Source organism: Eptesicus fuscus, chromosome 11, assembly GCF_027574615.1.
Source record: "Eptesicus fuscus isolate TK198812 chromosome 11, DD_ASM_mEF_20220401, whole genome shotgun sequence".
Taxonomy (NCBI): domain Eukaryota; kingdom Metazoa; phylum Chordata; class Mammalia; order Chiroptera; family Vespertilionidae; genus Eptesicus; species Eptesicus fuscus.
This window is the reverse complement of record NC_072483.1, coordinates 18,071,332-18,215,510: the sequence shown is the minus strand read 5'-3', so window position 1 is coordinate 18,215,510 and position 144,179 is coordinate 18,071,332. Positions and strand designations below refer to the sequence as shown.

Sequence of the window (144,179 nt, the reverse complement as noted above, 5' to 3'; positions counted from 1 at the left end):
AGAAGAGCACAGGACTAGAGTTATAAATTAGGGAATTACCAGTCTATTCATGTCATGTAAACCATCTTGAGTGGTTTCATCCATGGACCTAGATGAAACCATCTTGAGTGAGGTTAATGCAGTGGAAGAGGTCCAAGGGCTAAGTCCAAGGCCTACCACTATTTAGAGTTCAGAGGATCCAACAAACGTGACTGAATGGAGAGGGAGAAGGTTCAGAGAGTGGCCCCAATGCTTAAGTGAATAAAGTGTTTCCAAAAAGAGGGAGTAATCAATTGTGCTAACATCAAACCGAGAGTTGATCATTAGATTTAGCAGCATAGAGCTCATTGGTGACCTTGAAGAGAGCTGTTTTAGTAGGTGGCAGGTAAAGTTTGGTTTAAATGGGTTCAAGACAGGGAATAGGAGAAAAGAAAATGGAGTCAAAGATAAAATAGAAATCTTTTGAATATTTTGCTATAATAAAAAGCAGAAAACTGAGGAGGGGACATGGGGCCAAGGAAGGTTTCGTTTTATTTTGATTTGTAGGCTAATGGGAATGATTCATAGAGAAGGGGGAGGAGGGGCTAAGAATGTGAGAAAGAGAAAGAAGCCAATCATGCAGGAGAGAAGAGTTGGCCTTAGATAAGAGCACAGCCAGTTCATTCTGGGTTACAAGATGGATACAGATAGACACGAATGAGTAGTTAAGGTGGTGGAGGCTGTTGAAGTTCTCTTTCAAATGCTTCCATTTTGTTAATTAGAAATAAAAGTCAAGGATGCTTTAAGAGAGAGAAAATAAAAAATGGGCATCTAAGAAAACAAAGAGTCAAGTTAACCAGAAACAAGTCATCACTAAGTGTCCCTGTGAGGTTTGTGGTCACACTGACCAGTGAACTTTCACTGACAATACACCTTTCTGGTCTGACCAATCCTACCTAATGAAAGAGTAATATGCAAATTAACCATCACTCTGCTACATGCACAAGCCACACCCACCAGCCAATCAGAGCGAGTATGCAAATAAACCCAACCAAGATGGCTACAGCCACAGAGAGCAGGAGGGAGGCTTGGGTTTCCCTGGTAACAAAGGAAACCAAGCTTTCCACCTGCCCTTGCAGGCCTAAGCCTCCACTCAAGGCTACAAAGTTTCAATTATAGAAGATATACACAAACCCCAACAGAAACGGCTGCCGGCCATGGAGCCAGCAGGAGGCTTGGCTCCACTCCAGGCTACAAAGTTTCAATTGTAGAAGGTAAATAAATTCCAGATACCAGGGCCTCCACTTGGGTTGCCAGGGGGTGTGGCTGGCCTGCAAACCACCACAGGCCCCTTGCTTAGGCTGCCCCATGCCCCAAAGGAACCCCCACCCTGATCCGGGATACCCTTCAGGGCAAACCAGCTGGCCCCCACCCATGCACCAGGCCTCTATCCTATCTAATAAAAGAGTAATATGCAGATTGACCATCACTCCAACACACAATATGGATGCCCCCATGTGGTCAAAGATCCTGCCCCCATGTGGACATAAGATGGCCACCACAAGATGGCCAGCAGGGGAGGGCAGTTGGGAGGCACCAGGCCTGCAAGGGAGGGCAGTTGGAGGCGATCAAGCCTGCAGGGAAGGGCAGTTAAGGGTGACCAGGCCAGCAGAGGAGGGAAGTTGGGGGCAAACAGGCTGGCAGGGGAGCAGTTAGACATCAATCGGGCTGGCAGGGGAGTGATTAGGGGGTGATCAGGCTGGCAGGCAGAAGCGATTTAGGGGAAAGCAGGAAGGCAGGCAGGCGAGCAGTTGGGAGCCAGCAGTCCTGGATTGTGAGAGGGATGTCCGACTGCCCGTTTAGGCCCTATCCCAGTGGGATCAAGCCTAAACGGGCAGTCGGACATCCCTTGAGGGGTTCCAGATTGGAGAGGGTGTAGGCTGGGCTGAGGGACACCCCCCCACACACCCCCATGCACGAATTTCATGCACGGGGCCTCAAGTCCTCATATAAGAATACTCTCTGTTTGCTCTGTGTCATAAGGCGCTATGTCCCATTTACAGTATGCCCTGACACTTGGGAAACACTCATCACTCTTGGCATTTGTTTGTTTGTTTGTTAAACCTCACCCAAGGATATTTTTCCCATTGATTGAGAGAGAGAGAGAGAGAGAGAGAGAGAGAGAGAGAGAGAGAGACATCGATGAGAGAAAGACACATAAATTGGTTGCCTCCCACACATCACCAACTGGGGCCAGGGATCGAACCTGCAACCCTTCGGTGTATGGGCCAATACTCTATCCACTGAGACACACTGGCTAGGGCATCTCTTGGCACATTGAGTGACCATTTTCCCACCACCTTTGGAAAGAATGCCTTTCAGATGCTGCTGGGAAGACTGTCTTCCTGAAGACAATAGAGCCTTCTCAATTCTTCCTATTTCTCTCCTTCAAACTCTTATCTGGGAGACAGGGATTAATGCTGTAACTCTGCTTTCACTCCCCTAGGTATTGTGTCATGTGCTTCAGGAATATAAAGACTAATAGGGATCCTGCCTGCACTCCAAGGATAGATAATCTGGTTGGGGAGCAGTGATTTGAACACAAGTACCTGTGGATAATCGCTAAGTCCACTTGACCATGAGCACTTTCAGGGCTGGAGCTGCAGATAACTAGAATATGGGTACGTGATTCAGATAGGTTGTTAGAGAGGATCAGGAATGTAAAAGATCAAGAAAGGCTTGAACACATCAGGGGAAGCAGTCTACTGGGGCAATAGGACTTAAGCACAGTCATTAAGCATGCAAATCATCTTGTGGGCTTTCCAGTGTGTGCACTGGAATACGTTAATGAGCTCAATTTCCCTCAGTACTGAAGCTCTGCTCTATGCCTTTGAACTGACACACCCTGTCAAAATATGTGGAAGTTGAGTATCCTGAGCCCAGACCTCCCATGGAGAATCTAAAGGGAAGAAAGAAAGAAGTACTCACATGTTGGCTGCCACCACCTAACTCCCTTGCAGCCAGCTGGATGTAGGAGACTTTGCCAGTAATTCTCAGCTCATTTTCTTTTCAAGATGTCTTTATCATGGATGTCTGAACTAGTTTGCCTATATTTGGGGGTAGGGAGACATCAATGGAGAGATACAGTCCTACCTTCCCTGAATGGCCTCCTTCCAGTTCCTGAGATTCTGGGATGTGTACATTATCTCTATTCTCGATAGCTACGGTTGCAGCAGCAATTAGTTTATTTTGGCTATTTAAATTAATAAGCTGGAAGGGTGCAGCTTGTCTCAGAGCCATCATGTGGCTGAGTGACAGATCTATGCCTTGGCCAGATGCTGAGGTGCCATGGGAAACACCATGTATTCTTGCTGACCTCTGATGGAAAGACAAGTGCCACAAACCACTTGATTGTTAGGTTGTACTGGTCATTCACTAAACCTTCCCATGCTTCACAGTGATAAGAAACTGACCTAACAACGGTCATTCCAAAGATCCTAAACAAGGCTAGTTCACTTTGTAACTTCAAAGAGATAGCAGAACCAGCACTATGGCAAGCAATAAAATATTGGTGCAGAGTACCCTGGAGTAAGCATTAGAGATTACTGTAATATGTTCAGGGATATCATAGGGAATAAAATGATTACCTAAGAAAAGAAGATACATGTGAATAAAATTGATGTATTTTGGGCTTAAAAGACAAACTGTAAGAATATCTCAAATCAGCAACCTCAAAGAGCAACAGAAAAGACAAAAATAAATTTAGGTTAAACAAATTTATACTATAGAGGGAATTATTTCCTGACTAATATCCAAAGTTGATTGTCCTTTGTCATGAGTAGACAAATAACCACCCCACCCCACCTTTGCCCAGCATCATGCTTTCTAACCGGTATTCTCAGGCTGATATCTATTGATGGCTAGAGCTGCTACACGTGTTTAGTAAAGAACAAGAACGAATTTTGCTTTTGGCAACCCAGGGAGAGACTTTCTCACTAGACAAGCCTGTGCCAGGATGGGAGGAAGAGGGGTATTTTTTTAGACAAGGAGACACCTGTTCTGGTTTAGAGGAAGATAGACACCACTAGCCTTAAAGCTCAGGGCTTGGTCAGGAATGAAATAGCTTGCTTAGGCAGGTCTGGGAGGCAGAAATGGGAGCAGGTGGGGAGTCTTTGGATGAGCTATAGGGGCTTAATCACAAGGAACAACAACAGCCTGTAATTATTGGAATCGAGAGTCTAGGTCAGTGGTCGGCAAATTCATTAGTCAACAGAGCGGCAAACCGCGGCTCACAAGCCGCAGTTTGCCGACCACTGAGCTAGGCGTTAGGTCGGTGGGAGCTCTGCAGAAGGCTCTGCTGGTCTCGTAGCAGAACAAGAACAGGACTGAATGGAGAAAATCATTTCTGAGCTAGAGGCAGAGCTAAGTTCTCCAGAGTTTTTGCCATTCATACACTCACTTGGCAACTCAGTTCTCTGCTGTTATTTAACATTCTTTATAGTCACTATCTCCCCAACTAGATGATCATATTCTTGAGGGAAAGTTTCTATGTTAAGCCTTTAATAGGTTTATGAGATAAGTACTATTGGTTGGCTCTATTTTGCATAGAAGGAAACTGAGGCAGAGAGAGATGAGTAAGCAACGTATCCAGGATGACACAGGGAGTGGCTCCTTACATTTGTATTAAATAAAAGAGTGAATCAATGAAGAACAATGTGCACATTTTCAAAAATACCCTTTTCTACTTCCTCAAGCAAGTTTAAGGTGCCATTTGGAATTCATAATTAAAGTTTTGGAAGAAAACTATTTGAAGGGAACAACTCAAAGTGAGTGCATTGAGATAGCAAAAACAGTCAAAAGGTAATCTTTAATCAGTTCATTTGACTGTAAAATGCAAAACAGTGAAGCCTGTTATCGGAGGCAAGAGATAAAAGACAACTCAAAGTCAAAGATAACAGATTTCAGCAGTCACGATTTCTCTCTGGAAATCACAGCTGTTTTTTGTATATGCCAACCAACTGGAACTCATCAAATGACTTATTGAAAGCCCACAAGGTCCTGGCAGGGTATACAGGAACCTGAGAAGACATGGCTGTCTCTTTCAGGGCCTTACGTTTAAAAAAGAATTTGCCATGAGAATTTGAAAGAAAACTGATCTGATGTGGGTGAAAGGACAAGCTTCAGAGCATATTTTCCACCAGGGAGCACAGCCCCTGGCCACTCTATACAATAAGGAGGAAACAAGGAATTCAAAAAGTGTATATGCACTGAAAGACTACTATTTTGTAAATATTTATAAGTAAGGGTGCATCAGTGTTGACAATGGTCATTCAGTCAATCAACAAGCATTTGGGAAGACCTACTATGTGCTGGGCTCAATGCTAGTTACAGGTTTGTCAGCATAGAGAGCTGTCCCTAGAGTCTGTGCAACTTAAGGAAACTCTTTCCTCTACAGAAACCAACAAGCTAGAGTTGCATGTTGACTCAAGTCAGCATCAGCTAGAGAGCCAGATGGTCTAAAAAGTCATCTGATCACCGCTGATCTAATCAACAAGTTGCCTCCTTGCTTTTCCTTCTGGCCACCCAAAGCAACAGAGGTAGTACTGGAGCTGACTGCCAAGTTGACATTTTTCTCATCTCCCCAACTCGACTGTTTTGCTTCCTCCACAACATTTCTACCCACTGCTGTCCCTAGTGTAGACACTTATACTGATCAAGGCTGCCCTTGAAGTTTCATTTTTACTAGGTTTCATATATCTGCTGCGTCACTGGGGAGTGGGTGCAAACATCTTACCCTCAGAATGAGGCCCCGCAAGTAGTTGCTACGAAATGGGCTGGCTGAGATGAAACTGGTCAGGCTGAAATGGAAATCCCCAAAGAGAAAAGTGCAAAACACTCTACTGTTTCTGGTAGGAATGGAAAGATCTGTGGAACCAAAGTGGGAGTGGGGCGTGGACATAATGCAAAATCGGTTATATGACAAGAGAAAATGAGCTGGGGGCTATGGCTTTCTAGATGAAAATCTTCAAGCATGCAGAATAGTAGAGAAAGTAACCTAATAATATTCAGACTAAACAAATGTTAACATTATGCCTTTTTGCTTCAACTTGTTTGTCTTAGGAATAAGATTTTACAGATCTAATCGAAGCCCCCTTTTGATCTAATTTTCTCCCCACCCCATGTGCAGATAATTTTCTCAAAAAGAATGAGAGCTGCCCTAGCCGTGTTGCTCAGTGGTTAGAGTGTTGGCCCTTGCACCGAAGAGTTGTAGGTTCAATTCCTGTTCAAGGGCACGTACTTGGTCCCACTCAGGGCAGTGCAGGAGGCAATCAATAGATGTTTCTATCTCCTACTTCCTCCCTTCCACTCTCTCTAAAAATCAATGGGAAAAAATATCCTTGGGTGAGGAATAAAACAAAGAATGACAGCTACTGAGTCATTATATTGGGATTATTTTCTATAGTCTTTCATTTGTTTTTGCTTCATATTAAACATAATAAAGTTTTTTTAACTCCCAGTCTATTAAATATGTGTGTAAAATAAAGCAAACTAGACCTGGTTCATGTGACATTTCTTAGAGATCACTCATTTTACAGCCTAAAAGAAATGGAAACTTAGCATGCCTTCTAAATATCCCCCATTAGGCCCTGAAGAGAGTCTTTCCCTCTGGGCCCCTTTCTGAAATTCACCTCTTTCAACATACATTTTTCACATGCAGCCTGTATAGCTAGATAGCACCTCCTCTTACGATCTCTGTGTATGTAATATAAACCAACAGGGATTGGTCTCAGCACTTATATCAACTCATTTAATCTTCACAACAACCCATTGAGGTAGAAAAAGTGATTATCCCCATTTTACTGATGAGAAAACTCATCTACAAAATGTACCAGCCTTTGTGTACTTCTGTGAAGGACTAGTCTGGCTGTCAGAAGCTCTTGTGGGCAGAGTAAACTGTGGCCCTTATCCAGTTTTATGTTGTTGCACTGTGTAATTACTGGGTCTACAACAGCCTAAAGCGTCAATCCATCTATTCATTGTGCCAGTGCCTAGTCATATTGCTACTCCCTTGACTTTCTTCAATACAGAGTTTTCATTTCTTCATAGAGAACGCACTAGAAGATGAATGTCTCATTGGACCCAGAGGGCCCATTTTGCACACAGGAATATGTTAGCCATCCCTCTTCTTGAGCACAAGGAAGGACTGGGACTCCAGGGAGGGTAAGTCAGAGACACTCAGCACAGTAGGGGGAGAGTGCCACAAACAGATGCAGAGGGAGTGGGAAAGAGGGAGCCCCTTCAGCCCCAGTGCCGCTCTGCCCTCTTCCTTTCATTCCACCTTCTGACCATCTTTCCTATCCCTCCTGGCCTGGCCAGACTGTAATCATTACTCAAGACCCAGCTTAATCCTGGCTGGGCTCCTATGCAGTGCTCCTGGCCCACTGCACCCACAGTGGATCCTCACCATACTGACCCTTAATGTTGTAAAATTGGTTCCTGTTCTATCTTGTGTAATTGTTTTCTCTCTCTCTCTCTCTCTCTCTCTCTCTCTCTCTCTTATCTCTGATAAGGGTTTACTCTCCAACATTTACAGGGAACTCATACAACTTAACAAAAGGAAGATAAACAATCCAATCAAAAAATGAGCAAAAGACCTAAAGAGACACTTGTCGAAATAGGACATACAGAAGGCTGAGAGACATATGAAAACATGCTCAAAGTCATTAATCATCTGAGAGATGCAAATCAAAACAACGAGATACCATCTCACACCTGTCAGAATGGCTCTCATCAACAAATTGACAAACAACAAGTGCTGGCGAGGATGCGGAGAAAAAGGAACCCTCCTGCACTGCTGGTGGGAATGCAGACTGGTGCAGCCACTGTGGAGAACAGTATGGAATTTTCTCAAAAAATTAAAAATGGAACTTCCATTTTACCCAGTAATCCCACTTATAGGAATATATCCCAAGAAAACAGAAACACCAATCAGAAAAAAATATACAATATGCAATCTTATGTTCATAGCAGCACAATTTACAATAGCTAAGATTTGGAAACAGCCTAAGTGCCCATCAGCAGATGAGTGGATTGGAAAACTGTGGTACATCTACACAATGGAATACTACGTTGCTGTAAAAAAGAAGGAATGCTTACCATTTGCAACAGCATGGATGGACCTGGAGAGCATTATGCTAAGCAAAATAAGCCAGTCAGAGAAAGATAAATATCACATGATCTCACTCATTTGTGGAATATAATGACCTGATAAACAAAAATAGAACCAGAGACATAGAAGCCTCGAACAGACTGTCCAACCTATGAGGGAAGGCAAGGGATGAGGGGGTAACAGATCAACCAAAGGACGTATAACTAATGGACACAGACAGTAGGGGGGTGAGGGCATGTGCTGAGAGATGGGGGCGGCTGGGGAGATGTCAATAGGGAGAAAAGGAGACTTGTAATACTTTAAACAAAAAAGAATTTAAATTAAAAGAAATTTTCATAATTTAAAAAATAAAGAAAAAGCAATTACTGAAAATATTTTTGAAGTTTTGATTCAGAGTTTTAAAAGAAATTGTTTTAGGAAAAAATAAAAAACAGCCTTAGCCTTCTTCAGAAGACTCAAAAAAGTCATGGCATGTTAGTGCTGTAAGCAATCATCCTAAAGATCATTTTAGGACAGTGGCCATGGATTAGGAACTCTGGCCCAGAGAGGTGATTAAAGTAGCTCAAGATCAGTCCTCCATGTCCTCTCCCATCACTAGTCACCTGTCTGGACCAGAGTGCTTCCATTTGCACTCAATTCACAAGCTACTATATTTCTTCTCTGACTGCAAATGCAGATAAATGTGAGAACTGATATACGTGTGCCCAAAGGGAGAGAAGGTATACCTCTGTGTGTATGTAAGATTAGTAAGAAAAACATAAAAGGGCAATATGGTTGAGAAATGTTCTTTTACCATAATTTTATTTTATCAGTGACTTTAACTATTTCATCCATTTTTTAAAATAATTTCTAAAAACTATCTAGTTCAAAACACAATTTTGTTGAGTCCTAAAGGGCTTTGACTACCCCAACATCAAACTCACCAGAAGGCACACACTGAGTGCTCACATCAGGTGGGTTACAGAAAGAACCCCTGGAGCAGACTTGTATTAGTCAACCTGATATATATGGTTATAATGTATGTCTATGGAAAGCCCCATTAATCACAGCGACTCAAATAGAACAAAACCCTCACAGATGCCTGGGTGCAAATTCTATTCTCACGCAGACCTCCACGGTCCCTCTTCATGCTACGAGCACCCCGCCTCCCAGTGGAAACTAGCCAGTACCCCGTGTGGACAGCTCAGAAATGACTTTGAACAGGTGCTTCCGCAGTCTCTTTTCAATTCCATTTTCTTGGACGTTGTAAAGGGCTGTCAGATACCAGGATTAGAGACACAACACAAATACAAATCAAACATGTCCCCTATTGCCCTGATGTGACTTTCCTCAGTAGGTATGGAAGCCACCCATGTAAAAAGAATTTGGGCAGGGAGATTGTTATGGATAAGTTCTTTCATAGGATGGAGAGGGTGACTCTAAAATTCCTGTTAAATTTCTGCCCATGGAGCATCTTTGGTCTTCTGGAAACAGGGGAGAAAAGTGGAGATCACCCCTCCAAGGCACCCCAGATTCCTCATATCTTTTCCTCATGATTATTTCCTAAGTACAAATGCAGATTGTTTTTGAAATCTTAATTCCCTAATTTTTGTCTCCTACTAAATAACTTTATTATTTCAGTGCTCATTAGCACCTCTACTAGAGAACACAGAAAAGGAAATGAAACTCACCTATAATTAGACAATACTGAGAAAGCATTTGTTTGATCAATACTGGAGGAGGAAGAACCATAAAACAAAGTGACTTTAGACATCATGACTTATAGTGATTAAGATGCCTTAAGATGTGACTGGGGCTGGAGACAAAACGTGACTTTGCTTAAGAGCGAAATTTGACTTTAACAACTAAAGACATGTGATTACTTCATATCATAGTAAGCCCACGGGTAAGCAGTTCCAAAGTTGGCGTATGGCCCAGCGGGGTGACCAAGGACGCAAGCTTTTCCTGTCTCCAGGCCCCACCATCCAAGAGTGTTGGCTTTTCATCGTCATGCTTTTTCACACGCGGAGGCAAGCTGGTCCTCCCAATTCCAGGCATCTCTTCCCTTCCTACTGCTTTCGAGACAGGAAGCAGAAGGCAGGGAACAGACTTGCTTCCCAGGACTTCACACCTTATCTAGGAAGATAGCCCTTCCCTGAAAGCCTCCAGCAGGCTGCTCCTTAGGCCACAGCAGCCAGGCCTAGCGGCAAGGGGGGCTGAGCAAAGGCGTATTTCATTTTCCAGTTTCTATTCGATAATGAGAAGGAGGCAGGGAAGGAGGGGGTTGTAATGACTACAGGGTTAGCCAGTCAAAAGTATCTGGCACAGGTGAAAACTGTCTTATTTGTCAAATAAGAAAATTGAGGCCAAGAGAATTTAAGTTACATTTACTATGTGTTGGGCACCCAGTGTATGTTGAACCTACAAGCTAGTTGGTGACAAAATGAAAGCCAAGAGCTGGGTCAGCCTGACCGTTGTATGAGATCACAACACAGTCTGTTTAGTATCAGAAGAGAGGAGGGTGCATAGTGAGGAGAAAAACAAACAAGTTTTCTGCATTCAATGAAATTATAGAAAAAAAAAAGGGGGGGTGTTATTTGGTTCTTGAAAACAGGCACAAACACCTTTCTAGTACATACTGAAAGGAGTTCAAGTAGAATTAGGTAGTTAGGGTGAGGGTGGAATAAGGAGGAATCCTGGAGCTAGCTGAAACAAACAAAGAATATGTTTTGCAGGAAACAGGATGTTTTGTTTTGTTTGCTTTTTTTTTTTTTTGGAAGTGAAAGAGAGCAATGTTGCAAAAAGACCAGGAACCAATCAGAGAGCAGCACGGATAGACAAAGCGCAGGCCTTTAGCAGATGTAAGGGGAAGAGCAGAACGTTTCGGGGCAACCATTTGAGTCTCCCTCCTGATCTGGGAGCTGTGTTTGTTTGCAATAAACTCTTGCCTTGTTTGAATGCCTCTGGTCCGCAGCTTCATTCTTTGATTCCATGAGACAAGACCCTGGGAAGAATTCCTGCTCGCCAGTTCCGGTAACAATACTAGCATTGGTAAAAAGATGCATGGGGGGGCGGGGGGAGTTTGAAACTACTGGCTACTAGTAATATGTTGGGAATATATGATCCCTGCATAGTAAAAACCATTGTCAACCCTGAGACACTCTTCATATTTGGGGAAATTAGATATAAATTTCTTCTATATCAAGTACCTACAAAGAATGGAGACTCTACCATCCAAATTTTTTATTTAAAAAATGAAAATATAAAAACACTAATGTTTTGGAAACTTTTTCTTGTCCCTTATTTCATGAATGAAGAAGCTGAAGCTAAATAAGTTTCAATGACTTATGTTAAGTCTCAAGGAGACTCAGTGACACAGTGCAGATCAGTGATCAATGACCTTTTTATATGATCTCAGGCAGTAGAGCTTTAGCCACACATTTAAGTAGAGGATATACTTTGTTTTTCCGAAGCATGTCAGCTCGGTCTGATATCCCAGACAACTCAAGCAAAGGCAGGGCCATTGTTAACCTGAATCACCTTTTAATTCATCCCAAAGTCTAGAAAGCTGTAACTATGGTCTTATTCACTACGGTCCTACAAATAACTTTACATGGAAATTTCTAATGACAACCGTAAGTTGTTTCGTTTGTAGCTTACATATGGAAATAAGAGTTTCAAAATTATACTCTGGTATGAATCGTAACAACCCCAAATTATCAACACAAGCTTTGTCCTAAGTAAATGGTTACAATACACCTATGCACTGAGGGCATTGACACAGGTCCCGTGGGCTATGGGTGTCCTTAGCTACTCCAAGGAAAGAGCGGGGATGGTGTCAAGAATCTGGGAGCTGAAGAGAAGCAAGTCCAGGCTAGACCAGACTTGGTCTTGCAGGAGCAAATGGGTCTCTACCTCTTCTCAGACCCCAGGCAGTTCCCAAGATATTTTGTGTGACTAGAAGCAACTGTAGTAGTAAAGATATTGAGGGATGACCTTCTACTCTGTGGAAAGTTTGCTCCCACCTTGAGCAGCACTTGGAGGGAAGAGGGATTTCACTCTCTTCACCCTGTTCCTTAGCTAAGACGTTGTGCTCAGTCCTTTGGAGAAAGACAGAGATCTCTTTGTTATAGGCAGGGGAAGTCCACATTAGCTTTAGTGCGGAGGCTCAGTTTTGCTAACTATGTTACTGTATAATTCTGTGAATATGAAGAAGCCCCGAAAAAATATGAATTTGTAGCCATGTTGTTGCCCTATTGTATACACATGGTTTTTGTTCCCTAATTCATTTGTTCTGGAGAGATATTGAATACTGGAGTCAGAAGGGACTCTAGAGATGGTCTGCTCAGACTTCATACTTTGACAGAACAGAAAAGACACCCTAAGAAAGCAGCCAAGCCAGAGCTCCTAACTCCCAGCCTACCTTTTTTGTTATATAAGAAATGAAGTGCTGCCTTCTCTTCTGTGGCTCCATTCTGGATCACCCATCATGGGAGACATGGCCGCTCCTGAAATCCAGAATGTATCTTATGTGAAGAAGCTGTTTTATAAATAGCAATTGTTTAAGGTGAAATCATACAATACTTAGGTACATTGTGGTATCTTGTGGGCTTACTAGAGAACCTAGTTATTACTTAGAATTTCTATGAAAAAAAAATGTATTTAGGGTTCCAAATAACCAACTTGCACATGCAGTTTTGGAATAAATAGCCTAAAACTAGAAGCCCTGTAGTATAGTTCCTGGAAATTCTTGTGTTGTCTCCAGACCCCATGACATGAGAGCGCAGCAGATGTTGGTAGGGAGTTCCCCAGGCACTTCCTCAGGCTCTTGCCTACCTATGCTCGTCCAGAATGGCTGCACCTGCAGCAGCTGAGACAAGTCCTTCCTGAGGATGCATGTGCGGCACGTCTCCATGCCCATCGCGGAGACTCTCCTGAGGTAGACGCTGCTGGTGTGGGGGACATGGAGGTGCACCAGGTCCCCTGTCAGGGAGGGACTCGAGGCCCAGCTCCTTTAGGGCCAGCCTTGGCTAGAGAGACACTCTGCCCAAGGTTGTGCCTTCCTGGCATAGTCTGCACCTAGTGACTGAGCTAATATGTCTAGGATCAAGCAGCAGTTCTATTGGGCCTGCATTGCAGTTGAACATCTTCTTTTGCCCAATTCTGCTACCTCCCTCTTCCTTTGACAGGTGTTTGTTTTATAAAAGACTAGTTTTTGATGTACAGAAAATTTGAGAAAATAGTACAGAAATTTCTCATATATCCAAACCCAGTTTTCCCTATTACTAACATCTTACATTAGTGACATATACTTTTTACAATCAAGGAATCAATACTGATATGCTACTATTAACTAAAGTCTGTAGTTTATTTAAATTTCCTTCATTTTTACCCAATATCCAGTTTCTGTTCCAGGATCACATCCAGAATACCACATTATATATAGACTAGGGTTCCCGTTGCAGGAAAAATCCTGCAATAGGATTTCCTGCTGCACTCTACCCTGCCTCCGTTCCTCCCTTGTCGCTGCCAGCCCGCCTGCTTTTCCCTTCACCCCCGGCCCCGCCTCCGCTCCTCCCTTGTTGCCCGCCCCGCCTTCTCTGCCAGCCCGCCTGCTTTTCCCTTCACCCCCGGCCCTGACTTCGCTCCTCCCTTCTCCTCCCCCCGGCTTGCTTGCTTCTTCGAAGCTTACTCCCTTCTGCAGCTCTTGGCTTCTTTCGACGCTGTCTTGATATGCAAATTAGCCGCCATCTGTGTTGGGGTAATTTGCATACTCGTCCTGATTGGTTGTTGGGCGTGGCTTGGTTGGTGGGCATGGCTTAGGTGTAGCAAAGGTGCGGTCAATTTGCATATTTGTCTATTATTAGATTAGGTGTTATATCTCTTTAGGCTTTCCTCCTTTCACCATTTTTAATCCTAGTAAATAGCTTACCCAAAATTCTATTTTATAATCAGCTTCCAAAGAAACTAATCTATGATAATTGTTTCCCTACCTAACAGCCAGTCTCCCTTCTTGCTAACAGCATCCCAATTTCTTATGGGCAGCAACGAGCCCAGCCTCAGGACATGAATCCCAATGGATCTAATCCAATAGGGGAATCCCAATCTAGTTTACTTGTGACTGACCGAGGCATGTGCCCTAGTCTTAATCAACAGAACACAAGGAGACACCTGCCAGGGGCTTTCTGGAAAGATTTTCCTCCCTATAAAAAAAAATTATCAGGGGGGTTCAAGGAGAAAGGTTTTTTCACCCACTTCTCTCCCCATCTGCTGAAGGCACTGACCTGTGATGCCTAAAACTGCAGGACCTCAGCAACAAGGCGATGAGGCACTGCAGAGGACAAAGGCTCCTGGGTGTTCTACAGAACCAGAACCAGCCCTGGACCTGGGATTCTTGTCACATAAATAATAAACGTCCTTAGGTTTAAGACACTGGCAGTTGAGTTCTCTGTTCCTGGCAGCTGAAAGCATTTCTAACATACACTCCCTCAGCCTGGGACAAGAAAGGGGTTTCTATGAGGATTAATATGGCTAACAGGGAGGTAGAGTCTTATAAAACTTTAATAGCAAGCCCAGGCCGCCCAAAGCCTGAATTGACCAGTAGTTCTAAATTAAGGCAGAAGTTCTCACCTGTAATTTTAGAGTCTGCTGTCCAGTGCTTGACTCTTTTTAAATTATATATATATATTTTATTGGTATCAGAGAGAAGGAGAGAGGGAAAGAGAGATAGAAACATCAGCGATGAGAGAGAATCATTGATCGGCTGCCTCTTGCACGGTCCACCCTGGGGATTGAGCCCACAACCCAGGCATGTGTTCTGACCAGGAATTGAACTGCAACTTCTGGTTCATAGGTTGACATTCAACCATTGAGCCACACCAGCCGGGCCAGTACTTGACTCTTCATGTCTTTTCTCTGCCTCATATCTTGTGCTTCCTCACAAATACAGTTTACTTAAGGCATCTTGTCTTTCTTAATTTAACCTGTTGCACTCGGATGTCAAGTGTGACTTGACACGGTTAGCATCAGTAGCAGCTCGTATGTCAAATTGTATTGAATGTATCAATAATTTGAAATATAAAAAAATCCAAATAAATAAGTTTGTATGAAAAAAAACTCCAGTTTTTTATTCTACTGCCGCGCTTTGTAAAATCTGGGGTATTTAAAAAATTAAATCCCGAGTAGAATAAAGGAATCGAGAAAAAAGCAAGCGAGTGCAAAGGGTTAATGATCTTGTAGCTTCAGCTTCCACTAGAAATTCTCAATATACCTCTGTTGAAATCCTTCAGGGAGAGACTATAATTGACTCAGCACATCTTTTTCTGCCAGGCCATACCACAGGTCACTGGCTGGACTACAGATTGTTTTTCGGCACAATTATCCTGTCTTGGTTCAATCAACTATGTTTGAAGGAAAAGATCACATGGTCTAAAACTGAGCCATACAGAGCTGCCTCTTCAACAAGATTGTGCAAAGGTTGGGCAGGCACAGTGACACATAGGGTCCAGCACAACAGCAGGTGGGAGCAGAAGGGTACAGGTGTCCATACACTACATGCTTATCTCTCATCTCTGTCCTGCCCCCACCAAATCAGTCTGGTTCTAAGACTTTTTGTCTGTTTGTTATTACTGGATACATATCTGTCTCGTGCAAATAAAATACAAGTTGTCTCCAAATAAACTGGAGAGACAGAGAGACAAAGAAAAAAAGAGAAGAACTAGAAAAACAGATAGAGAAAGAACAAGAGAAGGTAGTAAGGAAGGGGGACTGAGAGAAAGAGAGAGAGAGAGAGAGAGAAGAGAGAGAGAGAGAGAGAGAGAGAGAGAGAGAATTGTTTTTGACAGGCACAGACAGGTGTTGATGACCAAGACTTGGCACATTAGCAAGCGAGCAAAACAGAAAGCAAAGCCATGGAGGAGTGAGGTCCAAGTCAGCTCCCAACTCAGCCCAGAACCAATAGGAAACAGAGATGGTTTCATGGAAGAAGGAGGTTTTAATGGGTGATACAAGCTATACTAAGCCAACAGGCTCCTGCGGTTCAATTCTGCCCCATGGAAAGCATTCCATGGCCTCAGCCACACCGTGATCACACCATTCTTCCCACAGAAGTGCCATCTCCTTCCCCTGAGATCAGCAGGATGACACCCTTCCACTGCACATTTCATCAGACAGGCCAAAATAAATTCCATTCCCAAGGGCAAAAGTACCCAACTTACCCCTGGGAAGAAGACAAGTAAAGGGAAAACTCAGTCCAACGTATCTGAAAGCACAGAGTAAAACTATGAAAGTGGGATTTTACTCCATGACTACCGGAGGTTTCTTGCAAGCATTTGCTGAGCAGAAACCTTGGCTTTCATTCCTCTTTTGATTTTTAAAGCTGGTTTTTGAGCACTACTCAGTAGGTAGTTGGCCTTTTTGATGTTTGGCACTGGCATAAAAAGGATAAGTCATTTAATTTTCTGCAAAGGCGACGAAGCCTGTTTTGTATGTAAAGAGGCAAGCCGCCCGGGCATGTGTGACCGTGAACAAGTGAAAGCTTCTTCTTTGCAGGTTCAGAATTAACATGTCTACTGGATTCCAAGGATTGTTCCCCAGACCCTGAAATGTGGAAACCAAGTGCAGCAACTTGAAGTGCAGGGTTAAAGCAATTTTCGGAAAATTAAGAGGAACTGAAGGACAGCTGGTGATGGTAAAGCAATTTCTTATCTTCAATTATCCAGGTTGGCTGTCTTCTTACCAAATAGAATACTGGCAATCCAAAGGAAAATCCAAAAGGAACTTAAGCTGGCTATGTCCACAGAGCAAGACAAATTATGCAGATAAGTTAGAACACAGGCTAGTGGGAAAGGTTCGTGTGGCCTGAATGGTCCAGATCAGTCACTTGTATGGAATCAAGTTGATGTGTTGTGATAGAAGTTTAGAATCTGTGTATAAACAAGGCCTGAAGGGATGAGAACAACACTCAACAGATTATTGAATGTCTACATGAGCTGGGCTGTGTGCTAAGTGCCAAGAATACAGAAATGGAAAAGACAAACATTACCAAGACTATTCCACCTATTTTTATCAAATAAATCTCAAACGGGTCAACTGGATATAAATTTAATTAGATGTCCAGAGAGTCTATGAGTTTGGAGGATAAGTAAGCCCTTTGAGCTTCATAAACTTTGCAAAGCCTCCAGCCTACCTGAATCCAATCCAATCACCTTAATATGAAACTGAAGGCCTTCTACAATTGACCTCAGTTCTTTCTATTCTTATCCTTTACCAAACCACTCCAGCCCCACATTGTACATTTTAGGGTCAACTCAACTGTTTTCAAATGTACTGTAACCCTGTGGTTTTAGTCAAGCTTTTCCCTCAGCCTGGAATATCCTTCCCCCTACATTCTCCATATCCCCCCTTCTCCCTGCCATCAATCCTTCTGCCCTACCATCAGACTGTGGAATCCAACCTTTTAAAGCTTAATTAAGTGCTAAAGCCTCCATGAAGACTCCATGAAGAACATCACCGGCTCCTCTTTGTCACAATCGTCATGCCTTCTTTAGGGGTCTATTACATGTCGTGTGTGCCTCTGTTTGGTGGGCACGGTTTACACCTGGCATTATAGTCATAAGCATAGCCGCACCACCTACTAGATTTGTTTTTCTGAAGGAGTCATGGTCTTATTCATTTCCATAGTCCTGCTAGATTTACACAGAGCAGGTACTCAACACATGTTTATTAATGTATTGAACTGAGTTGAAGAAGGACAAACAAGCCTTGGCCAGATGGCTCAGTTGGTTGGAGTGTCGTCCCATACACCAAAAGATTGTGGGTTTGATTCCAGGTCAGGGCACACACCTAGGTTGCAGGTTTGATCCCTGGTTGGGGCGTGGCAACCTATCCATGCTTTTCTCTCTCTCATCAGTGTTTCTCTCTCTCATGAGTGTTTCTCTCTCTCTCTCTCTCTCTCTCTCTCTCTCTCTCTCTCTCTCTCTCTTTCTCTCTCTCTCTCTCTCTCTCTCTCTCTCTCTCTCTCTCTCTCTCTCTCTTCCTCTCTCAAAATCAATAAACAGGTAAGGATAAAAAAATTTTTTAAAGAACAAACAAGATGCAGGAATATACTCTCCTTAAATAAGCATAGCCAGTAAGTGATGTACAGGTAGATGGTGAAAATTCATTTATGTCCTTTTTTAGTGTCTTTCACTGTTTTCTATACCAGCATGTTGCTTTTCCCATGGGTTTCCCCTCCAGACTTCTGTATTTCTTGATATTTCTCATTTTTATAAAAATATATTTTATTTTATTTTTTTTACAGAGAGGAAGGGAGAGGGAGAGATAGTTAGAAACATCAATGAGAGAGAAACATCGATCAGCTGCTTCCTGCACACCCCCTACTGGGGATGTGCCCGCAACCAAGGTACATGCCCTTGACCGGAATCGAACCCGGGACCTCTCAGTCCACAGGCCGACGCTCTATCCACTGAGCCAAACCGGTTAGGCCAATATTTCTCATTTTTATAACTAATTTTTTTCTGAACCACTCTTCCTTTGTGTCTCTATCTGTACCAGAAAGTCGGTCACTGCAGGAAAGCGTGGATCAGTATACACTGATACAACTTCCTTATCATCGGAACACTCCCCTGCCCGGACACATCAAGGAAATAGATATTTTGAAGAAACGTTCACAGCACCATCAATGGAAGGTTTCTTTATTCCAGAGCACGTGGGTCAGCTACAGGAGAAGTGTGTGGACAGACAAACCTGAGAAAAGGAGCTTCCCATTTGCAACTAAAACTAACTCTTCCAGAGAGCGAGAGAGGAAAGCAAGGACTGGGGAGAGGATTGCTTTTTGTCAAGAAGTACAAAATTTCAGAATAGAAGGAAGAACAGGGAAAAGGTGGCCCTTGCATGAATCAAGTTACTTCTGGCTTCATGGACTTTAAAGGTTTCAAGGAATAGGATGATCAACATTATCAATGATAGCTCAGAGACAGTTATTCGATCAACTGTTCAATAAATATTTGTTGAGTGTCTACCACGTGGCAGGACTCTTCATAGGACTGAGCAGGGCAGACATGGTCTCTGCCCTCAAAAAGCTTTCAATCTAGTGAGTGGAGGCCATATCTTAAATAAACAACTGCACAATTAATTGTGGCAAGTGTTACTATGGAAAAGTGTATGGTGCTATGAGAATGTATAATTGGGTGTGTAATCTAGGCTGAGTGTAGAGGAGTCCGCTCTGTGGAAATGAATTTTAATGGCCCAGAAAGACAAGTGGATGTTTGCCATGTTAAGAAGGGAAGAGAATTCATTTCAAGCAGGGAGAAGGTGAATGTGGAGGCAATCAGGCCTGGAAGTCAAAATAGAAAGGTAGACCTGGGGGACAAGAAAAATGGAGTGTGGGTTTATATATAGGTGGGACCCACCCCTAACTGCCTGCACTAGCCAGGCCTCCTACAATGTGTTCTTAAAGCACCTGTCTCTGTCCTCCAGAGTTTATAATTGGGTGTGTGCACGAGAAAGAGAGATTAAAATCAGTCTCCATGACCAAACTGTAAGATCCATGAGGGTGAGAATCATTTTGTGTTTTATTCACTGTTGTAAGCCCAGAGCCTACCACAGAGCCTAGAATATCATATACACTCAATAAATATTCGTGGAATGAATGAATGACCAAGTGAATAAATGATTGATCTAGGAGTAAGAACACCTCAAGGTGTTGTGTTCCAATTCTGGTTCCAGCATTAACTCTCTACTGAAATAGGATATCCATTTAACCTCTTTGGGACCCACATTTCTCCATGATTGAAATTAATATGTTGAATGAGATTCTCTCTAAACTCTTTTCCAATTCAAAATTCAAATGTGTCCCATTCTCACAGGTGTTTTTTTGTTGTTGTTTGTTGTTTCTTTTCTTATTTTCATCTTTTCCACTGAACAGTGTATGTTTTTCCCACTGCTTATTAGTGCCTTCTCACAGGCAAAGTCAGGTACTGCCGTATAAAGTTAGAATTTTAAGTTCATCAAACCCTGCTCAGGGGAAGCATATCCTGAAGAGCTGGCCTTTCCTCCATCCAAAATGGTGTGCATTATCAAAAGACTAACATCAAAGCTGATTGCTTTACCAGGAGGTTCCCAGCCAAGCAGCCTTTTGATTTGCTTTTACTACTTACCCACTAAGATAAAGCTAGTTAAAAAACAAAATTCAAAAGCTCTTTTCATTTATATTTTTGGCTTGTCCAGTAAAGCAGATTATCTAAAGCTAATTAATCATCAGAGGGGAACAATTGCTCCTTCTACACCCTGCACTGAAACACACACACACACACACACACACACACACACACACACACACACACGATGAAGTTCTAGCAAAGTACATTTAAATAGATGAAAAATTATTTGGATTAACATGATTCTACTTCAGGGGTTTGTTAACATGTGGTCTTTAAAATGCTTGTTTAAAAAAAATGAATTTGTATACGATGACATTTATTTATTTTTGTATCTGAAAATATCCCAATTAATAACCTAAAGTATTCCTAGTGACAAGAGTTTCTTTTTTACTCTACTGATTATAACAGAAGGAGAAAATAAGTGCCTAGTTGTACTAATCTAGGTCATAATAATAATATAAAAATGTAGATTTACAATATTTTAAATACCCGATCAACTCTATTATTCTTTGGGTATATAAAGTTTCTGTAGGCAGGTAACAACATTATTTTTTAAATTGACTTGGAGTCCTCTGAAACATTGCTTCTATTTCTCTAAGTGTTTCCACCGAAGAAACCCAAGGCATAAATCTACTATAGTTTGTGCAAAGACATTTAACACAATAACTATGTATCTGAAGGGAATAGCCATATTCAGGAAAGTCTGTCAGGAAAACAGAGGGGGACGTATCAGATCTGAGTTTCAAGCCTGCCTCTTAATTATTCTGCCTCAAACACTTATTTCTTATGCAAGGAAAGCCCATCTTCCCCAACTCAGATGGTCATGTTATGAATGCAGAAAATAATGGCTACTCTGGCTATTTGCAAAGACTGAAGATAAGCACTGGGTGCATATTCCAATAATATAAAATACTGTGGAGTAGAGAGTGCTTGGGTGGGACTTTTAGCAATTTTGTGAGAAGTGGTAATGAGCCAAAAAGGATGATGTCTTAGCAAAAAAAAAAAAAGTGGTATCCACCCTAGTAGAATTTATCTGTTTAATCCACAGGCAGATTCATGAAAGCTTGAGCAATTTTCTTCTTGCCAAGAAAAGCTGCTTTGCTGTCTAATTGTTTTCTTGGTGGAAATTACTTTCATTTTGTTATCAAGTACTTTATATACATCGATATTTCATTCATTACCTATTTCTCTTTTAAATCTTTATTACAGATATCTTTTCTAAAGTTTTATTCAGCTAAAATTTTACATACCATGCCATTTATCCATTTAAAGTATACAATTTAATAGCTTTTAGCATATTCAATAATGCATCAATCACCACAATCAATTTTAGAATACAAATATTATCTCCAAAAGAATCCCCCCATCCCTTAGCCAAAACCCCACAATCTTCCTATCCCCTTAAGCTCTAGGCAACCACCAGTCTACTTTCTGTCTCTATAGATTTCCCTAGCCCTAGCTAGTTTGCTCAGTGGGTAGAGTGTTGGCCTACAGACTGAAGGGTCCCAGGTTCCATTCCCATCAAGGGCACATGCCTGGGTTTCGGGCTCGATGCCCAGTAGGGTGCATGCAGGAGGCAGCCAATCAATGGTTCTCTCTCATCATTGATGTTTTTCTCTCTATCTATCTTCATCCCTTCCTCTCTGAAATCAATTTTTTTAAAAGCATATTTAAAAAAAAAGATGTGCCTATTTTGGACAGCTCATATAAATGAAATCATACAATCTGTGGACTTTTGTAACTGGCTTCTCACTTAGTATATTGTTTTAAAGGATCATCCACATTACAGCAGGTATCAGTACTTAGTTTTTTTCTATTGAAGAATAATATTCCATTGTATGAATATACCACATTTTATTTCTCCACAAATCAGTTGACGGACATTTTAGTTGTTTTCACTTTGGGGATATTATGAATATTGCTGCTATGAACTTTTGTATACAGTTTTTGTGAGGATATGTGTTTCATTTCTCTTGGATCTGTCTATAGCTAGGAGTGGAATTACTAGATCATACGGCAACTCTATGTTTAACCACTTGAGAAACTGCCAGGCTGTTTACCAAAGCAGCTGCACCATTTTATATTCCCAGCAGAAGTGTATGAGGATTCCCATTTCTCTACATTCTTGTCAATACTTATTATCTGCCTTTTCTATTACAGCCATTCTAGTGGATATGAAGCAGTATTTCATGGTGGTTTTTATTTTTTAATTTCTTTATTGATTAAGGTGTCACATATTTGTCCTCATCCCCCCATTCCCATCCCACACCCCTCCCCACGGATGCCCCAACCCCCTGTTGAACTTAACCGTTGGATAGGCTCATATGCATGCACACAAGTCCTTTGGTTGATCTCTCCCCCCTCCTCCCAACCTCCCCTATTCTCCCTCTGAGGCCCGATAGTCCGATCGATGCCTCCTTGTTTCTGGTTCTGTTCTTGTTCCTCAGTCTATGTTGTTCATCATTTCCCCTAGATGAGCGAGATCATATGTCACTAGATATATACTTATAAGAACTGAATGTGAGACGAGCAATAATAGTTATGCTGACAGGCAAATGAATCAGTCTATAGTGAGTTTCTTTCTGGACCAACAGTTCTTTTGAGACCCAATTTCAATGTCCACCAGTTCCTTATGTGTACATGTCAGCACTGACCCCTCTGCTCTGGATGGTGGACAAATGGTGATAACGGAGGTCCGACTCCCTCTGGTTTGGTCTCGGCCGGACCCAGGGGCACGGCTTCACCCGGACTAAGGGGCACGTGGCCTCACCCAGACCCAAGGGGCGCGTGGCCTCACCCGGGCCCAGGACCCAGCCTCACCCGGATGGATCCAGGGGCACACGGCCTCACCCGGACCCAGGATCCGGCTTCACCCATACCCAGGGGCGCAAGGCCTCACCCGGACCCAGGGGCACATGGCCTCACCCGGGCCCAGGGACCCAGCCTCATCTGGGTCCAGTGGCGCGTGGTCTCACCCGGATCATGGTGGTTTTTATTTGCATTTCCCTAATGACTAATTATGTTGGACATCTTTTCATGTGCTTATTGGCCATTTGTATATCTTCTTTGGATAAATATCTATTCAGATTCTTTGCCCATTTTTAAATTGGGTTATTTGTCTTTTTATTACTGAACTAGAGGCCCAGTGCATGAATTTGTGCGTGGGTGGGGTCCGGTTGGCCTGCCCGGATCAGGGCCAATCGGGCTGGGCTGGCCTGGGGGGAGGGCAAGGGTGGTTGGCAGGTGTAGGGGGGCCCATCAGGGGAGGGGCCGGCCGGGGGGAGGGGCCGGCCGGGGGAGGGGCTGCAGGCAGTTGGCTGGCCGGCCCCACCCCCTGATCGAACTCTCAGTCGAACTCCCAGTTGAGGGGACAATTTGCATATTAGCCTTTTATTATATAGGATTATAAAGTTTTTATTAGAGAGAGAGAAACTTCGATGTGTAAAAATATAAACTAACAATTTAATAAATATATCTCAATCACCTACTATGTGTAATTTAGGGCAGTGCCATGTGTGCAGAAGCAAGAAAAGATGCATCAAAAAGCTTATAATTACTAAGGGGGCGGGTAGTGAGACAAATCCACTAGTAGTGGAAAATTACTAGTATATCAGGTTAGAAAATCTGAAAGGGCTTCATGGAAAAGTTGGTGTTTGCAATGGGTCTTTTAAAGCGGGGAGAATTTTGAAAGAGATATCATCAGAGAGAGCATGAGAGGGGCACAGTGGCACTGATGTTCCAGGCATGACAGGAGAACAGCAAGTAGTTGTTTGGCTAGGGAATGGAATGAGTGAACCACCAGGCGATGAGACTGAGAGAGGTTAGATGGAAACATGTTTTTGAAGCTTAAATACCAGGTTGAGGGGTCTGTGTTCAAATCCCTAAATCAGTGGTTCTCAACTGGGAGAAATTTGGGCCCCAGGGGATATTTGGCAATGTCTGGATACATTTTTTAATTTTCACAACTACTAGTAGTGGCACTATTATTAGTGGATAGAGGCCAGGGGTGATAGTAAACATCTTCCAATGCCCTCCACACCCCTACAGCAAAGAATTGCTGGCCCCAAATGTCAGTGGTGCTGAGATGAACCCAATAATTAACCCAAGTTACCACTTTGAGAGAGTTTTCATGATGCAGCCTATAAAGAATGACTCTAGACAGTGACTCTCCCACCACCCATGAGTTGAGGAGATGGGGCTGAAACTCTAGAGAGATCAAAATAGCTATACATCATAATGCAGAATACAGAAGATGAGAGAACTGCAGAGAAAGAGAACTCGGGAGATGTGCAGAGGGTCCCCCCTGAGACCTCAGTTAAGTATTGATAAGCACATACTTGTGAGGAAACTACTCAAGCCAGGCCATGGGGAGGGGGAAGGGCCCTCTAAAAGGATTAGAGGGAACAATGACTGGTGTTCATATAGGGTACAAAACAGTGCTTATTACCATCAGCCAGGATGGAAAACCTCATGATTCATACTATTCCCACCCAACGAGGTAATATTTACAATGTCTGGCAGCCAGTCAAAAATTACTACACAGCCAGGCTGATGTGGCTCAGTGGTTGAGTGTTGACCTGTGAACCAGGAGGTCACTGGTTTGATTCCTGGTCAGGGCACATGCCCAGGTTGCAGGCTTGATCCCCAGTGGAGGGCTTGCTGGAGGCAGCCAATCAGTGAATCTCTCTCATCATTGATGTTTCTATCACTCCCTCTCCCTTGCTCTCTGAAATCAATAAAAACATTTTTTAAATTACTACATAAAGTATGAAGCAGGAAAATACAACTCAGTATAAGAAGAGAAAATATTAATTGAAATACAGATGTTAGAATTAGCAGACAGTGATATTCAAACAAATATTATAACTGTATTCCATATTGCTAAAAGTTAAGTAGGGTCATGGAAGATATAAATAAAACTTCTAGAGATGAAAACTACAATGTTTGAAATAAAAATGTTTGAAATGAAAAATATATTGGATGGGATTAACAGCTGAAGAGACATGGCAGAAGAAAACATTGGTCAACTTGAAGACATAGTCATAGAAACTAAAACCAAAATGAAATGCAGAGAGAAAAGGAATTTTAAAGGTGTGTGTGTGTGGGGGGGGTGGGCCGGGGGGGGCGGGGAGGGAAAGAACCAGTAAGCTGTGAGGAAACTTCAAGGGTTTAATATACATGTTACTGGAGTCCCTGAAATGGTTTAGAGGAATACAAAAATATATATATCTGAAGAACTTACAAACTGTTTCCAAATTTGATGAAAAACTACAAAACCACAAATCCAAGACTCTCAACAAGCCTCAAGCACAAGAAACAAAGAAAACTGTAGTAAGACACATGGTTACCAAAATGCTCAAAACGAATGATAAAGAAACAAGTCATTTTTTAAAATCAGGGAAAAAAGACATTATATATGAAGAACAAAAATAAGATTATTCATTAGAAAAAAAAGCAAGTGATAAAACAGTGGAGCAACATCTTTAACTAAAAGAAAAAACTGTAAACATCAAATTCTATATGCAGGGAAAATATATTTCAAAACAAGGCAAAATAACTTTTTTTCAAACATAAAAATAAATGAAAGAATTCATTACCAACAACCCATGAAGTTGTGCTGTGTTATTTGAGAGTGGGCTTAGATTTATTTTAAATATATATTGCAAACTATAGGGCAACCACTAAAAATATTCTTTAAAGAAGTATAATTTATATGTTTAGAGAGGAAAGGAAATGGAATCATATTAAGTGCTCAATTAAAACTAGAGAAGGCAGAAAATAGAAAAAAATGAGGTAGAAAAAGATATATACCATGATAATGCTAATGCTAATCAAGAGAAAGTTGGAGTAAGTACATTAATTTCAGACAAAGTAGAGTTCAAAACAGGAAAAATTTTCAGAAATAAAGAAGGGCATGGGCCCTAGCCAGTTTGGCTCAGTGGATAGAGCGTTGGCCTGTGGACCAAAGGGTCCCAGGTTCAATTTCAGTCAAGGGCACGTACCTTGGTTGCAGGCTCCTCCCCGGCCTAGGCCCTGGTCGGGACTCTGAAGGAGGCAACCAATCAATGTATTTCTCTCACAATGTTTCTTTCTGTCTTTCCCTCTCTCCTCCATTCTCCCTAAAAATAAATGGAAAATATCCTCAGGTGAGGATTAGCAGAAAAAAAAAGAGGGCATGGCTTAAGGATAAAGTGGTAAATTCTCCAAGAAAATAAAACAAACCTTAACACACATACACCTAATAATTGAGCATTATAATACATGAAGCAAAAATTGATAGAACTTCAAGAAAAAATAGACAAATATTACAGTTGGACACTTCAATACCCATCTTTCAGTAATTGATAGATCAAGCAGGCAGAACATCAAGAATATAGTTGCACTAAACAGTACCATCCATCACTGTATCTAATTAACATTGATTGAATATTTCATTCAACAATAATAAACACATATTCTTCTCATGTTCACATGGAATATTCACCAAGATAGACCATATTCTGGGCCACAAAACACACCTAAGCAAATTTAAAGGAATAGAAATCACGTAAAGTATGTTCTCAGGCCACAAAATAATTAAACTAGGTATCAATAACAGAAAGATAGCTGGAAAATCATAAGATATTTGATCATTAAGCAAGACACTTAACTGTGGTGGTTGTTACATGGGTGTACACAAATATTGAAATTTATCAAATTGTATACTTAAATATGTGCAGTTTATTATATGTCAATTATGCTTCAAGATAGCTGTTTTTTAAAATGTATATAATGAAAGATTCAGGAAAAATTACATTCTTATAAGTATTTCTTTTACCTGAACCAGATTAAAGCTTTTTCCTATATAAGTATCTTTCACTGATTAATTCAGTTGGCTATCAGAGACCACTGAAATTCTAAAAGCATGAGTAATAAACTAACTGCAAGCACCTCATCTCATTTTGTTTGGTTCCATAAATTGTTCTTTCAGTGTCTACATACTTGGTTATGAAGGTAGCAAGGTGAGAGTATGTGGAGAGAAGAAAGCCTCAAAATAAATAATGGTGGGTCAGAAACATTATCTTCTTATACAAAAGACAGCACACTATATTTCTGCAAGAAGATATCCTATATCTACATTTTTACGGAGCAGCTCCTAAAGACAGAAATCACATTTGCTCATGAGCGCTTCATAGAGCATCTGAGGTGTCAGCATACTATTTGAGGAAAACAAGGATGTTCCAACAAATCTTGATTTTGCTCTAAAAAACCTATTTTGCAGCTGCTTAAACAAGTGTGGCCTTCTAGGGCTCTAAAAAAGAAAAGCAAATGGGCAGATACTGCCCATTCCCTTAGACACTACCTGAATATCATGAGGTTCACTTGCTGTAACTCTGTTTTAGACTCTGGGCACATGGACCTTTGTTTATTTTTGTGGCAGACTTTAGTATCTTTGCAGGCTTTCCCTGGAGATGTGCTGATGACCTCTTTAGCTATGGGATCCTCAAGCAAAGGGCAGTGTATCCAGCATTTAACTTGCCTGTCACCTCGAGATATCATTAACTTAACCATATTTAAGCCTATTCTAATCCACTGAGAAGGAAGATTAATATATTTTATAAATACTTAGTAAGTTAGGTAAAGATATTAAACTATGCCTCTATAAGTTTCTATTTTTACAGATAACTTGAATAGCTTTTCTCCAATAAGCCAGCTTCTTCCTTTCTTTCTTCCATGAGTTGTCTTTTCTTCCTTCGCACCATTGAAATGTGTCCTTTGAGAGGGACAATAGAACATGGTAGACTCTGTCTAGGACAGTAAATGCTCTTCACTCAATGTGAATTTAACATGTTGTCAGGCCCTAGCCAGTTTGGCTCAGTGGATAGAGCATTGGCCTGTGGACTGAAGTGTCCCAGGTTCAATTCCGGTCAAAGGCACATGCCCGGGTTGTGGGCTCGATCCCTAGTAGGGGTCATGCAGGAGGCAGCAGATCAATGATTCTCTCTCATCATTGATGTTTCTCTCTCTTCCTCTCTGAAATAAAATATATATATTTTTTAAAAAAAAAACAAACATGTTATCAGAACCTTTCATATGGATCTTAGTAGAGTATACTCAGCATTGCTATTTTTTATTTTCTATGTATGGATCCTTTTCCCCAACAAAATGTAAGCTAACTAAAGAGACAGACTGTACCTGCTTCTTTGAGTCTTGATATTGAACACATCTAACTCTTAATATTGTTCATTTTTTAAAACCTTTGGAGGCTAAATATAAAAAGGGTAGTAGAATTGGAGCACTATATCAGCTTAAATCAAAATGTGTGGAGCACTACCCTTGATGCCTGTGCTAGACCTGTAGGAAATACAAAAATACATGGCAAGTTGTCACAGAAGTCCAATGAAATGAGGTTGAAGAGGCCTCCTGTGCAACACTGAGGAGTTTGGACTGGATAGGACACCATCAAAGGGCTTTAAGCAGGAGGAGGACACGGTGAAAGACCGTTCCTTGAAAGACTGGCCTGATGGAATTACATGGGATGTAATTTTTACTAGAGGCAAAAAGACTAAGTGGAGTAGTTACGTGAAATTGCTCTGCTGTGGGATTAAGACAGAAAGGAGTGGGAGCAGTTCAGGGAGAAAGGAAAACGATAATGGCCGAAGGGTTAATAATGGAACCGCAACATGGACTAGGTAAGTCCCAAGTATTTTAACAAATTATATATATATATATATATATATATATATATATATATATATATATATATATATATATATTCCTTCTTCCAAAATAGAATTTCTGGGAGTTCACAAAATTTCATACTAGATAACATAAATTTAAAATAAGTTGGTAATGAAATTGGAACAAAAGAATAAATTGGCTAGAAAATAAGATAAAGCCAAGAGTAAGGTTGTTATACAAAATGCATGCTGTGAGGAAAAAGCAACCTACTACATGAATCATTGTGCAACTAAGTTTAAAAAAGCAAACTAATTTCTTGGGATAAGCCCAATAGTATTTTTTTTAATTTAAATTCTTTATTGTTTAAAGTAATACATGAGTCTCCTTTTTCCCCCATTGACCTCTCCCCGGCCACTCCCACCTTCCAGCATATGCCCTCACCACCCTACTGTCTGTGTCCATTGGTTATGCTCATATGCATGCATACACATCCTTTGGTTGATCCCTGCCTTCCCTCATAGGTTGGACAGTCTGTTCAAGGCTTCTATGTCTCTGGTTCTATTTTTGTTCATCAGTTTATGTTGTTCATTATATTCCACAAATGAGTGAGATCATGTGATATTTATCTTTCTCTGACTGGCTTATTTTGCTTAGAATAATGTTCTCCAGGTCCATCCATGCTGTTACAAATAGTAAGAATTCCTTCTTTTTACCGCAGTGTAGTATTCCATTGTGTAGATGTACCACAGTTTTTTAATCCATTCATCTGCTGATGGGCACTTAGGCTGTTTCCAAATCTTAGCTATTGTAAATTGTGCTGCTATGAACATAGGGGTGCATATATCCTTTCTGATTGGTGTTTCTGTTTTCTTGGGATATATTCCTAGAAGTGGGATTATTGGGTCAAATGAAAGTTCCATTTTTAATTTTTTTTAGAAAACTCCATAATGTTTTCCACAGTGGCTGCACCAGTCTGCATTCCCACCAGCAGTGCAAGAGAGTTCCTTTTTCTCTGCATCCTTGCCAGCACTTGTTGTTTGTTGATTTATTGAGGATAGCTGTGTTCATTTACTCATACCTTTACAATACAAGGCTGCTCTTGTATAGATATGACCTTCTTAAATCATATTTAAGCAAATTAAAAACTTTTATCAGAAATCTATATGAATACATCCCAAGCATCATTTAATCTAAAAAAGCAAGTCAATTGAATGCATAATGAACTCTTTCATTTGTTTCTATTTGATCCACCGGAGATGCTTAAATGAATTCATAATATACGCACATCTTACTAGGAATATCCTAAACCAAAAGCTAAGAATGACTTGCTCCTTTCTTTGCTAAAGAAGCTATAGAAGTGAAAATACTGCCTTTATGTATATTTAAGCAATCAAAATATCTTCATGGGATGAAAAAAAAATTACTGGATTTTTGTGGTTGAATAGCTTGAAACAGCTAGGAAGCTGAATCCATTATCCTTCTAATAATAAAGCCTTTAAAACATACAAAAATATATATTAATTGCTGAACATTTTGAAAACACAGATACGCACAAATAAAAAAAAAATTAACAAATCACCTGTAACCCTATCACCTATGAATAAGCACTTGGAATATATCCTTCTAGGTTTGACTTAAGAAGTCTTTAGTTTATCAATTATTTATGTGAAATCTTTGTATTTACAAGCCCTGAGGGTGGGCCCTTGTCATTCAGCTTTAGACATAGTGGTAGAATCTTACAAAAGAAAATAATGTGGAACTGGCGGTCTTTTCAGAGTAAGTTTATTATGCATCTTTTTAAAAATGTTTTTATTGATTTTCGAGAGAGAGGAAACAAGAGAGAAACATTGATGAGAGAGAAACATCAATCAGCCGGCCCCCACTAGCAACCTGGGCATGTGCCCGACCAGGAATCGAACCGATGACCTCTCAGTGCATGGGACGACATTCAACCAACTAAGCCACACCAGCCAGGGCTATACATCTTTCTTAATGCAGCTATTAAAATGGGGGAGGAACACTACTAACGAAAGGGAACTTTATCACCAGGACAAGATATGCTTTTATTGCCTTAATAACCAAATTACTCTGCGATATTACTTTTATTCTAGAATTTTATATGCTTAATAAGAAGTGCCAAGATGCGTCGTGCTCGGCATTTCACACTCATTTATTGCAATACCTCAGAGCATTATAAAGTGTTCAATTGAAATGCCATTTCCCAGCTAAGTTACAGCTCTGCAAAGGGTTAGGGAAACTCAAACCCTCATTTTTGTCCTAGAGATTTTGAAGTTTAATGTTATTATGACTATCTCACATACCAAGGTAAACCCAATAGTGTTAAGTTACACCCATGAGAATAGTGAAACTACAATCACCAACTTACAACTGACTTAAAACCAAAAATCCTCACAGACTTAAACTGCTGCTTTAAGGAAACATAACTAATGTCAGTACTGGGAAGATGAAAGCAACTGGATCCCTGCATATTAATGTCAATATGTCAATGCATGTCCGATTATGATGACAACAAGAAAATGGAAAAAGGTCGGGATATCTAAGCGTGGCATTAAAGTCTAGACCAAATTAAATTTGATCAAAGACCAAAGATATTGTAACTACCAATCTTAACTGCATTCAGTTAAGCTTACAGTTGAACCCATAATTTATTTCCGGAATCTCCAAGACATCCTGGCTAGTCCTCTGGAATTTTCTACCTAACAGTTCAGGGATTGAGATAGTTTAAGGTTCTAAGCCTATAATAGCACATGTAGATAATTACATGCTGTGGGATGTAATACGATTCCCCGATCCTTTGATAACACTGGGACCTGTTGAATGAGAGCCTGAGTGAAAGCAGTAATTCAAAATTTCCTTCCTTTGTGACTTTTTGGTCTAAATCTCGCCATTACTTTTTCATTGTTTGAACCTTATTGTATAAAAAGGCAGGGCGATCCTGATAAGAGCAAAGGAAAAGCTTAGCAAAGTTTGGAGAAGGCTGCATGGATTTCCTCCAGAATCAGCACAGGGACCCGCCCAAGGGCCTGGAACCATGGGAATTTCCTACTGAAGGATGTACCAGTCTATAGCTTCATTTTCACCGTAAGATTAATGGGACCTGACTCTGGGTAAAATCCAATACCACAAGTTGGAAGTGCAGGTGAGTTTCCCTTTTTTGTGGATGCCAGTATATGGTTAAGGAGACCCACAGACTACAGGAAGGGAGAAAAAATGTTTCTCCTGCAACTCCTATGAACTGTGAAGAATTGCAATTATATGCTTGAGGATAACAGCAGCACCAAGCCTCAGAAGGAAAAATACTAAAGCTACTTCTGAAAACCCATGAATGCCACATATTATGCTCACAGATATCCTATCCAAAAGGATTTGCTTCTTTCAATTGCCCTGCAACTCGCAGCTGTGACTGTCACATTCTTGAGGGGAAGCTGTGCTCTATGTCCACTTGAGCTGGATCTGCCCATGAAAGCTGCCAACCACAACTATGCAGCCACTGGAACATCCTGCCCTCCCCTCACTCCCGTGAACACTGTGGATACTGCTTGACTTATTACAGTGATAAGCGATTGTACCAGAGCAGTGCTTCTCAACAGGGGCCGATTTTATCTACCAGGGCACATCTGGCAATGTCTCAAAACATTTTTGATGATCACAACTGGGGCGGGGGTGGCAGTGTGTGTTGCTACTGGCATCAGGTGGGTAGAGGCCAGAGATGCTGCTAAACATCCTATCTTAATACAATAAGGTCCAAACAATAAAAAGTAATGATGAGACTTACACCAAAAAATCACAAAGGAAGGCACAGAACAGCCCTTGCACAGAAAAGAATTATCTTGCCCAAGTTGTGCCTCGGCTAAAATACTCTAAACTATTTTTTTTTTTCATAACTGCTCTGTGGAAGTAGGTAGGATAGGACTGTGTTTATTTGCTCCCTTTTCTCTACCCCTCAAAACTTTCCTCTCTACCTTTGTGTAACTGCTTTCACCTAAGTCTATGGCTTCTTGCTGAAAGACACCCAGGGTCACTTTTAGCACAAAACAAATGTTTCTCCCTTCCAGGAGCCAAATGGTCAGTGCTAACTTTTCAAGTGTCCTCAACTGCTTTGATGAATTGATATTCTTCTCTAGCGGGTGAAGAAAAACAACACAGATAATGGTCTCTGCAGCTGTTAGGAGGTTTGTAGTGTGTGTGTGTGTGTGTGTGTGTGTGTGTGTGTGTAGATTAGCTCCCTGGCTACATTAATTCTTGCACTTGACCAAGCAAAATGCCCCATTCCTAAAATAGGGTAGTCAAAGAAACCAGATCAACCTGGAAGGAAACATGAAACCGTGGGAAACAAGATAAGCCCGAGTATTCAATCACCTCATTTTCAGAAGAATCAACATCTTACAATGCCAAGGCCACTTGCTAAAGTCCAGAAAAAGAAACATTGGAAGACAGAAATAGTGACGAAGGTGCAGTGACAGGCCAAGCTAGAAATTAAGGTTGGAAGTCCTGGGAAGAAGATACTTTTTTCCCATAACTACCTCATGACGATTCCCCCACAAACAGAGGCACTGCCTGCCTTCCTAAAAGCCCCAAAGGATAACTCATGCTCTCCTTTTGTTACACATCACAGAGCTCACAGCCCTATTCTAATGGAAAGGAAGATACCTCTAAATCCAGGAATGTTTGAGTCTGGAAGCAGAGAGGCCCAAACGACCTGATAAGCCCTTATCTGCTATCACCCTTTGACATAGAACATATTTTCATTCTGTGTGCCTGTGTTACAGAGAATATAATGTGAAGGAAAAGGCCAAATCTTTACCAAAAGCCAATACTTTTTTGTGGGGAATGGACCTGAATTTATAATTAAGCAGAATGCTATAAAAAAATGATTCCCTTGCTAGAAATTGGTTTTCCACAATCTCTCTCTCTCTCTCTCTCTCTCTCTCTCTATATATATATATATATATATATATATATATATATATATATATATACTTTCAGGCATTAGACGGTGGGTCCACCATTAGACATTTATTCCTCCTTGCCACTTACACTCCAGCTGCATACGGAAGTGTGGTTTTTCACACTTCAGGATTCTGCTTCCTGCTCCCATTCCCTTTAGCACACTATTCCTCATCCTCACTCCCACTCTTGTTTTCCCTTTCTTAAGATTTAGGCTCAGGTGTCATTTTTAGGGAACTTCCCTTTTAACCCTACCCTCATCCCTTTTCTGCGCTTCTATAATAACCAATTATATCACCATCATTATACTTAAAACATTTTCACATCTAGTCACATTTCCAGTGGATCTCAAATGCTTAGTGAGCATAATATTCACTTGAGGACTTTGCTAAAAATACTCTTGCCTTATACAAAGATTTTGAGTTACATAATGTGGGGTAGACCCAGGAGATTGCATTTGTCAATAAAACCTTCCTAATGATCCTGATGCTGCTTTCCACCAACAACACCGAAGAACTTGGCCTTGTCTGCACCCCGAGCCCCTTGACACTGAAGGCTAGAAGCCGTCTTTACTTATCTTCATATCCCCAGCCCCAATCCAGGACCAATTCGTGGCACAGGGCAAGCCCATGTTCGAAAAAAAGTTGTTGAATAAATGCATCCTGAAACGTCTCTGGTTGAAAATATAAATGCCAAATAAAGTCTTAACATGGAGTAGTTGAGAGGGTGAGGCCAGGAAAAAAAATTAGAAAATAGGTTGATGGAAAATCCCTGGGGTCCAACCTTCAGTTGCTTCACATCTTGCTAAGAAACACTACTGCAAGTCTCTTCACTTTCAGCATCAGTTCCCATTACTGAGCTTCTCTCTGCCCATCATGCCTGGTATTATGCCAATCAGCTACCTGCAGACTTTTTTTTTTCCTGTAGTCTTTTATATCACCTTTATACTGCATCCCACACCCTTCTAGTATGGCGGTCAGGAAGAAGGTGTGCTTTATGTTAAAGGCCCTCCTGTGCTGTGTGATCATCCATTCTTAATCAGCAGTGTTCAGCCTGAGACAGAATGTGTTAGAGCTCAATTTGAAGGAAGGCCAGGAGAGAGTCTTGTAATATCGTGCCGCCCCACGCTTAGACAAATACAGAGAATAATCTGTTCATACAACCAGTAAAACCAGGAAAGGAATACAGATCCTGGTTTGTAAAGCAAAGTCTTATGTGTGCTCTATTTGGTGCAGAGGTTAGCCAGATTAGGAAAGAAAAAGGGAGTGTGTGCACATATGTGAGTATGCGGTTAAAACTGAGCTGGCCAAGAATTTTCTAGTTTTCTAATAGTGCAAAATGGGTTTGATTCTTTGTCCTTGTGTCTCCCATCCTGGCTCAGTGGGAGCTGAAAATATTCTTCGCCCAACCCTCAGGGTCAAAGAGTTCTGGGTTATTGGAATGCTATTTTGTTTTCAGGCTGTTTGATGTTAGTGGCTTGATTACCAATATAGTGGTATAGCAAAGAGTTTCATTTTGGGAGGCCTTAGTACCATATGTCAGTAAATACTAAGAAAAACATTACTTTATGTCACACACATACACACACAACTCGGAAGTACCCCTCTCCTCACAACAAATCCCTTTCCAAACATTTCATCTTAAAAGCTTCCTATTTAAATATTTTAAATGAATTTTTATTGTGGAATAATCTTAGGTTTACAGAAAAGTTGCAAAGAAAGTAAGAGAGGGCTTGTATACCCGTCAGCAATTTCTCATTATGTAACTGGTCCACTTGCCTGCACCAGGGGATGACAAACCTCAGCAGCTTGCAGGCCAAATCTGGCCTGCCGCCTGTTTTAGTAGGACCTGCCAGCAAAGAAGGGTTTTTATATTATTAAATGGTTGAAAAAGTCAAAAGAAGAATAATATTCCATGACACAGGAAAAGTGTATGAAATTCCAAATTCAGCTTTCATAAATAAAGTTTTATTGGAACACAGCCATGCCCATTCCTTTACATATTATGTTGACCTTTACACTTATAGTGGCAGAGCTGAGTGGTTTTAACAATAGACTCTAGAGCCACATCCCCCTAGATGTGGCTCTATGTAAAGACCTGTCTTTACTTTCTGGTCTTTTACAGAAAAAGTGTGCAGACTCCTGGTCTAAACTAAGAGGTAAACATTGTTGCATCACTATTAACTGAACTACACACTTAATAACACCGGTTTTTCCATGAATGGTTCACCATGCAATCCAGGATACCACACTGCCTTCAGCAAACACGTCTGTACATCCGCCTCTGTTTACTCACCAGGTGCACGGTCCTACTTTGGAAAATATTCCTGCCTAACAAATGAATTTCAGCTGGCCACTTGAACCGGGTTTGTTTTTGCTGTTTGTTTGGGGTTGTTTACACTTTTTACACAATAGCCAGACAATTTCATTCAACATCTGGGCTTGGAACGCTGCGAACTTGAAGATGGAGGAAGAGCTATATTTGTTCAAGTAGTCCCATGTTGGGCCAGACAGAGCACCAAATCAGGCTCTTCAGAAAAAGGGCTGCTTCCCAAAGCCCTCCCGCGGTCGGTGGCCCCCGGTCCCGGGCAGCCCCTGCCCCAGCTCCCTGTCCTTTGTCTCCTCCTTCCCCAGCCTGGCCTGTGAACAGCGCGGCTCCCCCTTTCACCGGCTGCCGCGCCTTTCACAGGGCTCCGCAGGCCCAGGCGGGCGGCGTCCGGTTGCCGGGCAACGGCCTGCAAAGCAGCACACGCTGCCGCCAGGGCCGAGACACATCCGCACCAGCCCGTCTGCGCCGCGAGCCTGTGGCCTGGTTTCTCCCCCTCCATTGTTGCAGCTAACACAAAAGGCTACAACTCCAGTGTGGCCGTGGGGCCTGCATTGAATTACGCGCCAGGCCATTCTTTGGGCCAGAGCCTTTGTGGGTTGGGATGCGTTCCTCTCCGGAGCCAGAACTCCGGGCCTGTCACACGCAAAGCTGAAGCGCTTCTCAAGCGGGCGAGTCTCCCTCCCTCCCTGCACGGTATCCACCCACCTACCGCCTTTGTAGCTCTCAGCTGGCGGCCAGGCCCTCGTTTGCCTTTTGGCTGCTATGAGATCACTCCAGATGCGGTCTTGGACATTCCGCCCCACTCGCTTCCTTTTCTCTCAAGTTAAGCGTCGCACATAAAATCCCAGGCCTATTTGGTCATCTTTACTTATCTCATTCTCAACCATTCCCAGCTCCCCCACCCCTCTCTCTCAAGTGTCTAAGGCTGCTGTTGCCATGGAACTCAAAACAATTCAGGAGATGAAGGGAGCTTTTCTATGGTGTCTGCTCAAGTCCCAAACTTCAGAGGCTGAAGTCAGCGCAGAGTCCTAGGGATTTCTCAGCGCTCCCTATCTTCCAGTCGGAGGGTGAGTTAATTCACCACCCTCTCAGTGCCCTCACCCAGTGTTCTACACCGTGTTCGGATCCGGGGAAATTCAGTGGTGAACTGGGAAGAGAAATTTTAAACCACGCTTAGGAGCAATTGCAAATAAAAGCAGGAAGTGATCTCCCTCCAAAGGAAAAACATCCCAAGATATGGGTCTATTTTTCTTCAACAGTGTAAGTAACCTCAACAAAGAGCGTTACATCAGCATTTAATACCAATTCTTACCCGCTGAGCGAGATGTGCATGAAGCTAACACTACACTACCTTTTTTTTTTTTTTTTTTTTTAACTATCATCAATGTGCAATGCCTGCTGTTCAGCTAAGGTTCCCAAGTGTAGGCTTCACACACATCGCCAACCGTGGGCAGGGGTGAAGGCGCAGGCACGTGTGGAAATCCAGGTGTACCAGGTGCAGCCTTCTGCCATCTCTTTGTGCTTCATTATTCCGGCTCCCTCCCCCATAACATTGTTAAAACCCAGGCAAAATGAAATAAATAGGTAGGCCATGAGAGGAGTTCAAACTATACTGTTATAACTTATTTTTTAATACAGAACTCATATTATGTGGGTGGAAGGAAATGATAAAAAAAAAAAAAAAAGCCTGTATGCCTTGAATCTATTTTAATGCCTTTTTCTGAAGAGCCTGATTTGGTACCCTATCTGGCCCAACATGGACAAATATAGCTTTCTTCATCTTCAAGTTCGCAGCGTTCCAAGCCCAGATGTTGAATTAAATTGATGTCAAACTCCAGTTATCATAAATCAATAAAATATTTGTCAACTTATGTGGCACAAGCAGATACCCTAGCAATGAGCATGAACCTTGCTTGTAGCCTAAATGAGTGTGAACCAGCCGAACACTACTGCTGACGCCCACTAAGATCACAGCTCCATGCCAGGCAATTGAGTGGGGGACAAGGAAAGTTCCAAAAGGTATAACATTGTCTTTCCCCAAGGTATTACTTAGTTTTAAAAAATGAAACTGTCCTAGCTGGTTTGGCTCAGTGGATAGAGCATCAGCCTGTCGACCAAAGGGTCCCAGGTTCAATTCTGATCAGGGGCACATGCCTGGGTTGCAGCTCAATCCCTAGTAGGGGGCGTGCAAGAGGCAGCCAATCAATTGTTTTCTCTCATCATTGATGTTTTGATCTCTCTCTCCCTCTCTCTGAAATCAATAAAAATATTAATAAATAAAAAATGAAACTAGCATACATGAAATAATACCAAGTGACAAAGGTGATAAAATTAACCATTCATAGCTGGAAACTTTTCTCAGTAATAATAGCTAAACTTTCACAATAACCCTAGGAAATTATTGGTACTATTTTTGTCCCTATTTTACATATATGGAAACTTAAAAAATAATTTGGGACTTCTTCCTCTAGCTCAGAGGCCCAGTGCACGAAATTCGTGCATGGCGGGGGGGGGGGGGGGGGGGGGGGATGTGTCCCTCAGCCCAGCCTGCACCCTCTCCAATCTGGGACCCCTTGATCGAAGGATGTCTGACTGCCAGTTTAGACCCGATCCCAGTAGGATCGGGTCTAAACTGGCAGTCAGACATCCCTCTCACAATCCAGGACTGCTGGCTCCCAAATGCTCGCCTGCCTGCCTTCCTGATTGCCCCTAACCACTTCTGCCTGCCAGCCTGATCACCCCCTAACCACTCCCCTGCCAGCCTGATTGCCCCTAACTGCCCTCCCCTGCAGGCCTGGTCCCCCCCAACTGCCCTTCCCTACCGGCCCGGTCACCCCCAACTTCCCTCCTCTGCCGGCCTGGTCACCCCTAACTGCCCTCCCCTGCTGGCCATCTTGTGTCCACATGGGGGCAGCCATCTTTGACCACATAGGGGCAGCCATCTTGTGTGTTGGAGTGACAGTCAATTTGCATATCACTCTTTTATTAGATAGGATATATACATACATACTAGAGGCCTGATGCATGAAAATTCATGCAAAAGTAGGCCTTCCTTCTCCCGGCTGCCGGCACTGGCTTCCCTCCAGCACCCAGGACCCAGGCTTCCCTCCTCTGGCCACCGGCAGGCACTCAGGACCCAGGCTGGCTTCCCTCTGGCCCTGGCTTGGTCAGGAAGGACATCTGGAATGATGTCCAAAAGATGTCCAGTCTAATTAGCATATTACCCTTTTATTATTATAGATGACAGAAAAAGAAGGGGGAGGTGCTTATTAATTGCCTGCGGTATTTCAGGTATGGTTCCAGGAAAGATAAGTCATATATTCAGATGACCACACTTTTGAAACCTGGATTTAGTGAATATGTGCAGGCAAATAGAAAGGAGAGAATGCTATAATGAAGAGCACTGAGAAGTTTGAAGACTCTTAGAGATTATAGGAAGGAAACTAGGGTGATGGTAGTAAACTCACTTCAGTTATCTAGCAAATACGGGATAAGGCTGTCGGGGGCGTGGGGAGTCTCTGGAAGGAGGGGCCCCACGCCTCAACCACAGACCAGAGGTGACAGTTGTGTAACAGGGCCTTCAACAAGCAGATGAAGAAAGGAAAGAAGTGATGTAAGAGGCACTTAGGAAAGAGTCTTAGCCACTGATTTACTTGGGGAAATAAGATGAAGTGAAAAGGAGTAAAAAGTGATAGGGTTTTTTAATTTGCAGAAGTTTATTATAATAAATACCTCCCAAAGGGGCTCCCAGAGTTAGCTTGGCAACCTTAAGTGCCTAACTCACCCACGGTAGGTTACTGACAACAAATCTGAACCAATAGATAAATATGAAATTATTTCACATTATGTAAAGCAGTGCTAGGCATATAGTAGAAGCTAATTGAATACGTATTGATTGACTGACTGCTTCAATAAATTGAAGAACCAAGATATGGGCAAATCCTTTTCTTCAAATCAGTGTGATTTAGAGTTTCTGCCCTTGTGACTGTCTGAAGGCGCTCAAGGCAAGAAGGTGCAATGGCAAGGACCAGGAGACCTGGGCCCCGCCTCTAGCTTGCATGTCACACCTTAAAAAGGTCATTTCATCCCTCTGGACTTAGTGTCCTTGCCCGTTAAATGCTGAGATTGGGCTAAGTAATCTAAAATATAAAAATCCAAATTTTAATACTCTGGTTTCTCTTCAGATCGCATAAATCTTTCACCTTTTACTAAAGATTTCCGTGGAGAGGAACAATTCTGAGAAAGAAAGAAAAAATCCCAATTTTACAAATGTATATCCACCCAAAGCATTTGAAGAAAAATAAGTGAAGCAGTTTGTTTGCACTGAGCAGAGCTTAGCCATTGTCTCCAAAGGTAATAGAAATGCATCTCACATTTCACAGTAAAGGAGACGCTGATGGTTTATCTCCGCTTTCCCGCTAAGAATCCTGGCAGTTTTCCCTAGTGTGGAGGGACCTTCCCATCATTTTGATTCCCATGATTTCACACTCATGGGAATTTCCTCAGACGAGCAGTTTCTTTGGCAACTTCATGCTCACAGCCATCTTAGCATCAATAGGAGTGACGTCGACCTATCAGTAGGGGAACAGGCCCCTTCTGGGCAGTGGGGAAAGGAGCTGCCTCCTTTTATCACCAAAAATAAATACAGAAGACACAACAGATTTTATTACACTTGTCACATATGGTGGCGTAGGTTGAAGATGAAACTAAAATCTCCTCCATAAAATAAACGGCTTTGTGTGTGTTTCAAAGGCATTTTATGCTGCATAACATGAAATTAGCTGCAGCTCTAGCCCTTTGAGCTTTGCATGTATTATATGTGGATATATTTTCTAAAACAAAATTAGATTGAATTCTTTCTTATACTTACCCTCCCAGGAAAATATAACACTATTTTTTTAAAAGCTAAAAGGAAACATTGTTTGGGGAGAGCTTGCCTATAAACAATGAAGAACTGAAATAGTAAATAGTCCCAGGAAGTTGTGCTGGTGGTCAAGCTCACTGTGCTTTGCTTAGTAGACTTGGCTTCGATTCCCTCCCATTTAGTCCCATGCTCTTCACAGTGGAGTCCAAGGATCAGCAGCAACAGGATCACCTGGGTGTTTGGTAGAAATGAAGATCTCAAGCCCCCGCCCAGACCTACTGCACCAAAATCTGCATTTTAACAGGAACCCAGGTGCTTTTTACACACGTTACCAATGGAAAAGCACCCTTCAGTGGAGATTAAATTTTAAAGTATTTTACTGCTCTAGCTGGTTTGGCTCAGTGGATAGAGCGTCGGCCTGCGGGACTGAGGGGTCCTGGGTTCGATTCCGGTCAAGGGCACATGACCAGGTTGCAGGCTTGATCCCCAGTGGGGGGGGGGGGGGCATGCAGACGGCAGCCGATCGGTGATTCTCTTGATTCTCTCTCATCATTGATGTTTCTCTCTCTCCCTCTCCCTTCCTCTCTGAAATCAATAAAAAAATATATTTTTGTTTTTGAAAAATATTTTACTGCTCTAGCTGGTTTGGCTCAGTGAGTAGAACATCAGCCTGAGGACTGAAGGGTCCCAGGTTCGATTCCGGTCACAGGCACATGCCCAGGTTGCAGGCTCGGTCCCCAGTAGGGAGCATGCAGGAAGCAGCCAATCAATGATCTCTCTCATCATTGATGTTTCTATCTCTCTCTCTCTCCCTTCCTCTCTGAAATCAATAAAAAAATATATTTTTAAAAAAGTGTTTTACTTACTGCAAAATGACAGTTTTATGAGAAAATAAAGTTGCAGAAATTATTGGCTACCTCTGTCAAAAATGGGACTACATCCTCCCTAGTGACAGAGAATAATAAAATACAGCATGCTATCATTAGTTTAAGAAAATGCTAGCAGAGACCTACTATCAGTGAAGTTTTCATTCGGGGTGATTTGTGGGCTCCTCTACCTTCTCTTGACACAGCCTTCCTGTGACCAAACACACACTTTTGGAAGATGGCTGAGGTTAAGGGTGCAATCTGGCCACAGAAAGGAGAAAAGTTCACTGACCCTTGCTGGCCTGTGACCTTGACCTCATTCGCTAACCAAATGAGCTAATCAGCCATGGACATCAGAGAGCATTATGTGCTGATTAAACCAAAGCATAAGAAGAACCAGCAAAAGATCAGCTATACAGATGTTTCTACCTTGATCACCCATGTTTATTAACATAGTATGAGAAGCACATATACAAATTCTCTTTTATCTTTTATTATCTTTGCCCCCTTGTACTGCAGATCAGGGACTTGAAGACAGAAGATTCTCTTTCGTAGCACTCTAGTCTTTCCCTCCAAAGCAATTAAAACTTTAAGTTTATTTTCGTGTTTATTCTTTTATAATAATTTCCACTACTAAAATCTCCAAGGGCAGAGATCTTCTCCCTCTGGTTCATCCAACACTTAGCAAGATCCCAAGACACACTTGTAGCAAATGTGGATCATATTTCTAAAACCAAACCTACCCAAACTACCTGGTAACATTCAATAAACAGTGAATATTCTATTATGCTAGAGAATGGAGATGGAATTTGCCCTGCCTTTTAGAATCTTATATTTTAGTAAAAAAGAGATTTATAATAACATTAATAGCTGACATTGTAGTCAGTGTTCCAAGCATGTGACACTGTTAACTTACTGATTCCAGCTTATACTAGAAGGTAGATATTATGATTATCTCCATTCCCCAGGTGTAGAAACTGAGGCTCAGAGAGGTTAAGTAACTTGCCCAAGGCCACCCATTTAGTACAGGGTGGACCAGTATGTGACCAGAAGCCATAATCTTCATAAGGCACTGCCTGCCCTCTAATAAGCCATGAGAAATTATCAGAGAGGGAGGCACAGGATCTAAGGAAGCAGATGGAGGATAACTAGTTCCAAGCTCCAGTTGTGCTCTTTAGACAAATAATTGAAAGCAAACCCTTGCGGTGAAGAATTCCCTGGCGAGGTCCCTGTGCGATGCGGCCTGCAGCCCAGGGCTCCCTGGGGTTGGAGTCGGGCTGGCGTCAGGCTCACCTTTCCTCAGCTTGCTCGTTTTAGCCTTGGTAGCGGCAGCGCTCCCAGTCCATTCAAAATACATTGAACCTACCGAGAGCTTGGTGCAGGAACCAAGCAGTGGCTTCGACAGTTGAATGGATTCGGAGGAAGTTTGAACAGGATACCAATGACATTCAGATTCAGAATGTAGGACACAACAGGATAATCACTTACCTAGACACAATGCATATGACTGTTTTCCTCCTGGCCCACCCCCGACCTGTACTCTCCCTTCCTCCCCCTCTGGGGAAGGACTTCTCTTTGGTCTTCACATACATTAGGGTCTTTCAAGTGGAATCACTTCCTTTAATTCCCGATAGGCTCTGAGTGTGACCTCAGGTTCCGCTTCATGGGTTTCTGGCTGAGATACCGTCAGAACTCACATTTCCCTTCCAGGGCTCCACAGATTACTCTGCCGTGCAGAATTACTAAAAATACCACTCTCAGTTCCTCGAAGTAGGGTAACAGAATTTGGGGCTTAGGGGAAATTATATGTTCTGGCGCAATTTTTAAATAACTGAAGTAGACCAGTTAAGTTCCAAAAGGGAATATGTTATTAATTCAAGTCTCCTCTGAGGCAAGCTATCTATAGTTAGTTGCATGGTCACAGAATCAATAAAACAGGGACTTTTTCTAATGGGTGAGTCAAAAGAAGTAAAATAAAGTAAACCTGCTTCTCCATTAAAATTTACTTGGTATAGTCTGGACACTTTGCCTCTTTCTACCATCTGCTTCCCTTTTCAGATAACTGGACCTCACAGTATGTTTTCTTCAGTTTCTCTTTTCTTATTTCTTTTACACTTAGACAGTACCTCAGTGTTTTATTATTATTTTTTTAAATCTCTTCTCATAGTGATTCCACTTATTCTTTGGGGTTTGGTTGTATTCCCTCTCCCCTCTTTTTTATTGGGCCCCTCCCAAATTCTTTTCTTTCTCAGCTTCTCCCCATTTGCATGCTTTCCCCACCACCACGAATTATCTTGTTTCTTTTTTTAAAAATTGAATTTATTGGGATAACATTGGTTAATAAAACCATACAACTCTATGACATCATCTGCACACTACATCATGCACTCACCACCCAAAGTCAAGGCTCTTTCTGCCCTCTTCCATCTCCCCACCCCTTCCCTCTGGCAGTCACCATATTGTTGTCTGTATTTGTTTGTGTGCGTGTGTTTTTCTTTGCTTAATCCCACCACCTTTTTCACCCAGTCCCCCAACCCCCTCCCCTCTGACAGCTGTCAGTCTGCTTTATGTATCTATGAGTCTGTTTCTATTTTGTTTGTTAATTTTGTTGTTCATTAGATTCCACATGTAAGTGAAATTATATAGTATTTTAGTCTTTCCATAACTGGCTTATTGCATGTGGCTTAATACACTCTAGGTCCACCCACGCTGTCTCAAAAGGTAAGATTTCCTTTTTCTAAGGTCAAGTAGTATTCCACTGTGTAAATGTACCATAGCTTTTTTACCCACTCATCTACTGGCCTTCACACTGGCCATCAGTCCCATTTGATATGGCTAGGAATTGAATGGCTATATTTTGAAAACAACTTGTGATTATGGAGATTTGTTAATACTGAGCTTAATAAATGTACCATAGCTTTTTTATCCACTCATCTACTGATGGGTGGATAAAAAAACTATGGTACATTTACACAGTGGAATACTACTTGTTCCAAATCTTGGCTATTATAAACAGTGCTGCAATGAACATAGAGGTGCATATGTTATTCCAAATTAGTGTTTCAGGTTTCTTCATATATATTCCCAGAAGTGAAATCGCTGGGTCATAATTTTTAATTTTTTGAGGAAACTGCATACTGTTTCCCACCATGGCTGCACCAGTCCGCATTCCTACCAACTGCATGAGGGTTCCCTTTTCTCCACATCCTCACCAGCACTAGTTATGTATTGATTTATTGATCATAGCCATTCTGACAGGTGTGAGGTGATATCTCATTGTGTTTTTAATTTGTATTTTTCTGATGATTAGTGACATTAAGCATCATTTCATATGTCTATTGGCCATCTGTCTGTCCTCTTTGGAAAAGTGTCTATTCAGGTCCTTTGCCCATTTTTTAATTTTTTTATTTAGAAGGGAGGGAAGTTGGGGTGTGGAGAGAGAGAGAGAGAGAGACCTTGACTGGTTGTCTTCCACACTCGGCCTGACCAGGGCTGGAGATCAAACCTGCAACCCATGTACATGCCCTTGACCGGGAATCGAACTCACAACCTTCTGGCACGTGGGCCAGCACTCTAAGCTCTGATTGTTTGTTTCCTTGGTGTTGAGTTACCTTGTTTCTCTCCCTCTTACATGCTTGGGTGGTACAAAATCAATAGGACAAGGTGATAATATTTTTCTATGTGCCATTACATCTATCTATATTATGTTATCACAGAACTTGGTCATTCCTTGGCAAACACAACCAATGGCTTGCAGCTCAGTATTCACAATCTCCATAATCACAAGTTGTTTTCAAAATATAGCCATTCAATTTCTAGCCATATCAAATGGGACTGATGGCCAGTGTGAAGGCCAGGCAGTGGTGAGCATACTCTCCTTACTGGCCAGTACCCTTCCCTGCAGTGGCCTGGATGAAGGGGGCAAAGTAAGTCAGGACATGCTGAGTGGGAGTGTGTGGGGGCCAAGGTAGTAACTGTTCTTATTAGAAACCGTTCTGTTTCTCTCGTTTACACTGCATGGCCTGTCGTCAGAACCTGGCGGCTTTAAACTTGACATAAGCAACTAACCACTTATCTGTGACTTTCCAGCCATCTCTGTTTTCTGTGTACCTGAAATATTTTTCTCTTCCTTATTTCAGACAAGCATTACTTTCAGGGTGTCACTGCCTAAGGCACAAAAATGGAAACTCAATGAAATGTTTCAATTTTTGTGCCTTACAGTGTTTCATGATTAACCTTATGCAGCACGGCATGATTCAAATACTTTTCATACTTGGGTAACATCTTCCTAAATTTAACCTTTTTAACTAATACTTGCTAATAAGAATAATCCTAAGCTCCCTGAAGTTTTCATTACCTTCCTAACCAACGGTGTTGTCACTATGGTTTAACTCTACAGCTTACAGAAGGCATAAGTAAGACTATCCACCAATTTTACTTTCATTGTGTAACACATTTCATTTACATCCAAAGAAAGTATGGATGAAATACATATAGTTGAGTGATTAGATGGAGTGGTGAGGCATTGACTAACGAATCAAGTGTTCTGCGAATAGCATTTCTAAATCTATCACGTTATTAATATAAAATGCAATTGATAATTACCCATGTGTGCTTTAACAATAGAAATCGGGTTTCTTGCATACGTCTTCTGCACAGTCACTGTTCAAAACAAGGTCTCTTTCAACAAAATGCCCACATCCGATGAGTGATGTTGAAATGCTAAGTGATTTGTAATTTGTAATAATAACTTTCACTTTGTTAATCCTTTTCTGCCCTTTAGCATCTTTCAAAGCTTTAATGACCCATATAATTAAATTATAACTCAGAATGAGAACTTTCTAGGACTATAATACTAGAAATATAGATTTTGTTTAAAATTAAAGTAATATAATTTAAAGACATGATTGAAATGGGGGGAGCCTGGGCCTGATACAAGAAGTGCTTCTGATAGAAAGGAAAGAGTTGAAGCTATGAGGGAGGACAAAGAACCATACCCCACAGGCCAAAGTCAAGATTAATTCACTTGCTAACTAAGACAGATGAGAATCGTTGCGCAGAGCCCTCCGAGATGAGGACCATGCATCAAGCCCTGATGCCTATGGATCTCAAATGCCACAAATGGCCACTGGAAACTCATTAATTCCCTTTCGAAGGGGGCAGTCTTAATGAGCAGGGAGCAGGGCTCATGCAATCACATAGTCCAGACACTGGGGACCTGCTGTCCAAAGAGTAAATAGTGTTGGATTCCTGCTACGAACTACAAGGGAAAAGAAAAAAAAAATAGCACCGGGTTTCATCGTAAACGTGTTGCTATTTTGTCATCTGGAAAGGAATCACAGGACACTGCACGGCTGACACCGTTGGATCAGGTCCCGCTGTCCTCTGAGAAAGGGAGTGTCTGAAAAGCGGGCAGTTTTCAATCTGGATCCACTGCTTTCATCTTTCAGAAAAGGTGAATGTATGAAGTGACTACAAGCATGTGTGCATGTACATGCTACATGTATTGTAAGGACTCGCATTGCTAGACAAGCAAATTAGCCATGCTGCTCCAGGTGGGCAGAAGACAAAGGGAAGAGCTCATCCTCTCCCGCCGCCCCCACCCCTACCCCCACCTCCACCCCTCCCACAGACAGGGGGCCTGTCTCCGGCCATCATAGTGCAGGAGGCACTTCAGAGGATGATCGGCCTGGTCAGGTCCACTCTAGCATAACATGTCAGCTGAGTGCATCTGCTAGAATCGCTAGACTGATGCCTCAGTGGCTGCTCCCCAGACACTTAATTTAAGACACCTACCAGAGACCAGAAGCTCTTGATGTTATGTTATCCACAGATCAAATATTTCCCCGCAAAACAGCTCGAGTTCCACGAATGCTCAGCCCTGACCCATTACCTGCAATGCCAAGAACTCGTATTATCTTGGAATTGTAAACAATTCAAATTCAAACGAAACAGATTGCCCTTTAGTTTTTCTCTTTCTACCCCTTAGAGACGTTCATTGTCTCTTTCTTACATCCTTATAACCACTCCTTTGAAATTGCAACCGTTCATAGCTCTGTAGCACTTTCAAAGTGTGAGGGAGGAGGTTTTCCTAGGCAGCTTTGCCGAACGTGGAGAATCCACGCAGAGGCGGAATGACACTTTACAAAGCGCCAACTCAGCTCTGCGTGGTTCATGCTCCCTTCTTCCACTTTCTGTAATTAAGCCCCAGGAGGTCATCCCCTGAAGCCCACGCTGAACTGTTCTGTTTCTGCTTTGCTAATGACGGTACTGCGCACCCAAACAGTCTTCCCAGGTGGGAATATATTGGACTACCCGAAAATGACTGAAAGCCGGGCCACTGCAGTTCCAGTCCTGTCTGGTGCCCAACCCTCTGGCATCCCAACCTTGTTCGTGCCTTTTGCACACCTCCTACATCCTCTCCCCCCCTTCAGTAGGGAGACAGGCAAGGAGTGCCGGGACCACCAGAGAGAGGGAGAGGGCAGCCCGCCTGCCCGCGCCTGAAGGAGCTTAGGAAAGAGGACCCCTCTCCGGTGAGGCAGAATCCAGCGCGGAGCTCGCACTGCCTTAGGAATACCAACCGAACGGGGTCTCGGGGAGAAGGGTTTTCTAAATAACGTTTTTGCATTTATGCAACCACCATGTGATACTTCGAGTTAGTAGGGAAATGCCACGTAAAAGGCTATATATTGCACACACTCCAATATTCCCACTGTAACTTGTTTGTCCTATATTTTATACACAGGAATTTAGGACAATATAACTCCTTCCTTTGAAAACAAGCAGTTTTCCCTTCTGGCCACCACATCATAACACAATTGTAACCCCGGCGTGTGGGATGGGCCGGAGCCTGCAGCCTCGCCTTCCTCGCAGCTCTGGGAGCTTCCTCCGCGGCTCTGTGTGCTCTGCTCTGCGAGCCGGCTTCGCCTCTGCCTGTTTATAGCCCTGGGGTTGGGGGAAGGAAACAAAGCAATTGTGAAGCTTGTTAAGGGCAGTTCATAAGATATTAAAGGTGACCTTGCCACTTCCAGTTCTATTTATTCTACTTCCTTCCATACCGGGGCCAATCCTTCCTTCCAGGGCGAGAGCACCGCTCTGTGGATGTGGTCTGTGGGAACGCAGTAAGCTCGGGCCCTCGGAGGCGATTCATTGCCCAGGTCTGCAAACAGTGCTTCCCACTCGCTCACAGGTTGGGTCTGTAAATCACAGCTCCTTGGCAGAGGGAGCGGACCTTGGCTTGGTGAAAAGCAGTTTTTGTAGCTGTTGACTGATAAAAATAATCCACTCCAGTGAGGCAAAATTATAAATACATACAAACATAGATTCATACATGCATATATAGTAGAATGGATGCTATGTGGAATTCCCATGTATATACATTTCTTTTTTTTTAAATATAAGAATTTCTTTTGTGAATTTGGCCAAAGCACAACCTACAAATACGAATCACCCTGTCAGAAAGGGGACTGCAGTTTGGTGTCGGCTGGCTTAGGTGGTGTTTGTGTTGTCGTTTGTTGCATTGTTCAGGAAATAAAGGTGTTTCCTGAGAGCCCACAAAGGCCAGCAGGTGTATCACCAAGTATGATAGGACGTGTAGGTATGGGTTGTACCAGGTGGGGACAGAAAATGCCTTAGCAAGCCTTACGCTTGACTATTTTGAACAGAAGTTCAGCTGCTCAGCTTGCTGACTTCCTGGCTGATAGCATCAAGGCATAGCCTCCATCAATCTGAGTGGCATTTATGCTGTCTATTGAATCTGGGAATGTATAAATCAAGGTGCATCAATAAAACTCTCAAATACCTCTTTTCTCCCAACGAAAACACTTTCTTTTTACTTTGCCCCTCAATTATCTGGGTCATCCTTATCATTTCTTTGACAAATGTGCTGTCTGTAAGACCTACTGATTAAAAGAGATGGCGAAAGAACTGATACCTGATGAGAGTGCTTCCTTTCCTTTGCCAAGGTTTTCATCAGACCCCCCCCGCCCCCCGCTCTGGGTTAAAATTCCAATCTACTCCTCTTCCACTAAATGGGGTGTGGGGGGAATAAGGGTTCTCCTCTTCCACTAAATGGGGTGTGGGGGGAATAAGGGTTGGGGAGGAGGGGGGCGACTGCTGTTGGGTTCATCACCCTGGCCCCCCCTCTCAGACCTACTCCTCAGTCCTGGTCTTCACTGTTGCCTTCACCATGGCTCAGATGGAAGGTTTTCACATCCCCGCCAGAAAAGGGGGGTACCAGAGAGCATCCTGAGCACTTGTCAAGTTCATCCCAGGTCTGTGGAGAACATCCGAATTCGGCTCCAAGTGCACTTCCGCATTCATTCCCTCGCTCATTTGTTCATTCAACAGCCATATCCACACGACATGCTTTATAACTATGGTGGATATAAATCTGAGCAAGATTAGCCCTTGTCCTCAAGTTGTTCAGAATCTACTAGGGAAAATAAAATACACTGAGTGGCCAGATTATTATGATCTCTGAACGCATAATAATCTGGCCACTCGGTGTTTGTGTGTGTGTGTGTGTGTGTGTGTGTGTGTGTGTGTGTGTATGAGGCCCGGTGCGTGAATTCATGCATGGGTGGGGGCCAGCCAGCCTGTCCAGGGGGCAGGGACATGGGTGGTTGGCTGGCCTGCCTGCTGGTCAAACTCCTGATCGAGGGGACAATTTGCATATTAACCTTTTATTATATAGGGTATACACTGAGTGGCCAGATTATTATGCGTTCAGAGACCATAATAATCTGGCCACTCAGTGTATATATGCAGGTCATTCTGGACAGAGGTGAGAAGGGCTGCAGAAGAGAACAAAATTGCTTTGAGGGTACAGAGAGGGAATAAGCCCTCTCTGTCTGGGTGATGTAAGAGAACAGCTTTGTAACATTGTGCAAGGTGGCTTACAAAACTGGGTCCTGAAGGCGTGAGACCTCAGAGATTGAGGAAAGGCATCCACACAGCAGGGAAGGCATGAGCGATGGCAGGCAGGCAGCATCTGCTGCAGAACAAATGAAGGGAAGAGGTTTGATCTTGGGTAGAAGGAGCTGACTTACCTAAAACAAGCAGGAACATTTTTTCCAGACCATGGTTTCTAGGTGTGTGGGTCACCCCTGTTCCCTTTCTAGCATAATCTTTTCTAAATGTTACCCTGTTGTTGGGTACTTGTTTCTTTCCTGATTCTTCCCAATAACAAACAAGGCACAGAGGGATATTTCTGTGAGCATTTGAACATAGCCACACTATTTCCTTAAAATATATTCCTGGGAGAGCTGTAGGCTACAGCTTGTCCCGCAGCTGTGGCTAACCAAGGAGCACCCCACAGGCAGAAGGAGAAGGCTTGCTCCTCCTATACTCCCCAACACTTGGCAGTCATCTAAAATCTTTATCAATTTGATAGGCCAAAAAGAGTTGTTGTACGGCAGTTCTAATTTTCATTCCTTTGATTATTAATGAGGCGAAGCATTTTTGTCAAATATTAATGGCCATATAGACAACGCATAAAATCCTTTAAGTTGGATTTTATTAGTAAGAAGTGAACTAAGAAGAATGCATCCGATTCATTTTCATTTTGCTTCCTGGAATGAGATTGTTAAACTATTGATCTTGAAACTACATGGCCAGGAAAATAAGGCAGGATGGCCTAATTTTCCCGTTGATTGTATCTACCCTCATCTTCACTCTTTGTGTGACTGGGAACAGCTGGCCTTTGAAAATTGGCCCTGCACTAATGCGCTGCACCAGAACCCCACTTCCAAGCCTTGTCGGAGGCCCTTTGAACTTTGACCTTTTCTTCCAGCTCTTTGAAACCTCATTAAAATGTATTCTTCTCTAAAGGCATGTCTTGCTTCAAATCTGTACTTATGTTTTCCTTCTACTAGGTTATAAGTTTCCTTGAGTGCAAGTTATTTTGTCATATTCACATTATTCCCCACAATGCCACCTCCAGTATTTTCAAATGGAAATAAATGTAACAGTTTAAAAAGTATTTATTTCCTTTTCTTGAAAACAATTCTCTTTTGTTATCATGGGCAGATTTCTTAGTCTTGGAAAAACTTCCCCACACGAAAACAAAATTTTGAAAAAGATATAACCAAATTAAATAGCGCAATGAATTAAATAATGCCTTCATATATTAGTAACACCCAAAAAGTATATTTTTCTCCTTTCTTTTTTTAAATTTATCTTTATTGTTGAAAGTATTACCGACGTCCTCCCTTTCTTTCCCCATTGACCCCCTCCACCCCACACCTGCACCCCACCCCCAGGTACTTTTCTCCTTTCTAGAAACTTTCCCCTTTGTGGGCAAACTATCTTTGAATCATTAAATTATTTTGTATTCTACTAGATGCAAATAAATACATATTTTGAGTTATTTATCTTTTAATTCACAAATGAACTCAGATGTTTTTATATATATAAGGAACGTTTATTTAAAAGTCCAGATTGAAGTGGTTTCTACACATAATTCATGTTTTATTTCTTCACTGAAAAGACACCAGGGTTTCTGAAACTGAGCGTTAATAGCATACTTAGAAGGGAATAGTTGCCAGCTGACTAGCTATTGATTTAATGTTCCATCATCTCCATGGTTCAATCACGCCTACCATGGTGAATCAGTTGGAGCATCCTCAATGAACCAATAAATGAGCAATTTCCCCACCAAAGGGAGATGTTTCCTGTGTGGCAAAGGCATACATAGCTTATCACAAACAACGTGAGGCTTCAGTGCAGCACTGAAGTACCTGGAATCATCTAGCCTTCTGTTCTCAGTAATAGTTTGTCCTTCCAATCGGCACTAGCCACACACCAGCTGTGTGTGTGTGTGTGTGTGTGTGTGTGTGTGTGTGTGTGTGTGTTTGGGCATATGCTGTATCTCTGCTTGAGGTCAGGGACCATTTTTCAGACAGTTTATCATTTTCTATGGCATATACTAGGTCAGTGGTCGCCAAACTCATTAGTCAACAGAGCCAAATATCAACAGTACAACGATTGAAATTTCTTTTGAGAGCCAAATTTTTTAAACTTAAACTTCTTCTAACGCCACTTCTTCAAAATATACTTGCCCAGGCCGTGGTATTTTGTGGAAGAGCCACATTCAAGGAGCCAAAGAGCCGCATGTGGCTCGCAAGCCGCAGTTTGCCGACCACTGTACTAGGTGGTCAATAAGTATTTGTCAAATGAGAATCGTATGTTAACAGAGCACAGGGCCAGAGTTTTCTATGTGCCTGTGGTTCTCAGCCCTGGATGCCCTTTAACATGGGGATCTTTTTCAAAATTACCCAGGCCCCCTCCCAGAGCTGTGATTTCTTTGGGGCTAAGCATGCTACCCAGACCCTGTGTTTTAAAGACTTTGCAGGTAATTCTAATGAAGAGCTAGTGGTGAGAATCACCGCTCTCAGCCATTGTGATAAAGAAGACAGGCTGGTCAGCAATTGGTTGGGAAAAGTACTATCATTTTGCTTTCTCTTAGGGCAGCCGTTCTCAAAGCGTGGTCTCCGCAGCAGCAGCAGCAGCAGCATAATCCAGCAACCAGCCCTCAGGTGACTCAGATGCCTGCTGTAGTTTGGGAACCACCACAGTAGAGAAATAGGTTGAATTAAAAATGCTGAGAATGTCTTACAGAAATTGATTTCAAGTATATTCAACTCAAAACATACGTCCGATTATGCTTCATGAAACAACTCTTCTGGCCCATAGTTTTTCTTTATTTTTTATTTTATTGATTTCAGAGAGGGGGGAGAGAGAGAGAAATAGAGAAAGAAACATCAATCAGCTGCCTCCTGCATGCCCCCTACTGGGGATCAAGCTCGAAACCCCCAGCATGTGCCCTGATCAGGAATCTAGCCAGTCACCTCTTAGTGCAAAGCTCAACCACTGAGCCACTCCAGCCAGGCTGGCCCATAGTTTTTCTAAGTATTATCCCTTTGCCAGAATTCGGCTCCAAATGCACTTCCGCATTCATTCCCTCGCACATATGTTCATTCAACAACCTTATCCATATGCTTTATAACTATGGTGGATATAAATCTGAGTAAGATTAGCCCTTGTCCTTAGCACTTCAGCATACACAGTATAAAAATATTCTGTTGAGACCATACAGCGGTGATGACTACAGCCAGCATATCCTACACAGAGAGAGGGCAGGGGGCAGCAACCACATTTTACCCACTCCTTCCCATTGCCCTGTGCTTTGTGGTGGCCCTGAATGCTTAGGCAAGAGACCTGTTACTCAACTTTGGTTTCCACTCATTGTAAAATAAAAGGTGGCAGGAACTTCAAGCCACGGACCCAACTTCCTAAACAGGTCTGCGGCGCTTCCGAAGAATCCAGGTTCAGAAGCCGTTGTTCCCAGACATGGGATCCTGAATTCAGAATGAGGACACCCTCAACCTGTCTTCCAAAATGTGCTTCCTCAGTGGGTCTGACTCAGCCTTGGAGGGTCAGAGGCAAGAGGTGTAGTGACAGTTGGTGGTGGCAAGAGGGAAGTGACAAAGGGAAACTCGGGGTTGGTGGCAACAGCAGAAGTGGTAACTGGCAGCACATGCTGTGGTGAGGGGTGATGCCATGACTGTCACACCCAGCGTGACAGGCGCCTGTATGCCACACCTTTACCGGATCCATGGAAGGGACAGGCAAGAGTCGTATTGCTGGTTTAAAAGTGATGAAGGCCTAACACACAGTAAGGTTGGCTGGTAATGTGGGCCTCTCAGCAGATTTCTCCAAGTGCAACCCTGTGCTGCCTGCATCCACATCACCAGGGGGCACTTGCTAACGCTGCAGCGTTCCAGACCCCACCCCAAACCTATTGAAGCCAGATTTCTGAGGGTGGGAAGTCCAGAAACCTGCACAGGAATCAAGTCCCTTGTGTGACTGTTCTGGCATCCCGTGAGATCTAACTTTCACAAAGCTGCTGGACATAATCTTGTAGATTTGAAGCAACTTAACCTTCAACGTAGACTCTATGCAAAGAACTGCAGGAGATACCGAAATCAATCTTAAGCTATAGCCCTTACAAAGAGAAATTAACCTTAGGAGGACTGGTAGCAGTAGCAGTGGCAATAGCACTGACAGATAAACACACTCAACTGTGTCAAGGTAGGATGAGGTAGGAAAAGTGGATTTCAGATGAGAAAGATGAAACTCAACGTTCCGGAAAGGCATTGGGAAGGAGACGGCATTTCAGAATTCTGTTTTTTTAATTCCTCACCTGAGGATACTTTTTCCATTGATTTTTAGAAAGAATGAAAGAGAGAGAGAAGAAGAAGAATTGATGTGAGGGAGATACATCGTCTGGTTGCCTCCTGCACACACCCCTTCAGGGGCCAGGATTGAACCTGCGACCGAGGTACATGCCCTTGACCTGGAATCGAACCCACGATCCTTTAATCCGAGGCTGGGCTCTAACCACTGAGCAACTGGCCAGGGCTCAGCATTTTTTAACAACTTTTCTTCCTAAAACAGGAATGCATATATAACAGTATTCTGTGTTACTTGCAGACATCTGAGGTCATTTTTAGAGGAATGGGGAGGATTTCAACAGGAACTGGAAAGAGCAGGTTCCAGGTGCAGGAAACAATAGCAGTGCCGTGTATTGACTGGTATTTCTGCCTTCTCTGGAATTTGCTTAGTGAGAATCCTCAAGGACCTTCGACTTAGAAAGCAGGTTCCCTTTCAGCTAGCTGGTGCTAATTTACATTTATTACTTTTTTTTTTTTTTGTAACTTTCTTCTGGTTCCATAGGGTGTATAAAATTGGGGTATCAAATAATACAGACAAATAATGATAAGACATAATGTTGCTTTAAGGAAAAGAGTAAAGATTTCTGCAGTTCACTTTGAAATGTGTTAAAAAAAATAAGGTAGAATGATAGAAGAATGGACATATGACTAGATACATGATAAACAAGCTTTATAAAATGGTAATGGCAGAATCTAGGTAATGGGTAGACAGGTGTTCCCTGTAAAAATTGCTTTCAATATTGCTGTGTTTCTGAAAATTTTTAAAATATATTTTTATTAATCTCAGAAAGGAAGGCAGAGGGACAGATAGAAACATCAATGATAAGAATCATTGATTGGCTGCCTCCTGCATGCCCCCTACTGGGCATGTGCCCTGACCGGAATCAAACCATGACCTCCTGGTTCACAGGTCAACCCTCAACCACCAAGCCACACCAGTCAGGCATGAAATGTTTCATAATAAGACGCAGGAGGGAGGTAATGTTTTGCTTGCATGGGTCCATGTGACTTTGAACAACTTTCCACTTGTCTGGATTCACTTTGCTCTGCTATCAAGGGGGTTAAACTAGCTCATCTCCAGGTTCCCTTCTGATTCCCAAAGACTCTCATTCCTTCTTCCCTTCTGACAAGGAACACCAGGGTTACTGCCCGGAGAGGCAGTCACCTAGCCTGCCATGACTTAGCTAACAGAGATAGTTAATCCTCCTCGGAGCACAGCAGGGATGACCTAACGCTGGCCCAGACACAGTCACCCTGCCGTCTGTGGTTCTAGAGCAGGTGCTGTGCGAGTCAGACCTTGAAATTTGTTTTGAAACCTACCACCTGTTACTGTGATTGTGTGGCTGTTTTCCTGGCTTATGGGATTTTACTTCAGCTGTTGTTCTCAGGCGAGAGTTTATTTCCTCTAGGAATCTACACAGTTCACTTGCCCTAAACTTAGCATTTGTATGTGTGGATCTTCCGGAGACTGATTCAACTATGCGACGCTGAATCGTCTGCCAAGAGTCCTCAAGTCACCCACAGACTTCAACAACAGATTTTTAAGGGGCAAAAGTAAGAATCCTCTTTCAAGTCTTTTGTTGCAGATAATGATCTCTTTGAATTTTGCTTCGGGAAGAAGTAGCACAGCGTCAGATTTATAGTTGCCCCTGACTCTTATTTTTTTCCTGCTAACAGACGGCATTGTGCTGAGTCAGCAATTCCCTGGCATTCATTGCTTTGCTGAAAATTCTTGTGCCTGTAAAATTTTACTGCAGGCTAACATTTGCAGACAAGACTCCATTTTTCTCAGGTAGTTTGAAGGGAATTCTACGAGTTTGGAACTAAAATGGACTTCATGATTAACTAGTCCAACCCTTCAGTGACATGGTTTTAAAAAGACTTGCTCAAGATCATAAATTTTATTAAGGATGGAGCTAGAAATCTACCTATATTGCAGAGTGTACTTGTATAAAGGGAGAATAACAAAAAGAAGCTTAAGACCTTTGCTTATAAACATTAGGTTATTTTCTTTTAAAAAGATAAATCCTAGTGCTCTAGCTTCCAATTGCTGCCTAGCAACCCACCACAGAACTAAGTGGCTTCAGAGCAGTTTATTATCCATCACATTTCTCTGAGAGAGAATACTACTTGGCTCGTCTGGATAGTTCTCACTTGGGGTGTTTCATGCAGTTGGAATAGAGGGTCTCTGGGGCAGGACATCTAAGAAAACCTCTTTACTCACAAGCCTGGTACATGAGCTGGGAGGGCTGGAAAAGCTAGGAGCTGGTCAGACATCTCTCTCTCCATGTGGATAGGTTGGACTTCTCACACATGGTGGTTCCAGGCAACATGGCAGCTGGCTTCCCTTAGAACAAGTGTTTGAGGAGGACATTGTGAGGCATCTTATGACCCAACTTCTGCTTGATTTTATTGGCTACACAGGACCAGCCTAGATACCTGGGAAGGGACTATGAAGGGGCATGAATACTAGGAGACAGGGCTCACTGAGGACCATCTTTGAAGACTACCAATGACACATAATATCACCACTACTCTTTAGAAATTACATGTTTTAATATTTTAATAAACAAAGTGAGAAGTCATCCTAAAACCTATAACTTATGCGAGGGTAACACTAGGGGCCACATGGGATGGACGGAAAAACAGAGTTTGTAGTTAGAAAAGCCTGAATTCAATTCCAAGCACTATAATTTACTAACTGTGAAACCTGAAACAGATAATATAATTACATTGAGTCTGAGTTTCAATATGTACATAATTAGAATGACATTTAGGTCAAAGTATTATTGATAAAAATTTAAAAATGAGTTTTAACCTCTTCATACATAATAGTTGCTCAATACGTTTTAGTTCTTCTTACCCTCAGCCATCTCTGGAATCCAGAAATTTAGGTAGGTATTCATTGAACACATGCATGTTTGAGTGTCAATGGTGATTCAAAGATTCATAAGACATGTTCCCTTCCTTCAAGGAACTCATACCCTGGGAGGAAGAAAAAAGGGAGGAGAAGGGTGGGGGAAGAAAGTGTAAACACGCATTGAGTGAGGTACTACATGAAGGCAGACTACATGCTAGTGTGGAACACAGAGGAGGGAACAGTCCACTTTAGAGAGGAGGCCTCAGGGAAGGCTTCGTAGAGAAGAGAATACTGAGCAGCATCATGAAAAACAGGAGCTTACCACACGCAGGAGGTGGGGAAGGGAAAACCAGTAGAGCAGAAGTAGCATGTGCAGACACAGAAGCACCAAGAAGTGAAAGCAGTTTGGTAACACTGAAGCAAGAACAGTGGGAAATGAAGTCAGGTAGAAGCATAGATAAGGGAGCTACTTTGGAAGTCATCATGGTAGCCTAGGCAAGAGATGATAAAGGCCTGAAGCAGAGCTGTAGTGGAGATGAAGAGGAGATGGATTAGAGTGAGATCTAAGGAGTAAAATGAAAGAATTGGCTGGCTATTCAGGAGGAAAGAAGGAATCCAGAGACAATGCCTAGAGATCTCTGGCTAGGATGATGCAGTGGATGGTACAGTCATTAGCTTATAGCGTGTATCCAGGAGGAAGAATGGGTAGGTGGTAATGAATTTGGTTTTGAACACACCAAGCTTGAGATGTCTGCAGGACATTCAAAGAGAATTAATTGTTCCACATGCAGTTGAATTTATGAGTCTGGAGTTTGTGGGAGTTGGTTGGGCAGGACAGAGAGATTTGGGAGTTACTTGACAATTTGAAAAAGTCTTTTCAGAAGTTAATCTTTTCTAGTCTAGCCACATAAATAAATGATGTCTGAGTTGTAATAATTGTTTAAACAGCCATCGCTTTTGGCTTGAAAGACTTTTTCTTTTTCTAAAATTGCCTTCTTTTTAAATATATATATATATATTTTATTAATTTAGAGAGGTAAGGAGAGGGAAAGAGAGATAAAAACATCAATGATGAGAGAGAAGCATTGATTGGCTGCCTCCTGCACAAACCCCTACCGGGGATCAAGCCTGCAACCCGGGCATGTGCCCTGACCTCCTGGTCCATAGGTCTACGCTCAACCACTGAGCCTCACTGGCCAGGCTAAAATTTCCTTCTTAATTAAAAGATGTAAACAAAGGAAAGTTGGTAAAGGATTGCAGGAGTATACCACACAAATCAAACATCTATATATATATAAAATCCTAAGTGACCAGCCAACTGGCTGACTGGCCAGTAGCTATGATGTGCACTGACCACCAGGGGGCAGATGCTCAACACAGGAGCTGCTGAGCTGCAGTGACTTGGCAGCTTCAGATCTCGGGTGACGCACCTGGAACCAGAGAGGAGGGAGCCCAATTCCAGGGTGCATCACCCAAGAACCACCCTCTTGCAATCTGCGACCCCTCGGGAGATGTCAGAGAGCCGGTTTCATCTTGGTCCCCGCCGAGGCCAGGCCAAGGGATCCCACCCGTGCAGGAATTCATGCACCGGGCCTCTAGTCTGACAATAATTCCCACAGCAGAAAAAAACTTTTTCAATTCCTGTATCACAAACTAACAATATCTACCATACCTTAACTGACGGTCCATTAGTTAATTCCATAATATTCACAACTACATCATATACAGACATACTTTGAAGATATTGTGGTTCGGTTCCAGAGCCCCACAAGAAAGGGTGTCGTAATCTTTTTGCTGATGGAGGGCCTTTTCTTCCATTTATAAAAATCACATGTGTGAACCACATTAAAACAGGTATGACTTTGCCCCAAACAAATGGAACAGACTTTGATTCTTCCTAGCTTACAAGGGTAGCATATAGAGTTAGGGTCTCATAAAAGTGACAGACTTATTGAAACTTTGGTTTAACTATTTTCACCAAAGGTCAGTATCATTTGTACTTACTCTTCTCAAGACCCTGTAAGAGTGGTCATTAGGAATGAGGAACTATGAGTTCTAATTCCCTTTCTCCTACTATCTAACATAACTGGTTCTCAAACTTTTGGGAACTTCAGAATTTCCTACAAAGCTTTTTAAAATCCAGATTTCAGAGCCGCAGCCCCAATTATTCTCATTTAGTAGGTCTAGGGTAGAGCCCAGGTATAGACAATTTTAACAAGTTTTGCAGGTGATCCTGTTAAAACTGTATAGACAAACCAAGTCATTTCTTAGGGCTCAGTTTCTTCATCTATGAAATGGGAATGATCTCTCCCTTGCCTATTTCTCGGGCTTTTTTTGAAGTCCAGAACTACAGTGATATATGCAAAATGACTCAGAACACTGTGGGTTCTCTACACAGATAAGATGTTGGTATTGTCTCGGGTAGTGCATTAGAATCAACTGGAGGCCTTGTTAAGACAGCTTGCTGGGCCCTAGCTGGTTTGGCTCAGTGGGTAGAGCACTAGCTCCGCAGACTAAAGGGTCCCGGGTTCAATTCCGGTCAAGGGCATGTACCTCCTTTGCAGGCTCAAATCCTGGCCCTGGTCAGGGCATGTGTGGTCAGGTCAATGTTTCTCTCTGTCTCTCCCAGTCCCTTCCACTCTCTAAAAATCAATGGGAAAAATATCCTCAGATGAGGATTCACCAAAAAAAGCCATTGCTGGTTTCTGATTCAGTATGTCTGAGGGGGAGGTGGGGCCGGAGAATTTGCCTTTCTATCAAGGTCCCAGGGGATGATGATGCTGCTGGTCTGGGGACCACTCAGAAGCATTGGCCTTAGGCCAGTTAACTGAAAGCCACTGAGTTGGCTCAAAGGGTTTCTGTACTACATACCTTAGAATTGTCTGGGCATAGTTCTCACTGTTCATGGTCCCCAAAACTTTATTCATTCATCCAATAAATATTTACTGAGCATCTTTAATGCTCCATTTCATTGCTTTGGGCACCGGAAATACAATTCTCAACATAATGACCCAAATAAATAAATAAAATTATTCGGATAACAATAAGTGCCATGAAAAATATAAACCAGGGTAATGGGATAGAGTGTGGCTGGGTTGGAAGTGGTTCCTCATGTAGAGTGATAAGGGAAACCTCCAAGGAAGTAACATTTAAGGCGACACGACAATGAAATGAAGGAGTTAGCCATACGAAGAGGGGCAAGAGCACTGCGGGTAGTGGGAAGAGTGAGTGTAAAAGCTGTGGGGCCGGAATTAGTGTTGTGGGATACGACTGGAGAAGTGGGCAGGGCAAAGAATGTAGGATCCTGCAGGCCTTGGTGGTGTGGACTATGCGTCAGGTCTGTAGTATGGGCTATACTAGCCTTTCCCAAACTTAAAGTGCATGCAAATCACTGAGGATCCACTAAATGAAGACCCTGACTCTGAAGTCTTCGGGAAGGGCCTGAGAGTCTCATTTCTATCACGCCAGATGTTGCTGTTGCTGCTAGGAACCGGGCTCTAGCAAGAGCATAGAAGGAATGTTAGGACCTAAATAAGTTCTATTGTCCTTTAATTAAGAAAAAATGGTATTTTTCCTGGAAGTGTGGATAAAAGTTAAAGGGAATAGTGGAAGATGGGGAACCGAGGAAAATCATGATGTCGGGGAGTTCCAGACACTAAAAATTATCACTCAGGAGGATCTATGATGTTTCTTCAAGCATACAGATAAAAAGATTAAAAGGTTATCACCAAAATGAAGAATCTTAATAAGAATTTTCTCAATAGTTTATTTAAAAGCAACTGGAATAGATTTGTAGAGTGAGTTTGTTTGCTCACAGTTTAGTGCTGCTGCTTCATCCCTGGCTCCCACCAACCCTATTTTTCTCCTGCTTGACTGTTTCCACAACCTCTATAATTCTGTAGCTCCCAATGGCTACTGCCCACAGCCTGAGCTCAGAGCTGCCTACCACTACCTCTCGCCCTGCTAACCAGTGTTGCCAGCCCTTCTCTCTCCATCGCCCTGGCGAGAGCACAGGACTTTGCGGGTGAGAGGAGAGCAGAGGTCCGAGGATAGCAGAGAGCAGGGGATTGCAGAGGCCTGTTGCCTCTACCGCACTGCCTGGAGCACAGCCCTGAGAACACAGCCAGCATCTGCCTCCCCTCCTCTCCTGTCCTCCCGCTGCGTGGGAACTGAGCAATCTTCCTAGAATGCGTCTAGAAGTACGGCACATCAAAAAAAAAATCTTTCATAAAATCGGATGCATCTTTTCGTAAGCTTCTATACCACAGGTAGATCCCTTGTTTGTTACCATAAGCACGTGTTTCCCAAAAATTTCCTGTTTTTTAGATGATTTGTGAATTGAAAATTTTGTCCGTGGAAGGAAAGCCACATTATTGAAGCTGTAAACAATAGAACGACTATGGTTTTAATCCTTTGAATAAGGCTTTGTTTCCCATTGACTGAAAACTTCCTAAAGGAAGGAAAGCTAGGAGCATTCAGGAAGGATTTGTATTTTATTTTACAACAGCTTTGTGAAGGGGGAAAATCATTTGGAAACCTGAGACTCCCTTTCCTGGTTGAAGGGCATCAGAACACAGCCTGTGCTGGGCTCTGGCTGCACACGGTGGCTCCCCGCCCACCAAAGACTTCCTGACCCCGGTGCCAACTTTGTTTTGTTATTGTCACACTGACACCGACAGACGTTCATCCTGTGCCAGAGTTTCATATGTTCTCAGACAGGCTGGGAGCAGGTGCACCACTGTTTACCTCAGTTTATTCACACAGATCAAAAACGCTTCCCTAACATAGTCCACCAGGCTTACATCAGGTACTCCATAATTCATGAAGTACCTGTTAATTAAAGAGATGTGATAATAATTGCAAAATCAGTCATCACCCAGTGAACTCTTAAATTGCTTTAAATCCCCTCCCCCAGGCCTGTATTTTCATTGACTTTCTATACCAACATCATTTTCTTTAAAAATAAAGTTGAATCAATTCGCTGAATCATCCTTACAATTTGGAGAAAGGGGTCAGTGCGTAAGAGAAGCTGGCCTTAAATCCCCAAATGCTGATGTGGCCATTCTTGCTTTGCGTGGATTCTGTGCCGGAGGCATAAATCACGGAGCCCAGGGCACAGGCGGCCAGGCCCCACTGCAGAAGGGAAAAGGACCTCTTGGACACCTGCCACTTCTGAGTCTGGGTGACATCACCCTCATTTATTAATCCCCACTGAATGGAGAATACCACACGCACCCCCTTACGGCCATCAGCCCTCGGGGCTTTGCCTCAGGTATGAGTCTGGGGACATAATTTAGATATTCGTCATCCCCGAGAATTATATTTCAGGTAGCAAACCCTAATTATCGGTCTGTTCCATACGTGGCTTCCCAGAGGCAGAAGGTGCAGCTGAGGCTTGGCTTTGGTCTTTGTCCGCTGTAATCCGAGACAGCAACACCTCCTCGTCCACGTGGTTCCCTCTGTGCAGCATTACCTGTGCCCCTGGGAACAGCCAGCCTCCCACTCAGGACTGACTCATTGGAGAAAAGAGGCTGGGCCTTGGCTGAAGGACGGGATCCATTTCTAGTGTTTTCCAAAGCTTTGCCTGCTTTGTCTTAAGTCAGGGAAGGCCTCCAAGTTGCTTTCAGTAGAAGAAGATTGAAAAGGCTGTTGCTGTATGTGAGTTTCTTAGTCTTTTGTCCAAGCATGGACCCTTTAGAGAGTCTGTTAATAATTATGAATCATCCCCCTCCCAAATTGTACAGACGTGTAGACACACAGAACGTTGCATACCCTTTCAAGGGAGGCATGGATTCCTCTGATTAAGAATATTCCATGGAGACTTAGATATTTTTTAAACTTATAGAAGTCAATTTCATACCACACTGTTCCAAAGCATTTAAGCGATGAAAGTAAAAAGGGAAGGGTCTAAAAGACAGTACTTTTCTAAAATAGATTGTGATGACTGTCTTTTTCCTGAACAAACATTGTGTAGTGGAGCATGAAACACCAGCTTCACCCTTAGCAGCTTACGCTCTGAGGTCACATGGGAATTCATGGTTATACACATGTCCAATATTTCCTGTGTATGTAAATAATAGCACCCTAATGGTTGCTTGGTGTACCTGAGGCCAAGAGCTTTGCCTATAAGACTTATTCCTTGTGACAACCACACAAGGTAAATATCACTAATCCATTCGACCGCTCAGGACAGGGAGGTTCAGAGTAGAAAGCACCTTTCCCAAAGCCACACAGCAATTAAGCAGCAGAGATGGGGCACAGATCCCAGGACAGTCCGTTTCCAAAGACCTTGCTCTGAATACAGCATGAGAACACAGACCTATGGAATTTTACAATTAGCTATTTTATTTCCCACAGAGTTCTTGAGGTAGCTATCAGGCAGATAGCAAGCAGAAAGACATTAAGGCTATGTGAAGCAAAACCATTCCCCTTACAGTGACGTCTCTAAAGCGGCTGCCTCAGGGGGATCCGAGGGCCGCAGGCCACTTGGCAAGAGGCTCTGGGAGCTTGTTCTAAGGCTTCCAGTGCATAACAAGCACAGAGACTTCCATTTCCCTCTGCTTCATGTCTGACTGGCATGGCTTTGGCTGCCCCTGACCCTGTTATTAGAAGCAGCAGTCTACCCTTCCCTCAGTCTGATGGGTGCTAAGGGACTCTGTGCTGTGTGCCCACCTGGCTCTCAGACTGGCGCCTCCTTGGCCCTCCCTGCCAGCTCTGCTTCTCTGCTGCCTGCCTGTCACTCTGCTGCCCTCTGCGGTGGCTGCAGGGGGATGAGGAACCTGGGGGAACCAGGCAAATGCTCTACTCTACCCTGAACTGTGAGTATAGAAATTGTCAAGCATGTAGACTTCTAACACTAGGTTTTTCTAAGCGTAAGTGGTAGCATGGGACCCAGCCCAGAATGTAGTATAATTAAATAAAGTCTTAAAGGACTTTCCCAACTAAAGTAAGAGGACCAAGTATCATAAGTGAAAGAAACTACCTAAGTCACTTTCAGATAAACCTGATGAAGATGAGGCATTGCCTATGGGAGGCGGTACATTGCAATGGCTAAGCATATGGCTCTGGAATCTGATGCTTGAGTTCTGATGGTGATTCCACCACTTGCTGCTGTACTTTGTACAAGTTACTGTACTTCTCTGTGCCTTGGTTTTCCCATCTGTAAAATGGGGCTAATAATAATACCTAACTCAAAAAATTGTTCTAAAGATTAAATATATTAATAAATATATTGCACTTAAAACAGTGCCTGATACATCAAAGCTTTCAAAAAGTGTTTATCAGTATTGTGATTATCAGTTGGCCATTTTCATAATCACTGAAGGGTGAATGACTTCCAGAAGGAGATCCAAAAAGTAAGTTACATTTCCTTGCAGAGGCCTAAGGGTGGCGAGGTAAGCAGGTCACTTGGTGCAAAGCCTCAAAACAAGACGAGTGGAGTCCAGTGGACAGGCAGGTACTGCTGCATTACTGACTTCCTCAAAATGTAGTGGCTCAAAATAGCAGTAATATGCTAAGTGAAATAAGTCAGTCAGAGAAAGACAAGTATCACATGATCTCACTTATATGTAGAATCTAATGAACAAAATAAACTGACAAACAAAATACATCCAGAGACTTGGAAGCATGTAACCCACTGAGGATCCTCAGAGGAAATGGGGGAGGGAGAGAGGGGACAGATCAACCAAAGAATTTATAGGCATATATGAATAACCCATGGACACAGATAATAGTGGGGTGAAGAACCACTATTGGGAAAGGAAGGGAGTAGGATGAAGGACAGTCAATGGGAGGGGAAAAGGGGAACATGTAATACTTTCAACAATAAAGATTTTAAAGAATAGAAGCAATTTATTATTTCTCTTTTGTCTATGGGTTGACCAGGCAGCTCTAGTTCATAGAGTGTTGACCTGGGTCCTGAGTTGGCTACAACATCCAGAAGCCTCATTCACATGTTGGCTGGGAGCTTAGCTGGGATTTTTGGCCAATGGCTTTGGTTTCCCTCCATGAGGCTTCTTCAGAATGCTCCTTGGGCCTCCTCACAGCATGGCAGCTGGCTCCAAGAAAGAACTTGCCAAGACACAAAGGCAGAAGATTCAGATTTCTTAAGGCCCAGCCTTGAAAGTTGCACAACATCACTTCTGCTGCATCCTATTTGTCAAAATACATTGGCTCCAGGACCTCTGTGGATGCTCAAGTCCCTCATAAAAAATGGCATAATTTTTATATATAACCTATGCACATGCTCCTGTAAACTTTAAGTCATCTCTAGATTACTTATAATACCAAATATGATGTATATGCTATGCAAATAGTGGTTAAACTGTATTGTTTAGGGAATAATAACAAGAAAAAAAAGCCTGTACATGTTCAGTACAGATGCAACCATAGTCGGCCTAACTACATAGTATGTCAGTAACACAGTAACTTTTTTTCCTGAATATTTTTAATCCATAGTTGGTTGAATCCACAGATGTGGAACCTGAAGATACGGAGGGCCAACTGTAGGTCAGTGGCCAGTCTAGATTCAAAGGGAGTGAAAATAAACTCTACTTCTGGATGAGGGAGTAGCACGGTTGCACTGCAAGAGAACATATAGGATAGAAATGTTGCTCCTGCCATCGTTAGAAACATGGTCCACCACAGATCAGGGAATAGTGAGGAACTAGATTTTCTTAACATTTGGATTGAGTGACTCAATTAGGAAGACCAATACCAGTTTGGATCACAGAGTTACCTGATAAAATAAAGAAGTAAATGGAATTAAGTGTTTCAATATAGCATAACTTGTTTACCCATGATTTAAATATGGATTCAGAATATGGAAAATAGTTCCTTTGGGTCTAAAGTCATTCAGAATAAGTAAAGGTCATTAGGTTAGAAAAAATTATTATCAGTGCAAAGCATTTCTAAGAGTAAAAACTTTTCCTTAAAGGAAAGTACATGATAAAAGCACATACTCCCTAAATAGTAACATGAGGAGCTTATAGTGAAAAACTAATGTGAACAAAGTTAAAGTGAACAAAGCAGAAAATAGCAAAGCAGCAGCTTAATAATGAACAGGAAGTCAGACAAGAGGGTCCTGTAATCATTATGGAGATTCTGATTTTTCCCCACCTACTAGCTCCTGTACAATTCTTCTAAAAGTGTGATATACTTTACATTTGTTTTGCATTTTACATTTAAATTTATTGGTGGAAGGGGCTTTAAAGGTCTGGGTGGAATTTGCGGATATAGCTACAGTTACATAAGGAATTACAAAATAAGATTGGAGATAATCTAGCCAAATGAATTATTATTTACCTTGAACTCTCCAGTTCCCCACAATTGTAGAAAGTCTGGTCTTTGAGATAAGTTACAGATGGATAATGTTAAAAAGGCAATAGCAGAAAGATTTTGGTAGATGTTTCAATGTTGGGGAGAAGAGAAAACAATAAGAAATCACACCAAGATGTGGGGCCTACATCAAAAATGATTGGTTGTCTTCTAGAGTGATTAAGAAGGTAAGTAGAAGGGAAAGTAAATTGGGTATTGCAGGGGAAGATTACAAAAACAAGTTTGTGACTGAAAGAATATTTTTAAGCAAAGTAGCAGCTAGCCAGCATTGTCATAACAATTGGATATCCCTGGCTTACTTCATTTGGGAGAGGGGCTCCACTCACTCTCCTTTTATGAAACTATAACTTTTTATTATTCATCTTACTGCTTGTCATTTATTGAGTTGTTTCTACCCAGTGTGTTTACAACTCACATAAAATACTGAAGACAATCAAATATAAAGAAACAAAGCTTGGAAATGCAGCTCGGCCAGTGAAAATGTCATTAGTGTCTACTGGCAGCTGCCCACTGTAAAGCATTTGGAATTACCTCAGGTGGAAGGCAAATGAGAAACAAGGGGAATGATTATCTAGATTCCTCAATGGAAAACTTATTTTTAATAGAAGGTGGTTTTCAATGGGCCAGCAGAGAAAGAGAGTAAGTTGCCTTAGCGAGGAACTAGACAATCCATCAAGAATAGAGTACAAAGAGGAGAAAAGGTAAAGTTCTCATGGGAACAGGATATAAAATTGATGACAATGGGCCTTCATAGAAGATGAAGAGCAACATAACAATGTGTGCTATGTATTATTTGCATAAACTCCAAAGAACTTGGCACCGTCTACATTTTCCATATCACAATCATAAACCAGGAAGTTAAGAAAAAAAAAAGGGTTTCAAGCAGAGAAAATAGGGGCCGGAATATTCAACTTTACTCAAGGGATTTTCCATGTCCTTACTTTACAAATAAAGTAAGCTTGGCTCCTATCTTTTTATCTAAACCCAACCATTTAAAATGAGATTCAGGTTCAATACTTACATATTATCTACTATTATAATAGTTCATTTGTTGAGTATTAATTAGGTACCAAGCACTGTTCTAAATTCTGTCTGGATAGATTCATTTACCACCATAGCAACCTAAAATATAAGGACTAGGCTTTATCCCCATTTTATAGATGAGGAGATTGAAACAGAGAAGTTTTAGAACGTACCCAAAATCACACAGCTAGTAAGTGGTAGAGTTGGAATATGAATCCAAGCTATTCAGGTTCTATATCCTTAACAACTAGGCAGCCCTTCTCAAACCTGAGTGTGCACCAGAGTCATCTAAAGGACCTTTAAAACACAGAATGCTTCCTTGGGCGAGGGAAACAAAAGAAAAAATAAATAAGTGGGACTATATCAAACTAAAAAGGTTTTGCACCGCAAAGGAAATCATCAATAAAATAAAAAGACAACTTACTGAATGGGAGAAATATTTGTCATGAAACATACAATAAAGAGTTAGTATCCAAAATTTATACAGAATTCATACAACTCAACACCAAAAAGCAAACAAGCAATCCAATTTAAAAATGGACAAAGGACCTGAATAGACAGTTCTCCAAAGAGGACATATAGATGGCTAATAGACATATGAATAGATGCTCAAAATCACTAATCATCCGAGGGATGCAAATTAAAACAACAATGAGATATCACCTCACACCTGTCAGAATGGCTATGATCAACAAATCAACAAATGACAAGTGCTGGCAAGGATGTGGAGAAAAAGGAACTCCCATGCACTGCTGGTGGGAATGCAGACTGGTGCAGCCACTGTGGAAGACAGTGTGTAGTTTCCTCAAAAAGTTAAAAATGGAACTCCTATTTGACCCAGTAATCCCACTGCTAGGACTATATCCCAAGAAACTAGAAACACCAATCAGAAAGGATATATGCACCCCTATGTTCATAGCAGCACAATTTACCATAGCTAAGATTTGGAAACAGCCTAAGTGCCCATCAGCAGATGAGTGGATTAAAAAGCTGTGGTACATCTACACAATGGAATACTACGTTGCTGTAAAAAAAGAAGGAATGCTTACCATTTGCAACAGCATGGATGGTACTGGAGAGCATTATGCTAAGTGAAATAAGCCAGGCAGAGAAAGATAAATATCACATGATCTCACTCATTTATGGATTATAATGAACAACATAAAATGATGAACAAAAACAGTTCCAGAGACAGAGAAACATCGATCAGACCATCAAACCTCAGAGGGAAGGTAGGGGAGGGTGGGGGTAAGGGGGAGAGATCAACCAAAGGACTTGTTTGCATGCATATAAGCCTAACCAATGGACACAGACAACAGGGGGGTAAGGGCGTGAGTGGGGGGTATAGGGGGTTAATGGGGAAATAAGGACACATATGTAACACCTTAATCAATAAAGAAATTAAAAAATAAAATAAATAAATAAAATAGGACAACTATCTATATATATAAAAGCCTAAGCGACCGAACAACTGGTCGACCAGTCGCTATGATGCGCACTGACCACCAGGAGGCAGACACTCAATGCAGGAGCTGACCCCTGGCGGTCAGTGTGTTCCCACAGTAGGAGCGCTGCTCAGCTGACCAACGGGTGCCAGACGCAGGGCTCATGGCTACCAAGCGGCGGCTACTGAGCAGCAGGAGCCGGGATGAGTGGGAGTGGTGAGGTACCTGGCTCGGGCTCAGGCTTCTTCCCGGCCGCCTGCTGCTTCACACACTACTACATCCCTTGGGGGATGTCGGACTGCCGGTTTCAGCCTGATCTCCCCTTCCCCCACGCCCCCCCCCCCCCCGCATGCAGGCTGCGGGCATTAGGCCAAAACCGGCAGTCTGATATCCCCTGAGGGGTCCCAGATTGGGTGAGGGCACAGGCCAGGCTGAGGACCCCACCCGTGCACGTGCACCAGGCCTCTAGTAACAATATACTGTAATAAAAAGTTAAGTGTATATGGTCTCTCTCAAAATATTTTATTGTACTGTACACACCCTTCTTATGACAATGTGAGATGATACAATGCCTATGTGATTAGATGAAGTGAGGTGAATGACATAGGCATTGTGACATAGCGCTAGGCTACTGAGGAGGATCATTTACTTGCAGTGAATGGCTTGGCCATCACTTGTTTCAGGGATCCCTTGCTGAAGTCTCTGTATAGGCTTAATGTTTTCTGGAGCACAACATTGCCATCAATTGCAACATGTTTTCCATTCATGTCTTCCACCCACAATTTTAACGCCCTTTTCATTTTAACTAAGCACTTATCATGCACTGTGGTGGTAATTTTTTCAGTTTGAGATGAGGCGGCAAAATTAGCATAAATTTCCTTTTCCTTCTTCACAATTTTATGAAGATTCCTTATTACCATAGATCTTAGCCATCTCAGCAAAACATGTTTTCCTTTCCTTTTTAAAAGAAGCACTTTACAGCTTCTCTTTGGCATATCCTAATTTCCAGCATCACCACTTTTTGCCTTAGGACTGTTGTTAAAAACAATGAAAGTGACTTGACCACAAGCACTGTGATGCCTCACCCAAGATGGCCATAAAATGACTAACAGGCGGGGAGCAGCGAGCATATACAGCGTGGAGACCTGAACAAAGGGATGAGTCAAGTCCTAGGTGGTATGCCTCAAGATTTCATCACTCTACTTAGAACGGCGGACAATTTGACACTTACAAATTGTTTATTTCTGGAATTTTCCATTAAATTTTTTCAGATTGCAGATGAAATATAAAAAGTGAAATGGCGGCCTAGCCGGTTTGGCTCAGTGGATAGAGCGTTGGCCCGCAGAATAAAGGGTCCTGGGTTTGATTCCAGTCAAGGGCATGCACCTCAGTTGCAGGCTCCATCTCCGATCCTGGTCAGGGCAAGTGCAGGAGGCAAACAATCGATGTGTCTCTCTCTCTCTGTCTTTCCCCCTCCCTTCCACTCTCTCTAAAATTCAATGGAAAGATATCCTCGGATGAGGATTAACAAAACAAAACAAAAAGTGAAATGGTGGATTAGGAGGGACTACTGTAGCAAGGATTAGGAATCACAATGGTGTTTCAAACCTCTTAAAAGCAATACCTAGAACTGGTCCTTGGGGTACTACCCTTAGAACAAGTCATTTTCCCGGAATTGACACATTTAGTAGTTGGCAGAAGCCCACATTAGTTCCTGTCGAGACAGGAACACACCAGACAAGTGAGGCTACGGTCAGGCTCTGGTCGACTCAATCAGCCAAGGTACACCAAGCTACTTTCACTTTTTAAAATTGTTTAAATTAAATTTATTGAGGTGACACTGGTTCGCAAAACCATACAGATTTCAAGTGTACAACTCAACAAAACATCTTCTGCAGCTACATGGTCTGCCCATCACCCCCAAGCAAAGTCTCTTTCCGTCCCCATTTTCCTCTGCCTTGCCCACCTCCACCTACCCCCACCATTCCTTCCCCTGTGGCTATCACCACACTGTTGTGTGTGTCTATGTGATATGCATGTATGTTTTTTGGTTAATCCCTTCACCTTCTTTCATCTTGTCCCCTCTTCCCCCACTCCTCTGACAGCTGTATCCATGTCTCTGTTTCTATTTTGTTCATCAATTTATTTTGTTCATTAGATTCCACATATAAGTGAGATCATATGGTATTTGTCTTTCTCTGACTGGCTTATTTCACTTAGCATCATAATCTCCAGGTCCATCCATGCGGTCCCTTTTTTATGGCCGAGTAGTATTCCATTGCGTAAATGTATCACAGCTTTTTTATCCACTCATCCACTGATGGGCACCTGGGCTGTTTCTAGACCTTGGCTATTGTAAATAACACCACTATGAATATAGGAGTGCATATATTCTTTCAAATTAGTGTTTCAGGTTTCTTAGGATATATTCCCAGAAGTGAAATTCCTGGGTCAAAAGGCAGTTCTATTTTTTAAAATCTTTATTCTTGAAAGTATTACATATGTCCCCTTTTTTTCTCCCATTGACCCCTTATAACTGCCCTGACTCCCCCCTCTGCCCCAAGCCTCCACACCCTATTGTCTGTGTCCATGGTTTATGGATGGATGCATACAAGTTCTTTGGTTGATCTCTTCCCACCCCCACCTTCCCTCTGAAATTCCAGTCTATTTCATGCTCCTATGTCTCTGGATCTACTTTGATCAACAGTTTATTTTGTTCATTAGATTCCACATATGAGTGAGATCATGTGATACTTGTCTTTCTCAGACTGGCTTATTTCACTTAGCATAATACTCTCCAGGTCCCTCCATGCTGTCTCAAAGGATAAGAGAGTCTTCTTTTTTACAGCTGCATAGTATTTCATGGTGTAAATATACCACAGCTTGTTTATCCACTCATCTACTGATGGGTACTTGGGCTGTTTCCAGATCTTAGCTATTGTAAATTGTGCTATGAACATAGGGATACATACATTCTTTCTGATTAGTATTTCTGGTTTCTTAGGATATGTTCCTAGTAGTGGGATAACTGGGTCAAATGGCAGATCCATATTTAATTTTTTTAGGAAATTCCATACTGTTTTCCATAATGACTGCACCAATCTGCATTCTCACAATAGTGCACGAGGGTTCCCTTTTCTCCACATCCTCACCAGCACTTGATTTGTTGATGATAGCCCTTCTGACAGGTGTGAGGTGATATCTCATTGTGGTTTTAATTTGCATCTCTTGGATGACTAGTAACATTGAGAATTTTTTCATATGTCTATTGGCCATTTGTATGTCCTCTTTGGAGAAGTGTCTTTTCAGGTCCTTAACTCATTTTTTAATGCATTGTCTTCCTGGTGTTGAGTTGTGTAAGTTCTTTATGTATTTTGGAAATTAATCCCTTACAGAAATACCATTGGCAAATATGTTCTCTCATTCAGTGGATTCCCTTTTCATTTTTTTTAACGGTTTCTTTTGTTGTGCAAAAGCTTTTTAGTTTGATGTAGTCTCATGTCTGTTTTCCTTGCCCTAGGTGATGTAGCTGTGAAAATTCTGCTATGAGAAATGTCTGAATTTTTACAGCCTATGTTTTCTTCTAGGCTTTTTATGGACTCGTGATTTACATTTAAGTCTTTTATCCACTTTGGGTTTATTCTTATATATGGTGTAAAATAGTGGTCTACTTTCATTTTTTTTCATGTACTGTCCAATTTTCCCAATACCATTTATTGAAGAGACTATCTTTACTCCATTGTGTGCTTTTGCCTCCTTTGTCAAATATTAATTGACCATAAAGGCATGGGTCTATTTCTGGGCTCTCTGTTCTGTTCCGTTTATCTATATGCCTATTCTTATGCCAGTGCCAGAATACAATAGGCCACTTTTAGATTCAGACACTTTGTTACTTATTTAGAGAGTGAAAAGAAGAAGCCAAAGGTGCCAGGTCCCTGTGATCCTTGTCCTACACACCAAAAAGGACAACACTGAAACAAAGGGGTCAGAGGACTGCAGTGTGAGGACCCTGTTGCTCAGGAGCCACTTCTGGTCTCCAGCTATGCAGTTTCATATTGTGTAGCTCCATCGGTAGGAAGGGAGTGGCACAAAGTCCTGTACCTCTTCAGACAGTCTCCCAGGGGAAACAGGGAAGTGAGTGGAAGATGGCTTCTCCTCCCATTCTGTTTTGGAAGGATCACAAGGCATTTTTCCAAGACAGATTAGCAAACCAGCTCTTGCCTACATGGCTTATTTGGATATCTGCAAGGTGGTTGGGCGACATGGCCAGAGCTGTTCCCGTATTGGCCTATGGGATAAGGCTATCATATTGCAGAAAGCTTAACAGGAAACCTCTAAATTCTTCCCTAGTCCCCATTTAGGATAGTAAATCATAAACAACGTCATGTCCCCAGGGGAAATAGCAGAGTTTAGTGCAATCCTTAAAGACCTGACAGTTGATAGCCCCCATCATATTTCTATTTTCACCAGTCTGGCTCCCACAAAAACAGACAGAGGCAGGAGGCGACAGTAGACTACTGCAAATTCAACGAAGTTGTAGCCTCAGTTGCAGCTATGGTAGGTTAACTAGAGCAGATCCACAGACGTCAGCATATGGCAAGTGCCTGTTGATCTGGCAAATTCTATTCCTTCACTATCAGGAAGGCCAGAGCATAAGTACCTATTTAATCTTCCCCCACGGCTATGTCCTAAATAAGAATAACATATCAAGTCAAGAGAATTAAGGGGTGCATGTAAAGGCCTCATAGGCAATGGAAAGATGGAAAAAATAAACCTTATCCCTAGCAAAAGGCCAATATATGAGATTTGTATTCAGATTTCTGAGTATCAATTCATTCATTCATAATATTGAAATGAGGGAATACAAGCTTTCAAAAAATCCCAGGATGGAGCAGCGACACAGACTCTGTCTATGTTGGAATCTCATAGGTGTGACAGAATGTTTTATTGACCAGAAACATTCAGTATGGCTCCCTAAAGAATGAGTAAATTACCCTACTCTGCTGACCTCAGGAATGACCATGTGACTTGTTTGGCCAATGAAAGAGGGAAAGCATCACCTCCTCACAGCCAACTACCGGGAACCCAGCACTCCAGTGTCCCAATACACAAAGCAGCAGCGGAAGGTCGCCAATGGCTCCAGGCAGCTACGCAGCCGCTGGGAAGGGTGGAGGCAGGGAAGTCCTGGGGAGGAAAGGCAGAGCCTGAGTTTCGTGAACAGTCCCCGGATGAAGCCGGGAGGGACCGAGAGGCTGAAAAGAGAGCAGGGCAGCAGTTTCCGTTGGGAGCTTGACCGCCCGCCCTGGGACCCCGCCCTTCACAGCCGATCCCGCAAAATACGACAAATTCCCGGGATTTCCCTCCAACGCCAGCTGAACACCTGTAGGGGCGGAGCCAGAGGACCTCGCGGCGTCTGGCCGTCCGCTAATAGCTCTTCGGGATCTCGAGAGAGTTGCGTTTCTCGCGACATTTCCGGAGTCGACCTTCCACGCGGAGTCGGAACGCGTGTGCTGTGACCGAAGTGCAGGGAGGGCGGAGACTGTGCGGGAGGGAGAAGCCCCTTTGGCCTGCCCTACGGAAGCCTGCGTGGGAGGGTGGTGACCGCTGCCCCGTCCAGTTGCCCCGATGCCCAGCGCCAGCGCCAGCCGCAAGACTCAGGAGAAGCCGCGGGAGGTCATGGAGGCGGCGGAAGTGGGTCTCCCCCTTCCTCGGGCCGGGGAGGACAGACCCCTGGGCCGGAGCGCGCGGAGGGCGGGCGGAGGGGGAGCGGGACCCTGCCCTCGGGGTCCGTGTCGGCACCTCGCCTGCGGGCCGCGGGCTGGGGTCCGGGCGCCCAGGGCCCTCGCCGGGACTCCGGGGCCTTGGCCAGGAAGCGTGGCCAGACCCTCTCCGGACCGGACCGCTTTCTCACCGGCCTGGCTCACGGAGAGCGGGCCGCGAGGAGGGGTGGACGTGAGGCTGCCCCTGCCCCGGAAGTGGCAGTGTGGGGGTCACATTGGAGTCTCCCCGGCTAGGCGCGTCCCTCACGTAATCCACCGCCACCTCGGACAGTGACAGTACTTAGTAAAACGGTCTGACAATGTGTTTAATGACCATTTCCGTGTGACAGCTGTAAAGAACACTTGTCATTTTTATTTTCTTTCTCCCTGTAAGTGATTCGGTGAGGTAGGAAGCTTACAGAGAGTGCGTTTGAGATGAAGTGACCCAAAATCTTGTGGGGTGATTCATAACACCCAGTGGTCCTTCAGTGCTTTTCAGAAATGAAAGTTTGATACCATCCTACAAGTTATGTGTGTGATGTTAAAACTGAGCCTTTACTCACTGCCCGGCTCCTAATTTTTCTGTTTGTGACAAACTACATAAGGAATGGGACATTTTAAGAATATGAGCTGGAATAGGGGTTGCTGAAATATGAACTAATCCATTTATGCTGCCCTAATGCTATATTGTATAACTATATCTTTTTACTAGGGCTGGGGTTATCTTTGTCTTTAAGATTGGTTGGTTTATTTTTGTATAAACACACAAAAACCTGAATCCTCCAGGTTAAAGGAGAGGGTTCCAACAGATAGCTATAGGGTGGTAGAAACGAATTATTTCATATATATCTTAAGTTACCTTGTAAAATCTAAGGAAATTATTTTGGGTATTCTTTATCTGACTATATAAACTAATGCAACCTTGCAGATAGCTCAGGTCTAGATATAAGGTAGACATTGTGGCAGAGTTATGTCATTTTATAGCTAGAAAGCTCTTAAGAGATCATTTTAGAGGTTAAGTGAGATTAAAATAAAAGGTCACTTATCTATATAATAAAAGCCTAAGCGACCTTTACGGAGGAACAACTGGAACGACCGGTCGCTAAGATGCGCACTGACCATCAGGGGGCAGACGCTCAACACAGGAGCTGCCCCCAGGTGGTCAGTGTGCTCCCTCAGGGGGAGTGCCCCTCAGCCAGAAGCCGGGCTCATGGCTGGCGAGTGCTGCCACAGCGGGAATCTCCCCACTCAGCAGCAGCAGGCGTGGCGTGGCGTGGCGTGAGTGGCCCTGATTCAGGCTCCTCTCTGGTCGCCTGCCACCTGGCTTACTACTACATCCCTCGGGATGTCTGACTGCTGGTTTAGGCAGTCAGACATCCCCTGAGGGGTCCCGGGCTGTGAGAGGGATACCCAATCGCTGGCTTAGGCCCAATCCCTACGCTGGCAGGTGGACATCCCCAGAGGGGTCCCAGACTGTGAGAGGGCAGCAAGCCGGGCTGAGGGCCCCCTCCACCCTCCCTGCACAAATTTCGTGTACCAGGCCTCTAGTCTATTTAATAACTATAGTATTTTAAGAAAAGCCTGAACCCTAGATCTGTAAAAAGAAATTTGATATATTGTCATTGTCACTTGCAACCTAGTATGCTGTAGCTGATTTTTAGAAACAGGAAGCTGGTGGGGTTGTTTTTTTATGTTTTCCAAATGGAAAGTTGTAGTTAGCTTATATCCAACATCTTCAGTTTCTAAAAATGTGACATCTGGTGCTCAGAAAGCTTACCAAAAAATGCTGGTTCTCTTTGAACATCTCTTCCTGTAATAGGAAGTTAATAAAACAGTGGTGCTTCATCCTGCTCCCTCCACAGAGGGAATTTATATCCCTGCTTTGAAGCAGGTTAATCTCATTTTGAAGAAGATAGTTACGATGTGTTGTACATGTGTAAATTTTATCTGAGAGTGCTATTATTTATGGCAGGGGTCCTCAAACGTTTTTAAACAGGGGGCCAGTTCACTGTCCCTCAGACCGTTGGAGGGCCGGACTATAGTTTAAAAAAAACTATGAACAAATTCCTATGCACACTGCACATATCTTATTTTGAAGTAAGAAAACAAAAGGGCAAAAACACCCGCACGTGGCCCGCGGGCCGTAGTTTGAGGACGCCTGGTTTATGGTATATCCCTCCAGGAGTAGTGATCTTTAAAACAAACTAGCCAAAACCGGGTGCTTATCCTTTTTCTGAGAAGTACATGTGTAAGTAACACGGAAAATTTCCACACTTTAAAACTGTGACTCTTTGAATTAATAAAGTGGTCCTGAGAGTGAAAAGGAATTTATTTTTACACTAGAGGCCCAGTGCACGAAATTCGTGCACGGAGGGGGGTTGTCCCTCAGCCCAGCCTGTACCCTCTCCAATCTGGGACCCCTCAAGGGATGTCCGACTGCCATGGGCCTAAACGGGCAGTCGGACATCCCTCTCACAATCCAGGAATGCTGGCTCCCAACTGCTTGCCTGCCTGCCTTCCTGATTGCCCCTAACCGCTTCTGCCTGCCAGCCTATTACCCCCTAACCACTCTGCTGCCAGCCTGTTTGCCCCCAACTTCCCTCCTCTGCCGGCCTGGTCACCCCTAACTGCCCTCTCCTGCAGGGTTGATCACCTCCAACTGCCCTCCCTTGCAGGCTTGGTCCCTCTCAACTGCCCTCCCTTGCAGGCCGGGTGCCTCCCAACTGCCCTCTCCTGCTGGCCATCTTGTGGTGGCCATCTTGTGTCCACATGGGGGCAGGATCTTTACCACATGGGGGAAGTGATATTGTGTGTTGCAGTGATGATCAATCTGCAGATTACTCTTTTATTAGATAGGATAGAGGCCTGGTACAGGGATGGGGGCCAGCTGGTTTGCCCTGAAGGACATCCCGGATCAGGTGGGGGTTCCCTTGGGGTGTGGGGCGGCCTGAGTGAGGGGCCTGTGGTGGTTTGCAGGCCAGCCACGCCCCCTGGCAACCCAAGCGGAGGCCCTGGTATCTGGAATTTATTTTCCTTCTACAATTGAAACTTTGTAGCCTGGAGCGGAGCCAAGCCTGGGGCTCCTTCTGCGGGCCGGCAGCCATTTGTGTTGGGGTTATAATTGAAACTTTGTTGCCTTAAGTGGGTGGGCCCGGCCAGGGTGTGCAGAAAGCTTTGCTTCGCCTGTTGCCGGCGGCAACCCTGGCCTGCTCTCTCAAGCTCCATTCTGCCGCCATTTGTTTGAATTTGTTTACCTTCTATAACTGAAACTTTGTAACTTGAGTGGAGGCTTAGGCCTGGCCAGGGCAGGCAGAAAGCTTGGCTTCCTCTGTTACCTAGGAAACCTTGCTCTCTGTGGCTGTAGCCATCTTGGTTTGGGTTAATTTGCATACTCGCTCTGATTGGATGGTGGGCGTGGCTTGTGGGCGTGGCTTGTGGGTGTGTCGGAGGTATGGTCAATTTGCATATTTGTCAATTATTATATAGGATTGTTGTTTGTATTTATGTGTTTACTATGCTATTCGTTTTTAAATAAAAAGTTATAATGCAAAACATTTTTTGTAGGATTATGCTAAAGAAAGATATGGAGTATCTTCAATGATACAGTCTCAAGAAAAATCAGGTTAGTAGCTATGTGATAATTAAAGCTTTTTTTCTTCTAATTCCAGGGAAACTCTTCATGAAGTTTTAATTAAGGTTGGCATAATTTTGAAAAATGTAAATGGCAGTAATAACTCAAGCACGTGTTATAATCCTGTATAAACATTGGTCAGTTTGGTTAGGGTTCCTAATCTAGAAAGGGAAGAAAATACGTTAAATGAGTGTATTTTAAGAGTTATGTTATATTAAACAGATACTCCTAAGTGATTAGGTAAAATATTTAAGATTTAACTCTGGCCCAGGAGATAAAAGAATATTAATAGTAACTACTTTCATCATATACAAGCTTTTTGCATGCTTTATGAAGCTACCTTCTTTACTCTCCCCTTGATTTTATTAGATTTCTTTGAAATTGATTTGTCACATATTATTTCTCTCAGACCTGTAGGTCTTGTATTTGTAAACATTTGCCTTTTGTTTTTATTTACTTATTTATTTGTATTTTCAATAGATTATCTTACTTAATCATTTTTCTTATGGTAGACACTCCAAAGTCCAAATTATGTCTTTCATTCTTTGGTACAACTGCAGTTCTTTAAGTTCTGGCCTATTGGAAGTACTTCTAACTTACAGACTTGACTATGAATGTTATGCTTTGGAAATAACATATCTCTGGGTTAATTTTATTGTGATTTTGGATTCAATTTATTGCATGATCATAAAATCACTTTCCTTCCCAACTTTTTTCCAAAGTGCAAAATAATGGGCAAAAAATATACCATTTCCAAAAGATATAGATGGTGAAGTAAAATAATTGAATATAAAATGGAGTAGAAGCAATATAGTTTGGAGATGACATTCCCCTGCCAGAGTAAGCAAGAGGGGTCATTTGAGACTTTGTTTTTAGCTTAATTATCTTCCTGAAGTGGACTTCCTTCAGCTGTAACACAAATATGCCCACTGGAGTTTCAATCTATTACGTAAGTCCCAATCACCCCTTGCCATAATTACTGTTCCCATTTGGCTGGCAAATCCAGACAACTGTTTTCCACTTACAAGCTCTCCCCACCAGAGGGAAAGAAAACTATGTATGTTTACAGTAGCATAACAGTAAAATTCTGCCTTTGGTTTTATCTCTGCTAAAATCCTTGCACTTTGTTCAGGCAGAGTTTCCTTCCCCATATGCTTCCATTTCTCCAAATTTCTTCATTTTAATACCAGAGTCTTAAGAGTGGAGGAGGCAATAGTTTTTTAAGCTGAAACCCTACTGCCACTAATCATTGGTGCGAGTGTGACATGTGCCTCAAGTATGTGTAGATATGTTAAAGGTTGAGAACCCCTATGCTAATTAGTTGGAATACCACATGAAAGAAGGGCTATTATTCTGTCTTTTTCAAAGTACTAGTAAAGTTACCCTAATCATGACATTTATTTATGTCTCCTCTGATTTACGTTGTTACGTTTCATTTGATTTTGAGTTTTTATTGCCTAGTTATTAGTAAGTCATTGGCTTTTTCAATTTTGGTATTTCCAAATCTGTCTTAAATTTTTATACTATATTGTCTGTCTTTTCTCTTTCACACTTTGTTTTGCCTAGGTTTACACAGCAGACTTGGAAGTTGGTTTAATTCATAAGGTCTGTTGGCAATGCTTTGTAGAAATTCTCTTGTGATACCCAATGACTTAAACATTCCTCATTCATTGTCTGCTTTTGGCAATGAGAACCATTGTATTCTCCTGTAATTCACATTCTCTCTAAGCTGCATCTTTGCTTCAAGAGACAAATTATAAGTATGTTTAGACAAAGTAGGTAGAATAAATATATTTGTTTAGTATTGGTTTTGTGTTTTTGGGGGTTGTTTGTTTTTCATCCTCACCCGAGGATATTTTTCCATTGATTTTTAGAGAGAGTGGAAGAGAGAGGGAAATACAGGAGAAATATCAATATGAGAGAAACACATAAATTGGTTGCCTCCTGCATTAGCCCTGACCAGGGCCGGGGCCGGGGAAGAGCCTGCAACCGAGGTACGTGCCCTTAACTGGAATTGAACCTGGGACCCTTTGGTCTGCAGGCCAATACTCTATCCACTGAGCCAAACCATCTAGGGCTTTGCTTAGTATTATAACTAGGTTTTACTGCACAAGATAATGACAAACTTTGTTAATTAGGCAACATCACCCTTGAGAAAGATCTTTTACTACTCTTGATGTGATGTTATGTCTATTACTATGTTTTTAATTAATACTTAAGTTTTAAATTATTACATATTTAAAAAATAAAATGCTTTCTGGATCATGATTGCCTCATATCACTAATCTTCACGTATAGTTGTTTTGTTTGGAGGACTCTAGATGGATGTATTGGAGGACATAATTGTTGGGCCTCACAAACAGAATTTATTGGCTTAAATAACTCTAGGGAAAAAAGGTGAGATGGCATAAGGCATGATTGGATCTAGAGGCTCAGTCAGTATCTTTAAGGCTTTATGTCTGTATTTCTTGGCTCTACTTCCCTTAGGCTATTTGGCTTTATTCTCTCATCCTACAAACTCAGGTAGTGAGTGGGACAGATGGTGGTTGCAGCCCTGGGCCTATACCATCTCAGCTCAGCAAGCTCAGGGGAGAGCTTCATTCCCAGTATCTGTATATTAAGTCCCAGAGAAGGACTTTGATTAGCTCAGTTGGAGCAACATGCCTTTCCCTGGCTGAGTCACTGTGTCCTAGAGAATGGGGTACCAATGATACTGTTGTAATTAACCAAGTTATTAATTGGAAAGGAGCAAAGGGAAGGCATGCCATTTGTACAGCTTTGCCAGAAAGCTGCAGTTTAACATTCTCCGAGTCTGCTCCCCACAGATCTTCTGGGGAAGGGTCTGGACAATAGATGCATGCCTGGTAAGGTATGGGTGATGTGGGATGGTGCTTGTCTGTCGATCACGCCTGAGAGCAGGTTATTGACCAGAATAGGCATGGCCACTGCTAGGGTGAGAAATCTGAGATACATAAACTGAACAAAGAGAGTTCTCTCTCTTGGCTGTCTTGTGCGCTGGGCTCCTGGCTCTCTTGTTGCAGGAGTCACTCTCCCCTGCACTTGCCTACATGGCCCACAGTCATGTGGACCCCACACAATGGACCGATGGACTGTAACCAGCCTGATGCCCTGCCGGACTCAGCTCCACCATTGAACAGAGACTGTGGATACTGGCTTTGCTTTTAGCACTGCTACATCCCCAGCTGCACATTTCCAGAACTAGTTTAAGGGAAATAGGACTTTTAAACTGAGAGATAAAACTCTATGCAGATAAAAATCACTCATTTTACCCGAGAGTCTTAAAAAGCGTTTTCTCAGGCTATCGTAAGAACCCCATTCCCACTAGCAGCAGGGAAATTCCACCCGTGCAATTCTCCGATAACACCATGACTATCCAGGCCTGGCAGAGAAACCTCCCCTTTGGCTAGCTGACTTACGTACTGTGGCAGGCAAGCTAAAATACCATGTCCACTTAGGCAAAGGTGGATGAAGATAGATTGTAGTTGGCCTTATAAATCAATGAAATATTCAGCACATATGCATTTTGAAACACTTTGACTCCAGTGTAGACTGAATTAGGGAATCGGGATTATCAGAAGGTTATTGCTGTAATTTAGACAAGTGCTTTGGGATGGTGGCAGTGAAGATAAGAGAATTGGATAGATTTTTTTTTTTTTAATCCTCACCTGATGATACGTATTTTAGAGAAAGAGGAAGGGAGAGACAAAATGAATGTGTGTGAGAAACATAAATTGATTGCCTCTCATACACGCCCTGACTGGTGATTGAACCTGCAACCTTTTGGTGTGTAGGTGACGCTCCAAGCAATTGAGTCTCCTAGTCAGGGCCTCGAGAATTATATAGGTTTTAGAGATATATTTAGAAAGTACAATTCACAAATTAAGAAGGTGTCAGAGATTGAAAACAAAGATCATACCGAGTACTTATGCTCGCTGTCAAATCAAAATAATTATGATCTCTTTGTAAATTCTGAATTACTAAAATTGTTTCATTTATTTGCTGCAGATCGAGTTTTGGTTCGGGTTAGCAATTTGACAGAACAAAAAGCTGATGAAGTGGTTTGGGTGCGTGCAAGGGTTCATACAAGCCGAGCTAAAGGTAAGATTGATTTAATGAGTAAAGAAAGGCCTTTTGTTAAGGAATCTAAATTTTTTGTTTTGTGTATATTTCACAGACTAAAGTAAATCTTTAAAAATAAAACAAAATCATCTGTTTTCTTTTTTAAGTCACTGTAAAATATTAGTCTGTGGTTAATTAATTTTAGATTATTATAAGATAGCCTTAAATATAAGTTGACCTTAAAAACTCAGATGAAACCTAATAAGGTTTTGATTTAGTATTTCTCAGAAGTTTAATTTTTTGAAGTGAAGAGTGTTTTTTAGAAGCTTTTCAAATGTTAATATTCTTATACTAGAGACCCGGTGCATGAAAATTCATGCACTAGAGAGGGGGGTGAGGGGGGTGAGGGGGGTCCCTCAGCCCGGCCTGCCCCCTCTCACAGTCTGGGAGCCCTCAGAAGTGGGAGGCAGCCTGGCAATCTGGGGAAGGCAACACCCCATCACACCTCTGCTGCTGCCACTGCCAGCAGCACAAGCTTTGACTGGCCCTGGTCACCTGAGCCTCGGGCAGCCCTGGGCAGCTGGGCAGCCAACATCCAAGGCTTGCCTGTGCCTTGGGCCAGCCCTGGGCGGCTGGGCAGCTGCCATCCAAGGCTTGCCTGCTCCTGGGGCTGGCCCTAGGCAGCTGGGGGGCTAAGGGGACTGGGGGACGCTGGAGGCAGGTGCGCAGATCGGCTGGGCCTGCCTAAGGGCACACCCGGCCTTGCCACGGCAGGACTGAGGGGACTGGGTGCCACCATCTTCTGGCTGTGTGTGCCACCATCTTTGAGGGTGGGGCAGTAATTAGCATATTCCTTCCTTATTGGCTGTGGGCACTGCCATCTTTGTGATGGTATGATGGTCACTTAGCATATTCCCTCTTTTTTTTTTAAAAAATATATTTTATTGACTTTTTACAGAGAGGAAAGGAGAGGGACAGAGAGCTAGAAACATCGATGAGAGAGAAACATCGACCAGCTGCCTCCTGCACACCCCCTACCGGGGATGTGCCCGCAACCAATGTACATGCCCTTGACCGGAATCGAACCTGGGACTTTTCAGTCCGCAGACCGACGCTCTATCCACTGAGCCAAACCGGTTTCGGCTATTCCCTCTTTATTAGATAGGGTTTGTAATATTTAGATAGGGAGAGAGGTGGAAGAGATAAAAGGCTAAAACTGGTTGCCCAATAAAGTAGCCACTGACTACATGTAGTTATTAAAATTCAATAGCTCAGTCACTAAATGTATTTTGAGTGCTTAATTGCCACAATGGCTAGTGGCTCCTATATTGCACAGACAGTACAAACATAGAAAGTTTTTTCTCATTGTAGAAAGTTTCATTGAATTAGCATTAACAACAGAAAAGAAGGATAAGCGTAGTTTAGACAAACCGTAGTTCCTTATGGAAAATTGTCCTAACCTAGTGTTCAGAATTATCTAAAAATAGTGACATACTGGTTTATAACTTTTTCACATTTGATCATCTGCAACTTTTAAAAATTTTCAATGAGCATTTTTCATGGAGATTTCTTCCATGGTACTAGTGATAGATCTACATAAGGCAGTATTTCTCCAAGATAGGTATCTAGAAGTGAGGTTGCTGGATTGAAGGGTATGCATATACATACTTAATATTTCTAATACCAAAAGAACCTTTCAGTAACACTATATGTATTTATCCCACAAGTATGTGACTTTTTCCACATCTTGCTAATAGTGATTGTCAATGTTTTCTATTTCTGCCAAAGTGGATTATCTAAAAATAAATAAAATCTTATGCTTTGAATTTGCTGCTATTCCTTTCTTACATTGTCTTACATTGGGAAAATGTCAATAAATATGACTTACTTGGAATAATTCATGTTCTTTAACTCTAAAAGTAGTAACAAATTAAAACTGGACTGAGAAAAAAACAAACCATGCTAGCAGTTTCAAGTAGAGCAAAGCTGTGAAAGACCATAAGTAAGGAAATGGAAATGTCAAAATCATAGAGTCAAAAGCATGACAATATAGAATCCTGTTATGCAAACAAAAAAACTAGTCTTTACATATCTGTATAGTTTGCTTTAAAGTACAGTATTTAAAATCAGATTTCTTATACTAAGTTTATGTATGGTATTCCTAAAATCAAGTGTTTTATGTCTATCACTCTTAATGATACCTTTAAAATTTGTTTATTTCCATTGTGAAAGTTTAAGTCTGCATATTGAAAGAGTAATTGAAATATCAGTGGTCCTTTCAAATTGTATACACTCTAGATGGAAATCATTGGCATTAAATAATTCTCTATGAATATTCTTTTTTCTAAAAACTTACTTTACTTCCAAAATAGCTAATTATTTTTGGTAAACAGATAATTTAGGATTTTAACACCAAAGGTCAGATCAACTAACATCCATGAGAGAGTACTTTAAGGAAAATAACAAATGGAAAGTATTTAAAATAGTAAGGTCTTTGCTACTTAACTTCCTAACTGATTAACATAAATGATGAAGGAAAATGTTAATGTTGGGAATCAGGAAGTTAAGGTACATTATCTAAATAATGAATTCAGGAGCTTGGCAACCTGAAAGACAGTAGGAAGAGATCAAGACATAAGATTGCCTCACATCTTTAATAACCTAGTTCTTCCGCAAAGGCCTCTTCATTAGGAGCCGACACCATAATGGAGATGAGAATAAACCTTTTTGTTCTGACCACCTACCATGTTGGTTCTTTAGCTCAGAAATAAAGATTGTACTCCTGGTGTGTAAAAGAAGGTTTCAGACTTTACATTTTTCTAAAACAGTACTTATGTGAAAATTTAAGAAATAAAGTGCTGCTTCTAAAACCTTAAGAATCAAAATTCAACACAATTTTTTGCTATTAATTCTCAACCAAGGATATTTTTTTCATCCATTTTTTTTTAGAGAGAGGGAGGAAATTGGGGGGGGGGGAGGAGAGAGAGAGAGAGACACCAATGTGACAGAGACATGCCCAAGCTGGGGATCAAACCTTCAATCCAGGTACATGCCCTTGACAGGAAATGGAACCCAAGACCTTCTGTGCTTGGGCCGGTGCTCTAACCACTCCAGCCAGGGCTCAACACGGATTTTTAATTGTTAATTTAAATTATCTAAAAATAGTGACTTTATTCAGCTATTTTGAACATTGACTATCTTTCTATAAACTGTCTCCTGGTTGGAAAATTCCAAGAGGAAAGATAAGTAATATTTAGCAGTTGATTTATCTGTCTGGCAAGATTTCTATACTAATGTAAATACAGTAAAGACTTTTCTAAATGGAGAAATTATGTACTTCTTGGAATAAAAAATAAATTAAAATTTCAATAGTGCCAAAAGATACAAAATTAAAAAAGTCTCATAGTTCTAGCTTCTCCATCCCATCACAATCTCTTCCCCCAAAATAACCACTGTTGTTTCTTGTGAACACTTCCAGGGGGAAAAAATACATTTACAAGCATGGGTATAGCCTTTGTTTTAATTTTGCACTCGGATGTCGAGTGTGACTCGACACGGTTAGCATTAGAATAAAGGAATCGAGAAAAAAGCAAGCCAGTGCAAAGGGTTAAATTTTCATAAAAAGTATTGTACACATGCTTCTTATTATCACTCACCAGTGTCTATAAAAATAGTAGCTGCCCAGCTGGTGTTGCTCAGTGGTTGAGCATCGATCTATGAACCAGGAGGTCAGGGTTCGATTCCCTGTCAGGGCACATGCCCGGGTTTCTGGCTGGATCCCTGGTAGGAGGTGTGCGGGAGGCACCCATTCAATGATTCTCTCTCATCATTGATGTTTCTATCTCTCTCTCCCTCGCTGAAATCAGTAAAAATGTTTGTATGTTTTTAAATAGTAGCTTACAAAACATTGAACTAAACAGATCATGCAGTACACTGTATTACCAGCCAGAGCCAAAGGAAAAAAAAAATGTGTTTACTAACACTTGGCAAGAACTTGGTCTCAAAAGTACCTGATAGAAGTAGTCTGAGCAGACAATTCTATTTACCAGGAACCAGTACTGATTTTTGATTTTTTTAATCTTTTGGAAAATTTTTTTGAGTGGTCCATCAAGATTCTAGTATTGAAAGTGCTTTGAACACAGCAGCTTTGGGGATCATAGCATTAGAGCACATGGAAATCTGTTCCACTAGTAAAGACTACATAAATATGAACTTTGGTTCCTTTATATAAATAACACTGTTATGAGAGGTTTTTCATACTTAATTTCCTTAACAAACATGAGTCTTTCTGTTCTGCTTATTCGTTTATTCTGTTTTTAGATTCCACATATAAGTAAAATCATGGCATTTGTCTTCATCTCTCTGACATTTCAATCAGCACAGTGCCCTCTTCAGCGGTCGCCAACCTTTTGGACCTCACGGACCATGTGGTCCACAGACCACTGGTTGGCAACCGCTGTTCCAAAGGTTTCCTTTTTTTCTCTCTCTTTTTGATTAAGGTATTACATATGTGTCCTTAACCCCCCATTGTCCTCCCCACTCATGCCCTCACCCCCCTGGTGTCTGTGTCCATTGGTTAGGCTAATATGAATGCATACAAGTCCTTTGGTTGATCTCTTCCCCCTTACCTCACCCTCCCTTACCTTCCAAAGGTTTCCTTAAACCAGCAGTCACCAACCTTTCGGACCTTGTGGATCACCGGTTGACGATCACTACTCAGGGTCCATCCATGTTGCAGATGGCAAGATTTCATTCTTTTTTATAGCTGATCCATAGCCCATTGTATATATGCACCACTTCTTTTATCCATTCATGTATTGATAGACACCTGGGTTGCTTCCATATCTTAGCTATCTATATATATAAACGGGTAATATGCAAATTAGCCGGGCATCACGACCAGCTCAGGCAGAGGCTGCATCACGACCGCTCAGGAGGAGCTGTGCACGCAGATGGGCGGGAGGGGACTGTGTGTGGCCCCCACCCCAGCGGACACACACACCAGGGGTGGGGGCATGCTCTGAGCGGCTGCGCGGCATGGCTCAGAGCCTGCCCCCGGTGGGTGGTGGCAGCAGCCGGAGCAAAGTAGCCCGGGTCCCAGATGTCTGGTGGTGGCTGGAGTAAAGCAGCCCGGGTCCTGGGTGCCGGAGGGAAGCTGGTGCCAGCAGCCAGGGAAAGTAAGGCCTATTCTTGCACGAATCTTCGTGCATTGGGCCTCTAATCCTATCTAATAATAGACAAATATGCAAATTGACCATACCTTTGACACACCCACAAGCCACGCCCACCATCCCATCAGAGCGAGTATGCAAATTAATCCAAACCAAGATGGCTACAGCCACAGAGAGCAATGTTTCCTAGGTAACAGAGGAAGCCAGGCTTTCCGCCTGCCCTTGCCAGGCCTAAGCCTCCACTCAAGCTACAAAGTTTCAATTATAGTAGGTAAACAAATTCAAACAGAATGGAGCTCGAGAGAGCAGGCCAGGGTTGCCGCTGGCAACAGGGGAAGCAAAGCTTTCCGCACACCCTGGCTGGGCCCACCCGCTTAAGGCAACAAAGTTTCAATTATAACCCCAACACAAATGGCTGCCGGCCTCGAAGGGAGCCCCAGGCTTGGCTCCGCTCCAGGCTACAAAGTTTCAATTGTAGAAGGAAAATAAATTCCAGATACCAGGGCCTCCCCTTGGGTCGCCAGGGGGCGTGGCCAGCCTGCAAACCACCACAGGCCCCTCGCTCAGGCTGCCCCATGCCCCAAGGGAACCCCCACCTGATCAGGGACACCCTTCAGGGAAAACCAGCTGGCCCCCACCCCTTTACCAGGCCTCTATCCTATCTAATAAAAGAGCAATATGCAGATTGATCATCACTGCAACACACAATATAGCTGCCCCTATGTGGTCAAAGATCCTGCCCCCATGTGGACACAAGATGGCCACCACAAGATGACCAGCAGGAGAGGGAAGTTGGGAGGCACCCGGCCTGCAAGGGAGGGCAGTTGAGAAGGACCAGGCCTGCAAGGGAGGGCAGTTGAGAGGGACCAGGCCTGCAAGGGAGGGCAGTTGAGAGGGACCAGGCCTGCAAGGGAGGGCAGTTGGAGGTGATCAACCCTGCAGGAGAGGGCAGTTAGGGGTGACCAGGCCGGCAGAGGAGGGAAGTTGGGGGCAAACAGGCTGGCAGCAGAGTGGTTAGGGGGTGATCAAGCTGGCAGGCAGAAGCGGTTAGGGGCAATCAGGAAGGCAGGCAGGCAAGCAGTTGGGAGCCAGCAGTCCTGGATTGTGAGAGGGATGTCCCATATTGGAGAGGGTACAGGCTGGGCTGAGGGACAACCCCCCTCTGTGCACGAATTTCGTGCACCGGGCCTCTAGTTGTAAATAATGCTGCAATAAACATGGATGTATGTGTCTTTTTGATTTAGTGGAATGGCTGGGTCCTTCTTTCTCTCTTGTTACATAACTTTTGTTTTAAAGTCTATTTTGTCTGGTATATGTATTGCTACCCCAGCGTTTGTTTGCATTTTCTTTTCTTTTCTTTTTTTTTTTCTAGCAAATCACACATTTATTCGACCCGTTAGGCCAATGGGTCTCTTGTTTTTTTTGTTTGTTTTTTCTTTTTCTTGCTGTTTTATTTTATTATTTTTTTTAATTTCTTTATTGATTAAGGTGTCACATATTTGTCCTCATCCCCCCAATGTTTGCATTTTCATGAAATATCTTTTTTCATCCCTTTACTTTCAGTCTATGTGTGTCTTTCAATATGAAGTGAGTCATTTGTAGGCAGCTCATGTAAGCCTTACCTTCTATACCTACCTCTCTGATTGTGTCCTTGTCTTTAAAAAAGATTTTTTTTTCTGATTAGAAAAGTAGTATATGCTTATTGTAAAAAGTTCAGAAAATACAGAGAAATATGAAGAACAAAATAATTCCCTGAAATTTTACCACCTGTTAGTAGCCACATTTTGGTGTGTTTGTCCCATACACAATCTATGTTAATATACTTTTTTTTTTCTTTTCTTTTTTTAGCACCATTCATCTCCCTATACCCTCTTCTACCTCCACACACCCCCTCATTCCCACAATTACCACAATGTTACCCAGGCCCATGAGTTCTTTCTTTGTTTTTTTTCCCCGCTCAATCCTTCCACCCTGTCCAACACCCCCCACCACAGCTGTTTGCCTGCTCTGTGAGTCTTTCTCTACATTGCTTGTTAGTTCACTTTGTTCATTAAATTCCACATGTGAGTGCAATCATATGGTACTTGTCCTTCTTTGACTGGCATATTTCACTTAGCATAATGTTCTCCAGGTCCATCCCTGCTGTCGCAGAGAGTAAAATCTTCTTCTTTTTGACGCCCAGTAGTCCATTGTGTAAAGGTACCTTAGCTGTTTTATCCACTCATCAATTGATGGACACTTGAGCTGTTTCCAAATTTTGGCTATTGTAAATACAGCTGCAGTGAACATAGGGGTACATATTTTTCCAATTAGTGTTTCAGGTTTCTCCAGATAAATTCCCAGAAGTGGATTTTCTGGGTCATAAGGCAGTTCCATTTTTCATTTTTTGAGGTAACTCCATACTGCTTTCCACAGTGGCTGCATCAATCTGCATTGCCACCAATAGAACACAAGGGTTCCCTTTTCTCCACACCCTTGACAACCCTTGTTTGTTTATTGATGATAGCCATTCTGACAGGTTTGAGGTGATATCTCATTGTGGTTCTAATGTGCATTTTTTCTGATGATTAGTGACTCTGAGCATCTTTTCCTATGTCTATACTTTTTACACAAACAAAATCGAGATTATATATGGTTTTATTATATTTTCACATAATGAGTGCTAACAAATATTTGTGTTCCAAACACCTGACATACTTTTTGCACATAGTAATCAGCTGTGAAATAGGAATGATAATCCTCAAATAAATAACCAATTGTAGTGCTGTTATATAATAGTAGTAGTTAACATTAATATTTATAGTTAGATAATATTAATTAATATTTTATATTCATAGTTAATATTAATTGAATGTTACAACTCTAAATATATTACTTATATAATTTTCAAGATTATTTAAGAAACATCAAGAAAACTCCTTGAGTTATATCTGTTATTTTTTCCCTTTTGCAGATGAAAAACTGAGGCATGAAGTGATTTAATAATTTTCCCACAGGCTGCCACCCTTGCCGGTGTGTTCAATGGTTAGAGCACTGGCAACAAAGAGTCACAGGTTTGATTCCCAGTCAAGGATACATTCCTGGGTTGCAGGTTCCATCCTGGCCCAGTCAGGCATGTGCAGGAGTCAACCAATCAAAGAATAATAATTTTCCCACAGGCTCCTTCATAAGTGGTAGGCTGAATGTGATCCTGGGTCTTTTGATTTCAGGGCTTTTATTCTTTTACCAAACCCTTATACTAAACGTTACCCCTTAGTGCTGACCCAGAGACATTTTCCTGTGCTCACCATTTATATGCCCTATAAAGCTCTCCATTTTCTTCACCATGCTCGCAGCCCCGCACAACCGTGTGCACCTCACTGCACACGCAGCCTCCTGGTGACCGGTCTTTGGTCGTTACGGCATTATGACCACTGGGTTTTTATTATATAGATAGTTCCCCAAAACTTGACCAGAGACTTAAAAAGAATCTGCTTTGGAAGAAAGGGATGTCACAAGGATATATAGTTACTGGAATCTGTTATGAATAGTTGTTTTCAAAAGATTAAGAATAAGGAATGGTGGCTCTTTAATGAAACGAGGGGGAAATGAAGTGGCCCAGAATACATAAATAAAACTGGCTATAGGGCATAAAGAGAATGATCTTTCATAGACAAAGTAACTTATTTGTAGTAAAAGAAAAATTTGGGAACGATTATAAAGGATGAAAGATTGGGAAGGTGATAAAGGAAATAGACCATGAAAGAAACTAGCCTGTCATTCTAAATGCTCTTTAAAATCAACTTTGGTAGAAAGTAAAATGGATCACCCTTATAAAATGCTTGTGTTCTTGTTACTAAGTTCTTTATTAATACCTCTGTGGTTGCATCATTGAAGCTCCCATGGTGGTTAGCACAGTGCCTTTGGCTGTAGAATATAATAGCTATTGAATGAATGTTGAAAGTGATCTGAAGTTACTTGAAATTTGTTTAATAAATCAATGCAATAACAAAATAATTTTTTTATTTGTAATATTTTTTAATTAGTGATTTGCCTGTGTTCCATAACAATATGTTAAAAGCAATTTTTTACTTATAGTAGGAAATTGGATTTCTTTAAACTTTGTCAATTGAGGATGAGTATTTTGTCTGTGAAAGCCAGATATATGCGTGTTATGAGCCTGATGAATATAGTAAATTTTGACCCAAATTTAAAGTAGGTAAGCATTTTTCTTCTGTAAAACCTGAGTAACATGTCCTTGATACATTTGTGTTCTTTCTGTCTTATTCAGGGAAGCAGTGTTTCTTAGTCCTACGTCAGCAGCAGTTTAACGTCCAGGCTCTTGTGGCAGTGGGAGACCATGCAAGCAAGCAGATGGTTAAATTTGCTGCCAAGTAAGTAAGCAATTATATCCTGTTGTCAGAATAAACAATGGTGGGAACCAAGACTCCCAGGGGTTTGGACCATTTTCATACATTAACATCAATGCTTCGTTTGTTTAAAAATGTAGTTATTTAAATTGTCAGTTCAGTGTGCTGAATACATTAAACTTACAAAAGAGAAAATATGGAGCACAGGCTTAAAATTCATTGGGAACTGCTGAAGCAGCACTCTCTACAGACAAGTCACATTTACTTTCAAGTAGAGGAACAAAACGCCTGGCAGCCCCCACATAGCAAAGCAGCTTTATTTTGTGGTGTTTGGAGCTTCATTTCCTCTCTCCCTCCCTCAGTTTCTGATTTGCATATTGAGCAACAAGTTTTCTAACTGAATAAAAGTGTATAAAATAAAAGAATGTAGTTTTGCGAATGATTCCCTCCTGAAGGATTTTTTAAAAGGTAAAAATTGCTTTGTTTCCCCAAAAGTCTTGCTGTCTGGCTCAGAGTTTCTGTAGAAGCGCATTGTTTTGTTCAGTTTGCAAGAAACGGGATATTGAGATAGCGTAGTGGTTATACATGCTGTAGTTCTAAGTTAATAGTTGGTGATATGGCTAGTTTTGTTCATTTGTATGTTTTTCTCAATTTAATTGAAATTTTATTTCCATGATAATGATCAAAGAAGACTTGGAAAATGGACGATCTTTACATTTTAAGTAGTAGAGTACTTCATAGGCATAAATGTTTTTCAAAGAAATTCAATCTAGAGTAAGTGTATATTTTTTCTATTGATTTTTATGTCTGTTCTTTAGATGTATGCTTTCAAAGATGAGTAAATACACATAGAATTATCAACTTATAACTACAAAAATACTAAAAAATTATATAATTTAAGACTAAATTATGTTTGGGCCCTCCATGACTCCTCCAGCACAGTGTTTTACATATAGTGGATGCTTAGCCACTGGTTTTGGTTTAGAGGTTTATTTATCAAATTCAGTTTTATCATCTCATATCACAGTGTTTCAATATAGTAGATGCTCAGCAACTGGTTTTAGTTTAGAGATATACTTATCAAAGTTAAGGGTTTTTTTGTTTTGTTTTAAATATATTTTTACTGATTTCAGAGAGGAAGGGAGATGGAGAGAGATGTAGAAACTTAAATGATAAGAGAGAATTATTGATGGCTGCCTCCTGCACACCCCACACTGAGGATCACGTCCCCAACCCCCAGCCGGGGCATGTACCCTGATTGGGAATCAAACCGTGACCTCCTGGTTCATAGGTCAACACTCAACCACTGAGCCATGCCAGCTGGGCTCAAATTTAGTTTTATTGTATTATAGCGATACCTGCACTCTGGTTTAAAAACTCCAATGCCATTAATTACATGGCTTCTCACTGGTGAACTCAGTAGTATTAGTACTACTAGTACAGTAATCCCATCTCTCCCTACCTCCCACTCATGTTGCCCAGAGACTGTCACTTTCATCTCTTCTGTCTGTATCTTTTGGTATTTAGGTTTGCTGATTTCATCTCATAGTCGGCAAAGGTTTGTGCTTGTGGGTTGCATATATCATCTAGCCTTTAAAGGTCAATATATGTCCTATGAAGTGGAGTATAAATAATCTTGGACCCTAGAAATAAATGTTACGTAGAGAGCCTTTGAGCCCCTGGAAACCACAGACATATATGCTAAATTATATTTAACTAGAGGCCTGCGGTCCCTCAGCCTGGCCTGCAGGATTGGGCCAAAACTGGCTCTCTGACATTCCCCGAAGGGTCCCAGATTGTGAGAGGGTGCAGACCAGGCTGAGGGACCCCACCAGTGCAAGATTGGGGCTGAGGAGGGACACGGGAGGTTGGCCAGCTGGGAAGGGACCGCGGGAGGGCTCCAGAGTGTGACTGGCCCATTTTGCTCAGTCCCGATGGGCTGGACCCCAGCAGCAAGCTCACCTGCTGGTCGGAGCGTCTTCTCCCTGGTGGTCAGTGCACATCATAGCAAGTAGTTGAGTGGCCTTAGCATATCATTAGCATATTACGCTTTGACTGGTTGAACAGATGACCAGACACTTAGCATGTTAGGCTTTTATTATATAGAAACTAGAGGCTCGGTGCACAAAATTCGTACACGGGGGGCGAGGAGTGTCCCTCAGCTTGGCCTGCGCCCTCTCGCAATCTAGGACCTCTCAGGTAGGGTCTCTAGGCCTGGCCAGCAATCAGGGCCTATTGGGCTTTCCTTCCCCCAGCTGCCAGCAGCTGGCCCCGCCCCTGCTGCTGCCACTGCTTGCCATCTGTGTGGCGCTGTCCCCCTCTCCCTGCCACCGGTCGCCTCCCTCTGCTAGCAACAGGCAGGGGTATGATCGCTTGGCTGGCCTGGGCCTCCCTCTGCAAGATCGCTGGCTGGCCCCACACCCGCAATAGTGTCACTGGCCACTGGCCTGGGCCTCCCTCTGTGGGGTGATAGATCGCAGGGTCCCCAGATCGATTGTCCTGCAGAGAAAGGCCCCGCCTACCTGCCACAGTGTTGCCAGCCGGGTGGCCTGGCCTTCCCTCTGTGGGGGCAATCAATCACGAGGCTCCACAATCAATGGCTCTGCAGAGGGAGGCCCTGCTCACCTGGCCAGGGCTCCGCAATCGATCACCGCACAGAGGGAGGCCTGGGCCTCCCTCTTTGGGGTGATCACGGAGGCCCCCCGCCCCAATCCATCGCCCTGCCAGCTGGTGACCTGGGCCTCCCTCTGCGGGGTGATCGTGGGGCAATGGCAGGGCCCCCCAACCAATCGCATCACATTCACCTTGGCTCGCCTAGCGCCAGTGTGTGCCATAGCATGGTCGTCCAGAAGGTCACCTGGACGGTTGTTCTGCTGTTCGGTCACTTTCCCTATTATGCTTTTATTATTATAGATATACTAGAGGCCCGGTGCATGAAAATGCATGCACTGGAGGGGAGGGTCCCTCAGCCTGGCCTGCCCCCTCTCACAATCCAGGAGCCCTCAGGGGTGGGAGGTGACCCAGCTATCAGGGGAAGGCAATGCCCCATCACACCTCTGCTGCTGCCACTGCCAGCAGCACAAGCCTCAGCCAGCCCTGGTTCCCTGAGCCTCAGGCGGCACTGGGCGGCTGGAGGGCTGAGGGGACTGGGGGACTCCGGGGCAGGCCCAGCCTTGCTGCGTGCCTGCCACCCCTGCAGAGCTGAGGGGACTGGGCGCCACCATCTTGTAGCTGTGTGTGCCGCCATTTTTGAGGGCATGGCAGTCCATTAGCATAATTCCTCCTTATTGGCTGTGGGCACCACCATCTTTGAAGGTGGGGCAGTCAATTAGCATATTCCCTCCTTATTGGCTGTGGTCGCCGCCATCTTTGCAATGGCATAAGGGTCAATTAGCATATTCCTTCTTTATTAGGTAAAATTGACAAATACTGGGAGAAAGTCAACTTCAAATCAAGTAACTGTAATGGCTTTTGTCTTTTATATTTTAACTAGAGGCCTGCTGCATGAAAATTCATGCACTGGAGAGGGGGTCCCTCAGCCCGGCCTGCCCCCTCTCACAGTCCAGCAGCCCTCAGGGGATGTCCTGCTGATGGTGTAGGCCCGCTCCCCGCAGCCTATCAGGGGAAGGCACCACACTCAGCACCCCCTTGCTGCTGCTGCCTCTGGCCTCCCTCTGCGGGAGGCAACCTGGTGATCAGGGTACCTCATTTCCTGAGCCTTGGGCCCTAGGCAGCAGTAGCCACTATCTGTGGCTTGCATGTGCCTCGGGCTGGCCCTGGGCAGCAATAGCCGCCATCCAAGACTTGCCTAAGCCTCAGGCAGCCGCTGCAGCTTTGTCCAGAAAGACGCAGGGTCAAGTCCCCACCCACCCACACACACCTCGCTGAGCACGCAGCCCCACCCACCCACATGTGCCTGCCACGCACACAGCCTCCTGCTGATTGGTCATTACAGCGTGATGGTGTGACATCCATTAGCATATTAGCTCTTTATTATATAGGACTAGAGGCCTGGTGGGAGCCTCCCTCTGTGGGGCAATCAATAGAGGGGCTCCCAGACTACGAGAGGGCACAGGCCAGGCTGAGAACCCCCCACCAGCCCGAGTTCACAAATTTCGTGCACTGGGCCTCTAGTCCTATATAAGAAAAGGGTAATATGCAAATAGACCGAACAGGAGAACAACTGAACAGAATCCTACTTTTATCTGTATAAGGGCCGCAGAATCACTAATAATATAGTAGTTTCCATGCAAGGAAAAATGTTTCTATTTCCAGTTCTAGTAGTTATCAGATTGGATACCCATTTTATTAAAACTCAGTTGATAATGCAACATTATTAACTTTCACATGAACAAGATAGTTTTATAAAATTATTGACTAATACTTTATTTAAATTGTCATTCTTGGATTGCTCTTTACAGAATTTTGGTTAATTATGAGGCCTAATTATCCTGAACCAACCTCAGAGTTAATGCCTTATGTAATTGTGAACAGGCATTCTTCACATTACTAGAATTAAAAATGCAAAAATAGCCGAAAACGGTTTGGCTCAGTGGATAGAGCGTCGGCCTGCAGACTCAAGGGTCCCAGGTTCGATTCTGGTCAAGGGCATGTACCTTGGTTGCGGGCACATCCCCAGTGGGGGATGTGCAGGAGGCAGCTGATCGATGTTTCTCTCTCATCGATGTTTCTAACTCTCTATCCCTCTCTCTTCCTCTCTGTAAAAAATCAATAAAATATAAAAAATAATAATAATAAAAATGCAAAAATATTAAATATAGAACTGGATCTGCGATTACAGCTTTATACAGTAAACCCAAAAGTCAGCAATTTAGTTTTTGCAAACTTTAAATTGATACTGTTTATTTGAATTTTGTGTCTTTATATTTGTTTTTATTTTGTTTAAAAATTTATTTTGATTTAAAGTTAAGCGCTGTAAGTGTAGGCATTTATACTGGTTTTATATTTGTAGATATTTAAATAACACAATAAAACTTGTTTAAGTGTTCACTGAGGGTTCCTGACATTTTTGTTCCACTAAAAAGAGCCCATGCAGTAATTTGGGAACCACTGGTCTATGCTACATTGAGTAGTGTTTAATTCTTACCAAGCTTATTTTGAACTTAAGATTCTTCACATTTTTGGTGAAGAAAAGTTAGTTCACAAAATAAGTCATTATGGAACTACTAGGATGATTTAAATCTTTAATTTTTACAAAGCACCAAAGGCCAGCTGGGTATAATAGAGGGCCAGAGAGTCCAGAGGCTTGGTCCCCACTAACTAGCCATGTGATTTCATAAATTGTTTACTGTATCTAGTCTTACTTCATTTTTAGAGCTACGACCCTTCTTTAAAAATCTTTATTTCTACTTGCCTGAGAAATATAAAAGTATGAGATTCGGTATGGTATTAGTTCACTGTAATTGCAAGAAGTTACTTGACATGTAAAACAAGCCTATGCCTGTCTTAGAATTCGAATATAGATTTTTTATTATATAAGAGCAGTTTAATATTTAAAAAAATAATTTATGCTTTTTGGGTTCTGTTTTTAACTAGCAAAAATACATGGTTTCCCATGTTTGGGCATTTTGAATTCTTTCCTCAATGAATTATACAACTTAATTTACATCATTGTGCTATATTTAATAGTGTTTTATTTTTAAAATTTACATTATTTTGTTGGTGCATTACTCGAAAAACTAGTGTGTGGCAACTTTATAGCCTGTCCTCTTTTCTGTCTAATTTTATATTACAGCTTTTCCAAGACTTAAGAATTACTAATTTGTATGTGGGTAGTTATGTAGATCTGTGGACATATTTCTCATTGAGTATAATAAAATTCAACTAATTATTTCTGACAACTAGAAGGCCAGCAAATTTGTTGCCAGTTTTGCTGAAAACCTTTAATATTCAAGTGTCTATGAGTGTTAAAATTTTAACAGTTTTGTTGATATTAGAATATGTAGAAAGAAATGCTTAGTATAGTATCTTTTTCACCTTTATTGATACCAGGGTGGGGGGAGATAAGGAAGTAGATACAAACAACAGAATAATGTTACTGGGAGGAACTGGCTTGGGGGGAGGACAAAGCGGATAAAAGGAGTCAAATACATGGTGATGGAGGGAGACTAGACTTCAGGTGGTAGGCACACAATGGAATATACAGATGTCATATTATAAAGATATACAGCTAAAATTTACATAATATTAACCAATGTCACCCCAATAAATTTAACTTTTAAAATACATGCTATAAAAACAGTGGTGGGAAAAGTAGTTAGAAACTAGAGAGTTATGTTTATAAAGTTATTTTTTCTTTAATAATTTCAATATAAAAATATAACTATAATTATAAACATGAAACCTAAAATTCACTAGACAGCTTTAATAATTGCATCTATATTTGCTTACTCTCTTGCCTTTTCTTATCATCAACACTGCCATAGTTCATTTTACACATTCTTATCACTCTATATGTGAGAAAACACAAAGTCACTCAACGAAGCAGCTATGTGGTATATGCAATTAATGTGGAAAATAAGACCACCAACTCAGATATTAAAATCAGAATTTATCCTTTACTAAGATTCTGGACACAGGAAGGAAGGATTTGCCTAGATAACTGATGGTGTTCCTTAACACATCAGGCTCTTTGTTGAACACTTGTACCAACTAAAACCCTCTCCTAAATTGCTCTCTTGTCAGCAAGGGAGGAGCTCTTGAGACATTCAGGTCTGGGTGTCCTTTTGGGTTAACTTTTTGTAAAGTGGTCAAATATTCAGTCAGTTCTGCTGTAATATAACAGATGCATTACTAAAATCACTGCTATCCAAAATTATGCAGTAAGAAATTCAAGATTTATATGGAAAACTAGAGGCCCGGTACACGAAATTCGTGTACTCGGGGGGTCCCTCAGCCCAGCCTGTGCCCTCGCAGTCCGGGAGCCCTCGCGGTATGTCCAACTGCCAGCTTGGGCCCGCTTCCCTTAAGCCGGCAGTCGGACATCCTTAGTGCTGCTGCGGAGCCACTGCGCTCGCCAGCCATGAGCCCTGCTCAGGGCTTCTGGCTGAGTGGTGCTCCCCTTGTGGGAGCACACTGACCACCAGGGGGCAGCTCCTACGTTGAGTGTCTGCCCCCCTAGTGGTCAGTGTGTGTCATAGCGACCGGTCGTTCCGCCATTCGGTCTATTCGCATATTAGCTTTTTATTATATAGGATGGGTTAATAGCACAACCAAAAACTTTATTAGGGAAATCATTTTATAATAAACGTAATATAAAAAAACAGAATAGTTTTCCACATATTAAGAGTGAGAAATACAATAAATATCTCACTTTATCTTTAAAAATACATGTTGTGTTCTTGTGGAAGTGGGTGTCAGAAGAGTTGCAGCTTGTAAATTGTGGTAGAAGGAAAGCTGTCCAAAGGAAAGTTGTACCACCAAGTGGATAGATGTAGCTTATAGCACAGATAGAAATTTGGAGTGTGTGTGTTTCATGTGTTCCTACATGGCTTAGTTCACCAAAGAAACGTTTTCTATATTTACCTAGTGGTTCTCACTGATGAAATCAGGCATAGGCAAACACAAAATTCTCATTATGCTCAGATTGATTCCTAATATGTCAGCTGTGTTGGAAATAATTTACATCAAAATAATGTTATAGCAAAACTATGCTCTTAAAAGAGACAATATATTTGTCAGTGAGTAGGTAAAAACATAAGTCTTATCTGTTTGCTGACTGCTTATGTGTGGGGTAAGGAAAAGAACATGAAAATTGACTTCAAAGATTTTAGTTTGAGAAACTATGCCAAAATGACACCATTAATCTGGAGTAAATTCCCAGAGGAGCTGGGACTAAACCCTAGACACTCTGGAGCTGGGATGAACTTACTTTCCTTAGAACACTTGGCCAGGTAAAGAGTGGATACTAAGCAGGGGGAGGTTCTGATAGAAATGAAGAAAGGGAGAGTGCTTATGTATGTTGAATAAATGAAGAGAAGATCCAGCCTTTGAGTTCATGAAAAGCCCAAACACTAAAATAGGTCGTTTAACTGAAAATCATTTTGTTTTTCTGGCTGATAGTATTCTGCTCTCAATTTAAGTGTTTTCAAATGTATATGGAACACTATGGCCTTAAAATTCCTTCCTTTTCCTCCACTATCTTCACCATTACTTTTAGCAACTCACTCCTGTGGCCACACCTTGGTTTTCGCTCCCCAGAACTTTATTTTGAAAGCAATCTCCCCATTTTCTGCTAGTTTTTTCTGTCCCCTTTTGACTTCACACAACCTCAGTTCATTCCTAGCACTCTCACTGAATCCTTAATCACTATTCCCTCTTTGTTTCTCTTGCCCTGTGAATACCCTAGCCCGTGGTCGGCAAACTATGGCTCGCTAACCACATGCGGCTCTTTGGCCCCTTGAGTGTGGCTCTTCCACAAAATACCACGGCCTGGGCGAGTCTTGAAGAAGAAGTGGCATTAGAAGAAGTTTAAGTTTAGAAGAAGTGGCATTAGAAGAAGTTTAAGTTTAAAAAATTTGGCTCTCAAAAGAAATTTCAATCGTTGTACTGTTGATATTTGGCTCTGTTGACTAATGAGTTTGCTGACCACTGCCCTCCATACTACCCTGCCCCATAGACTCCTGACCCAATAACCCTAACATCAAGGTTAAATAGTAATTGTGTATTTGTGGCACAGCGATTGATTTTTATTCCTCAGCTGGCTCAATAGAATATATTGTATTTAGCATGAAAATAGTGTATAAGCTGCCAATTTTCATTGTTCCTCTGAACTCTTCCTCGTCTATTTCTCTTTACCCCTTAGTTTCCCAAGTATAATTAGAATTGGAATAGAAAAATGTGGAAAACACTGTGAATTCTATCACTTAATATATTCCCACTTCTATTATGATTAAAAATAGCACATGAACAACATCATAAAATTTTGGTGGATTCTGTTACTTATTTAAATAAAGCAAGAAATTCTTACTTGTAGATATTATTAGCTTCAGAAATTTGAGGGACCAATGAAGAATGAGGTAATTCAAATGAATATTTAGTAACATTTTCTTTGAGAAGCTAGCAGCTTAGGGAGCCAACTAACCAGTCTGCTAGAATCTTTGGTTTGGAAAATAGCATAGGGTAGAAATATGTTCATGAAAAAAAGTCCATTTCTATCATTTAATTTTCATTCTGTCTTAGATGGGTTTTTATATAATGAAATGTGTATACTAGAACAGTGCCTAAGGACTGTTTATATATTCTAAGGGTGTTTCCATTTTGAATAGTGCTACCCAGAGACACTATATTTAAAACATTGTGAACTTCCTACACAACAAAGTGGGGAAAATAATGGTATTTATATGTTAATTCTATGAGGCCTTACATTTAACTCTATTCCCTCTGGCCATATACCAGGTGGAATAAAGCAAGGATTCTGCTATTAAAAATATCAAATCAGATAGTTCCAGCTGGGGTTTTCTAATCATTTAAAAGGCAAAATATGAGGTCACTTTTAATATCTTAAGTAGATAACTACCTTAGCATTTACTTTAGGTATTAAACTTGAGATTTTTATCTTTGCCTTACTTACTAGATTATACTGCTAGCAGTTTCTGGCTTTTGATTATTTGCCTTAAGAACATTTAGAGTCTAATGTGGGGTCAGTTGTTTTTCCCAAAATTAACCTTTCCTAGGAATATCCAATTTATCAATGTACTAATCTGAAAAGTTGAGTTACCAATTGAATGTAAGTGCCACATGACTCTTCACATTATTGTAATCAATTTGTTGGAAAGATCAATTTTCTTATGATTGAATGAATATAAAAATGAAGCAACCAAATGAGTTACATTGGAAGGTTGGCAAATTTCATTCCTTGGAGATCTTTAAGAACAAATCCTTAATTGTGTATTTAAAATGATATGAGCAATACTCATATCCTACAAAATAGACTTTAAAAGCATCATGCTAAGCAAAATGACCCAGTCGGAGAAAGATAAATATCATATGATCTCACTCATTTGTGGAATATAATGAACAATATAAACTGTTGAACAAAAATAGAGCCAGAGGGAAAAAATATATATACTAGAATATAATAGAAGTAATCCTGTTATTTGCAGATTTTTAATACTTCTTACAACTTTTGTGATCTTATAATATGTTAGTACAGTTTTGGTTATATTATTATACTTAAAATCCTTTTATTGAAATATTAATGTTTATTGCATGTAATATATGTAAGAAAATTTTTCTTGAATAATTGGTGTTTATTGCATGTAACATTTAAAATCGTTTTTCTTGAGATAGTAATGTTTATTGCATGTAATGTTATTATATTTAAGATCGTTTTTCTTGGAATAAAAAACACTGGGGGGGAAAAAGGACCACAGTTCATTTGAAAAAGCAGTTGTTAAAGTTAAAAGTTATATTTTGCTATTTGTGATTATTTAACATGCCTCCCTCCCAACATAGAAATTTTGGGATTCTGGAATAAGAAAGAAAAAAAAAAGACTTTTTCAGGCTGTTATTTCTTCCATACATATATTTTTTAAATTTTTGTTCATATTAGTCATTGTGGTTAAGTGATTTATTGGTAGCTAATGAGTCACAAGTATGTATTTCCCATTCTCCAATGAGTCACCTAGCTACATGCAAGTTTGTTTATTTTACTTTTAGATCTTTTACAAAATAATAAATATTTTACATAGTTGGTAAGCTAAAATTCAGTTTGCTGCATTAAGTTTTAAAATTGTAAAATATCAAAATCCTCAGAAGTCTCATTGATATAGAAAACTTATTTAGCACCTGCTCTGGTAAAGGCACTATATTAGGCTTGTACACAATGATATATAGAATACTTAAGAAACTTAATTTGGGGAGAGAGTAAAAATAGATAAACAGCTGCATACAGAGACGTGATACGGCTTCTGTGGTGGAAGTATATGTATAGATCACCTATAGTTGAGGCCCACAGGGAGTTGGGTATGTGGGTACCCCTTGAGCATCATGTGGATAAGTTGGTAAATATAGGCGAGTTCATTATACTGTTGTGGTTTGCAACTCTGAACCTATGTGGTTTATAAAGAGGCAGTTATCTATCTGTATTTGGCCCTGTCCAGTTCAATATTTGTATTGAAAACTTCAATAAAGATATACTTTAAAAGTAGGTCTAAAATCTGGTGTCAAAATTCCAGAGAGTTTATGGGATTAATTCTTCTAACTATAACTTTAAATATAACTTCATGTTGTTTTATACAAAGATTCTGATGAATTTCTGTTGAGGCTGGCAACAATAGCAGGACATCAAGATGCATCAGCATTATTGGAGAAGGTAGCATGATTCTTGAGCATTTTGAAAATTATTCATGAAGGGCCTGTTTTTTCCAGTTTCTTTCACATCCTATCTAATAAAGGGGCCTATGCTGATTGACCGTCACACACTCACAAAGATGGCGGCACCCACAGCTACAAGATGGCAGCGCCCAGTCCCCTCAACCCTGTCGGGGCAGCAGGCGCATGGTATAGCCAGGCCCACCCCCCAGATGGGTCCAGCTGCTCCACACGCCAGCCTCCAGAGGCCCCCAGTCCCCTCAGCCCCCCAGCAACCCAAGGCCAGCCTGAGGCGCAGGCAAGCCTTGGATGGCGGCTGCCCAGCCGCCCAGCCGCCCAGGGCCGGCTGAGGCTTGCGCTGCCAGCAATGGCAGCAGCAGAGATGTGATGGGGGTGTCGCCTTCCCCTGATCACCGGGTCGCCTCCTGCCCTTGAGGGCTCCCAGACTGTGAGGGGAGCAGGCCGGGCTGAGGGACCACCCCTCCAATACATGCATTTTCATGCACCAGGCCTCCCTCTAGTAAACTATAATGGAGTCTGGCAGCTCATGAGCTCCTAAGATTGAGAATGTATTATTTCAAAGTGAGCTGATGATACATTCTGTAGTATTTAAAATTGGGTGCTAATTTTTAACCTTTTGCACTCGGATGTCAAGTGTGACTCGACACGGTTAGCATTGGTAGCAGGAATCAAGAAAAAAGCAAGCGAGTGCAAAGGGTTAAGTCTAACAATTCTCTAGTCATCTGTACGTGGTTTTACTAGCTGTGTGATCTTAGGCTAATTAGTTGACCTTTTAGTCTCAGTTTCTTCAAATTGTGATAGTATCTATCTTGTAGACTTTTGTGAAGTTTAAGCGAGATGGCATATATGTAAACTACTTCACATAGGAACTAGAACATAAAAGGAAATTTATGTGGGAATAGTGATAGTGAAGGTATTTATATATATGAAGATAAGTTTCATTGCACTATAAATAAAAAAATAAAACTATGTTTCGGCATTAAAAAATACAGAGAAAAATGAACAAAACTTCTTTCTGTAGAAGGATTACAGAAAATTTATCAAGCATTCCATATTTTTTGCAAATGAGAAAAAATGTGGAGGTGTATAGACCAAATAGTAAAACAGTGATTATAGGAAGAGGGGTTGGCTGTATAATGGGGGACTTACATTTTTAAATTTACATGTTTGTTTAACACTAGTGGCCCGGTGGATGAAATTCGTGCATGGTTAGGGTCCCTAGTCCAACCCGGCAATCGGGGCCGATCAGGGCCTGTCAGCTGTTGTCCAGGGCCTTCCTTAGTTTCGCACTGCCCCATGGTGGTCAGCACACGTCATAGCAAGCGAGCGAACTCCCGGTTGAACTCCTAAGGGGACATGTTGCATATTAGCCATTTATATATATATAGATTGGAATTTTTAGTAATAAGTAAGTATAATCTCCTGTAATATATTATCAGAAATGTTCAGAGATAACTACTCAGCCCAATAGTTGATATATTATCTATAGCTACATTAACCCTGTATGTAAAGCTTAATATCTTCTATGTGTATTAGTCCTATAGTTGATATATTAACGGTTCTCTCCTTTTTGAAACATGTTACTTCCTTGTATTTCTAATGCTGTTCTCTTTTGATATTTTTTTTTTTAATGTCTCCTCTACTCTCCCACCCAGAAAACAGCATGACCCATGTGGCTCATTTGGTTGGAGCATCATCCCATGTTCAATTCCAGTCAGGGCACATACCGAGGTTTCAGGTTCGATCCCCAGTTGAGGCACATACGGGAGGCAACCAGTAGATGTCCCTCATTTCGATGTTTCTCTCCCTCTCACCTCCTCTCTCTAAAATCAGTAATGAACCAATGAATGAATGGAAAATAATAATGGTGAGGATGTGGAGAAATTGGAACCTTTGTGCATTGCCAGTGGGATTGTAAAATGGTACAGCTGCTTTGGAAAACAATATGACGGTTCCCCAAAATTAAACAGAATTTTTATATAATTCAGCAATTCCTCTTTTAGGTAGATACCCAAAAGAATTGAAAGCGGGTACTCAAACATATCATAGCATTATTCACAATAAACAAAAGGTTGAAACAACCCATCATTAGATAAATGAATAAACAAACTGTGGCATCCTATCTAATAAAAGAGTAATGTGCAAATTAACACACTCCATTACACCCACAAGCCACACCCACCAGCCAATCAGGAGTAAGTATTCAAATTAAACCAAACAAGATGGCTGCGGCCATGGAGAGAGCAGGAGGGAGGCTTGGGTTTCCTTGGCGATGGAGGAGGCCAGCTTTCCGCACACCCTGGCCAGCTCAGGCCTCCACTCCAGGCTACAAAGTTTCAATTATAGAAGATAAATAAATCCCAACAAAAATGGCAGCAGCCACGGAGCTGAAGAGAGCAGAAGGCTAGGGTTGCCCCCAGTGATGGAGGAAGCCAAGCTTCTGCGGCCCTGGCCTGCCTTGGCCTCCGCTTAAGGCTACAAAGTTTCAGTTATAGAAGATAAATAAATTCCAACAGGAATGGCTGCCACCACACAGCAAGAAGAAGGCTTGGCTCCGCTCCAGGCTAAAAAGTTTCAATTGTAGAAGATAAATAAATCCCAGATACCAGGGCCTCCACTTGGGTTGCCCAGGGGGTGTGGCCGGCCTGCAAACCACCACAGGCCCCTCGCCCAGGCCACCCACGCCCCAAGGGAACCCCAACCCTAATCTGGGACACCCTTCAGGGCAAACCAGCTGGCCCCCACCCAGGCCTCTATCCTATCTAATAAAAGAGTAATATGCAGATTGACCATCACTCCAACACACAAGATGGCTGCCCCCATGTGGTCAAAGATCCTGCCCCCATGTGGACACAAGATGGCCACCACAAGATGGCCAGCAGGGAGGGCAGTTGGGAGGGGCCAGGCCTGCAAGGGAGGGCAGTTGGGGGTGATCAAGCCTGCAGGGGAGGGCAGTTAGGGGGGACCCAGGCCTGCACGGGAAGGCAGTTAGGTGCAAACAGACTGGCAGGGGAGCAGTTAGGCATCAATCAGGCTGGCAGGGGAGTGGTTAGGGGGTGATCAGGCTGGCAGGCATAAGTGGTTAGGGGCAATCAGGAAGGCAGGAAGGCAGGCAGGTGAGCAGTTTGGAGCCAGAAGTCCTGGATTGTGAGAGGGATGTCTGACTGCCCTCAAGGGGTCCCAGATTGGAGAGGGTGCAGGCTGGGCTGAGTGACACTCCGCGCCCCCCCACCCCCCGTGCACGAATTTCGTGCACCGGGCCTCTAGTGTACATATAATGGAATATTACTCAACCTTAAAAAGGAATGAAATTCTGATATATGCTATAACATGGATGAACCTTAAAAACATTATGCTAAGTGAAATAAGTCAGACACAAAAGAACAAATATGATTCCACTTCTTTGAGGGGCCTAGAATAGTAAAATTCATAGACACAGATAATAGAATAGAGATTACCAAGAGCTAGGGTAGAAGGTAGTTGAAGGGAAAGAGGAGTTAATTGTTTAATGAGTACAGGGCATCTATTTGGGATACTGAAGAAGTTCTGGAAATAAATAATGTCGATGGTTGCAAAACATTGTGACTGCCACTGAATATGTACACTTAACATTCAGAGCAGCACACTTTACAATAGCTAATACTTGGAAACAGCCTAAGTGCCCATCAACAGATGAGTCGATTAAAAAAACTGGTACATCTACACAATGGAATACTATGCCGCTGTAAAAAAGGAACCCTTACCATTTGCAATAGCATGGTGGACCTAGAGAGCATTATGCTAAGTGAAATAAGCTAGTCAGAGAAAGATAAATATCACGTGATCTCACTTTGTGGAATATAATGAACAAAATAAACTGATGAACAAAAATAGATCCAGAGACACAGAAGCATTGAACAGACCATCCAACTGCAGAGGGAAGACAGAAGAGGGGAGGGGCGGGGAAGATCAACCAAAGGACTTGTATGCATGCATATAAGTATAACCAATGGACACAGACAGTAGGGGGGTGAGGACACGTGCTAGGGGGTGGGAGCGGCTGGAGAGAAGTTAATGGGTAAAAAAGACATATATAATACTTAAACAATCAAGAATTTATTTTTTTTTTATTTCTTTATTGATTAAGGTGTCACATATTTGTCCTCATCCCCCCATTCCCATCCCACACCCCTCCCCACGGATGCGCCCACCCCCCTTTTGTCCTTAACCATTGGTTAGGCTCATATGCATGCACACAAGTCCTTTGGTTGATCTCTCCCCCCTACCCCCACCCGCCCCTACCCTCCCTCTGAGGCCCGACAGTCCAATCGATGCCTCCTTGTTTCTGGGTCTTGTTCTTGTTCAAATGTTGTTCATCATTTCCCCTAGATGAGTGAGATCATGTGATACTATAAATATACTTATAAGAACCGAATGTGAGACAAGCAATAATAGTTATGCTGACAGGCAAATGAATCAGTCTGTAGTGAGTTTCTTTTTGGACCAACAGTTCTTTTGAGACCCAATTTCAATGTCCACCAGTTCCTTATGTGTACATGTCGGCACTGACTTTTCAGCTCTGGATAGTGGACAAATGGTGGTAATGCAGGTCCGACTCCCTCTGGTTTGGTCTCGCCCGGACCCAGGGGCGCAGCCTCACCCAGACTCAGGGGCGCGCGGCCTCACCCGGACCTGGGACCCAGCATCACCCGGGCCCCCGGGCGCGTGGCCTCACCTGGACCCAGGGGCATGTGGCCTCACCCGGACCCAGGGGCATGCAGCCTCACCGGTACCCGGGACCCAGCCTCATCCGGACCCAGGGGCGTGCGGCCTCACCCGGATCCAGGGGCGCGTGGCCTCACCCGGACCCAGGGGCGCACAGCCTCCCCCGGACCCGGGACTCGGCCTCACCCGGACCCAGCTCCCAGCCTCGCCCGGACCCAGGGGCTCACGGCCTCACCCGGACCCAGGACCCAGTGGGGCTTCGTTTTCTTGATCCCAATTCCTGGTCAGTTCCCTCTCAGCAATTCCTTCGGCCATTTTCTCAAAGCTCCGTGGTGGCTGCCACAGAACTCGCTGGGCGGCGGGCTCAGCGAAGCTCCGGTGCGCGGCGGCGGGCTGGTCCGAGGTCGCTGCGGTGGCACTCGGGTCTGCAGCGGCGACCAGTCGCCGGGCGAGCACACCTGGATCCGGGACCCAGCGGGGCCTCATCTTCCCAATCCCAACTCCCATCGGTCAATTCCTTCTCAGCAATTCCTCCGGCCATTTTCTCAAAGTTCCAGGGCGGCTGCCGCGGAACTCGCTGGGCGGCGGGCTCGGCGAGGCTCCAGTGCGCCCGGTGCGCGGCGGCGGACTGGTCCGAGGTCGCTGCAACGGCGCTCGGGTCTGCAGCGGCGGCCGGTTGACGGGCGTGCGCACCTGGCCGCTTCTGAGGCGCAGAGATTCTCGAATGACTCGGAGGTCAGCAAGCACGGAGTCTCCCACCCCATGACCCCCAGGGGCTCGTCTGTCCGTGCTCCGCAGCGAGCGAAGCCGTCCTCTCAGCCAGAGACCGCCAGGGGAACCGCGCCGAGCACGTTCCAGGCCGCCATCGTGTCACCAGAGCCATAGTTCTTAAAGTGTGATCTTTGGCTCATCGGCATCAGCATCATCCCGCATCCACCTCTCTTTTATTCTAGTTGTAGAGCATCCGCTCAGCCAGCCCTCCGGTGGTTCTGGATGGTGTCTGCTCTGTTTTCCAGTTGTAGTTTCAAAATTGTTGTGGTAGGCAACAATCAGGCGTCTGCCCTATGCCGCCATCTTGGTCCTCCAGAAGATTCTTAAGTAACCTTATAAATGTGGTTCTGAACACTGTGTCGTCCATTAGTTTACTTTCCTTCATCCCTTCTATTTGTGACCTGCTTCGGTGTCTTCACATTTTGGCTGCCTCCCTATGTTGATGGAGTGGCTTTGTGTGGTCAGTGACCTATAGGGGCCAATAGCTCAGCTTCCCCAATCTCCCTAGGTGGTCACTCTTGGTACCCCCCTTTGTGGGCTGAGTGCAAAGTCTTGGTGTTGTTAAGCCTTGATTGCTGTTGGTACACTGGGAGGATTTGACCTCCAGTCCAGTTGGCTGTGAGGATCAGCTGTGTCTATGCCGGGAGACAGCCTTATTCAACTAGACTTGCAAAATTGTAAAAGCCTCTGTGCTCAGCTTGGATGGGGCGGAGTTTCAGGGTGGAGCCTACAGCCTTGGCTTCCTGTCAGCCCCGCCCTATGAGGTTCCTGGGTCTCAGTGTCCCTCTGTACTCCCTGCAAACACCTCTGAGAGAAAGGCACCCTGGAGTTTCGCCCACTGCCAAACAGTCTAGTCTCTCCCCCAATGAATCTGGATTCCCAGATTCTCACCCAGAACTGGGTTTCAGTGTAGTTGGAACTGGGCTCAGTGCAGTCTGGGGCTTTTGTCTCCTTCCCACTAGGGCAATTCAGTGGCACAGTCAAAAGACCATCCTCTGCGCGCATTCCCGTGCGCGCCTCCAGTGCTCTGCCTTTCGCCGCTCCTCTGCGTTTCCGCCTTACAGCCCAGATTCCCCCAGTATGAGCCTGGCTTCCCAGGGTCTCGCCCGGAACTGGGGTTCAGTGCAATCGGAACTGGGGTTCAGCACGGTCCCGGAGCTTTTGTCTCCTTCCCGCTAGGGCAATTCACCGGCACAGGCAACAGTCCGTCCTCTGCGTGCATTCACGTGTGCACCTCCGGAGCTCTGCCTTTTGCCGCTCCTCAGCGTTTCCGCCTTACAGCCCAGATTCCCCCAGTATGATCCTGGCTTCCCAGGGTCTCGCCCAGAACTGGGATTCAGTGCAGTCGGAGCTGGGGTTCAGCGCAATCTTGAGCTTTTATCTCCTTCCCGCTAGAGAACACCGGCCAGGCACTCAGCAGCCCCGTCCTCTCCGGCTCTGTCCTCCCTGCACGCACACACACCCGTGTCTCCACCTGTGTCTCCATACCTCAGGCTTTTACGGCTCCTCTGATTTTCCTTGTTGTTTTCTCTTTCCTTCTAGTTGTGGGCATTTCAGTCAGCCAGCTTTCCTGTGATTCTGGATGATGTCGGTTTTGACTTTTAGTTGTATGTTTGAAGTTGTGCCAGGCTGTAGGTTAGGTGTTTAACCTATGCCGCCATCTTGGTTTTTTCAACAATAAAGAATTTAAATTTTAAAAAATAATTTTCAAACTATTTTCCCAATTAGAATGAAAACTCCATGAAGGCAGGACAGGTACCGTGATTGTATAGTTAAGTACTACATACCTTGTACCTGTAATTAGTATCAGTTAATCCCTAGCTAGTTTGGCTCATGGATAGAGTGTCGGCCTGCCAACTGAAGGGTCAAGAACACATGTCCGGATTGTGGGCTCAATCCCCAGTAGGGGGTGTGCAAGAGGCAGCAGTCAGTGATTCTCATCATTGATGTTTCTAGCTCTCTCTCTCCCTCTCCCTTCCTCTATGAAATCAATAAAAATATATATATTTTTTAAGTAGTACCAGTTAAACCCTAACCAGTTTGTCTCAGTGGATAGAGCATCGACCTGCGGACTGAAGGGTCCCGGGTTCAATTCCAGTCAAGGGCATGTACCTTGGTTGTGGGCACATCCCCAGTAGGAGGTTTGCAGGAGGCAGCTGATCGATGTTTCTCTCTCATCGATGTTTCTAACTCTCTATCCCTCTCCCTTCCTCTCTGTAAAAAATCAATAAAATATATTAAAAAAATAAAAGTAGTACCAGTTAAAATTTTTGTAATGTCAGAATGAATAAAACCTGTGGAGTATTATAGAAATGTGAATCTATTATCTATACATATAAAAGCCTAATATGCAAATTGTCCCCTCCGGAGTTCGACTGGGAGGCCGGGAGTTCACTCGCTCACTATGGCGTGTGCTGACCACAGTGGGTGGCATGGAACGAAGAAGGCCCTGGCCAGCAGCCAGCAGGCCCTGATCACTGGCCAGGCCTAGGGATCCTACCCGTGCATGAATTTTGTGCACTGGGCCTCTAGTATAAAAGTAAAATAATATGGATTATCTAAGAAAAAAGAAGGAAATAGAAGAAGTGGTGTGTTGAATTATTTCTTAAGTATTATTGGGATATGGATTTATGTCCTCAATTATGTTAATGTATATATTTCATGAATGCTTAATAAGTAGAATTTTTAAAAATCCAGTAGCATATAACAAACTTTTTTTTAATATATATATATATATTTTTTTTTTAATTGATTTCATTGAGGAAGTGTGAGGGAGAGAAAGATAGAAACATCAATGATGAGAGAGAATTATTGACCGGCTGCCTCCTGCATGCCTCACATTGGGGATCAAGCCCACAAGCCAGGCATATGCCTTGACTGGGGATTGAACCATCTGGTTCACAGGTCAACGCTCAACCACTGAGCCATGCTGACTGGGCAAACTTTGATTTCTTGCTTCTACATCTGTGGCCAGTTAGAGTTTGGCTCATCTAGGCTTCTTCTGAAGCTGTGGTTTGGGTCCTGGTGTTTCTCAGATTCTTTGGACCATCAATTTACTTGAGCATCATCTTCTCAAGAGAAATGCAGGGATGCTAAAGGCAAGTTCAACTGCATAAGTACATTTCAAGCCTTTGCTGGCATCACATCCACTGACATCTCATTGATAAAGCAAGTAATATGGCCAACCCCGAATTCTAAGGGAAGAGAAGTAACCTGTTTACCTTGAAGCCATGGCAAAGGTGTGGATGATTACTGCTACCACATGGGAATGAAGAGTTGGGACAAATAATTTAGTGTACCACAGAGATATGCTAAGAACTCTAATTTTTTTTTTCAGAAACATCTAATCTAATAATAGACAAATATGCAAATTGACCGCACCTTCACTACACCTAAGCCACGCCCACCAGCCAAGCCACGCCCACCAACCAATCAGGACGAGTATGCAAATTACTCCAACAAAGATGGCGGCTAATTTGCATATCAAGACAGCGTCGAAAGGGGGGAGGGAAGAGGAAGGGAGGAGCGAAGTCAGGGCTGGGGGCGAACGGAAAAGCAGGCGGGCTGGAGGAGAAGGCGGGGCGGGGCGGAGGCGGGGCCGGGGGCGAATGGAAATGCAGGTGGGCTGGAGGAGAAGGCGGGGCGGGCAACAAGGGCGGGGCGGAGGCGGGGCCAGGGGCAAAGGGAAACGAGGGCGGGCTGGAGGAGAAGGCGGGGCGGGCAACAAGGGCGGGGCGGAGGCGGGGCCAGGGGCAAAGGGAAACGAGGGCGGGCTAGAGGAGAAGGTGAGGTGGGGGACAAGGGAGGAACGGAGGCGGGGTAGAGTGCAGCAGGAAATCCTATTGCAGGATTTTTCCTGCAACGGGAAAGCTAGTTAAATATATAAGACATTACTCATTATTTTAGACTATGAAGCTTACCTCCTTCAATTATTGAAACTAGTTTGATAAATGTAACAGAATCTTTGGAGTCTATTTTACACATTCTTCCTTTTTCTTAATGACAGAGACCCATCACTGTGAACATCTATTACTGTGCTAGGTAAAGATGTTCTTTGCCACTTTCCTGTTTTTTTTGTTTTGTTCTGTTTTTTATATATTCAGCAGTCAACTGTTATTTAATACAACAGTTGTACCTATTTCTAATAGTTCCACCAGACTTCTTTAGTTCCCTACTTCTTATATATTGTAGACATGCAAAAGCTTTTAATGAAGATTGAGAGAACTATAGATAAGGAAAGTGTCCCTGGAGTTCTTAGTGAGGCCCCAAGTAATAAAAGTATGGCACTTGTGTTGGAAAGATGGGATTTTACTCCTTCAGATAACCAAGTACAGTTTGTTTTTCTCCCAAGTTGCATGTTTTATGATTGAGTTACTCATATGTTATATCATTTGTTTAAAAAGAAAACAAAAAAAACTTGAGCCTGGCCAGCTTGGCTTAGTGGTTGAATGTCATCAACCTCTAAACCAGGAGGTCACAGTTGGATTTGCTGTCAGGGCACATGTTCTGGTTGTGGGCTCGATCCCCAGGAGTGGGTGTGCAGAGGCAGCCGATCAATGATTCTCTCTCATCATTGATGTTTCTATCTCTCCCTCCTTCTCCCTTCCTCTCTGAAGTCAATAAAAATATATTTTTTAAAAACTTGATAGCCAACTCTAAATATTTTTATGAAATACTTTATATAAAGAATGGTGCTTTTTATGATTTTATTTTCTAAAGACAGTAGAAGTTAGAAGTTAACTATTAAATTGACGGTTGACAGTTTCTAATGGATGACATGAAGTCTGTTGTGCCTATCGAGGCATTTTTAATATCAAGGCTATACTAATTCATCTTGTTTGTAGAGTGATTAATTATATGTAGGCTCAAAAGGGTAGCTGGAAAATGAAAGCAGTATAAAACACAATGCAGTGGTAGTGTGTTTTGGGAGGCAGTGGCAATAATAAAAATAGCTGACTTAGCCAAAACCGGTTTGGCTCTGTGGTTAGAGCATCGGTCTGTAGACTGAAGGGTCCCAGGTTCGATTCCGGTCAAGGGCATGTACATTGGTTGCGGGCACATCCCCGGTAGGGGTCGTGCAGGAGGCGGCTGGTCGATGTTTCTTTCTCATCGATGTTTCTAGCTTTCTATCCCTCTCCATTCCTCTCTGTAAAAAATCAATAAAATATATATTTAAAAAAAATAGCTGACTTAGCTCTTGAAAAAGGTGTGTTTTATTTGCTTCATCCATTTCTCCTACAATAAAATAGTTCCCAGGAGTTCCTCTGCTTTTCACTATGGATCTTCTTCCTTCCAAGGCTTTTAGTTGACTGTTAAACATAACCTCTTTCAAAATGTAGATATAGTGGCATTCGTTTCTAAATGTAATGCACATAAAGTATTAAGCCATCTTAACATACAATATTAGTTAAAATCATTAGACGTTTTGCACAAAATGGAATTCTATCTAATACTGGCAGTAGCTTATTCAAGTATTCCTATCCCTCTTGTATTGACTCTGTACATACTATAACTTTTTTATTAGTTCTAACTAGCAAGTTTTAGTCTGACCCTTTTTCACAAATTTGACTTTTTTATTTTAAGGTTTTTTCTTCTAAATTCATTTATGTCTTTAAATAAATTGGGATAAATAGGATATAAATGTAGATATATAGATATAGGTATGGATGTGGATGTAGATATAAAGATATTACAGCTAAATTATCCAAGGTTTAAACATAATGGAATGATTTTACTAATATCTAAATAGGCTACTAGTATTTATTAACAACATGTAGCTTCTAGATACAATAAGGGGAAATACTGAGATTGGAAGGGCAAAAAAAATTATAAGCATCCTCGATATCTGGTTAATCCTACTTTTCATTGATTCAGTAGACCAATTTGTGATTACAGAAGTTTAACTGGCCCTAGTTTAAGAAATAGGTCAGGTTTTCAGAAGTTCTTTGGAGTTATTTAGTATTGGAAACAATATTTAAATGCTGGTGGTTTTCTGATCAAGTATTTTAGCATGTAATACTACTGAATTAAATGAAGTACTGAAGGTAGGCTCAGTTCAAAGTTTCAGATCCTGGATAAAAGGAAACATCTGGTACTTCTGAGGGAGAGAGAAGATAAAATTTTGTTTTCTGTAATTGAAACTTCAGTTAGCCTTAGGCAAAGTATCTTTACCATATTCCAGTTTCTTTCTGGGAAGATACTAGTTGAGAGTAGATGTGTTTATTGAGTTGGCTTGAAGAAGACTGTCTGGAAGGGAGTCAGAGAGGGTGAGGTAGGAGACCCAAGATGGCCAGGGAAATAGTGGAATGGAGCAGGTCGACGAGCTCTGGTTGGGACAAGTCAGGTTACTCTATGAAGCAACACACACATCAGTAAGGAAGAGAAACACCTTCCTTATAGAAAGGTCTAAAGTGAGCAGCAGAATTTTCACAAGGCCTGAATTATATACTCCTGTATCTGGTTTGCTCATGCAAACAAACAGGGCACCTGGAAGGCAGCAGTCACATTGACCAAAAGTTCAGTGACGTTAGACTGCCAGTATTAGCCTTTTTAACAATAAACTGAAGCCTCTTGTGCCTTTGGGTCACAGAGGAGCCTTATCTTAGTTTACCAACTGTCTCATTTGCCATGATAAATTGTGAGTTTCTTCAATACACAGGTTTAGTTAGTGTAAGGTGGTAGCCCTAGTTCAGAAGACTTATGTGTGTACTATTGATTTTTCTTTTTTAAGGTAGTTGGTAACAGACACTATGAAATTTTAGGCAGGATAGCAAAGTGAAGTGAAAAAAAATTTTTTTTCTTCACCATTTTCCATCTATTCTTATTTTGATCCTTTTCCCAACCCTGAGCACGTGTTCATTGAAATGGATTGTGGTGTTCTCTTTTGTAAAATAAGCATTGTTGGATTTCTGGAATCTTGTCAAATAGCACCATAACTACTAAGGAAGGACTCAGTACCTCTTCAGAATACATAGAATTTTCACTCTGAGAGTTACATCTTTTGTTCATATTCTGTATGATTCAGGATAGGGAATTGAACCATGAGAGGTTAATACACAAGTTAACGAGGGTTTATGACATAGCAGATAAACAGGGAGTTTGGAGCAGATTTTCCTGAAAAATTCAAGTTTGCTGTGCAATTAAACTTCCCAGAAGATGCATTTATTTTACTCTTAATGTATATTTCGCTTCATATAAACATTCTTTTTTAAAATATATATATTTTATTGATTATAGAGAGAAAAGGAGAGGGAGGGAGAGATAGAAAAACATCAATGATGAGAGAGAATCATTAATGGACTGCCTTTAACTCTGGGGATGAAGCCTGCAACTTGAGCATGTGCCCTGACAGCAAGTCAAACTGTGACCTCCTGGTTTAGAGGTCAACGCCCAACCATTGAGTCATGCTAGCTGAGTGACATTCTTAAATGAGATTAACAACCCAATAATTGTCTGCCATAAATTCAGTAAATGACAGTGTATATTCTATAGGCAATGAGGATTTAATTGCAGCACCCCAAAGTCTTTTTATTACCTTGAAATGTTTCGAGTTGGCCTTCTTCTGTTATTTAGTTCCATTTCATCCCAGTAATTGCATTTATTGAAGCCAGTGTTTTTTGTTATAGGAAATGCTGATCTTAGTAAATTTCAACTATAGGGAGGGAAATGTTCTTTAATAAATAATTGAAAGACTTTTTCCTATTGTGATTCAGTGCTGGTTCTTTTATAACCAGAGTATTTTATAAATGGTAATTAAATGATGGCATCTAGAAAAGCTTCTCTTCAAGGAATCTCACAAGGTGTGCTGCATAATAGTGTATTGTTAAATAGTCTGGGTTTATCTCAAGTGGTTTACTCTATTAAAGAAGTGTCTAATATATTCAGCTTTACTGTTGAAACACCAAATGAGTTCTGACACTCTGATGAGATGATTAAAGTCGGGAACTTTTTTCTTTTGACAGCATCAACAAAGAGAGCATCGTAGATGTAGAAGGTGTTGTGAGAAAAGTGAATCAGAAAATTGGAAGCTGTACGCAGCAAGATGTAGAGCTACATGTTCAAAAGGTAACTTTTTCAAAATATAAAATTGTTTCCCGAACCGGTTTGGCTCAGTGGAAGGGGTCCCAGGTTCGATTCGGTACCTTGGTTGCGGGCACACCCCTATAGGAGGCAGCTGATCGATGTTTCTCTCTCATTGATGTTTTTAACTCTATCCCTCTCCCTTCCTCTCTATAAAAAAAAAATCAATAAAATATATATTTAAAATATATATATATATATATATATATATACACATATATATATATAAATAAATAAATTGTGGCCCTAGCCAGTTTGGCTCTGTGGACAGAGCATCGGCCTGTGGACTGTAGGAATCCTGAGTTAGATTCCGGTCAAGGGCACATACCTGGCTTGTGGGCTCGATTCTCAGTGGGAGTGGGGGCATGCAGGAGGCAGCCAATCAATGATTCACTCTTATCATTGATGTTTCTAACTCTCTCTCCCTCTCCCTTCCTCTCTGAAATAAAAATATTTTTAAATATATCTATCTATAATAATAAAAGCATAATATGCAAATCGACTGAATGACCCAATAGCAGAACAACCATCTGAATGACCACGCTATGACACGCACTGGCACCAGGCCAGCCAAGGCGGGGATCTGGACCTTGCCCCATATCGCCCTGCAGAGTGAGGCCCAGGCCACCAGCCAGCAGGGCAATCGATCAATCCGGGGGCTCCACGATTGCCCCAAAGAGGGAGGCCCAGGCCACCAACTGGTGGGTGGGCGGGGCCTCCCTCAGTGGGGTGCAATCACATGATCACCCTGCAGAGGGCAGCCCAGACCACTGACCAGCGGGCTGCAGTGGGTGGGCGGGGCCTCCCTCTGGGGGGGTGATCCATTGTGGAGCCCTGGCCTAGTGAGCAGGGCCTACCTCTTTGGGGTGATCCATCATGGAGCCCCGTGATGGATCACCCCAAAGAGGGAGGCCCAGGCTACCCGGCCGGTGGCGCTGTGGCAGGTAGCCTGGGCTTCCCTCTGCAAGGGGTGATCATCACAGAACCCCGGCCAGGTGGACAGGGCCTACCTCTTTGAGGCGATGGATCGCGGGGCTCCCGGACTGTGAGAGGGTGCAGGCTGGGCTTAGGGGACCTCCCCCACCGAATGCACGAATTTTGTGCACAAGGCCTCTAGCATATATATAAAAGGCTAGCATGCTAAGTGTCCATCTGACCGGTCGCTACAACATGCCTTGACCATCGGAGCAGACGCTCAACGCAGGAGCTGCTATGACGCACACTGGCCATTTACAGAGAAACGGCACCGTGGACCTGGCACCCACAACGCAACGCTCGGCTTCCCCCAAGTGGGACACAGGCTCTGCCAACACCCCAGAACGACAGCCCACCAAATCACAGCTAACACTGCCGAGACCCCATGGCATAAAATGCAGCCCACAGCCCAGCCCAGCCCAGAAATGGGCGCTATGGGCACCGGGTAATGACGTCACGTAGCAGCTCCTGGTTTCCTCTCCCTAGCAACAACTAGCCTTCCTGCGGTTTCTTTAGCCCAGGAACACGACTTGCTTTATAACCAGATGCAAACATTTCACACTTTAACCAAATATCTGTGAAGCGTTTTCTCATGCCTCATCTCATTTGACCCTCACAGAAGTCCTGGAGTAGGTAGATAGGAGACTCGCTGGAATCCTATTTTCTTTCCATTAGCTGGAAAGTGGAGTTTTAGAAAGCTTAGAAACTTGACCCAACTGGAAAGAAGTAAGAAATGGTAGACTTTGAAAATGACTTCAGGTTTCTGCTTCATGTTGATGTTTACTGCTGTGTTGCTGACAAGTACCTGAAAGAGAAGTTGGGGTGCTTCACTGGGCTGGAAAAAGTTTAGCTAAATCAGAAAGCAGATCTAATTAAGCAAGTGTATTCTATATCTATAAAAGGCTATGTTGATTCGCGCATGCACGATACATGTAAAGCTCTCACTGGCGCCAGTCGCACATGTGTGTTTCGATCTGTCATTGTCGATTGTGAGTTTGGTTAATGCTTCCATTATAGAGAAAGGGCAAATAGTGATATTAAAATATTTCTTATAATTAATTTCCTTTCAGTGTGCACGAATCCGTGCACTGGGCCACTAGTATACATATAAAATGGTGGCCCTGGCCAGTTTGGCTCAGTGGATAGAGCGTCACCCTGCGGGACTTGACGGGGGTGGGGCCGGCCGTGTCTGGGTCTTGCACGATTTCAAGGTGTGCGGGTGGGCGGGTACTTGACTCTGGGTCCCGCAGCGCACCACAGACTCTGACAGGAAGGAGATTTTCATATACATTTTAACTAATTTTCTTTCATCTCTGACACTTGTATTATAGAAAAGGGCAAATAGCAATATTGAAGTATTTCCTCTAATTAATTCCCTTTTGATGTGCACGAATTTCGTGCACCGGGCCACTAGTTTATTATAAACTTAATTAATGTTGATAATAAATATAAAGCCCAAAGAGCTTACAAATTTTCCTTCAATAAAAAAATAATTATAACGTATCTCACAAAGCATAAATATTTTATACTAAATAGAATTTTATAATCAATGACTTACCTATTTATTCAAACCAGCAGTTACTGAAAATATACTTTGCACCAAGCACTCTGTGAGGTTCAGAATACTCACAACCAAGTGAAGGAGACAATGAATTTTTACTAGTTCTAAAAAGAATTTTTAAAATATATTTGTATTGATTTCAGGAAGGAAGGGAGAGGGAGAGAGAGCTAGAAACACCAATGATGAGAGAATCATTGATCGGCTGCCTCCTGCACACCCCCACACTGGGGATCGAACCCCCAACCTCGGCATGTACTCTAACTGGGAATCAAACCATAACCTCCTGGTTCAGAGGTCGACACTCAACCACTAAGCCACGCTGGCTGAGCAAAAGAATATTTTAAAAGCCCTAGTTGATGTGTCTCATTTGGTTTAGCATTGTCCCATACTGAGTGGTCTCAGATTCGATTCCTGATCAGGGCACATGCTGGGGTTGCAGGCCTGATCCCCAGTAGGGGAAGTGCATGAGGCAGCCTTTTGATGACTCTCCATTCTTCTCCCTCTAAAATCAATGTAAAGACATGTTTTCAGAATAAAAGAGGCTGCTGTTCAGTTTTCCAACTTTGCATTGCAGATCAAGTTTCTGTTAACTCATCAAAAGGAAGTGCCACAATTTGGGTATAGGAGTTGGTGACAAATAATGCTATTTTACTATGAGGAGGACTGGAGTATCCTTCTGATATGTTTTTCTTTAAGTGTCTCTCTCACCTGAATGCTAAATGTGATCTACCAACTGGAAGAATATAATTTCCTGAATTAACTAAATAAGGTCTGTTTTCCTTTTGTGCTTTAGCAGGTTTTCTAGACATAGCTGGGAACAATTAATGGGGTAACATTAAGAGTAGCTAATTCATTATGACCTGACTGCTTTTTAGCACTAAAATATGCAATTAGTGTGAGTGGATGTTGAGGGATATTAACACCATAAAGGAATGCCCTTGTATGGTGCTCCCAACCAGGAGAGCGGAAGGAAAGGAGATATAATATGTTCGATGAAAGAAAGCAAGGAAGGCATATTTGGGAAAAGCATGAGAAAAGGAAGGAGAGGTACAGCAGAGTTAGGCTGACTGTAGTTCTGTTGATAGAAATAGCTAAATGCCGTTAACAACCCATTTGATAATGGCCCCTTCAAATGAAAATGTTTTTATATTCATTATTCTGTTTGATTTTTACTGCAGACCTCATTTTACACAGTACGGTATTGAAGTTCTGAGGTTAAGTGACTTGCCTAACAACAGCTATAGTGACAAAGCAAGTCCTTAAACACAGACCCCTCAACACCAGTTATTACTTATTCATCCCATTGGTGAGCACCTTAGAGTTTACAAAGTATATTTTTCCCATTTGACTGTTTCACCAACCCAGGGAGGTAGGCAAGAAATATTATTATCCCCATTTTGTAGGTGAAAAACATACACCATATTGTTTTATTTTAATACATAGTTTCAGTTAAAGATGTATGCAAATATTCCTTCATGTTTAAGTCAATTGTAGATTTTTTTTAAAAAGCAAAGAATAACAGGTTTTGTGTGCTTCTTGATCTTTTTTGGTAATCTCTCACTTTCAGATTTATGTGATCAGTGTTGCTGAACCCCGTTTGCCCCTGCAGCTGGATGATGCCATTCGGCCTGAGGTGGAAGGAGAAGAGGTAAAATTATACTTTTTGAAACACTATGCTTCCTCTGTATGTTTAGTTTGCAAAACATTGAAAAGTTGATGCCCTGCTTCTATATAAAAGGTACCTGTTGTTATGAGCTTCATTTTTACTTAAATTTATTCTTACATCAGCAATTCTCAAACGTTTTGATCTATGAATCCCTTTACACGTTTAAAAATAATTGACCTCACAAGCTTTTGTTTTTGTGGGTATATCTGTCAATATTTACAGTATTAGAAGTTAAAACAAATTTTTTTAATATATTTTATTGATTTTTTTACAGAGGGGAAGGGAGAGGGATAGAGAGTTAGAAACATCGATGAGAGAGAAACATCGATCAGCTGCCCCCCGCACACCCCCCACTGGGGATGTGCTCGCAAACCAAGTTACATGCCCTTGACCGGAATCGAACCCGGGACCCTTGAGTCCGAAGGCCAACGCTCTATTCTCTGAGCCAAACCAGTCAGGGCAGATTGGGGTTTAATATTAATACACATAAACACACCTGTCACTTAAAAGTATACATGGCTTCTAAAAGTGTTTTTTGGCCCAGCCACCATGCCTCAGTGGTTGAGCATCAACCTACGAACCAGGAGGTCATGGTTGATTCCCAGTCAGGGCACAGGCCTGGGTTGCGGCCTCGATTTCCAGTGTGTGTCGTGCAAGAGGCAGCCAGTCAATGATTCTCATCATTAATGTTTCTATCTCACTCTCCCTCTCCCTTTCTCTCTTAAATCATTATATAAAAGAATATATTTTAAAAGTGCTTTTTGTGTTCTGAAAAAAATTTGTAAAATCTGTTTTTCTTTCTCTTTTTTTTTTTTTTTTTTTTAGGAAGGAAGAGCTACTGTTAACCAGGATACAAGATTAGATAACAGAGTCATTGATCTTAGGGTATGCCTCATTTATTTATTAAGGGACATGATTATGCCAAAATCAAGGAGGGCAAGGATAACATACCTGTCTTGGGCTCATTGAACTGATTGTTGTTTGCTTATATGTAAGTATGATAATACAAGAAACAGTTTACCTTTCCGACTGACCCTCCCCCAAAAAAGAATTGCAGGCAACAAGGACAGTCAAATAATAGTTCACAGGATATTGACTTGCACTGTTTTAAAAAGACAAAGAATCATGAAGCCAGTAAAAAGGCTTGCTTCAAGGTGATAACCTGTTTTAGACAAGTTAGTAAGCAAGTGGAAACATAATAACTACTAATATCACTAGAAAATTGTGAAAGAAATTATGTGCAGATTTTAGAGCAATCTGGTGAAGTTTAGTAATTAATGCCTCAATCCTCTGAATTTGATCTAAGCACAGAATTCCTAATATATAAAAACCCTGGGTCGTAATAACCAGAGGCTGACCAACCAGAAGGATTCGGGGTGATCAGGTAGGCAGACCAGTGGTTAGGGGTGATCAGGTAAACAGGCAAGTAGTTAGGGGTGATCAGGTAGGCAGACGGCCCCTCCCAGGGCTGGCACTGCCCCCCAGCAAAGAAAGAGGGAGGCCCAGACCAGCCAAGCCATTGCACCCCAGCCTGTTGCCTGCAGAGGGAGGCCACCGGTGGCAGGGGAAGCGGTGGGAAGCTGGGCAGCGCTGCACACATCGCAGCAGTGGGGGTGGGGCCAGCTGCCTGCAGCCCAGGGAAGGAAAGCCCCGATAGGCCCTGATCTCAGGCCAGGCCTAGGGACCCTACCTGAGAGGTCCCGGATTGTGAGAGGGTGCAGGCTGGGCTGAGGGACCCCCCCTGCCCCCCAGAGTGCACGAATTTTCGTGCACTGGGTCTCTAGTTAATAATAAAGAAGTAGTTGACCCTTTGGTTTATATAGTAACCTCAGGCTTCTATTTCCCTTTCTAGCTTGGTTGCAAGTGAAAGATTTCAGTGGTTTCATCATTATAGTAAAACCAATGTCATCTTTCTTTCTTAAGGTTTTGACCACATCTTCCTCCTTTACATAACATATACCACTTAAAGCTTACGTTCTTTGTCACCTTATAAGTTCTTTCCAGCTTTTCTGCAATCTACAGGCCTGCCCTTATTGTAAACCCATGTCTCCCCTGACCATTTGCTTTTTGTAAACTGTTACTTTTCCACATTAATTTGTAGTATATAGAAAAGGCTAGCAATAATCAAAAGTCCTCTTGATACTGCCTAGAAACCTCATGGTTTTCATCATTTTGGCCACAGCAGTTAAATAGCTTACTGTATTTGCCTATGCTATTTGTTCACACAAGTTACTGATTTTGCCTCTAGAATTTGACCCAAAGAACATTTTTCTTTGGCTTACATCATTTTTATTTTATTTTAATTTGTTGCCACCATTGGAAAATGGGGGTTTTCACATTAGATCTAAATGGCTTTCCTTAAAAAGTTGGAGGTGAATCTGGCAATCCTGGGCCCTCATGGCAATATCAGCTAGCACCCTAGATGGGGCATTATGTTCTCTGTAAGCCCTGCACTACCCAGGAAGTATTTATTTATTTATTTCATGTGTCAAGTTGATTTAATTAGAACTTATTATTTTATAGACATCAACTAGCCAGGCAGTCTTTCGTCTCCAGTCTGGCATCTGCCATCTTTTCCGAGAAACTTTAATTAACAAAGGTTTTGTGGAGATTCAGACTCCTAAAATTATCTCAGGTATGCTTTAAGATATTTCTCTTAATTTTTAAAAATAATTTGTTTCGCCCTGACTGGTTTGGCTCAGTGGATAGAGCGTCGGCCTGCAGGCTAAAGGGTCCCAGGTTCAATTCCAGTCAAGGGCATGTACCTTGGTTGCGGGCACATCCCCGGTGGGGGGTGTGCAGGAGGCAGCTGATTGATGTTTCTAGCTCTCTTTCTCTTTCCCTTCCTCTCTGTAAAAAATCAATAAAATATATATTTTTTTAAAAAATAAATTGTTTTTCCCAAGTTGCTTACTATTAGTTTTGTTTGTTTTTTAATTTGAGAATCCCAACTATCCCTCAAGGTTTATTGCTCTGAGACTATTTATTTCAAAGACTATGATACATAGCAGCAGTCCCATCTCACTAGCATCAGTAATACTATATTATTAGTATTGACTTATTTCAGGAGTCATTATGTGATAGTGATTGTAAAGTAAGACTATAACACACAAAGCAAGATTGTTATTATGTAAGTTGCACCAGAAATTACTTTCATTATGTAGATTTCTTTTTAAATTCATATTGTAATTTTGTTTTGTATAAACTGCATTGTAAAATTAATACTAAATATTGCAGTTGGGAAAATGAATTTTCATCCTTATATGAGAAAATTATCTTAATCATTTTACCCTTTTAGAATTGCTTAAAGAACACTAAAAAGTGTGTTACTGCCCTGGCCAGTTTTGGATTAGTGGTTAGATCATTGGCCTGTGGACCCAAGGGTTGGGTTTGATTCCCAATTGGGTTGCAGGCCCAATCTTGGCCTGTGTCGGGGTGTGTGCAGGAGGCAACCTATCGATGTGTCTCTCTCACATCAATGTTTCTCTATCTCTCCCCACCCCCTTTCACTCTCTCTAAAATTCAGTAGTTGGGAGAGGTGTTACTAATGGCATTTAGTTGAAAATAAAAAATTTAAACATTGAATTATTTTTGTTTGTTTTGTTTATCCTCACCTGAGAATATTTTTCCCATTAATTTTTAGAGGGAATGGAAGGGGTGGTGAGAGAGACAGAGAGAGAGACAGAGAGACAGAGAGAGAGAGACAGAGAGACAGAGAGAGAGAAGAAGAGAGAGAGAAATGATTGGCTACCTCGCACACATGCCCTGACCAGGGCTGGGGATGAATCTGCAACCCAGGTAAGTGCCCTTAACAGGGATCAAACCCGCAACCTTTCTGTGCTCAGGCCAATGCTCTAACCACTGATTCACACTGGCCAGGATGAACATTGAATTCTTAATTAGGAAAATTAATAATATCTTTTTTTCTTTGTAAAAAAAATTTTTACAAAGCTAAAGTAGCTTTTAATAGATGTTAAATTGATGCAGAAAAGGAGCGTATATATCCAAATAAGTAAAATGAAGGTATAGCCAAAGAAGCAAATTTCCCTAAATATAAACTGTTTAGAAGCAGGTATAAAACATATATAGACTATGGTTTCTCTGCAAATTTTATTTTCTAGTGGTTTTATTTAAGTGAAGTATTTGAATCAAAAGTATAAACTATATTTACTAGAAGTTTGCATTGATAAGCTTACAATTGATTATAGTAACATATATGTTTTTATTTCAGCTGCCAGTGAAGGAGGAGCCAATGTATTTACTGTGTCATATTTTAAAAATAACGCATATCTGGCTCAGTCCCCACAGCTGTACAAACAGATGTGTATTTGTGCTGATTTTGAGAAGGTTTTCTGTATTGGACCAGGTAAGGTTTTATAGTTAAGATTATCTCAAAATTCATTAATTGTACCATAGCTAGGGTTTAAGAAACACATTTTATTTTATTTTTTAATATATTTTATTGATTTTTTTTTTACAGAGAGGAAGGGAGAGGGATAGAGAGAGAAACATTGAGAGAGAAACATCGATGAGAGAGAAACATCGATTCAGCTGCTTCCTGCACACTCCCCACTGGGGATGTGCCCGCAACCAAGGTACATGCCCTTGACTAGAATCGAACCTGGAACCCTTAAGTCTGCAGGCCAACGCTCTATTCACTGAGCCAAACCAGTTAGGGCACATTTTATTTTATTTTTTAATTGTTATTATTTTTATCCTCATCCAAAAATATGTTTTCATTGATTTTTTTTTTTTTTTTTTTTTTTTTGTTGTTGAGAGAGAGAGAGAGAGAGAGAAAATCAATATGGGAGAGAAACATATGCCCTCTGAATCGGTTGGTTACCTCCTGTAACCCAACCAGGGATTGAGCCCACCTAGGTATGTGCCCTGACTGGGAATCAAACCTAAGACTATTTGGTGTACCAGATGATGCTCCAACCAGGGCTAGAAACACATTTTACACAGACCTTTTTAAAGCTTAAATCCTTTTTTATACTGACTACATAAATACTAGACTTGGGGGGTAAAAATAACAATGTTGCCTAGTAGACATTTCCCCAAAAAATTGTATGTTCAATAGTTCTTTAAACAGTTGAGCATCATTCATATGAATAGAATCATAAGCATTGAATATATTCCTACAGAAGAAGGCTGAAGAAAACATATATTTTGGGACTATCTCATTTTAAAAATGCATGCTTTGAAAATATACACCCTCTGAATATATTCAAGTATATTATCCTACCTAATAAAATGGTAATATGTAAATTACCATCACTCCGCTACGCCCACAATTGGGCCAGAGGGAGGCGCAGGGGGCGGGACTCAGGGTGGCCGGGGTAGCCGATTGGGCCGGCAGGGCGCTGAGCTCGCTTCGCCAGTGGCGGCGCGAGCTCAGTGCCTGCGCCGTAGCTGTGCTGCCGAACAGAAGGGGCCTCTGGGGCAGCGAGCTCATGTCCCGCCGCGGACCATCAAAAGCAGGGGAGCTGGGTGCCTGTCTGCTCCGGCACCAGCGGACAGGCACCCAGCTCCACCGCGATCGAAAGCGAAAGCGTGTAGGGGACCCTACACATGCATGATTCAATCATGCACTGGGCCTCTAGTTTATTATACTTAAATGTAATTAGAATAGAATTAGCTCCCATTTGGACTGTCCTTTCAATTCTCCATCAATAATAAAGAAAAAGTGATTTCAGTCTTTCAAGTAATATATTTTGTTGTCCTTGAAAGCTCCTTGCTAGTGTTGTAAGTTTACAAATGTACCTCTGTATACTTTCTGCCAATTTTATTCCAAAGCTGTTCTTTCTTACTATTACTAATTGTACTGTCCTTAGTATTGATAATATGCTAAAGTCTATTAGAAAATACTAACAAATGTCTGGATTTAATAAATTATATTAACATGTGTTTTAAGAATATATTTGTGCCCTAGCTGGTTTTGCTCAGTGGATAGAGCGTTGGCCTGTGGACTGAAGGGTCCCAGGTTCAATTCCAGTCAAGGGCACATGCCCAGGTTGTGGGCTTGGTCCCCAGTGCAGGGTGTGCAGGAGGCAGCCAGTTGGTGGTTCTCTCTCATCATTGATGTTTCTATCTTTCTCTCCCTCTCCCTTTCTCTCTCAAATCAATAAAAGAATATTAAAATCCTACATAATAAAAGCCTAATATGCTAAGTGTCTGGTCGTCCGGTCGACCATTCAACCAATCAAAGCGTAATATGCTAATGATATGCTAAGGCTGCTTAACCGCTCACTATGACATGCACTGACCACCAGGGGGCAGACGGTCGACCATTCGCTATGACATACACTGACCACCAGGGGGTAGACGCTCTGACCAGTAGGTTAGCTTGCTGCTGGGATCCAGCTGATCGGGACTGAGCGAGACAGGCCGGACACACCCTGGAGCCCTCTTGCAGTCCCTCCCCAGTTGGCCAACCTTCCCTGTCCCTCCCCAAGCCCAATCATACACTGGTGGGGTCCCTTGGCCTGGCCTGCGCCCTCGCAATCTGGGATGAGGGACCCCCACCCCCGAGTGCTCAAATTTCATGCACCAGGCCTCTAATATATATACATTTGCTAAAAGTCAAGCATGGACACGTAATCATGAAGCAAATTCTTTTATGATGCTAACTAAGCAAAAAAAAAAATAGCTTTACTATATTCTTTAAAACTCAACCAAGTTAAAAAAAAGAAACTTCGCAAGTTATTTTAGATATATGAGTTTTTTGATAGTTTAAGATAAATTAAATACATGCTAATAGAGAAACTGGCAAGATCATTAAATGTCTTAATTTTCTGAATTTATTAAGCAATTATTTGCTGAACACTTGCTGCATATATAGCCTTGCGCAATAAAAGAAGATCCAGCCAGCACTTCACCAATGTTAATGTGCACACAAATCACCTGGGGATCTTGTTAAAATGCAGGAGGTTTGGGGTAAAACTTGAGATTCTGCAGTTCTCATAAGCTCCCAGGTACTGCTGCTGCTGCTGCTATGCAGACCATGCTTTGAGTGCTAAGGGAACAATATCATCCCTGCTTAGGATCCTGAGACACAGTAAGACATGCATACATATCGCAGCCACAGGGAATAATCAACTGATTTTCACAGCAAATAATCTAATTGTGGTATAGAGTCAGCAGGTTGGTGTTAATTATGTAGTATAGGTAGGGTAAAAAAGAGGAAGAAGATGGAGTTTGCTAGAGATGCCATGAAAGAAAATTCAAACTGAAATGGGCGTTAAGGACAGAGTAGGAGGTAAAGACAACAGAGATGGCATTCTAGTCAGAAGAAGCAAGCTAAGTTAAAAGCATGGGAGAAAATAAAATTGAGACTAGTTAGTATTAAGAAATGGGAAATATCCGAAACCGGTTTGGCTCAGTGGATAGAGCGTCGGTCTGCAGACTGAAGGGTCCCAGGTTCGATTCCGGTCAGGGGCATGTACATTGGTTGCGGGCACATCCCCGGTGGGGGGTGTGCAGGAGGCAGCTGGTCGATGTTTCTAGCTCTCTATCCCTTCTCCCTTCCTCTCTGTTAAAGATCAATAAAATATATTTTTTAAAAAAAAGGGAAATATAGGGTGGGATTAAATTATGAGAGCATAGAGAGATGGGACAGGACTAGTCAGGAAGACTGGAAAGGAAGAGAGTACAGTGAGGATAATAAGAGCTGGACTGAGGTAGGTGCTTCATTTGTACAGATTTCATTTAGCTTGAGTCAAGTTTTAATAAAATTGAGAACTCGCTATAATGAATATTTTTAATTATTGAAAAGGCACCTCAGGATCTTGCATTCCCTCGGGGTTCTTGTGAGTCTCATTTATTAATTTACATTTGTTACAGCTTTTACTACATGACTGTAGGAATTTGTAATGAACTTAACTATCCAAGAGAATGCTGTAACAGATGGCTTGTCAAAGGTCTTTCCAACCTATAGTGATAATGAAAATAGTACCATTTGAGTACAAGTAAACAGAATTTTGTATTTAATCTCAATTTCTCCAAAATTTAAAACACTGCTATGTATTTCTTTTATTAATGTTACAGTATTCAGAGCTGAAGACTCTAATACTCACAGACATCTAACTGAATTTGTCGGTTTGGACATTGAAATGGCTTTTAGTTACCATTACCATGAAGTTGTGGAAGAAATTGCTGACACTTTAGTACAAATATTCAAAGGACTTCAAGAAAGGTAAAAAATATATGTATTTTATATCCCTAGCTAGAGTTAATTTCAAAACAGTTTGGGCTCTTCAGAATAAAGCAATTCTTGACTTTAAATGTATAAACTAAATTTTTACTGGACATATGTGTGCATATAGACTTGCTAATTAGATGATCAATTAATTAATGAAAAAAATCCACACTCAAAATACTATTCTGGATCCAAGTCCATTGTGGCTTCAGCTACTGAACCTCATTTTGGTGGGTACATTTACCAGCTTGTATTTCCCCTTATACTAACATCCTGAATATTTCAAGAAATAGAGCCTATGTTACTTTCATAGCAGTTAAAAAGTCCGAGTTTTTATTGCCTCATGAAATGAGTAGTTTGTTTCTAACAATGTTATCTGATATGAGTTACAAAAAAAGTTTTAATCCTTTAATGCCACCATGGTGACAAACAACATAAGACCGAAATGGTATTAAATCTTTTAAGTGTTTAAACTCTAGTCTTTAACTTAAATAATTTCTTAGTAACATTTTCTTGGTACATACATTAATTCAATGATGATTTTATGTGGCAAAGGTGGTACTCAGTACCTACCAGATATTTTTTCTTAGCTGCTGCTAGTACTACCAAGTGCCTGAGGCAATTTCTGCACTGAGGCAGATTTTACACAGAGTTTTGCTCTAAAAGCATTTTCATTTGATAAATAAACTTTATTGTTCCTTTTGAACAATAAAGCTACATATGTCCCTTATTCCAGAATTATCAGTGGAATGCATAGGACTGATAGCATGTAGGCTCTTGGGTCCCTGCCAACGGGCCAGCTAGGAGGGGGCTGAGTGGTTCAGCTGGACAGGTCCTCAGCTGATCATGGAGCTTCTGCCCCTGAACTTCGCACATCATCACACAGATAGTGATTCTTGTGAAATGTTTAAAATGTTTCTGTGTTAAAAGAATTTGTAGCAAGTGTGTGGGAGAGTAAAAGCTATATATGTTCCTTATTTCACCAGTTTTAGTAAAAAAAAAAAGTTTTTAATGATTTTTAACATAATGCCACAGTGACCTCTTGTGGGGGAAACATTTATCTCACATATTATTATTAACTCTAAATCATTATTCAAATAGGTTTCAAACTGAAATTCAGACGGTGAATAAACAATTCCCATGTGAACCATTCAAATTTTTGGAGCCTACTTTAAGACTAGAGTATTGTGAAGCATTGGCTATGCTTAGGGAAGCTGGAATTGAAATGGGAGACGAAGAAGATCTGAGGTTGGTCTTTGTGATTTTTAAAACTTTAATAACTAGGTTTAAGATATGCAAGAATGAATATATTAACAAATCATAACTTTTTTCACCCAGCTTTTATTAACTTTTGGGTATATTATATGATGCTGTTCTTGTTTAATATGTGACCTGAAATAATGATTTAATGTGGTGTGCCTAAGCTTCAATAAATACCATTTTTGTGCTCCCTCTCCCCCTAGTTTGTAATGCCTTAAAGAATATAGAGATTTTTGCCTGTGATTTTTGCATCTAATATTTTATCTCTCTTTTTCAATCAGTGGTGTTAGAGAAGATAGACAATAATCTAAATCCATCCCCACACAGGATTAAGGCATAAAACTATTAAGATCTCCAAAAGTTTATAAAAATCACTATTCTTTATTTGATATACAGTATTATGTTATCTAAACTCAAATCATACAATGTATAATTTTTAAACAAATTATGTAGTTTAACAAAGATGAAATTATCTACTATTTTATTCAAGGGTTCTTAAGTTAAAATATTTAAGGCATCACAATTCATATGGATGTAAGAGTGAAAGGCATGATTATTGTCATTTTTTAGGGCTTTTTAAAAAACATTTTACTCAAAACCCTTTATTTTCGTTTGTTTAACAAATATATCTGTACTAGAGGCCCAGTGCACGAATTTGTGCACAGTTGCGATCTAGCTGGCTTGCCCCAATGGGGACCTATCGGGCCAGTCCATTGGTGGGGGGGGGGGTGCGACGGGTGGTTGGCCAGCCAGCCCCGCCCCCGATCGGGGGGGGGGGGCAGAGGTGGGGCCGATTGGGCCTGGATCAGGCTAGTTGGCTGCTGCAGTGCGCTTCATAGCCACCGGTCATTCTGGTTGCTCTGGTCGTTCCACTGTTCTGGTCGCTGGGCTTTTAAATATATAGATATTATTTTAAGTATCCCCTATATTGCTAGATGACATCTTTATTTTTTTTTAAATGTATTTTACTGATTTTTTACAGAGAGGAAGGGAGAGGAATAGAGAGTTAAAAACATCGATGAGAGAGAAACATCGATCAACTACCTCCTGCACACCTCCTACTGGGGATGTGTCCGCAACCAAGGTACATGCCCTTGACCGGAATCGAACCTGGAACCTTTCAGTCCACAGGCCGACGCTCTATCCACTGAGCCAAACTGGTTAGGGCAACTAGATGACATCTTAAGGCAAATCGTACATTCTATCGTTATTTTCCTAAGTATTTTAGAAATTGTTCTTAAATAGGGTACATGCTAAAGTGGCTATAGAAATGTAATTGGTTTATATAAATACTAGAGGCCCGGTGCATGAAATTCGTACGTAGGGGGGGTCCCTTAGCCCAACCTGTACCCTCTCCAATCCGGGAGCCCTCAGGGACCTCTGGCTCCTAACCGCTCACCTGCCTGCCTGCCCTAACCACTTTGCCTGCTGGCGTGATCCCCCTAACTGCCCTCCTCTGCTGGCCTGATCCCCCTAACTGCCCTCCTCTGCTGACCTGATCCCCCTAACTGCCCTCCTCTGCTGGCCTGGTCACCCCTAACTGCCCTCCCCTGCCAGCCTGGTCACCCCTAACTGCCCTCCCCTGCCAGCCTGGTCACCCCTATTAACTTTTTTAAAAATCTTATCCCCTTCACACACAATTGTATTTGACTTCCTTATTGGCTTCTCCCTCTCACACAATTTTTCTCTCTTTTATGTAACACTTTTTCCTACTGACTTATTTATAAACTTTTCTTTCCTCCTTATTTCCTACTTCTGTTCCATTATCCTTCTTCCCATCTTTCTCCGACCCTCCCTCCCCACATTCCTTCTTTCCTTTATCTTTACCCCTTTTCTCCCTCCCCTTTTCCTTCCTTCCCACCTTAATTTTTTTCTTCACTTCCTCCCTCGGACCTGCTGTGCTCCCTGCCCCATTTCTTCCTTCTTCCCATTCTCCTTTTAAGCTCTACCAGCTCCCCTTTAAAACTTTTCTTCCCTCCCTCTTTCTCTCTCATCCTACCTTTCCCATACACTCTTCTCTACTTACCTCCACTGTTTTAATATCTATCTATCTACCTGCCTAATTATTCACTATCATTTATCTTTTTTCCTTTCTGACTCCTACTTGTAAAATCTGTTCCCGGTATACAACTATATTTGATTTTCATTATAGCTCCTATTTTCATTATAGTTCATTCATACCTCCTCTTTCCTTCTTTAACTGTTCTCTACTGGCTCCTTTATAAAGTTCTCCCCTCCCTCCTTCCCTACTTCCCCCCTCCTCCCTCACTCTTTTACTCTTTTTACAGGCTAATTAAAAATTCTGTGCTTTTCGTACTGTGTTAGTACTGACTGCTTTCCTCTCTGGGACCTGTAGCCGCCTGTTTGGGCACTCGGGCCCCTCTTGCACCAGCTTTGAGGGGCCGAGCGACGACGCAGCTGTGTCTTGCCTACCGTGGCCCGTGCCTTCCCCCTCCGAGTTGGGGGAGGGTCCAGCTGGCCCGGGCCATGTCCATCGCGGGGACCCTGCTGCATTACGTGCGTGCGTGCATGCATTCAGGCACACGCGAGGCTTTTCTCCACTTGAGTGCCGAGTGTGGGGGACATGGAGGTTTTTCCCTCCCCCCCGCATGCCCACTCCCACGCCTCAAGTGGCTCTCCATCTGCTCCCCTCCGAAATTCGCAGTTTGTGGGCGTGCTTGCGCAGGCACAGTCAGGGGGCATTCCGCCCAAGATGCGAGCCCTCATCTGGGTCGGACCAGGCAGATGAATGGATGGGTCGCTGGAGAAAGCCGCAGTGGCTTCCCTGTGGGGTGAGGGTCACCTGTGTTCTCCACAGTGGCAGGGCCAGGTCTGCTTCGAGGTTTTGCGCTTGGGAGGATCGACTGGTGTCCCGGGCGTCTCGGGGCCACCCTGTGTGTCTGTGGTGGTGGAATCCCCACGTTGTTGACCCGGTGGCCCGTCCAGGTCCGGTGCCTTACCTCGACATCCACTCTCTGTCTTCTCGCCCGGGCCCTTCCTTCGTGTTGGGTCCACACCCTCTCGATTTGCGTTTGCGACCCCTCCCGGGGGTCACCACCGTTGTGCATACCCGCTGGTTGGCGTCTGCCGACCATGCCCCAAGAACCAGCCTTCTGCCATGCGGGTGTCGCCCCTCAGCGCCCCCACACACACCTCAGGGGTGGGGGGGAAGGGGGTAGGCTGGTGGCGTCCCGGGCAGAGTGCTCTCGGATGGGGCGCAGTGTCATGGGGGTGTTTGTCAGGCGCATGCACCTGAAGAAAAGAGGCCTACGGCTCCAGGGGCAGGGAAGCTAGCCTCACACAAGTCCCCCTGCTGTGCAGGCAGCCTCCTGCTGATCTGTCAATATGCAAATTGGTTGTTACTGTGACATTGTTAAGACCAATTTGCATATTAGCTCTTTATTATATAGATATTTTAAAGATTCAGAATTAGTGATTTTTGTTTTATAAACTTTTAATAAAGAGTAATGAAAAGGAGCCCTAGCTGGTTTGGCTCAGTGGAAAAGAGCTTCGGCATGTTGACTGAAGGGTCCCAGGTTTGATTCCGGTCAAGGGCACATGCCTGAGTTGCAGGCTCAATCCCCAGTGTGGGGCTTGTGGGAGGTAGCCAATCAATGATTCTCTCTCATTGTTGATGTTTCTATCTTTCTCTCCTCCTCCCTTCCTGTCTGAAATAAATAAAAATATTTTTTTAAAAAAAAAAAAGAGTAATGAAAAGGGGAGACCATTTGAAGTGGAACTATTTAATGCCAAGAATAGCCTATGTTCATATAGTGAACTTTTGGCATATGTAACTGTGGGAAATTATATCATCCATGTTATTTCTGAATCAGTGAATTGCTAAATTCTATTTATGGTTTTATTTAAATATTATTGAGCAGCACCTACTAAATACCAGGCGCACTTATAAGTTGTTTTCAGTAGTACTTGGCTTTTTAAAAAGGAGCAGAATAAACAACTGTGTGTTTTGGCTGAATTTTTTATTCTTTGAGAACTTCAAATAGAAGAGGTGCCTTAATAACTCTAAGAGCTAATCAAACATCTGCTTTCATGTTTTCATTGTTTTCTAGTACACCGAATGAAAAACTGTTGGGTCGTTTGGTAAAGGAAAAGGTAGGATTCTTGTACATGCTGGATTTATTTCTCTAAATCTGAAATGTATCATGGATTTTCCTAGAATAGTATGATTCCAGAATAAATAAAAACCCAGGGGCAATTTTTTTTCAATCTTGGAAAAATAAAAAATACTCAAACAGGCTTTGCCCAAACAGTTTGATTAACTCAGTATTCAATGTTTGTACTTAGTTGTACTGAGGTATCTCTAAAAGTGATATCTATGTCAGATTAGTTAGAAAGGACGCCAAGATGAGGGAGAATGAATTTCCTTTCTGCCTCTTATGTGAAAGCTACTTTCCTATCTCATTTTCTAAAGCTCTTAAAGAATATAAAAGCTAAACTTAGAAGGGTGCTTAAAGAAATTAAGAGTTGTGTGATGAAATAAAAATAGTCCTTGAGCGCCTCCTGCTGGTTGCACTCTAAACTGTTAAACTGACTGGGAAACTAAAGTCTATTTCTGAAACTACACAGTATTGAGTTTATACCTTTAAAATGCTGTTTCAGCAGAGCTTTGTTGACATTCCCTCTACAGTCCAGTTTTAGCAAATATGTTTAACATCTAAACAGTCGAAATGTGATTGGTTTCTTTTTAATTATATCTAGGTCACATAGTAAGTATTCTAACAAAAATGTCATAATTTTATGTTAATGTTATTGATTTTGATTGTAGTTTTCATTGAAGAAAACTACCAAATTTCATTTAGATATCTAAACTGAATTTTTAATTGTTGGGAAGATAAAGTTTTTTAAGGTGAATATTATAAAGGTATTTTTCCTAAAATAATTTGTAGATTTAAAATTTTTGTTATTCTTGTAAAACCCAAATATATTTGGTGTAACTTAACATAAACAGCTATAAAATACATCTGAAGAACTAAATGAGCTAAAATAGCAAAGGAAAAAATGAAAATCAAACAAGTTTATCACAGCATAATTTTCAGTGTGGGAGAAATTGGAGAGAGATTACATGTCACCCCAAAAAAGAAAATTAAGTATTGGAAGAATATACAACATTATGGCAAAATATTATAGGCTACAGATATTACTTGAAAGAAGTAGAATACTCATATTTACAGTGTAAATACAGTAATTTTGAAGTATAAAACATATGTATTAAAAAAGGACATTAATTGCCAAAGTGCTAGCCTTCTTTTCACTTTCATTAAACTGTTAAAAACTATTTTAATTGTATTTATTCTTTTTATAGTATGATACCGATTTTTATATTCTTGATAAATATCCATTGGCTGTAAGACCTTTCTATACCATGCCTGACCCAAGAAATTCTGTAAGTAATTTGATTTTAAATAACCTGTTTGGGGGAAGAAGGAAAACTTGATTGTTACTTTGTCAAATTGTAAATGGAAATAATGGTTTTCATTCATAATTTGCAGTTTCAGTGGTCATGTTATGTGAATTACTACTAGTTTCTGTCAATTGAGGTCAAAGTGAAATCTGAATATTCTAGCAAATTGTTCTGAAGACCTATTTAAAAATCATTTCTGTGTGTCATTTTTTGAAGATTTGAGGAAGAAACACCATATAAGTAATAAATAGTATTGCTAGATTTGCATACATTAGCAAAATTTATTTTTGACCTCAAACGAATCTAAATAATGTGGCCTTTTACTATTTTTCCATTGTATTGGTTTCCAAACTTTAGTGTGCACCAGAGTCCCTGGAGGGCTTTCTAAAACACAGATTTCTGAGCCTCCTCATCAGACTTTCTGATTAGTTGGTTTGGTGTAGGGCTTGAAAATTTGCCTTTCTAACAAGTTCCTGGTAACACTGAAGCTACTAATCCCGGAATCACACTTTGAGAACCACTGGTTTATTGAAAGACAGGGAAAGTAAGTGAAAACCTGATAGAGAATAGGAGAAGCTGTGGTAAACTGATGTTCAGTTTGCTTCCCTTAAAATAAAAAACAAATCTAAATTGACAATTTGAAGTCCAAAAGTGATCCCCTTAAAAACATTTCTGTTGATAAAGTAAAATGAGAATCAGCACTACTTCTTATAAGTTAGATATGGTGCTCTGATTTGATGTTGGAAGGTGTGGGAGAAGAGGAGTATGAAACTGATAGAGGCAAGAAAGAAGTTACTATTCAAACCTCACTAATTTAACCTGTGTTATAGAAACAAAATATGTTCATTGGAGCAGGTACATCATCAATTGTAGAGAAAAACGAACTTGCTCTCCATGCAACAAAAGTGTTTTTTTCCACATGTGTAATGGAAATAGAATGGTAGCCACTTTTGATAAGTGATGTTTTTGGCTTGTTTGTTTTCCCTGCAGAAACAGTCCAACTCTTATGACATGTTCATGAGAGGAGAAGAAATACTGTCAGGAGCTCAAAGAATACATGATCCTCAGTTGCTAACAGAGAGAGCCTTACATCATGGAATTGGTAAACCACTTAAATGTATTTAGGAAAGTGATATATATTCTAAAAATAACTAATTTTAAACCCTTTAAAGACTCCTCAGAAACAGTCATTTGGTTAAGTCTTCATTTAACAGTAATTGCTTTTTTATCTTTTTAAAGCTAAATAAAATGGTAAATTATTTTTGTTTTGTTTTGTTTTGTTTTTGTAGATTTGGAGAAAATTAAGGCATACATTGATTCCTTCCGCTTTGGAGCCCCTCCTCATGCTGGTGGAGGCATTGGTAATACATTTCTTTAATATTATGACAATAATATTCCCAACCCAGATTTCATTTGGCAATGTGTTCATTCATTTCTAACTAAATTTCTTCAGCATTAGACTACAACAAGTAAATTTTGTATTCTGTTATTGCATATAAGTAAGTCCATAAGTGCTAAGTGTAATAGAAATCTGAATTATAAGAATTTTTTTAAATATGTTTTTATTCATTTCAGAGAAGGAGGGAGATAGAGATAGAAACATCAATGATGAGAGAGAATTGTTGATTGGCTGCCTCCTACACTACCCCTAATGGGGATTGAGCCTGCAACCTAGGCATGTGCCCTGACTGGGAATCAAACCATGACCTCTGAGCCACACCAGCTGGGCAAATTATAAGAACTTTTAAAGTGAATTATGACTAAATGAACATTTGATTTCCAAAGAACAAAATGAATAGCTAACTTATGGGTTCTAAAATATTATAATAGCCCTGGCTGGTTTGGCTCAGTGGATAGAGCATCAGCCTGCAAACTGAAGGTTCCCAGTTCAATTCCGGTCAAGGGCACATGCCCAAGTTGCGGGCTCAATCCCCAGTGTGGGGAGTGCAGGAGGCAGCCAATCTATGATTCTCTCTCATCATTGATATTTCTCTCTCTCTCCCTCTCCCTTCCTCTCTGAAATCAATAAAAATATATTAAAATAGCCTATCTAATGAAAGAGTAATATGCAAATTGACCATACCTCCACTACACCCACAAGCCATGCCCACCAGCCAATCAGGAGCGAGTTTGCAAATTAACCCAACCAAGATGGCTACAGCCACAGAGCGAGCAGGAGGCTTGGGTTTCCCCGGCAATGGAGGAAGCCAAGCTTCCTGGCTGGCCCAGACCTCCGCTCAAGGCTACAAAGTTTCAATTATAGAAGATAGATAAATCCTAGATACTAGGACCTTCGCTTGGGTCGCTGGGGGGCGTGGCCAGCCTGAAAACCACCACAGGCCCCTCACCCAGGCCGCCCCAGGCCCCAAGGGAACCCCCACCCTGATCTGGGACACCCTTCAGGGCAAACCAGCCGCGCCCCGCCCCCATGCACCAGGCCTCTATCCTATCTAATAAAAGAATAATATGCAAATTGACCATCACTCCAACACACAAGATAGCTGTCCCCATGTGGACACAAGATGGCTGCTACAAGATGGCCAGCAGGGGAGGGCAGTTGGGAGGGACCAGGTCTGCAAGGGAGGGCAGTTGTGGGCGATCAGGCCAACAGGAGAGGGCAGTTGGGAGGGACCAGGCCTGCAAGGAAGGGCAGTTGGGGGCGATGAAGCCTGCAGAGGAGGGCAATTGGGGGTGACCAGGCCAGCAGAGGAGGGAAGTTGGGGGCGACTGGGCCTGCAGGGAAGGGCAGATGGGGAGGACCCAGGCCTGCAGGGGAGGGCAGTTGGGGGCGATAAAGCCTGCAGGGGAGGACAGTTAGGGGCAAACAGGCTGGCAGGGGAGCAGTTAGGCATCAATCAGGCTGGTAGGGGAGTGGTTAGGGGGTGATCAGGCTGGCAGGCAGAAGCAGTTAGGGGCAATCAGGAAGGCAGGCAGGCGAGCAGTTGGGAGCCAGCAGTCCTGGATTGTGAGAGGGGTCCCAGATTGGAGAGGGTGCAGGCTGGGCTGAGGGACACACACACCCCAGTGCATGAATTTCGTGCACCGGCCTCTAGTATATATTTAAAAGCCTAAGTGACCATTGCAACCGAACAGGCTGCGTGGGGTGACTAGACCAGCAGGGGGATCAGTAAGGGGCAACCAAACGACTGAGCAGCAGGCTGTGTGGGGCGACCAAACAACCAAGCAGCAGGCTGCGTGGGCCAACCAGACTGGCGGGGGTGGAGGAGGGCAGTGAGGGGCAACCAGGCTGGTAGGGGGAGTAATAGGGGGTGACCAGACCAGTGGGGGGGGGCATTTAGGGGCAACCAGGGGGGCAGTTGGGGGCAACTAGGCTGACGGGGGGCGGGGGGGGCAGTTGGCGGTGACCAGGCCAGTGGGGGGGGTGGCAATTAGGGGTGATCAGGGATCAGGCAGGCAGGCAGGTGAGCAGTTAGGAGCCAGTGGTTCCGGATTGTGAGAGGGATGTCCATCTGCCGGTTTAGGCCCAATCATCGGGCCTAAACCGGCAGTCAGACATGCCCTGAGGGGTTCTGGATTGGAGAGGATGCAGGCTGGACTGAGGGGACCCCCCCTCCGTGCACAAATTTTGTGCACTGGGCCTCTAGTATTGTAATAAAGTTCTAGCCATTCTTTTATCTTAATAGTTAGAAAGCAAAATGTCTTGTAAATGAAATGCCCTGTATTTTTCATCCATGAGTTCATTCAAATTAGCCCAAATTAAAGCTGTCCCTCAAATTAGCTCAAATTGCTGCTAAATGATTTGTTGAAATGTAACATTTCATTGACTTTCAGGACTATTTCTAGAGTATGTGTAATCTGCTGCTCTCTAATTTAAAATGAGTAAATGTTTAACTCAACTTTTGGATGTCCATATCAAAGACTTAAAAAGTAATTCTCAATTTATAGTTTTGTTGCATTTTTATTTGTTGTTTGGGGGTTTTGGTGAATACATAATATACTTACCATAATTTCAAATTAAAAGGGTATAGAGGAGTATGCATTCAACTCCCTATGCAAAGGTAGTCTTTGCATGTGCAAAAATACACACACTTGTAAAAATAATTTTTTACAAATTGTAGCATACTATGTAAATCATCCAGTACCTTGCATTTTTTACTTACTATATTTTTATTAATTTTTTTATCAGTGCCTCAAATGCTTTTTCATTCTTTATCACTACATAGACTCCATTGAAAGGATGCACTATAACCTTGTTAGCCAGCTTCCTAGGACATGTAGGTTGTTACTAGCCATTTGTTACTACATTGAACAACACTACATTGAACATATAGTTTAAATCTCAATGAGACATTTATGACTATTTTCTCTTAGAGTATTCAGTAATGTTCAGTTAGTATAACATTACAAACTTTTGTGACTGATTTGGCAATGTATATTTTAATTTTACTTGTGAAAGGACATTTGAATGATAAAAATGATTAGTGTTAGATTACTTTAATACAAGGTTCAAATATATGTCTGCAGATGTTTTTTGGTAAGGAATAAGAATAAAAATGTTAATTTTCTTATTTATATTTCTGTTTTAGAATTAAGCATATTCCTTTAAAATTAAAAGTTGTTATATAAGATTATTCTCTGACCTTGCCTTCTTTATGTGGTATATTAGTCTTCTTACAGCTTTAGTGAAATAGATAAATAGATAAATCAAATTGCACATAAAATGTTTCATTTTCTAGTTTTGTCCTGTTTTTGAGATGGTACTTGGTCTTAATTCTTATCAGTAGTATAGTATTTAAGTCAAAGTCAGTCTCTTCTGCACTCACAGTGGTGTACTATAGAGTCTTTTATACTAGGAACTACCATGTTACATGTCTATCAAACTACAACAAATTTCTGGTACTTCCATTAATAAACTTCCTTGAACAGGTTTATGTCTTTTGTCTTATACTGATGACCTGAACTATACATTAGAATCTGGTCTTATTTGAAACCATACAGGCTTATATAATAGGGGGGGTGGATTTGTTTGAGCCATAAATTTTGGACATTTACATAGATTTTTGTACTTCACATTTCACAGAATCACATAGCTTAAGGATATCTCATTTTGTCCTCCTCACAAGCATCATCTCTATTTCTGAATCAGACCTAAAACATTCCATTTTATCTTTTTTGGGGGTTTTTTTTCCCATTTTTTTTATTAAGGTATTATATGTGTACATATCTTACCATTGCCCCACCCCACTCCCATAAACATTCCATTTTAAATAAACTTGAAATAGAAGTCATTTTCCTTCCTAACATGGAAAATTATTTTGTTGATTAGCGATACTGTGTTGGTAATTTTCAAAATGTAAGAACCTGAGAGGTTTTCAGAAAAGGAATTAATGTTTATTTTGTTTTCCCTAGGGTTGGAACGAGTGACTATGCTGTTTTTGGGACTGCACAATATTCGTCAGACCTCAATGTTCCCCCGTGATCCCAAACGACTCACTCCATAAAGAAAGCCATGCTTTACACTTTTTCAGTAACCTGCTATTGATCAGGCAGCACCTTGGGTACTTAAGATATGCAGTAGAATAAATGTCTTCTCTAAAGTGCCACTTTTGGACTAATTCAGTATAAGTTACTTTAAAAGAGAAGATTTTTATAACTTTGAACATGCTTCAGTAGGAAATGGTAGAACATTTTAATGAAAAATTCATATGAATACGTTAAAAATTCATATTGCATTACTACAATAAATGTTAACAATTTTAACAGTTAAGATTATAAATTTTTTTCTTTTCTATATTATAGTTGCTGCAATATTAATGTCTTAAATTTTCCATATTTAAGTTTATTTTTTTAAATTCTGATAAGTATCTGAGGTTTTAATAAATGTATAATTGGCATATTATGGAAAATTAGGTAGAAAGTATCAATTCTTAAAGTTGCGTCCAGAAATCATGTAAAAGCAGGTGAGAATACTGGTTAGAAAATATTCAACATAATATTGTATTAAATTGTTAAATTCTAAACCTGAATTTCAATAAAATTTTAAAGCTAATTTATGGTTTTCTTTGTTTAACTTCACAGCAGTCAAATTTTCTAACTAGCACTTGGCATTTTAATTTGGGAATAGAAAAAAATGTTTAACTTGTTTATGTAAATGACCTAAAACAAATGAAAACTGATATGTTCGCAACATCCTTTATACATTAATAAAACCCTAATTAATATGCAAATCAACTGAACGCTATGATGCGCACTGACCACCAGGGGGCAGACGCTCAACACAGGAGCTGCCCCTAGTGGTCAGTGTGTTGCCACAGGAGGAGCGCCGCTCAGCCAGAAGCCAGGCTCACGGCTGGCAAGCACAACAGCAGTGGCGGAAGCCTCTCCTGCCTCCATGGTAGTGGTAAGGAGTGAGGAGGGGTCCTGGACTGTGAGAAGTGCAGACTAGGCTGTGGACGCGTGCGTGTGCGCGCGCGCACACACACGCACACACACGTGCACACACACACACAGTGTATGAATTTCATGCACCGGGCCTCTAGTGTATTCATAACATGATATAAGTTCAGGTAGGCTTAAGGATAAATCTCTTAAAGCTAAAAGATTGGGTTGCTTAATAGTTTATTTCACATAAATTACTGCAGAATTTTTTGTTTTTAACCAGTACTGGTATTTCGTGAATGTCACTAAAATGCACTCCCCTTTTTCCTACCAAAAAGAAATTTCTGTGTAAGAACTACAATTAGAAACAGTTTCTCTCTAGATAATTAAATATGTTGATAGTAATGTTTATAGTGAATCACATGGAATGGGCAGGAACAAAACAATGTAACTCAAATATTTTTCTACAGGAAAAGAAAATAATACAGAAAGGTAGGACTCTATCCCTGGACCATAAATACCTGCTTATTATTTTTGAAATTTTATTTTTTTCATCATCTAGATTATGAGCTCTTTGAAAATAGAGACACAATTTGTATGTCTTTTATATTTTACCAGAGTATTGGAGTATAGTAGGCACCCCAATAGTGTTTAATAGCCCTGGTGGGTTTGGCTCAGTGGATAGAGCGTCAGCCTGTGGACCGAAGGGTCCCGGGTTCGATTCCAGTCAGGGGCACATGCCTGGGTTGCGGGCTCGGTCCCCAGTCGGGGGCATGCAAGAAGCAGCCGATGGATGGTTCTCTCTCATCATTGATGTTTCTGTCTGTCTCTCCCTCTCCCTTCCTCTCTGAAATCAATAAAAAAAAATTTTTTTAATAGTGTTTAATAAATTTAAGCCACACAAGAATAAAATGCACTACCATTCATCTTTTTCTATATTGTGTAATCCCCAGGCCCTAAACTCTATAATAATAAAAGCATAATATGCTAATTAGACCAGACAACC

The 144,179-nt window shown here is 42.1% G+C and overlaps 1 protein-coding gene and 1 pseudogene across 2 annotated transcripts; both read left to right on the top strand.

Moving 5' to 3' along the window:
• Nucleotides 1-40,389: 40,389 nt before the first annotated feature.
• LOC114232205 (U5 spliceosomal RNA) lies at nt 40,390-40,515 on the top strand (annotated as a pseudogene).
• Nucleotides 40,516-75,479: 34,964 nt separating this feature from the next.
• On the top strand, nt 75,480-142,844 carry DARS1 (aspartyl-tRNA synthetase 1). Of its 2 annotated transcripts, XM_008143482.3 has the most exons (16): nt 75,480-75,545; nt 79,178-79,235; nt 83,271-83,363; nt 92,766-92,868; nt 117,636-117,738; nt 121,857-121,937; nt 122,781-122,840; nt 124,479-124,590; nt 126,187-126,321; nt 130,002-130,149; nt 131,254-131,400; nt 135,483-135,525; nt 136,736-136,816; nt 137,825-137,936; nt 138,124-138,195; nt 142,205-142,844. In XM_008143482.3, exons 1-16 carry the CDS (start codon nt 75,480-75,482, stop codon nt 142,294-142,296), a joined length of 1,506 nt encoding a protein of 501 aa, XP_008141704.2. In that variant the 3' UTR covers nt 142,297-142,844. The 2 variants fall into 2 exon arrangements, with proteins under 2 accessions (XP_008141704.2, XP_054579321.1); XM_054723346.1 differs by lacking the exons at nt 75,480-75,545; nt 79,178-79,235; nt 83,271-83,363 and having other exon boundaries at nt 92,770-92,872.
• The last annotated feature ends 1,335 nt before the right edge of the window (nt 142,845-144,179 follow it).

Coding starts and splice junctions, on each gene's coding strand:
- DARS1 (XM_008143482.3), top strand. CDS start 75,480: ATGCCCAGCGCCAGCGCCAGCCGCAAGACTCAGGAGAAGCCGCGGGAG. Junction 122,841..124,478: donor ACAGAGTCATTGATCTTAGG/GTATGCCTCATT, acceptor ATTATTTTATAG/ACATCAACTAGCCAGGCAGT. Junction 130,150..131,253: donor TTCAAAGGACTTCAAGAAAG/GTAAAAAATATA, acceptor TTATTCAAATAG/GTTTCAAACTGAAATTCAGA.